Consider the following 121,896-nt stretch of genomic DNA (forward strand, 5'->3'; position numbering starts at 1 on the left):
TGTTATTGAAACCATCTCCTTATCATGGAAGCATTCACACTTGACGGTGAGTTGTATTCTGTCCAGCCCGTGTGAATTATAGGTAAAACAAGGCAGTCAGAGACTACAACATCCCACGACATCATCATATTTTTGTGCCTCTGGCTTCCTGAAAATGTTGCTTTTTTGTTGTGTGATTATATCTCCTCAGGTGACCAAGATGTATACCTAAAAGGGTATAAAAGTGAAAATTTTTCCTGTGGCGACCCCTGAAAGGAAAATCCGAAAGGCGAAGAAGTTTCATCTTTCTATTTTACCTGGTTTCAGAGATATGTGCAAACATTTTTACAAAAGTTGAAATTTGACCTTGAACTAGTTTTCTCAAGGTCAAGGTCATCATCTCATTCTCATCCCCTTTGCTGCCTGAGTAATGTGCTTTTTCTTTCGTCTTTCTATCTGCAACGGTTGTGAAGATATTTGATGGATGGACGGACGAACACACGAACGCTGACAATTACAATACATCACAGCTTCGCGAAATGTAAAAATATGTACAATGAATGACTGAATGGATGGATGGATGGATGGATGGATAGATGGACAGAAAGAAACAGGAATAGCTTCACATATGCAGGAGGGCTCCTTTTTAAATCTGCCCCTCTTTCTTTTCTGAATACCTAATAAATGTGACACAGTCCCAGAGAGCCAGGTTGTCTTTTGGCACAAAAGTCTCTCTTCTTGGGATCTCACTCGCTCCTGCAAGCCTGATAGCAGGATGCCTCTGATTGAAAGTCAACAGAAGGAGAGAGCAAAGAGAGGTAGAGCAACGACAAAGCCCCCGTGGCCTCAGATGTGCCAGCGAGCCCTTAGTCTCTTCCTTTACTGTCAAAGGTGGGAAGGAGTGATTGTCTGGAGCTTTCCAGCGAAGAGAGTGGAACTTCTTCTGAGATCAGATGCGTCACGTCAGACGTAAACAGAGCCAGAGCTGGGAAACAAGCTCTTCCTTTTCTCAACAGGGAGAGACTCTGGAGAAGTAACAACGCTAAAGAGGACAGGAAAGAGATTAGTGTGGTGCTTAAAATGGGAGGCAGATAATCATTTCCTCAGTTAGCTTTGGCAAAATACTTTCCTGATGGAGCCAGAGAAATCAAGCAGGTCAATGAACTACAGAGGCAGAGCCACAAAACCACAGCTGGTTTCATCAGTCATCCTTCACTGAAGGCAGATCTCCTTCTTGAGCCTATTAAACTTGTGGGGATTTGCATAATTCACTATTTTACCTGTTTACTAAAGTAAATGCCTTCAGTTAAGGTCGCTGCCCAGCTGAATGGTTTCCTCCATCCCTAATTCCACCAGCTGTGACCCCCCCCCCCCCGATAGGTCGTGTGACGACCAAAAATTAATACTACAGTATTTAGAGGCAAATATCCGATGAGCAGATTCAACTGTGAGTCAGACAGAGATACAGGATTGTCTAAACAGCAACATTATTGTAGCTTTGCTTGATAAATTCACCTCCAGCTTGATTCTCACTCCACAAACTTTCTGATAATATCTTTGTTCAGTTTGCTCCAGGCAGCCAAAGATAAAATCAAATCAAACTCCAGTTTAATCCACGGCGCTCGTCCTCTCCTCTAAAAGGCCCCTAGGAGCCGACAGCTCTGTCTGCCGAAACAGAGAGATCTGGGTCTTCATGGAACACGGGGTGTGTGTGAGGGGGGAGGGTGTGTGTGTGTGTGTGTGTGTGTGTGTTCTTTGCCTTCAACCCAGCGATAGAAGATCTCCTAGTCTTTATTTTTTAACGATTTTTCTTCACATATTGATGGTTTTTCCAGTACTGGTGAATTAAACTCTTTCTCCTGAAAGCCTTGCATGTGTCAGCCGCCTTCTGCTCATCAGCTGTGAGCAGCAAACTCTTTTTTTTTCTGGGCTGGTCAGTGATAAAATGTATTTTTTGATTTTTATTACTCCAGTTTCACATCATCAGGCAAAATCCTCGCACATCATACGAATGAGGAGAGATAGCGCTAACGTGGCACAAGGTGGATTTTGAGTTGAGAAAAGCAGATGTGGCTATCGTGCTGTAAGAGAAACAAATAAACGGACACACGGAGCATCTAGAACCCACTGCACATGCTCCTCATTTGTCCCAAAACAGCACAGAAGTAATGGGGAAAACACATCAGCCCCTAATTAAGTATGCAACTTAAGACCACAGTGAGCAACACCATAAAACCTAGCTGGGGCAACACAAAACCTGGCTAAATTGGAACATTTTTCCAAATAAAACCTTTCATTAAAAATCTAAGTCACCACTGATGGCTTCAAAAAGCGTGCATACTGGTCGTTGCTAAAAACCTGCTGCAATGCATTTAGCTGTTTATAAGAGGATGCAGTAATTTGTTTGTAGTTTCCAAACTGACTTTAACTAAGTATTGTATATACAGTATATGGTCTTAATGCTCTTCAGGAGATCACCTGCTGCTGCTTTAGGCTGTGTTGCTTAAGGGGTGGAGGCATCAGGCAGTTCAAGTTGAGGGCATTAAAGATACCTTTTGTGGGACTTTAATTTAATTCTCATGTATTTTTTTTTATTTTTAATTGGCTTTTAATTGGTATTTTAATAATACATTCAATTTAAGGCACTTTTCAATTCCACCAAATTATATATACACTGTTAGTCCTCAAGATACAAATACAGTTGGTTCAGAGAGATTGTTAGTGAGCTGAATTGTTCGTAAGTTGTTATTTATTCAATTCCAATCTATAATCGCCGTTTGAGGTCTTTTAAATGCCATTGCTACTATAAATATGAAAGTACTATTTCCCAAAATTTACCCAGAAACAAGTACGGGACATAAAAACAGCCCATAATAAAATAAAATACAGCTATAGGTCATTTTGAGTGAAGTCGTTCTCGATAATAAAATGGAAAAATAATCAAGTTTATTCCATTTCACTTGATTTCAAATCTGTCCGCCACAAATATTGCACTTTTAAAATCTCCAGAAAATCATTTGAAGCACATAATATTATGTTACTGTACAATAAAGAAGAATAAAACATATAATATTAAGCGTTACTCGTAATTCACAATTGCTTTGCGTTCAGATTGTTATGGATGAGGTTAAGCACCCACATGCAAAACACCAGAAAAGAAGTCCACATTCTGAGGTCTGAGCCGAGCTTAAGTGGATGTAGCCTGATTATCAATGGGAATCAGGCGGCTGTAGCAACACAGGTGACTGGAATGAGTGGCTTGAGGGGGAGCAAAGCCAGGATTAAAAGGAGAGGAGGGGAGACAAACTGGGACCATGAGTTTACGGTAAGCTTTTGCGTCTTATAATTTAATCCTTGAGGAGAAGAAGAAGAAAACTCTTCAGCCAAGCTTTTAAGCATTGATGTTGACGATCCACTGTACGGTACTGGAGCATGTAGCATGTAGCTTACCTTTAGAGCAAAGAAAGAGGAGGAGGGGGCAATTATTGTTGGTCAGAGGCAGAGTTTTCATCAGAGAGATGGTCACCACTACCGCTATCTTCACTAGCTTTTGCTTTATCATCCATGATAAACAGTATCCAAGGTACGAAGCCTGACGCTCTGAGATGCTCACAGAGACAACAAAAAAGAAAAATCCCAATGAGGGAATTATCCTTTAACTCTTAATTATATGTTCCAGATATGCACATACATGTACAGTATGTGTGTAGAGGCCACCAAAACGACAAACACACCAGCATGCAATTAAATACAGTGGGAAGTAGAGTGATGGGCAGCTACTTCGAGTTGCACCCTAATATGAGATATTTGTGTGTGTGTGTGTGTGTGCCTTGCTCAGGGGCACCCTGACAGTGCTCTAGAAGTGAACTGACACTGATATGATGGCGTGCAGTTGTTTTCATCTCTGAATGTTCGTAAGTTGTATGTCCGTTGGTGGAGGACTACCTTTTTTATATTATAAAACCCGTCAACAGGACATCTGGTGGACCGGGCCCTGCACCGCTCTGGTTCCTACACCATTGGTCTGAGAACCATCTTCACTCTCTGCTGTGTTGTGATAAATTCATTCTCCTGTGTGAAGTGAGACCCTCATATGTAGCTACAGCCATCACACAGCGTGCTTCTGTTGCTGTTACTGAAACCTCTGGCAAGACTCCACATGTATTATGCATCATTGACTCAAGATTTTCTTTCCCGAACTGCCCCTGGGGCCAATGCACAGACCCCCAACGCCGCCCTCGTACCCCCACCACCAACCCTTCTTGCTGCAGCGGGTGCAGAGGCAAAACTGTCAAACCTGCAAATGAAGGTGAACAACACTTTGTTCCGGCGCAAACCCTTTTTCTCTATGGTCTGTAACTTCATCGATCAAGTGGGAGTGTGACAGTTTGGTTTGCATGTTCACAATTAACACGTCTTGGAAATCACAGCACTACAGAGAGCTGACTACCGTATGTCAGTCTGTGGAGGCTGTAAACTGATTGGAACCTGAGCGAGCAAACATCACCCACTGTAAAAATCACATGTTTTAAAATTTGTTTTACAAAAATCCTGGTTTTATACACATTTCTAACTGGTCTAATTCTATATATATATTCAAATTGTTGAACCCATCCTGTGTTCAGGTTAGTCATCTCCTGGTGCTGTCAACACAACGGTGGAGGGCCGAACCAAGAGGTGGCTGTGATACATTGCTGTTGTGCCCTCTGCACTGTTTATCAGACCTCTTCCCTTTTACTGTCGGCATCCATCAGGCTCACAGTAGTTAAATACTGAAGATAAAAGCATATAGTGCAGGGACCACATAAAAACAGCCACTCAGCTGATTTATTAGGTTGTCCTCCAGCAAAGATCTGTGATTCTCAGGGCCACAGTGCAATGAATTCCCTGCAACGTGTATCTCGTGTTGTGCTGTATCCACTGACAGCTCCATCCACCGTGCCTCCTGGCAATAATAGTCACCTCCTTAATGGTTCTGTTTTTCGGCGTTGATGCATTTTCTCATGTTGGTAAAATGCGGAGCCACCTGGGACATAATGTTCTTTAGGTGGCTGGCTGATGTCGAGCTAAAGGCCAGCCAGTGGCACATGTCGCCTCTCGGTTTGCCTCACCGCCAAAACTGACAATGACACTGGTGCTCCGCATTCATTCTGCGAAACTCAAAGGGTTTCTTCATTTAATATGACTCCAGAAAACACATGTCCTGTGGCCCCAACCGCTGCTCACACTACAACGGTTGTTAAAATGCATTGTGTGCAATTCTTTTCTCTGTTTGATTGACATTTAGAGATAGCAGAAGCTGATGGAAAGGGTATGTTTGCTCACGGCGGTGCAGGAGGAGGCTGGAGATCTGGCGGAGAAGGGAAATTATAGACAAAGAGAAAATGTGAGCGCAGAGCATCTTGAACTGTGATAATCTCAAGTCTTCCTTTGATGACTCACGCCTCCATCTCAGAGTGGGATGATTAGGGCGACAACAACCCTTCTCATCGCACTCCGGCCTCTGCAAGACATTTCTATGATGAAGATGCAGGGCAGGAAGTCTGAGAACAATACCTCTGAGTGACTATGCTCCCACTGTGACTCGTTGTGGAAGGGGGCTTTCTTTTTACCGGCTTAAACACAGTTTAAATATTGGAAAATAGAGACTCAAGCCTCTTATTTTATAACCATTTTGAAACCAATTATAGGAGGACAGGCGAGATACAATTACAGATATATGAGAGTTGTATCTGTGATGAGCTTGTAGATGCTCTATTTGAAATATTGGGAGCACATAGCTTTTTATTCTTCAACAAAGAATAGAAGCAAAACTCCCATCATTTTAGATGAGATTTTTATTTCCATTTGAATCCCACAAAGGATGACCAATGACTTTATTTCCTTTACCAAGCAGCCGTCTGAGAAAACGTGGCGTATGGGCTGGATGACTGTTTTATGGGTCTACAGTGAAACCATGACGACCTGCTGTCGCTGCATTTTTAACTCGACGAGGAGATTGTGCGATTGCCTTATTCATTGTATTGTGAATTTTGATAAATTCTTTAAAAAATATAATTAAATCAGGAATTAAAAAGATCTGAATAGTAATGACTTATTCTGGCATGAGGCAGATTGGAGCTAAGGGATTCCTGGGGGGAGGGGGGCAATTACACAAGTATCTCATTATGATACAAAATAGAACACAGATTGTGAGAACATATACAAGCTGCTGATAAACAATAGCTTTGACATGAATGTTCAGATACTTTGCATTTTAGAGACAACGACATTGGAGGAGGCGTTCGCTCTCAGAGTGTCACTGAAATATTCCCCTTATCTGATCTAATAAATTCCCGTCACATGAATTATTAGGCGAGGTGTTATCTACCGTGAACATATGCTATTAATCTCTTCAACGTACTGACGTACAAGTTGTCCTTGGCTTGGGCCACATATTTAATACCAAGGCTTTAGTTAATGAATGTCTACGGTTGGAGTTTGTGTCTCTGGCTCCTGTAAATGTCACAAGAAAACCAGATAAAACATTCATTAGATAAAAAGCGGTGTCATTTTCTTCATTGGTGAGGTTCACTGTCTCGAAAGCATCTTCAGTGTGGTCGAACGTCTGTTCCTATAAAACCAGGCTCCATTCAGAGACTAATGTTCATCGTGTTTCATTGTGTTCTTATGCTGTGAATATTTCTGTATTCTGCATTTATCTTATTTTTTATTGGACATTATTATCATGTAAGCAGGATTATCTCTTGAGATTGAAATCCTGTCCCAAATAGCCTCAAAGAAGGTTACATGAAAAAAACAACAATAAAAGGTATTGCAAACCTTTGTTGGGGGATGCATATACTATATATATATACTGTGTATATACTGTATGTACTCTTACATGTGCGTGACTGTTTATGCATGCATACATGTCTCAGTCTCAGGAGATTTTTCCAGTGCCACTGGTGTTTGTACATTATATCATGCTGCTTAGTTTCATCTCTGAGATCATGAAGGAAACGCAGTGTTGTCCATGCCTTTCACATTTAACAAGAAATAATACTTACATGCATTTTTGCCATTTTGTCGCTGTCCTAATTCAACATATTTAAAATATTTGACCTTCACTGCAGCAGACGCCGGGCCTGCATGTGATTAGAATCCTGCAGTCCGACCGCAACCACCGCCGCAGTCACCGCAGCTGCCAGAGTCCTTCTACGGAATAGATCACCTCCAAATATCGTGTTATGTAACCGTTTAAACGACAGCAGATTTCTCTTTCTGCTTTTTCCTTGAGAGATGCAGGACCACAATCGTGCCTGGATGCCAGAGGCAGATGATGGTCTGTCAGTTTGCGGACTGATGGTCAGGCCATCATGATGACATTAACACTCCAAGAATGTCTGTAGCTCTAACTTTCAACCATGTTTCCACTCGCAGCTCATGCAGTGGAGGCTAATTCTCCCCCGTAGAGTGTGGGTTGGTCATACAGTATGTTTGTGTTACTTTTAAATGTAGACCTGAGAAATTCACAACAAAAGCAAATTTATTGAATCCCTTTAGTGAACACAGTTTCAGTCTGGAATGAAAACATCCTCTGAGTTCCAGCTGATGTGGCGGCAGCAGTAAACCATCAACCGGTTCAGACTGCTGGAGCAAAGCTGTGGAGCATCAGGGAGTGAAAATGGGGACAGATCAAAAGAGACTTTTCATGCATCACAAAAGTCCCCCTGGATCTCCTCATGACATGCACAAGAGCTCCAAATACTTTAAGGAGGTCAAGCTCACTTCCAGTGGTTAAATCTCATCACTCGATTCCAGTTTGTCCTCCTCCTTCTCCCTTTTCACTGCAACCTTGTTTTGGGATAGCAGTCTTGAGGTGCCATGTATCATCACATACATTGTAAAAGAAATCCTTAGACAAATCACAAAATTGAGTCCATGCCTTGAAGCTCTGGAGACTTCACCTCTGTGAAGACTTCTCTCCTGCTACTTTGGAGAAAAGCCAGCTAGTGCTGCCACACAGAAATACCCCAAGGAAAAACCCTGCACAGTATCTCATTAGTACACAATGATCCAATTACGCAACCAGCTTGGATTTACATTCAGGATATGATTCCGGAACATTCTGGAGAATAGTCGGGATATGTTGTTCGTACAATAATCTGAGATCTGGGGTTAGCAGGGTAGCAGGAACTGGTCTTGGTGTATCCCTCATATTTGATGTATAGCCCACAAAACATAAATCTCGGCTCTGAGTTTCCTTCCGTCTCGATAAAATATCCCATGCAGGAAAGCGGCAGCTACAGCCTGTACAGCCTTCCTGTGTGCAAACCTTGTTCTGTGAAGCTGAAATAAATTAAATATGAACTGCTCAGGCCATCGTAAGTGACAGGTCAAAATAGCCAAACAGGGATGTTGGAAAACAATGCAGCCAACAGAATCTATCAACTTTGTCAGTCTAGTAAGTCCAGGGCAGGAACACAAAGGTGCAGCCAATATTAGAACATGAAAAAAACAGTAATGATAATGGTGAGGAGTGTGATGATGCCACAACACTAACAGGCTTTGCCATGTCCTCCAGTGCACTGGGGTATTGATGAGGATGATGTATTGATAAGCTGTGCTTCTGTCAGGTCCATCCAAATCCCTCACTGGATAGAAGATGAAGTCTCTGTTTGTTTCACATGGCTGGATTGTGCTGCCTGGACAATGTACAGATGTATTTACCGAACACACTCCTGACAGACAGCGTAAGTTCACTAACACATATGTCCTTCTTGTGAGGACATAAACTAAACACATTTACATACATAGAAAACAGTTTGTTTAATATTAAAACACTTTTTAAAGGGAAAACAATCCACACACATTCCCTACTTGTGTGTCATTGAGTTATCATGATTTGATGAAAGACATTTGAAATTGTATAAATTGAGAGCAAAAAGAGCTGCTCCCTGGATGGATCTACTGCTGCTGAGGACTCAAGTTCAGAATTTGTCTGGATTACTGGATTTTTATTCATTTATTTATTAAGATTTGTGGCAATTTTGATCTTTTTTTTTGTTTTTTTTTTGCTTTGCTTCCTCAAAGTTATTGAGTTCTTCTTTTTCTTTTGGCTTCAAAACAAAATGTGGTTCATTTTCTTTGGTGCTAAATTATCTAGTTCACCTCAGTAGATATCACAACATAATCAAATTACCTCAAGAGATAAACAGTCAGTGTTGATAAGGTCTAATTTAATTCTCACATAGCTCAAATAGTTTGATGTCATGCATTATGGTATACTGATGATGATTAGCTGGCAGTGTAGCCAAGAAGGTTGATATAAATATTCCAGTCAGTCACTACTTTACATGTGCGTCATGGTGTGGATGCCCTGCAGTGTTGCTGTGGCTACATTTCTCACATTCTTCCGTATCAGAGAGACTATAATCTACTGTGGTCTGCAAGGTAAACTGGGAGGGGGGGGGTCTGGGAGTTCATCCATTCACTCTTTAGTATCAGAATCAGCATTTGGATAATGGAGTTTGTTAAAATCCCCGTCACCTAAACCTACCTGCCTTGAGAGGTGAATTTAGATGTCAACTCACTACAGTAATCCCTACCAGACCCGCCACTCAACTCAATACTGTGCTGTCACACTTGATTTATACATTAAGTGAAGAGGAATAAATGCTGTAATTAATCATAATTAAGTTTTGGTAATCCTGACAGAACTCTATTAGCTGTTACGTGTGTGACCTCTACATTAAAAATGCCTCCGTGTTGACTTGGTGAATGTTGTAACAGGATTGCCATTTGAGATGCAAATATGTGGCAATATTTTCATGCTTAAATGCCTCTGAGCCAGAGGCATTTATCTTAACAGCTTGTCCCTCCGTCTGTCCTGTTCTTGTGAATGCAGTAATTTAATAGCTTGAGGGAATTTCTTTAAATTTGGGACAAACAATGCCTGTATCAATTAAATCCCAAATTACCACCCCCTTGATAAACTAACGGCATGAAAATTGGAGAGGAAATTAATTTTGCAAGACTTTAAATGTATGAACAATAGGGCTGGATTTAGTTGCATCCCATTTCGCAAGACATTCCATTAGACAAGAAGCCTGGGTAGGGAAAGCTCACCATTCCATAATAGTACACAACACAACACAACACAACACCAGTGGGATATAGTCAGTGGAGCAAGTACACATTGGTCCAACACCTGCCACTTCCAATGCACTTCCAAATCAAATTTACAATTGAGATATTGATGATTGACTGACATTTGAGAGACAAGGATATACCATTCAATACAATTCATTGTAATTCAATAAGCTGCAATACGCACTATGTCTCTTTAACATGTAAAATGTTGTATGTTCCCAATGTTGTCACTTACAAAAGGTCACTTATCCTTTTGTTTTTTTCCACTTCTCCTCCTCTTATTTTCCCAAGACAATAACAAGCCAGTAAATAAACATTTAAAATAAACATCATAAATCACAGTGGTTCTTCAGAGATGCCCAGCATCTCTCAACAAATCATATTCTCCAGTTGTAAGAGAAAAGACTTAATGGTACAGAACCCAACAAATTAAAATAATTTTTATCCTTCAAATTAGCCATGCTAAAAAAACTAAAACCGTAGCTCATATACTTTGTAAATTGCAGCATCTGCAAAAAATAATTTCTGCATTTTGTTCAGTCCTAAAAACTAAACCAGGATACAGCTAATGTCCTCCTGAGGACACACAGCACTCACTCAGCTCTCTACTGTTGTCTTCACACGTGTGGTGTTCATTCATGCTGGAGACCAGCCAGCATATTACTTGAACCTGACTCTCAACTCTAGCCAGGTGATGCTATGCGAGGTGGAGAAACACAGAAATACAGAGAGCCAGCTGATGGATGGTCAAAAAGTCGTGAAATTGGAACTTCAGTGTTTGCTCTTCCCTGTTGGAGTCATTATTAATTTCATAATAACACTTGGTTGGTTATCTGAGTATATTGTCTATTTTACAGCAGCACCTCGGTTATAGGATAGACTAATTACTGACATAAGAACAGACACATATATTTAAAAATAGAAGCAGAATGAATGATCACTCACAGCCGTTAATGGAACGACAATTGCAGACTTTAATAACGCTTTTATGTCTTTAAATAAAATGTCTTTTCATCCATCCATCCATCCATCCCCACCCTGTGAGTGAGCCCCACCCACATCCAAGATTCAGATGAGACGCCTGGGCCCACACTTTACGCTCGACTGCATCCAATCAACTCCCTCATCCATCACCACACAAGGGTGCAGCTACCACTCAATGAATTCCTGAATGACTCCACAAGGGTGGCAAAGCTCTCTGTGAAAACCCTCTGGATATGGTGATCACGCCAGCATGATCAGACCACAAAGAAAGTTCGTCACGTGGAGTGCTGCGTCAACTTTGAAACTCTCTCCCAGTTTTTATTTGTCACCAATAGACCATGACAAAAAACGGAACATATGGTTGTTTTAAGTGATTCTAGAAAGTATAAATACCCACTTATACTTGTGAAATTCATTCAATTTTGCCAAATGCGAAACTTAAACTTAGGAACCTGATTGCGTCTGACCGGTCAGACATTAACTCTGGACAGAGGCCGAAAGAAGAAATTAGAAAACTGAGTGTTGAGACAAAAATCAGGAGAATGTTGAATGCTCAGCAGGCCCTGGAGCTGTTTTATTGGCAGGAAGACGGAGATGATATTTCATCTTCATGAAGAAGAAGAAACGAACTTTATTGTTCCCATGGGGAAATGATCTTTTCACTCTTACAATAGGTTACAGAACCATGTTTTGTGGGTAAATCAAACTAAACATGAATATTTATTGCTTTTGTTATGTTTATTACCATATTGTAAACATTGTATACCAGTTTTATGTGCATGTAACATCATCTATTTTTGTACGTTTATCTGTACAGAAGATTAATGTAAATTATATTTATTGCGCCATGACTTTGAGTTTACATCTAGTGTTATTCCAGTTCTAAATGTAGCATGTGATGCTAGTTAGCATAACTGATGAGGCTGTGTGTACCTGCGTGATTCGTGCAACGGCTGGGTTACATCCCCATGGTTGAATGCGTTCATTGTAAGTCACTTTGGATAAAAGCATCGCCGTATGTACTTCCCACATGGTGCGCCTGCTGCATCAGCCAAACATGGTGTGCATGTACTTCCAGCTGCTTATGCTCATACGATATGCTTTCATACACATGCAAATAGAGCTCCAGGCCTAATTTGTCATAAACACTCATTGTTACATGCTCATATGTCTTTCCATGTGCATATGTTCCTTTAACAGGCCTAATCTTTGATTCTTGAGTGGTTTGTTTGTAGACTCATGCAACCACCAAGACAAAACCAGAAGTCCGTATAGAGGAAAGAGCACTTTCCTCCTGCACCAGAGTAATGACAAGCATTGCAGGGTTTTCAGCCGAGCACAGATTAGATCAGAGCACGGCCTGATAGTTAGTCTTCCTGAGAGCTCTGAGTCTTCAGCTTTTACCACTTGGACAATATGGAGGCCCCATCCCCAGGGAACGGTCCTGTTCTGGCCGAGCAGAGTAGAGCGCTGAAGGGAAAGTACAAGTCCAACACACAGAGGTCTTAGCACCAGGAAGTACAGACAGGAAATGACCTGGGTCTTTGGAAGTCATTAAACTCTCAATCTGGTACCAGAGGGATAGGACACTTTTCAACAACTCCATTTGTTGAGTAATTCTTACTGTTAGCTTTAAACTTCTTTTGTATAGTATTTTTTTTTAAATTTAATCGCTCTCAGTGACATACTTTCAGAAGAGAAGTCATTATAATTATGTCAAATAATTTGTTTAACGTTTACTTTTTCTTCTATTCTCTATTGTGTTTTTATAACAGCAGTGTTATTTGTGTCCTCTTGAAGTTTCTATATGACACATCCCACATGAGCATCAAACTGGTACGACAATGAGAAGAACAGTGCAGTGCATAAGGGCAAAAGAGATGTTTAAATTTTTAAACATATGCCATTTTTGCACTTTAATTATTGAACACTCCCAGTGAGGCATGAGTAACTTGTGCATAATGCAGACACAGAGAAATGTGTCAGCACCATATATTCTGAGGAATTTGTCTCCTGTCTGTGCTCGCTGTAGAACTCATTACCGCTTCCTGTAGGAGAAAAAAAGCACAGAAGAAAGAACAGCCAGGCGCTCACTGCATGAAACTGAAAAGATGCAAGTAGTTTTTATCAATACGAAACACATATCATAAAAGAGATGACCTTGTGCTTGATTTATTGGCGCTTGCAGTAGGTTTTACATCAGAAAAATATCAAATATGTTGATATTTTTCTGTGTTGCGGTTTGGTTCCAGATTAAACTGAATCCAGAATGTGAAGAATGAGGCACACATTGAAAAACATTAATTTTGAATTCCTTTATAAAGTGACCTTTTATTTCTGTAAACAAGGTGACGCATATGAAAGCATTACATATCAGTGCATCAATGTGAAAAAGTGGCAGCCCCCATAATAACATAGCTACCATAGGGCAGCGCCTATAACAGAGATAAATAACAGCTTCCGTTTGCGAAAGTCAAGCAACTGAGAAGCAGCTGAACAACTTCCTGCTTGCCGCTTCTTTGTTTGTCTTGTTTTAGTACTTGTGTGGCTTGTTTGTGTAACCTCATGCTGACTTTTTTTAAGCTGTGCATATCTTCAGTCTTTGGTTACTAAGACTCAGAATTTATTTGAGTGAAATAATAAATGTCAAACAAAATAGTGGGGGGAAAAAAGTTCTATAAACACTTAACGTCTTGTATTTCACCATTGTGGAATTTAAAACTGAGAAGCAGGATTGATGAACTGGTTTGGAAGCGGTAAATGGTACCCAAAATGGTACCCTTATGAAACATGCATGCCTCTCTTTTCAATCATCATTTCAACAAAAACATGAATCACCACTGGCTTTGCCTTTAAAGGCTAACAGCTAGCTACTGAGTCTTTGCATGGACTGGACTCTTATAAACAGTTCTGACACCAGGTAGTGTTCAGCGTTTCCTGGGGCACACGTGCTTCCAGTAAATCACATCAAATCTCTTTTGCTGGAAACAAAAGAAGTCAGACAAAGCTTATTATCTGCTAAATGGTAAAAGACTTTTTGTAGGTATAACAACATATTTGAAGGATGAGGTACAAGCCTGATCAGCATGAATGAGACATAATGTCAGAACATAAAGTTTTCTTTGTCACTAACAAAGAAAACTTGTCGGCTTGGCATTTGTTAATAAAACTCGTTGAACGTCTGTCTTTACTTTGGCGGTACCTTGTGAGTTTTGGAACCACACATGCATGGATTGCAAAAAAAAAAAGAAATGAATATGAGGAAAATACAATATATTCAATTCAGAATCAAACTGGTGATATGAAGGTGAATCACAAACTCTGGCAAGGATGGACCCGTTCTTTTCATCATCCTTCTTAGATTCCACAGCGTTGATTTTACAAATCTTTTATTCCCTGTGGGATCAGTTTGTTACTTATCAATGACATGACGAATATGGCTACACAACAGGGTGTTATGAAATAAGAAGAATTTCATTCTTGCGTGAAGATACCGATGATTAATATCCTCTAAATTTCTGCTTTTGTTAAATTTGAACATAAAGCACATATTTCAGTCGGCAGAGCGGCGAGGATCACGTCTGATTTTTCCTGATGTTTAGAATGCTCAGGCTTAACCAGATGACAACTGTAAGCTGTTAGAGAGGTTTCTTATTTTTGTCAGTTTACTTAAGACAGGCTTTCCTCCATTAAATGACGTCAAATGACCACTGGAAGTCTAAATAGAGCTTTTTAAAGTCTGTTGCTCTCTACACAACTGTCTTCACACTGTTCTTAATGGGAGATTTTAAGTCCCTCCTCCTCATTTGATGAGAGAAGAAGTGAAGTGAAGGGGCGGAGGGGCTTTATATTCTCAATTTAAGAGGCAAAAACGTTGCCTTAAAAGTCTATGTTAGGGTATCAGCGGTGTAGGTGTTTCTCATAAATGTTATTGATAGAGGAGGGAACAAGAGTAAAGAGTGAGAGTTTGTAAATGGAGGCTTCAATCCACCTCCTTCCTCTTGAGGGACCACACACTTTATGGATCACTTCCTTCCTCCTTTTTTTCTGGCCTAAGAACGGCCTTGTGTGTGTCGGCGCCATCCTCTGTGATGGCAACCGGGATAAACGGTACAAACAGTAGGGATACGTGGCATCTTAAAAGCCTCTGTCCTAAATAAAAGTTACAAAAAAATAGAAACAGGCAGAAGTGCTTGTCAGACTCCAGAGATGAAGACCAGCGACCATGTGAGGTGGGAGCTGATTGGACGAGGCTGAGATTGAAGCTGGGTCGGCCTGTTGCTTCCAAGGGACAGGAAGTCTGCCGTGGTGTCCTGTCTTCCATCTGTCTGTCCTTCTGTTTAGATGCCACTTTGCCTGTCTGTTGTCTCCGTCTGCCTTTTCCGTGGGTCGGCCAACATCTCATTCTCTCCTCTTCATCACAGGCCTCGACTCTGTTTTACTGTAAATCACCTGACAAGTGATTCAGGATAACTGACTTTTATGAAGGTCTGCTGCAGTTTGTGGGATTTGGCCTCAGGACAGGAAAGCTGACTTGCACGCTTCACTGAAAGCCCACAGCTGTCGACTGATTCTACGTGGTACCCTAAATTGTTCCGTAGCTTTTCATCCTTGATGATTGTTTCTGTCTGGCGTTTTGTAGACCTACAGCCTACAGCCTACAGTATGAAGTCCTCCCTAAGCAGACAGAAACATTCTCCAACAGCATATTTACCCCCGGAGAATAAAGTGGTCAAACTACAGTTTAGATAAATTATCATTGTAACCTTGAAATCTACGTAGATGCTCTATATGATTTTTAGGGAATTTGGCATTCACATTTGTTTTCTAAAATGAATGGTCCAAAATTTACTAATTGGTTCTCATGAATTTTTACTATTAAAAGGTAAAACTAAACAAGGTTTTCAATTCGGTGATGGCTTTTGAGAGTCGTTCCAGGTAATGATTTATTTTAACATATAGGACAAGGCCTTCGTTTGTTGCAGCCAATAAGAGTCTGTCTGATCATTGTTCGTGGTTAAGCATTTGGAAAAAGTTGTCCATTACCGTCATCCTTCATCATGACAGGAAAGTTACCATTAGCAATTTGCCCCTGACCTCCTGTTTTCCTGACAAGTGAATAAAACCTAAGGATTTGTTGCTGGGCCTGAGCTTCAACAAGCATTCCTATTGTTGAGGAAAACATGTAAACTGACGCTGAAAAACTAAAAGTGAGCAGTCAGTACTCTTGGCCTTTCCCGCCTGGCCCAGATACCCATATTAAAGCTAACTTTTATGTGCTGAACATCTCTCCAACAAGGTGGACATATCGTGTTTTTCCTGGCGTATCTTGAACAAACACAGACCAATTACGCTGGACTGCCGCGAGTGTCAAGGCAAGATCTACTGTTTTACTTCATATTATTTGAGATGCCTAGGAGGTAAATCTGAACTCTCCAAAACAAAGGGAAACGGAGGTATGCAATGTAGGTTCCTGCAGGTTCAATGGGTTAGCATAAATCCCAGGCTCATGCAGATGTCCAGTAGCGACAAGCAGCGTGTCCAACGCCAGCTAACGGCCACATGGTCTGAGTGAGCAGCAGCGGCTGAGCATCTCTGAGAACTTTGATCTGAAATATTCAGAACTCATACAGCTCCTGTGAATATATGCAGTTAAACACGTACTGTAGCTCCTTCCCACTCAACCCTTAGAATTACATTATTCATCTAAGGCAGTGTTTCAACTTTTACTGCTCTTTTACTGCTTTCAGTGCTCCCCCCCACACACACGTACACGCATGCACACATACACGCGCGCACACACACACACCATCCACACTACAGATTCAGTCCCACTGCCATTCTCCATGGTTCTATTGAGCCCTATTGGTTTCCAAATTCCACACCATTTTTAACTGAACATGCTATCAGGTTTAGGCATTAAGATCACCAAATGAGTTTCTCTATATTTAAATGATTAATTGTGTATTGAATGAGATGTAGAGCTGTGCTTGTGGGCAGTTGATCTTCCTGAACTCTTGATTATGTGTAAAATGCAATAACTAAATATATATATGTATATATATGTATATATATATATATATATATATATATATATATATATCAGTGTTTCTCACTGCTTTCATTCACTGCAGCAGAATGAAAAAGAAATATTGCTTGAAATTAAAATGGCACACACATGCTGTACCTTAAATGATTACACCATTTTTAATACTGAACACATTGCGTCCTCATATACTCGAGGTTAATGAGTTCCAGGAACCACACGCCAATAACAAATTCCACGATATAGCGAGAAATTATTTATCTTATTATTTACGGTAATTTAAATGTTTATGACCCCCCCCATACTGATATTAAACCACATTCTATCTGTATTACCTTTTCCCACACTCTTATCAACTGTTTGAAGCACTTTTATGTCTCACGGAAGTGTGCTGTGTTCCGAGACTCACAAAAACGAATGCGCATGGGATTACTGTCTATGCAAATGCTGTGTTAAAGATGAGTTCTCCTGAAGCACTTCTCTCTGTATTTCATTCATTGCTTTTTCCATTTTTGTACACATTCACTTTCATTTTGATGCTGTTTTTGATTTTTGGTTGCTGAAACGATTAATATGGATGAAAATGAGTAAAAACCAAGCAATGGCATATTAGTTGTGGAGGTATCTCTTCAAACGTGTTTTGGTATCAGCTCTGAGATCGACCTACTTAACCCCTGTGTGTTTTTGTGTAGGCTTGCATGTACAGGAACTTCAAGTAAACACTTCCTCTTGATGTACTATATATTAGTCGGTGATGTGTGGTCAGTCAGCGGTGTCATTTACCAACAAACAGAGGAAAGGTGGCAAACATAACCTCTCCATCGCCAACCCATAGTGAAATGTAGGCTGTAGTTATCAGCAGGTCATCTTCTCTATTCTTATTATCATTTAAAAATCTTTAGCAGAATCTTCAAAAGCCCAATATGGTATCATCATTTGCAGCTGATTAGAATCATCCTTCATATCAATTGTATTGGCTTGGTCTTATTTGGCTTGAACATTTCAAGTATGTTCAAGACTAATAAAATTAAATTTATAAATCCATATACCGGGGTCCCTTGTGTCGACATATCCCCGGTTTGCACATGAAATGCATAAACTATTGCAGTTTGGCAGATGTTGAAATCATTTGACCCAGACTCATACATTTTGCAGTTGGCTCTGCTTGAGCTTCCTGCTCCATTTTTGTGCTGATTGTGTAATACAAGACAAGCAAGGGCTAATTAAATTTTTGTAACAACTTTGATGCAATTCTGCCTTTCTAAATAGAAACACAGCTTTTGGATATATGTGGTGTACAGTCCAGAAAGTCCTTCTGCTGTGAGCACTCCTGCAAATGCGAGTATGTACATAGGTAAATAAATGGCAGGAAGCTTGTGCACATGCATGTCTGTGTCTATGATGGTAGTGACACTTGTGCGCATATGTGTTCGTGTAAATGGGTGTCCACAGCACCTTAGTGGAAACTTGGCCATGAGCCAGTGTTGCCCGTGAGGGCTGGTAAACACACTGTGATGGATTTCACTCTGTACACAAGTGCCAAACACAATGTAAACGTGTTTCCATCACTCCATTTAGTCTCGCGCTCCTCTTTTTTTCCTCCCTTCTGTTCTTTTAGTCTTTCGACTCCGAATCACACCGTATTTTCTGCATGATGCACAGAATGATGCACGTGATGGACATATAACTTAACGCTTATTAGGTTAAGCTGCATTTTGCATTCGATTTAAGTGCGTGAATAAAGGTACAAGGGATTGTGTTGGTGGATTTTAATGTTGGAGAAGAGGGGAGCTATAGGGCCGAAGAGAACTGGTGGTAAACAACTCGGCTGGAAACCAGCCTTTGACATTCAGACTTCCTGAGTATGCATCAGATCTGTCAGCCGCAGCACCAGAGGCCAGCGTGGGTCTCCATGAGGTCACATAAGATGACTGCCCCCATGCAACACCCAAACCAGATGTCTGATGAATTGCTCCACATAAAAGGATTCCTCTTTCACAATGGACCGTGGCATAGCCAAATAGGGTAAGGCAGTTACGTGTGCGTTCCCCCAGTTGTAAAAATTCTTAAGCGCAATTCAGAATGGACTCAAGACAGGTTTGGACCGATGACAGAGAGAAAATTTCTACATGATCTTGTCCTGAGATGCTGGTTGCAGTGGCTGCTGAGGATCATGGTGATTCATTCAAATCTGCCACAAACTGGATCTTTCATTGAGGAAGTATGCAGCTTGTAATGAGCATCATTCTTCCTCATATTGACGTTTTACAAGGAGACATGGGCAGCTGTCGGTTTTCAGATTTAATAACACATTCTGTTTGTTGTTCCAGATATGCCACATTTGGAATAACTGATGTTACCCCGTTGTTTATTTGCCTATAGCACGATCTGCATCGTTTTATAGATCAACACTACACAGACACAGTATTTCTTGCTTTCTACAATGTCATTAAGTGAATTGCACAAGCCTATATGAGTAAAATGAATGCTTGTAGATTTTTTTTGTCTCATGAACATCCCTCACTCCTTGGAATTTCTCTAAACTTCTGTTTGTAAAGGAGGAATGTTTCTGTTCCTTCCTCAGATGAAATAACCCAGCCGGATGAACCAACCAGCTTTTCCAAAGCAAAGTTACTCGTGGGTTGTGATAAGATGAAAAAACAGATGTCACAAAAATTTGCTCACACTTGGAGCCACCAGCTGTCTCTTTAGCATTGAGAGGGTTGTCTGGCACTGAGTGAGCATGTGCTGAGAGGTAATGGACAGGATCTGGCCTCCTCCTGCTCCTATCACTCCCTGTTAGTGCTTCTTCTCCTCCCATGCTTCCCTCTAATCTCAGTTGAAAAGGGGATACACAGGACTCGTGTCTACACCAATGGAGAGAAAGAGTCGCATTGAGTTGTCTCGATCGGGCGAATGAAAACTGTAAGAAGATTGATCGGGGGGGTGGGCAAGAAAATATAACGAGCAAAAATAAACCCCAGAAGGTTTTCATGTTGCTTCTGTGAAAACAAGTCTGTGACATGACATATCACTGTCTACGAGAACACCCTTTCTTCATTTAGATGCTGTGAGAAGACCAGATGTTAAAAGGCTTCAGGGTTAATAACGGTACAAAACAGTGTGTGTATGTGTGTGTGTGTTGTGTGTGTGTGTGTGTGAGAGAGAGAGAAAGAGAAGATGAAGACCCACAAGATGCAGCGTGTGTACATTAGTGTCTTCGCGTGTGCATCAACAAACGTGATTGAGATTGCATGTGTTCGCATGGCTGTGAACGTCTATTTATGCCAGAGGGTGCGACCCCATGAGAGCACGACACACACATCTGAGGGAACACACATGCGCCTCCTGAACTGTGAACACGACTACTTACGCACACGGAAAAGATCTGCATGATGAAACATTGATAGACAGCAGTGACGCAACACATCATCAGTGACACTTAAAGTATGATGAATATTTCATTGACCTGGTGGAGAGGGGGACATTAGGAGTCAAGCTGGAGGGCAACCTCAAGACTATTTTCACAGCAAAACAGTTTGCATGCAGAGCCTCCATGTCTTCTCCACTCGTCAGCATCTTGACACTTCATCCCGGTTAAAAATTAATCATTGCCAAACTCGTTTAAAGCCCTAAGGTGAGACTGGTAACATCAAGAAGTACTGCTGAAAATAAAGCCATTTGGATAAAATATGTCCTATAATGTCTTCTCCTAAATGTACAGTCCAATATTTTGTTAGAGTGGCTCAACAAGAAAATACAGGTCACCTCCATATACACAGAAAAAGTGTTCTGCTATACTTTAAAAAAAAAAAATCGAGGCAAAAACATATAAAATCAGATCTAGTCAACGCCTGCTGGGCTGGCTGAGGAAAGATTTGGGGGTTTCACTGATGTTGCCATATCTTGTTCCCTGTGTGGAGTCGGAAATCAGGAGTGTGAATGAGCTGACACTCAAGGCTGGTTGGAGAGAAAACACCGGATTTGCCCCGCGGAACGCCGAGGGGCCTCGGAGATTCACTCAAACTGCTTAAATTCCTCCGCAGCGTTTATCCTCGAAAGCAACGGACGAGCCTCTACAATTTCATGAGAAACTGGGACGCAGAGAACGGGACGCAGAGCGTTGCGTTTCATCGTTGAACCTTCAAGGAATGCTGGACTGATGTTTTGGAAAGACTGCTGCTGCTGCTGCTGCTGCACGGACCGTTCCGTAAAGCCACGACGCGAAGGAAAGGACAACAAGAAGTCTAAACAGAGTGCGCTCTCCAAAGGAGGATAAGGCAGGACGCGCGCAAACAGAGCCCCAGATCTGTGTAACATCTGAGTTATTCTGTCACTCAGACTCCTTTCATGCTGTTGTGGGCAGTGGTTTCTCAACCCGCACCTGGACAAACAAAGAGAATGTGTTCAATAGCAGCGCAGCTCTATGCGTAAATGGAGACCCACCGGTGCGTATTCGCTGTGCTCTTTCCAACATGCGTGCAGTGTATTATGCTTATTTCGTCACTAACTCGTGTCCTGTCCCGTCACCACGATAGAATCGATGCATTATAGACTTCCTCATACTTCATATCTGCCATGAGTGATGGTGATGTCTGCAGAATCTGACAGTACCGGTGCGCAAAGCAGCGCTCATGAAAAAAGCTTCGGCGCACCGGATCGGAATGGTTATGTGAAAACATGTGTCGTCCCACTGTGCCGTGACCAAGATTACGAGTCGAGGGTGAGGCTAATGTTCACAAAATTATGGAGTTCACAGAGAATCCTTGGTGCGCTGTGTGCGGGGTCGCTTTCGGTTTTTCTCGCTCTGTTGGTCAAATGTGCGGACTGGAAAGCTGAGGCCAGCAGCGGTGCTGACAACAGACTCTCGCATTCATCGTCTCCCCTTCACTTCGTTTCAGGCGGCGCGACGGAGCTGTTGGAAACTTGCTGGAGTGTGGTTTCGCCATTGTTCACCCTCCTATGTGCCTTCTTTTGGGTCAGTGTCTACTTGATCCGCTGCGGGGTTCTGGTCCAGACCGCCCTCTCCCTCCTAACATTGTGCCACCTGGGCGAAGCAGCGGCGTGGTCTCTCCTGGACGGGACAGATGAGCAGCTGTTTTCTTTCACGACAGCAGTCGTGGTCGTGCTTTTCTGCGTGGCCACCGGTGCACTCATGGTAGCACGTCTGAATCAGGGCATATCGGTCATTCTTTTCATCAGCCTAGTCAGGACTATCTCACTCTTTTCTCTGCACAAAGTACGGGCCACTTGGAGACCGTACGTAGCGTACCTGGTTGGAGTGCTGGGCATCCTGCTGGCGAGGTATGCTGACAAGCTCCTTCCCAACCAAGGGAGACACAAGGAGGGCTGTACCCCCGTGACTGGAGTCAGGGAAGAGATCCCTGTATTTAAAAGGCGCAGGAGGTCCAGTTCTGTGATAGCCTCAGACATGGCGCACAGTCAGTCCAACAGTAAGTCACATCGCCGGACCTCTCTGCCATGCATCCAGAGGGACCAGGTAAGAAGTTTGTGTCCCATTTCTGAAACGTTTATTATTATTATTATAATTATTATATTATTATTATTATTACTGCTTTTATTATTTGTTGTAAACCTGTGGTTAAAACAAATAATATTTTTCTACTTTATCTCAAGTTGCATTGTTCTACACGATAATAAATCAGTGCAATTTTTTTTAAAAGTAAGAATGTTATGTTATCGTCACATAAAATCAAGAATTTAGGCAAAATTCTCCAAATTTACATCTTAAAAAAATACGACTATCAGAATTATGCAGACGCTGACAATATAGTTGCAAGTGGCAAATCTGGCGTTTTGTAGTGAAAGGGATGCTATTTTAGAAAGTGCTTTTAAGTGCGGATGAGAGTGGGATGTTGACGACACAGCGTCAGTGTTTCATCTGATCTCTAATCATTTATGTCAAACACTTTTCCCAAGATGAACTCGGTGCCACCGTTTCAGAACTGACAAATGCATGTTCATCATTCTGCCTCAGCGATTTCCACTTGCTCCTCATCATTGATCAGGGCTCGCTGTCCTTAATTCCTAGGAATGTGGCAGCTCTGGGTTAAAGCCTCCTCTGATACTGATATGTATTGTAAGACTCTATTCAAGTAGACTCATTTCAGCTCCTCGTCTCTCCTTATGGAAAATCAATGAACACGCTGGACGTGTGAATAGGAAACAGACTTTAGGAGTGATCAAAGCTCTCGTTGTGACCTGTGAATGTGGTTGGGTTGGAAGATGAGAGGCTGCACTGTCGGCCCGGCCACTTGAAAGATGCCCTCAACTCTGAGGGCTTGTTATCGTTCTAGCATGCTTGTTTGTTTTTCATTTCGGTCTCTCACTCTCTCTTACACACACACACACACACACACACACACACACACACACACACACACACACACATGTCTGCACGCACACAAATAAGACATGAAAAGACTCAGTCACTATTTGTGTGACATGCAGTCATTGATTGACTGTAACGTGATGATGAGCTGGAAAATAGTTTACACTGACTTTACAGCTGTCACAAACATGTGAGCAGAAGTTCGATTATTTCACATTGTCTTCTGAGAACCGATGCTGCAAGTAATATAAAAACAAATGCACCTGTGAAGCATGAACTTTTATTTAAGTATAAAAACATAGACATGTAATTTATTTTCTGTGTGTATGCATGATGTTGTTACACTGAATTATCCAGATACACATATCCTCTGTATTGATCTCATGAAAACAAGGAAAATATGCATCAGTAAGACAAAAGAAAAAAAAGACAAAGATCCCTTCACATAACAGTGTTCTGATTATGGGAAGAATGAAAAAAGGCATAAGACAACTAAATGGGAATGAATTAACTTCTTTTGGTTGAAAGAATCTCCTATTTCAAAGAAAACCAACTGCATGAAACACCATAAGGTCTGCAATCAGACTTCATCACTTTAAGAGATTTAAGATGTAGTTAGAGAACAATAAAACACACCCAAAATCATGACATTAGTTGTAAACAGCTCTCATTGATGCAGCTGCAGCAATTAACACATTTTGTCCAGTAATTCTTTTTTTTGTCTCACAGCAATGTCTCGATAAAAGAAGTAAACAACCAGACAGAGTACACAATAACATGCAAATATACAGTCTTAACCATTTCTGAACCCATCTGCTGAGGGTTTCTGTTGTGCGACCCTACTGTTAGACATAAAGACAGTAGTGCTCCTACTGTGTATAAAGTGGGTGGAAGTAAAGAACATAATAGTTTCACTCTCATTCCTGGTGGCAGTGCTAAGCAGATGACTCGTTGTGGTCGGCCTGTAATTGAGACACACATGGTGTACATATGTTGCCTTAACCGTGTCTTGTCTGTGTGGTCTGCAATGTGTAAACAATCCCATGGTGACCTACGCCAGTCATCACCTTGCTCACACAGGACTCCGGCCTCCCTAAGGGAGTTCAGATGCACATTTAGGGGCCACAGTGCAACCACCACATGGTGACAGAAGCAGCAGAGATGCCAAGGAGCATTAAGTTTCTAACTAACTCTGACTCTGGAGGAGATAATCTGGCAAAACTGCATATGGCAGCAACATGGTTTTAATTTACTAAGTACTGCTTCTCAGTTAGTTGACCCGAGGAGGTCGAGTGATGTTTTAACAGCGCTGCCCTTTTGGTTTGTTCGTTAGAGTTATAGTGTTTTAAAGAAGCACTAAGAGCAGCATGACAAGGACTAGAATCTGTGCTTTGTTGACATGAAGATGTTTGCATTAGTGCTGTGCCTCGTAAGTGTTTAAAGAATAACGCAAGGTTGAATAAAGGATTACAGCTGATACTTAACTTTGTTTTTCTCAGAAAGCTTCTCCCACAGACCTCAGAGTTTGGTGTCAAGGCCCTTCAGATTGGTTGTCACTTTGTAAAACTGTTTATTCAGAAAATAAATAGAGCAAAGAGGAATCCCTCTGACTCCTCTTCCTCACAAGCCTTGAGGTTGCTGTGTTGCCCTCTGCCACCCTGCTAAATCCTCACTCCGAGGCAATGCTTCAGTTGTGATTTAATAAAGCGCCACTGCGCATTCGTTTTAATCATACATTGGCTGCCGGCGTATCATCCCACTAAGGTGCTTTTCACAATGGAAGGGGGGGGGGTCATCCTTTCTATCATCAGTGGAATAAGAGTCAATATCAGCTGATCTGACAGTTCTTTTTCCTGGGTTAATACAAAATGACAGGTCCGCTCTCTCTATTTCAACTGGGGATATTGAACTGGAGGAAGAGGTGTGGACTTGTGGTGTGGATTGCTTTTCACAGCGTTTAAGGAAATTTGAGTCCAAGGCTATCCTGCTGCAGACATCAGCACTGACAGAGAATTTTCTCTCCTCTCAAGCAGAAGAAAAGCTGTCTGGCATCTTCCCAACACTCATCAACTCTCTCATAAACTAAACCGAAGTGAGCTGCAGATTTTTCACAGACTTGGATTAGCTGGGGAAGAAGAGTATAGATTAGCAAAAAACTCCTCTGCTCATTATACGGTCCTGTCTATGAGGTGTTCAAAACCACGCCCCTTTCTACCAGAAGCTCCGCCCCTCCTCATTGCACTCTGCTGACACCAACACAAATATTATCCCAACCAGAGGAGGACGTTCTTTCTTAACTTAAATGATAAAGATATTTTTTAAATCTATAGTAATGGCTTCCTGTGGAATGAGATCCAAACATAATTAGCATTACCTGCTGTAAATGTTTCCTGCTAATCTATTTCTGCTGCTCTGTCCATAATTGAATTGTGTTTTGGATGGGGTGGGGGGGTGTTTTTGATCTCCTGTAGGCCAGTGATTTACCACTGGGCCGCTGTGCTCTCTCATCCCAAACAGCTTGTTTGTATTCTAAACACTTAGCCTCATGGGATATGATGTTTTTGGGGGGTTTTTTTTGGAAAGGACTGGCCTCTGGATTAGCGAGGCTCTCATTGAAGGCTCTCCCTTCATTTGGACACACAACCCCATGATGATGGGGTTGTGTGTCCCCATGATGATGGGGTTGTGTGTGTGTGTTGCTTTTGGATGATCCACTTTCACTTCACACTTTCAGTCCCGTTTGTAGCTGCACTATGCATGTGTGCGAAGACAAGGGATGAAGCAAATGGGGTAATAACAAAAGTAGGTCAATTGAGGGTTTTTGTTTGAGGCCAGGCAAAACAGCAGGATTACCCCCCCCCCCACATCCCAACCGAATGGTGGAAGGTCTTGACTGATGCAGTGAAGTAACTTGAAGTGTGTTTGTGGTCCGTTTTTCATACCTTTATCTCTGCGATGCTGAATACCCACCATTAAACCGGAGCTTTGTTCCGTGCAACACAAACAAGAACTTCTTAGAAGCATTTTTTTTTTAAGGATCAGTTTGGATTCCCATGGTAGTCCCATGGTATTTTGAATCCATAATGAGGAAAACTAGATGTTGAACTCACTTTGCTCTACTATTATTATTATTATTATTATTATTGTTATTATGATAGTTGTTCATGGGAAACAATATTTTACCAGGAGGGGCTTTCTTTTGGATGTAACCAAAATTCAATACCTGATTGCATCAGCGCAGCTTCAGTTATGACATATTTAAACCGACCAGACCTTTAATAGCACTTAGATCCACATCACACTTGTGTGGTACATCTAATGTGGATGTCAGCACAGAATTTGTACTCAGTTTTTAAAAAAAAAAAAATGGATCTACATGCCAATCTTTCAGAGGTAAATGAACTTCAGACATCACCAAATCATCAAATCAACTAGTGTATTGAAGTAGCATATTAATCACATCATGACGTCAATGAAGATGATGCCTCTCTTAAAGTGTGCAGCCGTTGGCAGGCGTGCTAATATTAGCCATGGCTGCTGCAGGGAGCATGTTTTCATGCTGTCACACAGGGCTGACACCTTGGCTTTTTAGATGCTTCATATTTTATCTTTGACCAGGTGTTTCTTCAGATGCATTAGCTGCTCATCAACGCTGAAGTGAGCACGACTAGTGCCAGGCTTTGGAGAGGCTCCACAAAACGCTCTTAAGTTCGGCAGTTGAAGCCGAGTTTAGGTTTGAAAAGTCAAGTCATGTTTTAAAGGGTTCATGTAGTCTCTCTCTCTCTCTCTCTGATATTTGGCACCAGTGGCTTAAATGCGAATCAATGCTCAGTAGCACCTACGTAATTTGGTTGGTACCCTCAAAAGTACCAAGTTTGGTAACGACCCAACTGTTTCCCCAGGCTGAACTCTTTTTTATTGGTGTTGCCATTTTCATAGAACTCAAACATTAACTGCATGAGAACAGTGTTATTATTACAGATAGAGAAGATGGCCAAAACTGCAAAGTTTTAATAAAGCAGAATTATCCTTTAAACTCTACATTACATGGCTCACCCATCTGTGTCCAATTCTTTCATTACCTTCATTTACAGCAACAAGACGAGCTCATATCCTGGTTCTTGCCCCGCATCTCTGGTCACCTGAGCCAAGCAAACCAAAGGTCCAGGACTAAGCTCTGCACCCCTCTTCCCTCCGCCTCTGGCTCCCCGTTGATTGCCATGGAAATTATGGAAAGACGTCTGTGTGAGCATGTGTGTTCATGTAAGCGAGTGTGTGTGTGTGTGTGTGTGTGTGTGTGTCTGTGTGTGTGTGTGTGTGTGTGTGTGTGTGTGTGTGTTCTTGCCAGCAGCTTGATGGCTGCCAGCTGCTGCAGGCTGAGAGGTTGAATCCACTCAGAGAAACAGGGAGGGCCTCAAACCACAGACACAACGCAATGCAACTGGAACTGCTAGACAGGCACAGGCCTCCAACCCTGACACGCACACACACATACATTTAACACCTCAAGATCCGAATAACTGACTCGCATTAGAGTAAAATAGCTGAATCCGAAGCCGGTCTGGGATAACTTTTTTTTTGTGTGTGTGTCTGTTTTCAAGGGTATATTAGGCGTTTTAACTTCTTCTTCTGTTTTTGATGCAATTATGTCACTCAAGTTTTCTGTGTTCAGTGATGAAGGTGAACAGAATGTTCCTGGCTCAAAAGTGTGTAAGCGTACTTCACGGGTGTGTGCACGCTTGTGTATGAGTATGATTTTTTTTTGTGAGGGACACAGAAAGTGAATGTGTGAGTTTATGAAAAAGTAGAGGAACTTATGTGTACATGTGTATGAATGAGGTTTAGTTCTGTTACTATACTAATTGTGTGAGTTCTACAAACATTGTATTTTACATATATTACGTGCTATGAACAGTTCTGATTCAACAATTATTACCTCAGTCAGGAGAGACAAACGTAAATAACTTTTCATCACAATAAATTATATATATAGTAATTGGGTCACATTGGTTGTGGTTGTAAGCTACACAACCAATGTGGTGGCGGTGGCCGATGACTATGCTGAGAGGGACAAATCCGATAAAACAATGGAGTTGGTAAAACTACAAAAACTAGCTGTTGATGGGAATGTAGCGTGTAAACAAGGAGTGGAGGAACAGAGAGAATAATACTTAAAGACAACAACAGCAGGAGCTAATAATGAGGGTGTGTCTCTGATGTTGGGTGGATGTGGCCCAGCTGGTGTGAATAGTTCCTATCTCAAATGACAGCCCCAAACAGCGACAGCAGGAAATTAAGATCGAGCATTCAGAACTATGACGGAGACGGTTGCTAGGATCCAAGTAGAGACAAATTCAAAAAAAAATAAGACAAGAATCAACTTTATAAAAGTCTGAAAACTGACAGGAACAGACACCGACATAAAGACATGCCTATACATAATGGCTCTTGACATCATAGGACAACAGCATCCTTGCTACTGCCTGTTTCAAACAAAGATTGCGGTTGTCGTAATTTTTTCCATGTGTACATTTTCAAAGCCTTTTCCCCGGATGTTCTTGAATGTGCATCATAAACATTAAAGCCAGGAATGAGTAGAATCAAGGGAGGCATTATGCAATTCATTTTTTAGGATGCTGTGAGTTTATCCAAATAACTGTAAAGTAGGTGATTTCATCGCAAAGCCGTGGATCCCAATAGATACGCTCTGTGACCTGATTAACAAGAGAATAACAAAGTCAACCCTTGAATTAAGAGACAGAAAACAATATTTAGTGACTGTTGCTCGTAGGGCATCGCGTAATTCTTGGTTTGGGCTATTTTCCTTGGTGTTTATACTATTTTAGATGTAGAGTTTTATTACATATTTATTTCAGTATCTGCGAACATGGATTTATATTAAAGTCTAAACAGAAGCCGTGATATTTCTGTGATACATGACTGTTGTTGTGAAAAACACAATTAAAATCAGATTATATTATACTGCTCCAATCTCGATTCCAAGTTTTACGTGTGAAACAAGAACTCGTCCTGCTCTGTAAAGGATGGGCAGGTTAATAGGTGCCAGCATGTATCCGGTACAGCATCACTTTGGGGAACCGAACGCAACACGTTGGGCATTCATCCCCATTTATCCTCCTGAAGGGCCTTTTCAATCACCCGAGGAACCCACCTTTAAGACAGTGATCCCTTACATGAGGGGACATTCCTGCGCTTGCCCCGGCGCTAAATGAACTGGAATGTGCAGGTTGAGCAGACCCTGAAGGACAGGCCTGTGGGCCCATTCACCCCCCTCCCCCCCGCCTTCACGGGCCTGTTCTCCCACACACCCTGACCTGAGCCAACACCACCATCCCAGGCTGTCACCAGGTGTGCAGCTGGCTTCAGCCGAATGAATAGACACTCTCACATCGCCCCGGGAAGTGTGTACTCAATTGTGTGTGTGCATGTTGAGGGAGTGAGGGAGAAGCCTAGAAGGGGGGAGAGTAGTCCCCGACATAAATAGCCGTAGTCAGTAGAATGTGTGAAAAACAAATGGAAGGAACAACTGTTAATTTTCATTCTCAGACTGGGTGCCCATGCACATGTGGAACAGCGGTGTCCCAAAAATTGCATCCCGTGGCCTGTGATGGTTTTTTGGGGGGTTCATTGAGGAAGTGTTGATAATCCCTTTGGTCCAGTCTGGCCATTGTGTCTCCGCTAAGAAACAGACCAGACTACAGTTTCTGCTGCTGCTGCCACGATTCATTTAACAAGCAGGAACATTCTGAACCCCTCTGACTGGGCCTGTCCAATAAATCCAAACATGGTTAGCTATTAATTGTATATATTTCAGGAGCATGACAAGGTAATCCGCTGGCTGGCTCCAATTTGACAAGCCATTGCTTGTGTTTTATTTGATTCAAATGGTTCATGCAGCATACATTTTTCTCTAAACACTACAACTTCTCAATTTGACCACAGAGCCATTTTAAATTGTGTCCAAAATACCACTGGTAGAAAAATAGTGATCAGATCCGTTACTTAAATGTAGCAATTCAACATTAAAAAAAAATCTAAATTATAAGTTAGATAAAAGCTTTATCTGCAATTTGTACTTCTCAAAAATGATAGTATTTGTTATACAATAGAAAGTTTTAATAAATTATTAGTTGCTGCATAATTACTTCTTATGTTCATTTTCAACATTTATGCTGAATATAAAATGGAATTTTTGGCAATCCTAAGCAAACTTCTTATGCTATATGACAAACTGAATGGTACTTAATTTTGCCAGTAACTGATCCCATGTTTTGTTTAAAATCTTCAGAGTAACTGCCATCAATCGGCTGTCCGTTAACATGAAAACGAAGAGCACAATATGTCCCCCTGTCAGCAGACATCATGTCTGTCTAACTTGTCGGCGTGTTACCAGGAAATCCATGTCCATCCAGCCTGCTGCCTCGCTGGCTCGCCACAAGGTTGTCTGTCCCAGCAGCCAACAAGGCTTCTGCTGTTCCCTGCTCAATGCTATGTTTTACTCTCTAAATACATTAGAGAAAAAAATGTGTCTGTACATCTGTCAGTCAGGTTATTTTACCCCTTGCAGGGGCGAGAGTCTTAGGGTTTGGGTTAATGTCTGGTTTCATGCAGTCACATTCAGTTTAATCAGCGCAATGTATAGCTGTCATGCTTCACTGAACTGGCATGATTTCCATGATGGATAGGGAGTCTGTGTGATTTATAATTTTGGGGACACATCGTATACGAACAAACATCAGAGCCGGAATGCAGGTGGTGATCCTCAGTTTGACAGAGTGCAGCCACTTTGTTCACATATTTGACAGCAGCTCTGCAAATAGAAACCCCCGATGATCATTTGTATTGAGTAAAAATGCCAATAAATGGTAAAAATAACAAGACATACTAGCAATTGTATAATCTGCTTCATTTGAAGGTCTCTGCTGGCTTTTTTCAGACCAGATGAGACACGGGAAGAATCTGTGGCTTGTCCTCAGTTTGTCTTTCCCAAAATTCTGCTCATACCCTGGGATTTGTGCCCATGAGGTGTATGATGAATCGTTGACCCTTCTACTATGTCCTTTCTATACGCTGTTGCTCCCTGGTAACACACACACACACACACACACACACAGTCCAGGCTACGTGAGGTCTCATTGATTTGTCGCTGCTATGCCCTGCATTGCCTGGAGACACAAAACGATGTCAGGTCTGACGTGTTCTTTTGTAGGTGACATCCATTTATACTCAGCCACAATTGATGCCATCAAGCAGCGGGTTCCTCTGTGCGGATGTGTGTCTAGTCGGACAAGTCCGGTCTGGTTCAGGAGGTGTACGCTGACCCTGTCCAGGATGACCAGATAATTGCTCTATGGAGCACGAGCGCTGATCCAGGGGCTGCGGATCAGGTTTATGTGTTACAGAACCAGGATGGGTGAAAAGACATGTTGTGACAACACCTGAGCTCGGTTTCTAAGACTTGTTTCACATCACTTCATGTGAATCTCTGTCCATACGGATAGCACATAGCTGCACGCTCTGCACAAAGAGAGGGTGAAAACTGAAAATGGGTCTCACAATGATGTGATTGAGGTTTGAATAGATGTAGATGTTTATTTTAATGGTTATGAGCCATGGGCTGTTTCAGATTTCTCTCTCCACAATGTTTTCCATTAGCTGCTGTTCCATTCATGCTTTTGCTGATCCGTGCCTTGTCTCCTGCAGGACTGGGCGTCTTAAGTCTCTTAATCTCTACACCTACAGCAGCAGGCATCTTACCTTTGGTTTAAGTTTTTGTTTCTCTCTGACCTGTCCTCCTCATCAACTGTGGAAATAGTTTTAGTGTCAGGATTTCAGGCTCAATACAGTTTAAGCAGATCCTGGATGATCCTGAACAATCCGTCTGAGACATTTTTGTAGATTTAGTGTTTTATATAGTGTGGTTGGGTGCCTCTGTTTGTATTTGTTTATTTGACTGCTTGCTTCATGACTTAATGCGGGAATGTGTGTTGTCCCCTTATCATCGATATCCAATCATTTGCCTCCAAACCGGCCGTCGTTAGCAATACTCCTTCACGGTTAAGATTTAAGAATTTAAGTTTGGCATCTGATTCATCAAGGTTTTGGAGAAAGTGATTTCATTATAAGGACGAGGAATGGCATGTGGTGGTTTTGGCAAACCTCCACAAACTGGAGACGCAGAAGGAGTTTTGACGTCACCGGGAAACGTGACCCACTTCTCAAGAGGCGAGGAGCCTTCGGCTGGTTGAGCAGATGTTGCACAGATGAGCCAGCATGCATACACACACACACACACACACACACACACACACACACACACACACACACACACACACACACACACACACACACACACACACACACACACACACCTATCGTGTACACACACTTTCTACTCTGCCTTTATTTTTCCGTTAAGATACTCACAGAAAGAGAATCAATGGTTCAGAAACTTACGGGTCTCATTTGGGTTTGTGGGTGTGCACGAGCGTGTACTGATGTGGTTGTAAGATGTAGTTCTTGTGAGTGAGGTGCAACGCAATAAAAGGGTTGTGTTAGTGGGTCAGTCAGGTCATGTGTGATGAGGTTTTTTTTTAACTAAATAGGTATGAGACAGAGCAGAACCTGATGCAGGTTCTACAGCATGCCTTCCAGGCATATGACTAAGGTGGACGTAGGGAAAACAAAATGATATCAGGCGCAAGAGAACCACTACTCCAGCTCTCTGCTGGCTCCATCTTGCTTATCAGCCGGGGGCAATCTCCTCCTTTTCCTCTTTGCCTCTTTTGCTCTGGTGCTTTCAGACATTACATAAAGCCTTTCTTTCAGGTCTGTCAGTTTGTTAGACATGTTACAGTGCAATAGGCTCTCTTCATCTCTCTGTAGCTTTCATTGAAACTGTAAAGGTGCCCATTGCAGTGCTTGTTCCAAGAGAATGGGTTAGATTGCACAGCCTCAGGCTGATTTCCACTGGAACACAGCATAATGCATACCAAAGCTTTCTGTTCCTATTGGTACGTTTCTATTTCTTTTATTTAAGGTGAGTGTAGTCAATTATTTATATACCAAGGAGCAATAATGTTTGTGAATGGTGTCACTTTTAATTACTGACGCCCAACTTTGTGGTTCCCTGCAGTTCCCCTCTGCACAGCGCTTTAGCATCCTTCACCTCACGCCGGTTTTACAGCCCAGTACTACTGTTTTCATTCAGTTTTTTTTTATTTATTTTTTTATGTGCAGCTGTTTTTAGCAGGAAAGCCTTTGACACACACTGTGTGCTACCTGTGCAGATAGTTTGAGATGTGCTGGTGAATACAGCAAAGCATTTAGAAACTGAAGAGGCAAATATTTCCCCCCAGAGTTAATCTGGACTAGCAAAGCTAAAAGATAAGTGAACAGCGATCAGTTCTGATTCTAAATGGAAAATCAGTAAAAATTCTTGTTTCTGGGACAAAATCAGAATCAGAATCAGAATCAGCTTTATTGGCCATCGTTTGTAAAAAGCAGACGAGGAATTTGTTTCCGGCAGGTGGTGTCTCAAACTGTTCATTCATAAGTTAACTATTCTAAATACTTAAATATTATAAATAACTATACTAAATACAAAATGTAGGAAGCAAAAAGCAGTAGGTGGGGGGGGGGGGACGTCGATGATGACAGCGCCTTGTGACTGGAGTTTGTGTCAGGTGGAGAAATTTGTGTATTTCTCCGGTAGCTTCTGGTTCCAACAGTAGTGTTAAAATCACTTTAACTAAAGGAAATGCAAATGCAGTTATTTCAAAATAAACTAAAACAGTGAACAGGTATTAAATGGTCAAAACATCAGCTGAATCAGGACAAAGCTTATTTTTTTGTTCTTGTCAGCCTGCTGGTTTTCATCTGCGACCGTGTGCGTTTGAACTTCGTACCCTGTGGGAAATGATAATGGTTGATCTAATTTGATAGACACATCACAATTTGCGGTGCAACCTATCCTCAACATAATCTCTGCTAATGAGGAAAAAAACTCAGTTGATCAGATCAAGTCATGGATACAGTATGGTAACAGTGCCTGCAGCAGGTCCTTGTTGCAGAAAAGAGCAGGAAGAAAAGTCCCATATGAAACCTGAGTGTTCTTTTGACCTCTATGTGTACATCACAGGTTCACATTTCCCAACACTCATTTTCACTTTATCTTGAAACCTTTGCGGGGATCATCTGGGAGGTTTTTGATAGATGTTTTTGGATTTCAACTTTGTTGCATGTAAGTTTTTTTTTTTTAATGTTCCAAATGGATTTCAGATCATTTATCCGTTGGAGAGATTGTCTTTACAGCACTACCTGCCAAGTCAGACCTGGCAGTCACATCCCAAATTCTGAGAAAAATCAACTAAATATTTCAAATCTATGGTAAAAGGAAACATTAATACATTTTGATCACCATTATAGTTTTGTCTATGTGTTGTTTAAATGTTGATGTTGTCTAGTTTATAATCTGTAGCTTAATTTTGCAGCCATCTTTTGTAATTTTTTTCCCCCCCTTGGGCAGTCAGAGGATAAATGGTTTCATGCAGATGTTTGCTCACACCCTTTTTTTCCCCTGCGTGTTCAGAATTCATACAAAATCCAGAAAGCAAAATGGTGACTCCTCCGACAAGCGGCTCCCCCTCGCTGTCTATGATGAGCTCATTATTTCTGAAATGTCAGTGGTAATGAAGATTGGTCACCTTCAAGAGGCAACTCAATTTACTGTGACTGAGGTCTTTACGTTTCTCGTCACGCCCAGCTCCTCGTTGTTGTATACACTGTTGCTGAGGGACGGCGAGCTGAGAACAAACCCGACGGGATCATGCTTACAGCCTAAAGACTCCCCCTGCTTTATTTCACGTGCACTGGAAGTCTTGCTCGATTGCAGGAATGCACTCGGATCTGACGGATACGTGCAAACAGATGAAGCTGGTGAAACGCGCTTATGAAACGCACCTGTGTGGACGAGGGGGCTGCTGGGAGCCTGTCGTTTCTCCATGGATGTAATAAGCACTCATTCATTTCCATGTTGGCAGAATGTTAAGATTTATTCAGGGGCCGGAGATGAAAAGGTCAGCGGGCTTGTTTTGAGTGAGTGTAAGATTTCCATCATCACGCTGCATGGTCTACAAAGTCCAGTCCAAACTACACAAACAATGTCTCTGAAGCCCTCGACTGCCTCCATTCTGCCATTAAGTCAATGTCTACCCTCACCCTCGCCTTCTCTCCCTCACAGCTGACCTGCTGTTAGTTCACGTACTTCCCTTTTTACTTATCCTCAACAATGTCCACACAATATCCTAACCCCCCCCCCCCCCGTGTGTTTCCCTTTCATCCTTCATGGCATCTTCCTCTTTTTTGCTCCCTCCCCTTCTTCTCACCGGGCATCATTGTTTCCATACAGTGATGAAACACATTCAGAGAAATGTGAGGAACGTTAGAGTCTGGTTGCATGGAGGAAGACAGACAGACAGACAGACAGACAGACACACACACACACACACACACACACACACACACACACGCACGCACGCACACTCAGGCACAAACACAAGAGGGATTGTTCCAGGAAAAGGGCATCTGTGCAGCCCATTAGACAGAGATTCAGCGGACCCTGTGCGGGCCTTTTACATGTGGTGGTCAGCTGCTGGAAAGGAACTGGAACAAGGGGTCACATCTGAGCGAAAACATTACGTGAGATGATGCATACTGGACACACACACACACACACACACACACACACACACACACACACACACACTCGTGCACACGTGAAAGCTCTGCAGTGCCCTTTACTGCTGCTCCGGTAGCATTGCACTGGCCAAGTCGTTCATATCCACAGGGCCAGGCTCCAGGTCGGAGCAGACAGCTTCCCTGTATGCTGCACATAAAAGCTCACTCTCACACATTTGGAGCATCAACAATTCAAATACTTTTCCCCCTCCTCGGTCACTCCCTGACTCATAAACCTCGAAAATTTTGACATTTGTTTAAAGGAGCTCTGGGGATCATAAGTTAAAGGAGGAGGGAGAGAGTGGATTCTGAAATCAGTAGCAATAGTTACGATTGCAGGGAAAGTCCACCCCACTGTAATGATGCTGAAACGTCTGTCTGGAGCACACAGGTCGACGTCCTTGACTTTAGAGAGAGAAGAGGAGCAGGAGTAGAGGAGTGGGTGAGTGAGGGAGTGTTTTGCAATGCTTTCTGGAAGGTAAAGAAAGGAGGAGGTAGCAGTGATTCATTAGTGTGTTTGTGTTGCTTGGCCTGAGTTGACTGGACCTCATATGGACCCCGTCCAGACCAGGTCAGGATGCTTCCCAAGGGGGCAACTGGGCCAACTGTTCCAGCACATCTGTGACAAATGAGGGTGATGCTTCTATTGACACAATTCACAGTGGTTAAAATAAAATGTTCAATAGAAGTGTTGCTCTTTTTTGTGTGTGCTTTTGTTTCGTTGTTATTGACTCGCTCTCAAACCCCCACATTAATATTTTTATTGTATTTCACAAGAAACACAAGAAACAAAATCAGACTTAGATCTTAAATTTGCTCATTACTTAAAAGTCAGAATTAAAAAATTTTTATATCAAAGTTAAACTTAGATTCAAAAGAATTAAAAGAGTAAAAAAAATGTTTTTGAGTGTTTGCAATAAAAAAAAGTTGATCTAAAATACTGTTAGCAATGTCACAGCATAAAAAATCAGCAAGTCTTTACAAACAAAAAAATTTAATAATAATAATAATAATAATAATAATAAGACAGTTATCCGTGTTGATTTCTTTATTATTGGAGCAGATGTTATGATGTTTTTCTCCACTGATTAATCAGAATTTAATGATGTAATACTACCAACATCAGCGTAGGACAGGCCAATAATATATACAATTTTAACACTTTGTGTATTATTATGGAGGAGAGAATTAGAAAAAGGATTTTTACCTTAAATAATTTTACTGCCAAGAAATCAGTATAAATTGCGTATTTAAAATATTAAATATTCAACATATTTATGGTTTTGCAGCAGCAGTAAATCACCCTCGTAAAACACCCTAGTAAACTTCTTTCTGATCTAGAAAAACTCCCATTTTTCAAAGTCATTGTCTGGTGATGGCATGACAGCGAAGTTGAAAAGAATGCCTTCCTTCTGGGTGGTATGCTGTCAGTCACGACGATGTTACGAGAGGCAAGGCCTTCTGGGAAGATCCTGCTCATAATGTTTGAATATGTGTTCTGTCAGAGCACCTGGTCAGCGCTTCAGGCACCGGATGTGGCTGCACATGCAGCATGAATATGAGACTCATTAAATTCATTGGCCTGGCAGGTGGGCTGCAGCTTGTTTCAGGACATACACACATGCACATGGCACACATACGCGCACTCTGGGATGCATGACTCCATACATGTGCGTCCACTAATAGAAGAACAAATAAGACATGTTCACACACTTAACCCGGATAGACAGGAAGGGAGGGGGAGATACTAGGCTTGGACGCCTCTAATTTGATCCAAACAGATATGGTATCGCTGTAACCAGATTAGTTATGGTGTGGAGTATAGTATATCAAGTTCTGGCCCTAGCTCAGTCACATTTATGGCAGGGAAGTGACATGGAGAGCTTGTCCCAAATGTAATAAACATGCTTGCGTCATGCACATTCAGGACAGTTGAAAATGCAGTTTCTGCAGAAGAAGATGCTGGATGACGATCATGCATGCAACTTCATGTGTGAATATAGACAGATATCTGGAGCTGAAACATAGAGCACTAAAAGTAAGTTGCATTTTATAATTATTGTACATTCTTTTCTTTTTTTTAATCCTGTATGGGAATATATATATATATATCTGTTTATCTGGACCTTAAAGCTGAGTTAAATTTCACAAATACTTAGTTAGAATTTCAAAAAATATTCTGAAATTTGTGCATGCTATAGTAAGCGTACATTTGCCTCCCAAACACGAAATCAGACCACACGGGGAAGGGTTTTGGTTCAAACATGTAAATACGAAACTGGAACGACCCAAGCCAGCCTCAGCCTTTCGCGTCCTGGTCTCTCTCACCATCTGTCAGGACACACCTAATGCTTGTTGTGGTGGGAATGCGCACGGCCACGGTAATGGAGTCTGGGTCACATGTTTGTCTCGGCATACTCCTCTCTGATAGGCCCATGGTTCTTAATTACCAGAGTGACTGTTTATCCACACTGTTTGCCTGGATCCTTATCAGCCCTAACAGTGTTTTAACTCCCAGTGGAGAATGTGTGGGAGATATTGAAAGGAAGTAAGCATGTGTGTGTGTGTGTGCGTGTGTGTGTGTGTGTCTGTCTGTCTGTTTTGTGTGGCACAATAGCGTTCGTGCCAGCATGCATGTTTGATGGTTGTCAGACGTAGGTCAGAGCGTGTGGAATGCAGAGCATGCGGCGATATCATGGTTGTGGTTGTGCCGATGAGGTAGTGTTTGTGGTCGTCGTTGTTGGGATGTAAGTCACAGCAGTGTTGTGCAGTCACTGACAGAAGTCTTGTGTTGTGGTTTCAGCACTGGGCACTGAGTGTTCCAGCTTCTGCTTCATTCCTCAGCACCAAGGTTATCAAGCAAACACTGAAAAACGCATGTTTTGCATTCCGACTCAGGAGCCCTTGTAAAATTCTAGGGTTTTTGTGAATCTGAATTGTAAAAATGTTCAAGCAGCATCTCATCTGTCTGTCCTGTACGTAACACGTCGGCACGGGAATGAATTAGAACTTTATGTGTGCACGCAAGTGTGTTTCCATATGCTTTTTGTTTGTGTGTCTAGCGTCTGTGAGTGTACGTACATATGCAAGCATGTGTGCAACATGAGCTCTGGCCATCTCCCCGTGTGAGTAATGGTCCTTGTTTTATTGGCCCGCTCCTCAACAGACTCTCTGAGTAATCACATAATGCCTGTTCTGACGTCAGAGCTGTTTCCATGGTAACATACTGCTCTCCACTCTGGGGAGGCGCGTTTTTTTTTTTCTTTCCCCCCACATCTCATCCTATGTGTGCTCAAAGCTCCGGCTCAGGATGGACACATTACTCCACAAGCTAAAATCACCTCCTCCTTATCTAAAGTTTCATGATGTGCTCTTAGGATTACAGCCTGCATTTTGCTCTCCTTTACCCTCCACTTCTTTTTCTTTTTCATTTCATTCCCCCTCTGTTTCTTGCGCTAAGCCCTTTCCCTATTTTAGTCATCCTCTGCCTCCTCTTGCCTCCCAGCTCTGTCTCTTTCATGATTGGCCCCCATTTTACTCTCTGTCCTTTCTCTTCCCTTTTCTTTTCTTCTCTTCCAAACTCTGTCATGCCCGACAAACCACCTCTCCTATTTCCACGCCAGATGTATTCATTCTTCTCCCTGCCTTTCATGCACGGTTGAATTCCAATGAACGACCGACCCCTCACTTTTCTACAGGCTCTTCCTTTTTTTTTTTTTTTTACAGTTTTGCTTTTTCCTTTCTCTTTCCTCACGCTGGTGAGAGGACAGGCTTGAATGAGAAGGAAACATATCGCTCGTGCGTCCATCCTGACGTAACTCCAGCCATTCCGCAAGGTGTCAAAAGACAATGAAGTATGTTCAGGTTTACTTTATGATTGGAAAAAAGTAGTGTCGTGCTTTTTAGTGTAACACTCCAGCAATCAGTGTGTATGAACAATTCACATTTTCTTAGCTGTCCAGCCTGAATCATTGCTGCACAGACGAACTTTTTTCAACCCTTGCTATCAAAATGTCAATAATCAGGCTGGTCTGTAGCCAGCAGTGGGTCTGTCTGTCTGGCTAAATGCTTACAAAGCCATGAATGGTGCTGTGTTACATCTGCTATCATGGCTCATAGACGCCAGGACTGAGAGCATTGCACTGCCCAATTGCAACATTTCCTCCCCTATGGTAAATGTTGTATTTCTGACAATGGGGGGGGTTACTGCTGTCTGCCAGACCAGCAGCGATCTACCTCCGAACTGCCACCTCCCTGTGCTGTGGACCCTCTGATCCATCACTCTTTCAGTAAGAAATGTGATTGGTGCACGTGGAACGGACTCCGAATTGGTCGAACCCATTGGCCCAACACACAGACGCACACACACACACAAAAAAAACCCTTTGCTACACTTTCATGATTGCTATATTATTACAGCTAACACATTATTAAGGAACTTAAGTATAACTCATTTAATATAGAATTTATAAAGACACGTCAAACTCACCACAGCTCTTTAAGTGTTGCAGAAGGACTGTCTCCATCGCTTGTTATCTGGATGAAGTCCCTGGCAGTCTCCAAAGCATCTACTATTGCCTAAAAATCCCTGTGTGTGGGCACATATCAAACTATTTAGCCTTTTTTTTTGGTTTACAGTTGACCTCGGATGTGTTTTTAAATGCTGGAGGCAGGAGAAAGACGTTTCACCACTGACAGATGATATAGGGATGGTGTGAAACAGTTTTAACAGCTTGGGCATTTTTGGCATTGAGCATTTATCACAGGATTTGGATTCCTTGTTAGAGCTACTGATGACAATGTGAGGCTTCAGAAGTCTGAATTGCATCTGGCAACATATCAAACTGAAAGTCAAAAATCCCTCTCCTAGAGTTACATGAAGGGAGACAGGAAGTTGACCTTCCTCTTTTCAGCTGCAGATAAAAACCAAGGCCAAGTGCTCCATGCCTGCCATCACATGTAGGTCTGTGAACCTTAGTCCCATTTTGCAATCAAGTAGATCCAGAACTCAGAAGTCTAGTTTTCTGAAAAGATCCACTGGGCTAAGTCATGTTTTTGTAGGTTTTCCAGCATCCACTTTTTGCAGGGCGTTTCCACTGCCTGTACAACACAGGAGCATCTGTAAGTCTTTTGACTCCTTCACCAATTTCCCTTGTAAAAGTCATCAAAGACAAGATCTGACCTTTCTTGTTGAATAAAACTTTGAGAAACAACCACGACTTTCTGTGCATCCTGTAATGATATGTTTACAGTCTGCAGGGTCATTGACAGCTGTCCGCTGGGGGAAAAACACATCAGCACGAGGCTCAGGCCAAAGAATGTACTGCCAAAAAAATCCCCAAGCTTTCCTACTGACATCAGTGTGTGATTCTTCATTGATTTGTATTATCAGAGAGGATAAGTGCGCATTAATTGTCCAGGATAGATCTCACTGCTCCTGTACATGGAGTCTGTCTTGTAGAACAAAGAGTTCAAAGGTCATTATTGCCTGGAGCCTTTCCATATTTGCAACTTTGAAACTTATGGATGTGTTTGTGTGACTGCTTCACAACATGCACCATCTCTCGCACAAACAAGCCCAACACATTTGTGATTTGGTTTCTTGCAAACACAAATTGAGACAAACTGCAAAGCAACAGACACAGCAGCAGGACTGCACTGTTGAAAGCTAGCTGTAAGTCCAGTCAAATGACCCGACACGTCTGGGAAATGAAATCCTCATTAGGCACATAGCTTGCAGCTTTTTACATGCATTTCATAATGAAGTTAAAGTTAGAACGTGCTCAGACTGTAACTTCTCTTAAATTTGAAGGGTTGGCTTTGGTGCCTATGAGTTCTTGGGTTATTGCATCCTTTATATTTGTAGACTTTATTGCTTTCTGAGGATGAGTGGAGACAAAAAGCAGGAGTGGACGAGATATGTTACAGAATCCTCCGGACAATGGATTCGGGACCGACAATGAGATTGAAGTCATGGGTGACTGGGCGATGCGTTTTTGGTTGGGGACCAGACTCCAATCATAGATTTTCTTGCTAATCAACAGGCCTCAAACACAGGTGTCCTTCTGCATTTTCCAATCAATTTGATTGGAGTGAAAAGCAGACAGCCTGACACAGATGGTGTGTGTGCGTGTGTGTGTGAATCAGGCCTAGGTTTCTGGTTGACTTGCTCCTGACTCAATTCTGAAGCCCTGGGACAAATTGAACTGTACCCATTAGTGTGTTGTTGCATGTGACCGGAGTTTTGACTTCACCCGCCTGGAGCACTATCGAACTCTATCCAAATGAACCACAACTGAGGACATTATTGCCCGACGTACGGCCAATTTTGCCAACAAAGTTGTCCTGGTTACCCACAAGGGTGTGGCACTGCCAGCTGAGCAAAGCCATCAATACCAATCAAGAATGAGGACAAGAATGATTGTCAGCCAGGCAGAGTAACAGTCAGAACTGAGTGGAAAGAGGAAGAATCATATTCAAAGAAAGCATTCGAGCGCTGTGGGTAATACAGTTATTTGCCCTTGTGGCCAGGAGTTGAATTCAATAGACGGGCAACGTGTTTATAGTCATCTGTCCAACATGAGGTTGCAGTGAAGGGATTTTTAGCTTAGCTTGGCACACAGACTGGAAACGGGAAAATGCTAACCTGCTTGCGTCTGCTATATGTCGTATGTGAAAACCATACAAAAATCATCCTGTAGCCTCATATTAAACAGACAGATGTGAGGGTAGTAGGGATTTTCTAAGTTTTAAGGAAAGTAAATATAATCCTATAAAATACTGGAATGAACCCTAACAGATCATCCTCCTTTGAATCTGACAGCCATTATTTAACCTTCTATTTCCCACCTGACTGTATTATTGTTGCTGTGATTACTTCTGTAATGTTGTAGTCTTTGACTGCTCTGGCTGTAGACGTAGGCTGCGGGAGGTCCATCTGCAATCTCCTCCTCACTTCTTGTTCTCAGGGTTTTCTAGTAGGACACTGGCAGAAACAGGAAGATGTGTGAGTTCTCTGTTCACACACAGCCCTCCTCTTTATCACCGCTGGCTGCCTGCGCCGCTCATTCTGGCGTGGCTGTAATTATCAGGTTATGTGGGACGAACTAATTTGTTCTGGAGTCTGTTTTCCCTTTTATTAATGCACACATACAGATAATAAACATGCAGATTTTTCAGATGGAAAAAATTACCATTTTGTTAGTTTTTATAGTTTTTAACACAAGGGTGGCCATTTTGTATTTACAAGTCCCACACAGCCCAACCTTATCAACCCTACAGTTGAAGCTGTTTATGGCTCAGTTTTATGGTACCCCTCTCCAAGTCTACCTCCACTATTAATTGGAGCTACTTCCCATTATACCAGATTAGCCTTTCCAATTGGGCATTTTTTTTGTCAGCATTGTAAAAGCAACCCTGGCTGATGGTTGTCATTTATCCAGAGCTGCAGCAGACGTTATTTGTTTCTACTTTTCCATGGTCTGTGGAATGTGCAATTACAGCAATTACGGATGAGAAGTTTCAGCTTCGGGCTACAAAACCACTCTGTCGGACATGTACAGGATGTGAACCTCTGCTGAACACAATCATAAAAACAAGAAACATTCACATTTACTCTGTTCTTTTTATTGTGTGCATTAATTATCCTGTCATCATTATTGATTGGCCAATTAAGAGAATAACAAATGAGGACTTAGACAGTGTAATTACAGAGGGAGGTTTAACACGGCCTCCATTAGACTGTCCGCCATGCTTTCTCTGCCTCTTCAGATGGCAGCGAGATGAGCCCGTTGTTTTGTGATGTCTTTGGACCGTGCCGTGGGGAGCAGAATGCCTCAGCTAATTGTTTCCTCAGCTGTTCTGCAAAGAGGACTGTTTAGCATAGATTTATAATTTAAAAGTCTTAAATGCCCTCTGTTGCAAGAGTGTTTGCGGCTTTAATAAAGAAAAAAAAATGCAGATAATAAGACAAAGAGTTTTCTGTGTAGAATTAATTGTCATGACAGAGAAGTTTTTTTTGTTTTTTTCCCTGACCACACAAAAAAAGTGAAACATTTATGCATTCTGATTTATTTTTCATGCAAAGTTTTCCAAGTGAAAGAGGTGCCACATTTTTGTGCTGCCTGAAACCCTCAGCCAGGTGGTGAGTGGTGGATGGGGGTCGCTCAAAGTTTAGGACTGGTGCACCGCAGGCTGAGGCTTCATCGTGACTCCCAGGTGCAGATAGGTCTGGCTAGGTTTGTGAGCGTGTTGTGTCTAGTGATCCAACTCACTGTTGACCTTTTTGGTATAAGATGAAGACCACAGTCCTCACTTCACCTGAAACAAGTTCTGTGAACTCTTCAGCCAAGCTTTATATACTTTTAACCAGGTTTATGTTTATTCATAAAGCAATAGATGTTTTGGGGATAAAGAAAAATATTGTAAGCCAAAACCAACTAGGAATCTTTTTCTTTTGGTGTCTGGCAGACAGTGAGTAACTATAACTGTTGGACAAAACATCTGATGTCCTGTTTGCCTTGGTCATCCGTACTGTTAAGTACCTTGCAGAATGATTCCTGATATTTTACTTTATTATGCACATACGTATATCATGAGATCTTTATCTGCACTTTTGTCCCTGCAATACACGAGAAACAGATTAATTTAAAAACAAGCTCCAGACACAACGAGCAAAACCACCAAACAAAACACACTGTGGTTTACAGATGAAGTGTTCATGCATATTTATGAAGTAAGTTGTTTTTTCCCTGCATCCATCTCTCGGCAATATTTTGCAATTATTTATTAGTTTCCATGTTTTAAGTAGAACAGGAAGACTATTTCAGGCAATAGCTGTTCACAAGCAAGTAACCGCTTATGAAAATAGATGGCAAACAGAGAGTAGCACGTTTTTATTTCATCAAGGAAAGATAAATATAGCAAAAGCAGGCCCAGTGAATGATTGCTGCCTTTATAATGCATGATTTCGGCTCCCTCTGTTCGGCGGCGTCTGAGACAGTATCAGTGAGAATTGAGACGGATGAATGTGTGGAATGTACCCTGACGTCAGTGCATGTATCATGGCTTCAGTCACATGGCTAGGTAAACACTAGTAGCTGTTTGGGCTGGGGTGTGTGTCTGTGTGTGTGTGTGTGTGTGTGTGTGTGTGTGTGTGTGTGTGTGTGTGTGTGTGTGTCTGTGTGTGTGTGTGTGTGTCTGTGTGTGTGTGTGAATGGTACCACTGCCTTGAATCAAATGGATCCATGGCAAACCCTCATTGTTGTTCTCTGAGTAAGAGTAAAAAACTTGCTCTGTATTTAAAGTATATATTTTATCAGGGTTCTTTGTTTATACCACAGACTTACTAAGTTTTTAAACAATGTTTTTTTTCTAGTTTCTTGTTTGGTTTTCATGGTTTTGCACATCCCGAACATTGCATACAGGAGTACATACTGTATGTTTGTGCACATTAGCGTGAAACTGGTGCAATGCACTGGAAAATATAAAAAATATCTACACCTGTACACAATTCCATGCTCTTAAGTGCATTGACTTTAATGTTCAGTCACCTCTCGTACATTGAGTTTCTCAGTATTAAGGGCTGTCAGTTGAGTTATCAGGTGGTGACATCTATTGAATGGCATTCAATAGATGTCACCATTCCTTCATTGTCCGCTTGTCATCTTGCTGTTGTCTTTTTTAAATGGGAGTCTTGCCATGTTGTTTCTCCATCTGCCACCACCACCAGTTTCTGAACTTCAAATGTATTTCTTTCCACTGCTGAAAACCAATTTTATGTAAAGTTTAAAAAAAAAAAAAAAGACAGAGGAGAGTTCTTAAACATTGTTGTACCTAAACAGACCATTTTTTAAAATAGCTATTTCACAGAAACATAATCAAATCATTTACGAGAAAGTAGATGGACTTGCTCTCATCTGGCCTAACTTCAAGCCTTCCTTTCTGGTCGGCATAAACTTAAACTGGATCTTTAGCCAGACTCTCCTCACCAGGGATTTCCAAATTCCTCTTCAGTGGGAGGAAATCCTGTAGCATGAGTTCCTTCTGTCCAGACGCACAATTGAACTAGTCCACAGCCACAAACACCCACTATGACCCCTCATCCAAACCCCTTCGAGACACTGCCGACATCTGGAAAGTGAAACCTGCAGAGGTTTTGAGACCAGAAATCCTCTTTAAAATCTCATGCGGGATGCATGTACGTAACTCCACCAGCGATGTGATGTTTTCACCGGTGTGTGATGCTTTGTTTGTCTGTTGTTTGAGCAGGATTAAACAATAACAATGAGGCCGATTTCATGATACTTGTCAGGAAGGCTGGGCATGAGGGCATGTGCCAAGGAAGAACCCATTAGATTAGGCTGAACATCTTCTGTTTGTCTTCATGAGGTTTGTGTTGGAGTTGCAGCTTAATTGTTTGAATTGTAAATTGATACCACACAAAATGCCCTGGTGTGTCAAAATGGCAGATAGTCTTCAAGTTTTTCAGTCATCAGGATGAAATTTGGTCGATGACGTGAAATATTTAGCTCCTGATCATTTTCGTATGAACGCCCTGCTGCCCCGTGTGTGGCCCAGCTATAGAGCTTTTAAGAAGAGCGCTGCTAAAAGCATATATCTTGATATACCTTTGCCAGAGGCATTAATGTTGCATGACACAATGACATTGTATCATTACCACTGTATCTTCAGTTATTATCACATCATATATCATTTAGGCAAGCAGTACAGAAAGCTTTTATAGAATACATGCTGTGTAGTGCTTGCTAAGCCTGAGTGAACCCATGTGAGTTTGTGATTTTAGAATGCGGTTTTCTCATAGAAACTACAGACAGTGTACTCAGAGTACAACCAGTATGTCTTAATGATTCCGTTCTTTGGAACTTAGAGGGAGGCCCAAAAGAGTGTGTCATAGAAGGTCATTTATTGTTCTTGTTTCATTTCACAATCCCCACATACTGATGGTTTAATTCTGAAGCTCTATGATTTTCACTGGAAAAAACAAGCATTGCAAGCTAATGATGAAAAACCAACCCACGGGGCTGACCTGAGACGTACCTCTGGGAACAGGCTCTGTAATGCAAATCTCTCCACTTGCAAAAAGAGGAAGCAGAGATTTATGCCCCCACACATGTAAACATGCTGTTTATTAAAGTCTGGCATTCACACACTTTCATGCATGCAAACATTGATTACATCAGTCTGTACATAAGTGTTGTCCTGACTGTACGTTTATGCTTCCACATCAGTGATTTATAAAGCATGTAGGGATGTGATTTAAAGGCTCATGCATGAACGGGTAGTCGCTGTCTGTTTAGTGGGGTCCTGTGGGAATCGCCATGTGATTATGTGAATGTGCAGGTGAAATAGTGGGGGATGTGTGTGTGGTCTTCTCTCTGATGAGTACAGACAAAACAGAACACAGACTTTGCTGAGTCAAACTTGTGAATAAAAGATCAAATAATATACGCAGTGGAGGCATCATGCATGCACAAACTCACATGCAGCTTTCAAAACGTTGCCTGTGAGTGAACTCTTCTCATTCCCTATTCACTGAATTATCTTTCAGCGAAGCTAAAATTGGATCAAATAAAGCTTGAACCGTCTGACATCAAATAGTAGATTTTCATTAATCAGCTAAAATTAGCACGGATCAGACTTCTGTGTATTTGCTTCACTTCACATGTCGAGGTCAGGTCGGACGTGTTTTGTTGCTTAAACTGTTCATTAACTTTGAGAAACCCTTTTGACGTAGATCTCCTACTCCAAAAGAAATATTACCTCCTGTTCCAGTCAGACTTACGGCTTCATAAAAAACATTTTTACAGTGGAAGTGTAACACCCAGCCTTGTTGTCTGAGACCTGCGCTGTGCGCTAAACTAGCAAAATCTATCATTTTCATTGCTTAAATAAGTCCTGTGGACAACTGAGAGAGGAAAAATGTGTCTTTTTTTTATCGGCCTATAATCACCCTGCCTTTCATAATTTAGCTCATAAATAGCACTGAAAGTCTTTAAGAAGATGCATGAATCAATATAACCATTTCCATTTTGTCGTGAAAGTTTCGCTGGAAAATACCCAAGTGATTGAAGAAGCTGAGGGGCTGATGGATGATGTGGAACCCTTTCTTCATCCCAGTGCCATCGTTTTTATTAAGGAATAACTAAGAAGAATGAATAAGAAGAGGTCAGAGTTGTTCCAAATAAGAAGACAAAAATTACACATGAGCTAATAAGTTGTGCTCTTGATGGTTTTTTTAATCACCCAGTTACCATCCAGCTACAGACACCTTTGGGGAAACCTACTGACCAGACCATGATTGTACTTCACATATAAATGATTTAGCATGTCATAGAGTGACGTAACTCTTCCCATCAACTGTGAGTCCAGAGAATAGCCACTATTATCAGCGTTCTGTCTACCATTTGTATCGTTAGTGAATTCGAGTACACAAAGCTCACTGGCACCTTGCAGACTGAACCGAGTAGAGACTTGTAAAACAAACAAACAAGTTAGTGCTGTGTTCCCTTCTCAGCTCTCCAGGCCCCAGCAGTAATCCTGACTGGACCATTATATATGGTGTTGGCATGTCGTCTCGAGGCGGGCCGCCAGGTCTGCAGAGCCAGATTCCCTCTTTTTCACCCAGCTGAAAGCTTGGAGCTGGGAAACTCACCGCTTGAGAAAGAGTCGGCCAGAGCTCACAAGCGTTGAGAAACACTAGTTATACAAATAATAACACAACAAATTAATGATGATGACATTCGATCAGATGTCCACATTGCTGAGAGTATTTGGTCGTGTTGTGATGAATATTTTACAGGTCAGAATAGATCATACAACTAATCAGTGCTTTCATTCTGGTAGAATGACAGACCCATCGCTGGCACAGAATTATACTGAGGATTTATTCTGAGATCAAGCTAAGTTTCTCCCAGGAAACGTGAAGACGATGAATCCCATTAGTCACACTTTAGAAATTAGAAGAGTCTGAGCAAGAAAGCGTGAAAAGTAGGGGAGGGTTAAAGAGAAGCCAAAGTGCAGAAGCTGTGCTGTTGTGTGAAATTCATCATTTGACTGTATTTGTTCACGTGAGCCTTTTCAGTGCACATGCAAGTGTGCTTTTGTTCAGTGTGTGTGTGTGTGTGTGTGTGTGTGTGTGCGCGTGTTTGCTTTGCAGGCATTAGACAGAGAGTATGAGAGGGTGTGGATGCCAAATAGCTTTTAGGTGTGCATGTGCTAATCTTCGTATACACACAAGTGTGTTCTTAATTCGCTGCACATGGCCCCCTCAGCTTTGGCAGCCCACCTCAATAGTTCCCTTCCCTCCTGCGATGACGCAAATGGCCCAAGATGACTGACCCCCACGGTAAAACCTGTAAAACATTAGCCAGCATGAATAGGAATGACTCTCCAAACTCTCCCCTCAGCAGGCAGGTAGAGAAGGATTTATGAGGGTCCTCCCAGCAGCTGCTATGCTTGGGGTGGATGTGGTTGAGGAGACGGTGTGGCAGGGTTTGTGGAAGAGCCAGACAGTTTGGGTCAAAAAATTTTGTTTGCCTGAACCCAAGCTTTTCCACATTATATAAAACTACAGTTTTATTGTACAAAGTAAACACCCCTCTTAATTCTTAGACATTTAATATCTATTTTCCCTTCCCTTCTTGCATTACTATTGCCTTGTGTCCAATTAAAGTCTGGACTGTTATGCAGATATTTTCCAAGGAGGATAATAGTTATTTTAATGAAAATATAAAAGAATGGAAAAAGTAGAGAATTGGAAAGTAAATTCACCAACGGAGAGATCACCAAAATAAAATGTTCTTTTTTTTAAAGGTTTCTAAGTTAGTATGTGTGTTTTTACACACACACACACACACACACACACACACACACACACACACACACACACACACACACACACACACACACACACACACCGAGGTCAGAGGTCGTCACACTTTTGTGTTCCAAGTGCTTCAACAAGGTCTAGCAGAATTCTTCCAGTATGAAAATCATTTTAAATATGCATCGTTACGATTCTTTTTTAAAAAAATCACAAAGAAGGCAGTTTCCCAAAAATGACCCCAAGAAAAAACATTTTTATGGCACTAATCATGAGAACACCTCCACCTGGGGGTACAAAACAAGATTACACCTCATTTTCAAAGCCATTCAGGGCAATAAAGAGTCGACAGAAGCTCTAAGCATGAGTACAAGGGCCTTTGATTGTTACCTTGATGGCGTCCTGATGACTTGGCTGCTGTTGTCTCTGAAGCCGTCATATAGGGAGACTTTGTAGAATCTATCCTACTTTCATCTTTGATGGTTGAAATGAAATTGAGTGCAGGAGGGAGTTGGAATATTTTTGACTGAGAGTAGTGATAAAAGAACAAAGGCGGAATGAGTAAGAAAATCTTCTGAGACCTCGGGGCAGCGGGTACGAGTCTGAGTGCATGTACTGTATGTGCTTCCACTGACACAAGTCGGCATACAGTATGTTGGAATCCATGTCTTTTCAGAGAGAACTGTAAGTTTAATTGGACAGAAAGCAACTGCATCAAACTGCAGGAGATAAAACTCCTGCAGTTTGATCCCCTGGCCTTTCAACACTGCTTCAATTATACCAAAACACTGTAAAATCAGCTTTCTTTCTTTCTTTCTTTTTTTCTCTCCTCTTACACAAACACAATATCTCAAGCCGGCACTTCTTCTTTGTCCTCAATGGCCATTCAGTTTGGATTTCAGTACAACCATTTTGCTAACACAGTTCCTGAATATCTACGTCAACGCACATCAGCTACTCTCACATGAAGCTGGTAATGAGGAGCAAAATAGGACAAGGGAGGAAGAAAAAGAAGAATGAGGGCTTCATCATTAATGAAAGATTAAGATACACTGTTCGCAGTGAAATAGCACTGGGCTATATTAGGACAAGAAGAGTTTCCGGTTCCCTTTCCAGACGGATTTAGAAACGTGCCCTACGTAGGGTTGCAGACAGTGGGTCGGGCTCTTGATGAGGCTTCGGGTTGATTAGTGTGAAAGTGGAGCTGTTCTGTGGGTCCTGCTGCCGCGGCGCCCACCACTTCACACCAACAGGGAAGTGGTTCTCAACTGGTTGTTGGTCGGTGCAAGTCAAACAACAAGTATATTCCAGTAGTTTGTTTGTGCTTTGAGACTGTGGTGTTTACCCAGCACCTCAGAGGCCCAGCAGTGTGCTGTGGGCTGTGGCTCGGAGCCACGGTGGTGGACGGGGCACGGCTGCACGCTGGCATCCACACTGCTGCCCTCTCAACACACTGGATGAGAGGAAGGCTGGGAGTTTACTTGGCTGCTGCTCTTTGGAGTCATAAATGCGCAGCACATTTTCACAGGGCAACCTTCATATTTTGGCTGGCTGCTTTCTTTGTATAACTCACCATTTCATTTGACCTACTTATGAGTACCCTTCCGATGATCTCTCTTAACACATATAAAGGTTTCTAAACAAACTCACCGAGCTGGATTTCCAAAGATCCTTCAAAATGGAAATCATCACTCTTTCGCAGAAGTTTCCGTCTGAGAGGGACCACAGCGTAAGAATTCGGGGACAGGATCTACTCATGTTTTTGGTTGAAGAAAAGCCAGGCAAAACTCAGATGAAGCTAATATTTGATAATATTCATCAGATTCAGTTTGCAAAATTGAATTTATGTCTCTTCTGTTTGTCATGTAAAGGTAAATGGTTGCAACAAACCCAGCACCTTCAATAATGCAACACCATTAGAGGTAACATGAAGGCAAATAAAAAAATATATCCCTAGGCCTGTGTATAGTATTAAAAAACGGAAACGGAAATAGAGTTTTGAGCTTTAAATGAATCCAAATATACAAAATATTTTCTCATTAATTACACCAAACAGAAGAAATTCTTAGATACCCCTGTCTACGATTTCCTCTTCCACCCTCTTACAACAAAGATTGGAATTTTGTTTTTGGTGCTCACATCACCTCTTTCCAGGAACAATCGTTTTATGACTCTGAATGTTCCATGAACCTCAATACGCACCAGCTTCATAGGTTCAAGATAGTTCCAAAGAAAACAGTTGACAAAGAGATTTGTAGGTTATCCGTGGTAAATGGAACGTTGTTCCTGGAAAGACACAACTTCGTAAAAGTTTTTAAAACGTAATTTCATTCATATATTCATTAGAGGAATGAATAGAGGAAATCAAACAGGCATTTCAGATGCTAAATATGCGCCTGGATAGAAATGAGCTGCCTCAGTCACTTCACCATTGTATATAGAGTAAATTGGTGGTGGGGGGGGGTGTTTGGCAAATACAACTGGATAATTGGGTATATGGTCTAGACTGGTAGCCTTGATGACTTTAACAAACTTGCAGAAAACATTACAAAGGGACAAACTCTATATGATGATACTGAACTAAGCTAAATCTGGTGAAAAGCAGAAGATGGCATGTCCCTTAGAGGAAAAATAATAGGCTTACTTTAAAATATAAATCAATGACAATGTCTCTTTCCAGAAGGCATGACCCAGTTTCTCAAGAAAATCCACAGACCCTGTTGTAAGCAGTTTCAATTTGGAACTATTTCCTTTCCACATCAACATGCAGATGGAAGCCTAATCTATTCGACGATGATTTGCTAGCTATACCAGCTAAAGATGGAGCTCAACTGAGGAAAGGAATATCATGTTTAGATCATGAGGTTTATTTTCTATACAAGAAATAGTTCCTAGTTGCCCATACCAAGATCTTTAGATTGCCTTGAGTAACTGGGTCAGGATTTCTGTAAACAGACATCGCTGCTGAGTTTTTCATGTGTGCTTGTTGCTTCTTTGAGCACCATAGGCAAACAGCCATCTGCTTCAATACACAGTATTTGTGGAGAGGCAGCTATTATCGCCAAAAGTTAGCTACTCACACCAAAACAATATACAAAAAAATAATACTGTAGGAAGAAAACAGCTGTCCCTGCAGAGCCAAGCCTTTTTCTTAAGAATATCACTCTCCATCATAAAATGGCTTTGAAACCCCAGAATACGTTGACAGTGAAAATACCTTTGACCACATTGGGTGTGCCGTGTTTCTAGCTGGCTGTTGCATCATAATTGAAAGACATATGTACACTTACTAAGACAAAAAGCTTTTTTTCTCCTGAGGCCTGGTCTCAGTCTCTTATGAATCACGACTACTGCTTTAAGCAATGGAAAGTCACTACTAGACCTGGCTCATTCTGAGTTGTGGGGCGGCATAATGAATCTTGCAGAGGATGAAACAGAGGGCATAACTTCTTCTGAGTTGTTATTTTTCCCAGTGGGTGCACTGGAGCTGTAGGACAAAAACAAATCCATTAGGAAATTTTACTGCTCGACTTGGTTGTGCTGCCTGTAGGGTGTCCATGAGAAGCGAGGAGATATCTAAGAAATCATTCATGTGTGGTTTTACCTCTCCAGACATAATATTGGCAATGAACTGTCACATGTTTTAAATGTAACCATAGACTCCCCCATCCTCCTGAAGCACGTTTTTTTTTTAACCATCATTGTTCATACAAGATTAACTGGCCTTGTTTGGTTAGGTTTCTTCATTTCAGTCGTATATAAATAATTTGGCCTTGACGGGGTTATCGTCTAGTCTTTTAGTGATGCTGATGCCTTGTTTCTTTGAAGCAGAGATAATAATTGTATTCTAGGAATTTCTTGCTCAGTCCAACACGTCTGGTTTGAAGTCTGATGAAAACAATTTGAGCAATCTTTTGTTAAATAATTTCCACCTGTCTTATAAAAAGGAGCGCTGTGGCAGTGGACTGACTACACTGATTGGTTTAGTAAGTGGCACACCGTTTACCTAATTTATTGATCAAGGTTTTTTGAGCCACTTGAGGCTATCTGCGGCGCTTTGATGCTGTGCTCGGCTTTAAATTTATATGAGGTTTTTTTTTCTGTTTTGGCACAAAGACTCATGTAGACTTCTGTCTAGTCTGAGTCTGTCTGTCGGAGCAAGGGGGTGAAAGGTTGGCTTAAATAAGACCATAAGACTGAGAAACGGTTTATGCAGAACCTGCAGAGGCGTATGGACACTGTGACCTTCTAATGGAGCAGGACTCCGCCATAATCGTGGAGCAGCAGCTGCTCGCTCCAACTCTGACAAGTTGTCAGAGCAGCAAAGAACAAGATAAATGACTATCCAGTTCTCTGACAGGACTGTTTACAGTCATTTACTACTCTTACATGTAGCATTTAGGATTTCTAGCTTGACTATTGCACGGAAAGGTTTATTCACACTTGATGGAGCTTTAAAGTGGCCACATAACTGCAGGTGATCAGAAGGTCTGCACTCCTCATATCTGCAGTCTTCAGAAAAACTGTGGATATGAGCATGACAATGCAGAGAATATTGGCGATTGCTGTGATTGCGACCTTGCTTGCGTTCTGTCAGGGTCACCGCGTTCTGAGGAGCAGCAGTCACTGCTGTCAGAACTTTGGCCCGATGATGAGGTGTACAATAAAAGTCCAACAAAGCAGCCAAAAGATAAAAACCTGTGTCCTGTCTGGTTGAACACATCAAGGTCATATTTGATCATCAAAATGTATCCAAGACTCCAAGATTCAAAGAAGTGGACTTACATGTCACTCCCAACAGGCTATAAAAACATGTTTTCTCAATCGATTTCTTCTGAATGGATAATATATTTTTCCTAACTTTAAATTTTTCACAGACCAGATAGATGTTTTGGTTATTTTTTCAGTGCATAACAATGTGAAACTTGAATCTAATCAGTTTGCTGTGTGTACAGCAAACAAAAATGTAAAATCTATAAGATCTGTCAATGGACCAATCAGTTAGTCATCCAATCACAGCTGCTCAAGTTGACACGCTGAAAGGCTGAACATCAATGTCGATGCCACATGGCCTGTATTTAAACAGTATTTAATAAAAACCCATTAGGTAATTTAAAAATATATAATCTAAACTCACTTATACTAAGGCAATAATCACTTCATGTTTGTATTATTTGTATAAAACCAAGCTGCACTATGGGAAAACAAAGGAACCCTTTTTTTCTCATCAGCACCAGAGACTGAAACCCAGTGTTTTCCCAGTGTTTCCACTCACTGCGTGACACATGTCGATGACCTCTACCGACACAGTGAATTACACCTGAATAATCAGTTTGGCTCTTATACTGAGTCCCCTTGCCTCAGTGTGTGCTGCAGTAATTTGTCACAGAGACATGCTGGGTTTCTCCGGGTCTCCGGACCAGTAAGCTGACAAACAAAGAGCCAGGGAGATTTAATGATGACTTCGCTTTCATGCATGTTCACCAAAAAAAATTTGTTGTGGAAATGCACTGACTCTGAAGAAATCCCCATGAGGCAGTGAGTAGGAGCTAAACTCTACCAAAATGCACTACATCAATGCGCTTAGTGGCAAGTTAAACCAAAACAGATCCGCTTTTATGTTTAGGAGTATTTCAAATTGTCGTCACACTGCCTCTTCGCGTCACACGCCCCTTTTCCACTACATTATACTGTATCTCCATTATGGTTTCGCCTTTCTGAGGCGGCAAGTCATAGGACAGACACAGGATTTGGGCATTGTGGTTTGAACATGTCTCTCTTTTCCAACAGATGCTGCCTCGCTCAGAATGGGACCACAAGAGAGGCTCCCGAGGATCACAGGTTGGAACTGTCCACCGAAACAAGAGACACACCGATAATATAAACACTGAGACACTGCTGGCAGGAAGATGCATACTCTTAGAAACTAGTGCCCGGATCTCTATCACTACATGCACCTTATAAATGATGTTAACAGCAGAAGTCCTGCCACTAACAGGCCTGTTCACCCTCTCATTTTAGTTGTGGTTAAACAGCATGTCCAGAGGTGTCACTTCCCACCAGTCATTGTTGCGCTCTGTTAGTCTAAAGGACGTAGGTCTGCAATTTGGCTCTGCACAAGCCATTAAAGGCCAGGGAATTGAAACTAGAACGACTCTTCACAGAGGGCACAGTTTGTAGAGGGCAGACACACACACACACACACACACACACACACACACACACACACACACACACACACACACACAGCCACATCCTTGAGATTACCTTTCCCATCTTTGGGAGGGGGTGCGCATGTTTGGGAATTGATGTATTGAGCCAAAGCAGAGCCACAGGGCAGTGCTCTGGAGAACATAAAGAACAAACAATGCCCTAGGTGTTGGCAAGGCCATACAGTGTGTGTGTGTGTGCGTGTGCGTGTGTGTGTGTGTGTGTGTGTGTGTGTGTGTGTGTGTGTGTGTGTGCGCGTGTGTGCGCGTGTGTGTGTGTGTGTGTCATCTGGACAGCATGTTCTCCCATCAGGACAATGAATGAAAAGACAATTTGTCAGCAGTAACAACGTGTGTTTGGACAGCAAATAAATGCCGAACAATTGTGGTTTGGAGAAAATCAGAAAAGAGAAATGTTCAAAAAGTATGTGAGCCTTTTTGAAATATCGTTCTCGTTACGTTGGGTCGGTTGGTAGGCAAACACATATTTTTTGATTGATGCATTCCGTAAGCTGCCATTTAGAGTCGGTGGTCAGTTCAGTCTTTTTTCTTTTTATTTGGATTGGTCCGTTGTGTTTGTCAGTGGGATCCTGTAATAGTCCAGAGACTGACGAGACGTGTGAGGAGTCAAGGCTTATTTTGGCAACCTTTTCCATCTCCTGGCTGTTTTCCCTTGGCTCTGCTCTCTTGGACCATGTTGTTGGTGGGAGAGGCCTGCAGCACTTCAGTATGGTGTGCATTGCACCTAGAGTGTGTAAATCACACACTCCGTTCTTTAGCTGGTGACCAGAGTGTTTGATTAATCTCTACTGTGTCGTATTCGCCAACATGCACACATTAGCAGGCTCATTTTCCAAACCACCTCTTTTTTCCCCTTTCTGAAGCTTGCCATGGATGTTTTAGCTTAGGAATTGACAGTGAAGTTATGTATGGAAAGAGCTGTTTAAATATTTGTATTCGACTTGAAAAACACATTGGTTTTGGAACTTTACCCAGGGAGATTATCAGAGAAAAGAGCGCTTGTAGGCCTGGATCTTGTGACTGTTATTCTAAATTACTGAAAGGCTAGAAGAGTGGTCTGTGAGGCAGACAAGCCATGACATTGCAGTCATGTTGAAGAGGACTCAAAATTACTGTGCACACTTCAAACACTTGAGATCGGTGTTTCATAAATTGTGGGTTTGCAAGTTAAAAAGGTCACTGCCCTTTTTGTCATTGGTACCATCGTGATGATCTAGTGGAATATTTTCTTTAAAACCGGGTCCTGTGGCAAGGATAAATACACTGACTGCAAAAACATGGATTTTCCTGGGAAATAATTAAATCTGCCACTAATGATACAGTGGCACTAGCAGATTTAAAACTCCAAGATTTATGATATGCAACAATAAAACACCTCTGACCTGTTTCACCTCATGCATCCTTTTTGTTTGCCATGTTCTTTTGTCTCTATCCCTGCTTTTTTCTAATCTCAGCTGGCTCCTGTTGCACGAATGAAACCCCCTGAAATAGGTGTGAGGAAAAACAAAGCTTTCCTTGGAGATGAGATGGCTACATATTCGGGGTCAATGGACTTGACCTCTACCAGTAAATCTTGAATAAGGCAGTTATTTATTTATTTTTGTTTTGTGTTGTCCCCTCCACGGCCCCCAACACACCCCATTTTGATAAAATATGTAATAGTGTAATTGCTTACTGGCTATGGTCTAGAACCTGGCTCAGGATGGCCATGGTATAGCTGACGGAGGGAGGGGGGTCATGGCAATAGTGTAGGAGATTATTTGGAAAATGGAAGTGATGCTGGGTGTAGTTTTGTCTGTAGAAGTCGAGGCAGAGAGCGAGGAGTGTCTCAGTGGAGGTTTGTGTTACCGCTCCGCTGTGATTCATACTGTGTCACTGCCCTGTTATTTTAAATTGAGAACATCGCCATCTCCCAGGCTCCTCCTTGCCTAATCCGTCTTGACAGTTGTAATTAGGGCCATTACACTAAATCTAATGCTACTGATATAGAAAGCTGCATAGTAGTGATTTTCAATGCAAAGAAATCAAACAGGAAGCAACTAAGTATTTCTTAAAGGTCTTCTCCAGCACATTGATCAGAACACTCCTGTATGGCTAAGAGTTTTTGGATTTATGTGAGGGGACTGGTTGTCAAGTATGCATTTATGCTTTGTGAGGAGCCAGTATTGCTTACGTTATTGAAATGTGTTCACTAAGAGAATCAGTCATTCTACAGTAAGCGTCTTAGGCATTTGTCCATTATATCCTCACCGTTGCACAATTTTTAGAAGCCCACGTATCACAAAAAGGCTTTTTTACTACAGTCTTAGTGGACTGCATGTTTATATGAGGGAGCCGAGGGGTTAAATGTGCATGAAATGGACCATCTCAAAAATGGCAAAAATGTGACCCCTCTGTCTGTGTATGTCATTAATAATCATCACTAGACAGAAGGATCAACGCTTTGTTTGTTGCACCGAATGCACTTCATCTGTCTCCTTCAGTTATTGGCAAAGAGTATGTGGACACAGCAGAAACAACAACAGTCCTTCCATTGCTTGCAACACTCAGTGACGTTGTTTGTGATAAATTGTGTTTTTGTGAAATTTACATTTTGTCCAAACATCTAAATTGATGGGTACAAGTTAGAATATCACAGATGCATGACTGCATACCTTCCATTTCAATGTGATTATGAATTTTATATACCCTATCATCCATGGATGTTAGTTATCGATCAGAAAACACAGCATGAATGAGCTCAAACCTTTGCGGATAAAACTCCATTGATCTGGTTCAATGCCCTGATTATGCCAGCATTGATTTGTAATTATTTATTTCATTTAGGTGCACATTTCTCTAAATGAAACTACACACAAAACTGTGTAGGTCCTTGAGAGCAGAAACGGCTTTTCACTCTTTGGGAGTGACTGCTGGTTTGTTTTGACTGGCCTTTGCTTTGGTTTACTTGAACTGCCGTGCGTGTGTTAATCTATGGCGTGTCTATTGACGGTCTGTTCTAAACTGTGTTCACGTATGCAAATAAGACCACTGATGATGCACATCTCTGTGATTAGCACTAAAATCAATCACATACCGTTCATGCCTGGTACACAATTTGTCTTGGTGTGTTTATAGTTAGTAAAATCTGTTTATTGATGCTGTTAGTCCGTTATCAAAAACCAAATATCACACAGATTTGTGTTCATTTGGTCACATGGGTCAGGTCAGGGGAATGAGTGTATGTTTGTTGTTTTCTGGCATTGGTAAAATCAGAAAACATTCATCTTAACAAAATAAAATTGCATATTGATTAATTTATTTGTAATAACCTTGGCATAAATCATAAATATTCATATTTGTAAATTTCCCTTCAAAAACCAGTCAAAAATCACAGCTGTATGTCAGACCAATTGCTTAATATTTTTGGAAATACCAATAAAATAAGATTAAATGAATGAGATTTACAGAAACAAATTGGATTTTATTTTTTTTTGTTCACTCTGGATGCATTATAGCTCTAAGTGCAGCATTTATCTTCCTGTGTAACGCTTGACAAAAAGGCAAACAAATGGATTTCCCAAATATCAGATGATACTAATCACTGCCCTGCAGTATTGTTTGGTTGTGACAGTGGCTTAAATGCAAAAATGAGAATTTTAATATGGTACTCCGCATTTGTGACAATACAGTCATTCATTATATCAAAGTTTCGGCAGTCTAAATTACAATCATTTTAATTCCTGTGCTTAATGGAATTTGCAAGGACTGCAGATGTTTCCGTGGTGATAACATCTTCCACAGTTCACTCACTTCATCAAAACGTCTGGGCCACACTGTGCTTTTTTATCGCAACGAGGGGGCAGTGTACCGAATGAGATCTATACTATATTATGGAACGTAGTCCTCAGTTTTTTTTTGGTACAAACCATCCGATGATGCACAAATTACAAGCTGTAGGTCTTTAGAAGATGAAGGACGTGTCGTCCACCCAGCACTCATTAAGAAGCTTGAATGACAGGCCTTTATATTACTGTATTTGTTTTTCTATGTGTCAGCTTTGATAAATAGAGTAAAGCTTTAAATATTCTGGGGAGATATTCAAATTTTGGGATTGTGGTGTGCGGACTTACAGTATGTAGTTTTCAGAAATTGGCCTTGAGTTTCTGTGTTTGTACATTCATGCAGGTTTGTTCCTGACCAAAGCCAGTTGTTTTTTCTACTTTCTTCTTAAAACCCCTTTTTAGCAATCTAATAAATCAGCCTGCAAATGAGCTGAAAGGCAGGTGTTTACATCTTATCCTCAAAGCATGCACTAGAGCAGAGAATGAGAGGAGGGGGACGAGAAGGAGAAGACTTAGATGGAGAGAGGTATGGGACGGAGACAGTACTCGTTTGTCCAGATTTGTTGCTTCAGCCGTCCCACAGGATGACTCCTTGTCTTTAAAAAATTATTTCCTTGCTCAAAGCGGGGTCATGTGACAATACCATCAATAAACGCGTGTCGCCGTGACGGAATGCCCTCACAACCAATGAACACACAGCCTTTGTATTATCGCAGATCAACAGAGATTGTATAAATACAATGACTTATCTGATATGACCAGGAAAATAAAATGCAAAACCTTCAACGTTCCCACAAGTGAAGACACAAGCGTTGTTCAGGTTTTGCCACTTAGCCAGTGCAAACACAATTATTCTGGGTGCCTTGCAGCTGGTGTCAAAGTGAATGAAAGATTGGGGGAGAAATATCTGATAACATTCTTCAGTGTGAACTCGTGAGTGTATTAGATAAGTTTGCTGGCAGCCAACACTGATCTATGTTTAGTTGTGGTTGTCCAACTGCTCCTGGCACAGCAATTATGCTGGTTGTGAACTTTTCACTTCATCCTTGCAAAAACAAGAAGGTCTCACTCCTTCAAAGCCGCTGGGCAGGCGGCCGGAAACAGACCACGACCGTTGACAGTCTGAAGCCTCAGAAGTGAGGAAGTCAAAGGTCATGTTCTACCCTAGACTTTTGGTAATGAATCCATTCATTAAGTGTCGAATATTGCACTGCTGCATGACGCAGTTGTTCAGATGTCTGAAAGGCTGCGAGTACGTCAGCTTCAGCGGCTCCTCTTTTCCTTCCCATCCTTTTTTTTTTTTTTTTTTTTTTTTTACTCTGAGCTTAAAGGAACCATATATGGTCTCAAATAAAGCATTTGAAGTGAGGATCTGAAAATACTAAAATACACTTAACAGAGCATCTCAGAATCTCAGTCTGACACGGGTAGAATATTTATCCTGTAATAGTGCTCTGAGAGCCATTGGCTGTTGTTTTCTTATTTTTGTAAGAAGAAAAGTTAGAAAGAAAGTAACATACTTTATTGATCATCACAGGAAAATGATTTTTTCCACTCTGTTTTTTTTTTTTTCCACACACATATATGTACAGGCCCCTACACACACACACACACACACACACACACACACACACACACACACACACACACACACACACACACACACACACACACACACACACACACACACACACACACACACACACACACACACACACACAAACACACAAGTGGGCCTGTAGGCATGCAAAAGGGGAAAGGGTGATGGTAGAACAGTGGGCAGCTATATTGTCCCAAAGAGCAACTTGTTGGAGGACGGTGCCTCGCTCAAGAGCACTTTGGCAGTGCTCCGGAAGTGAACTGGCACCTCTCCACGTGGGTCTTTAGCCTGCCACCCTCCAGTCCTCAGCTAAAGGACACGCAGTAATGATATGTTCAGGTATTTTTTATAGCATCATCCACTTTTTCTTGTGCCGTCAACCTCAAACACAATTTATTTCTGAACATTGAAATACAAATGCCTGCGACTTGTTTCTAAAACCTCCATTTGAATAAGTGTATTTTTGCAAAATCAATTCATGAAATGTAAAATTGTCTTAATGCAACAATCTGTAGTGTAAGACTTCAGCTTAAACAATTCAAGATTTATTAACACCAGATTTGTCGATTTATCTGTATATCCTACCTGCCACCAGGAAGCAGTACCCTGACCAATTTGTATCAGCCCCAGTATAACCACAGCAGTAATAATGGTCTCATTACCCTTTCTCCCTGTTACCCCACAGTCGTCAGGCACGACCGTCATGGTGGACATAGCAGTGATGGGAGAAGCTCACGGACTAATCACAGACCTGCTAGCTGACCCTTCTCTGCCCCCCAATACCTGTACCTCTCTGCGTGCCGTCAGCAACCTGCTAACAACCCAACTCACATTCCAACCTCTGCACCGGCCACGCCCTGTTCCTCTGCTTAACCCCAGCGATGCCTACACGCTCTCCGACTCAGAAGAGGGGCCTGAGAAAGGAGAGAAAACATCTATCCACAAGGTAAGGAAATAGATGAAGATCAAGTGTCCTGATTTACACCTCACTGGTATGCAGTACTAGGAAGTCTGCATGATAGCGAACATATTTTACCCAAATATCAAGAGTCTGAATGGTTAATCTCAAGTAGTCATGGCCTAGACAAATAAAGATTTGTTTTTAGAAATATCTGAAAATAATCCTTAGATGGAAATGCAGTCTGGTTTATTACAGTCCAAATGATTTATATAGCACACGGCGCACACATGTTAATATTTCAGCCCATGTTTCAGCTAATGAGCGCTTCCTGCTCTCAGAGCTTTTAGCATCAAATGAAGGAGAATATTTTCATAGAGTTGAGTGAAGAAAAATAGAGTGCGTCTACTGCTCGGAGCACTGTTCTCCCTTTCATAGCCACAGCTGTGTCAACATGATAGATGTGCGGAGCCAGACGGTGTGGATGTGTATATGTGAGTTGAGCATAAGTGGAGAGGCTACATGAAGGTGAACGCACCTCTTAAAAGGTAGTAAAGATGTACATGGTTGTGTCTACAAAACGGAACCCCTCCATGATTACAGCAGCATTTATGTACACGAGGAAGATGCCTCTCCCAGCCGACTTGGACGCTGGAGTGTGGTTGATGCCTGCCAAGCCATTAAGCCGATCGCTTGGTTAACAGGTGTATTTTTACACCGTTTGAACTTTGTAAAAGTGTCTTAGACAAACTGTGCCTGTTGAGTGGCCAGTGAGGCTGCACTGATTAAGACTCCACTCCCCAGAGATGCCTTGCCTTGACTCTAACTGCCCAGGAGGAGAATAGGAGGAGTGGAGCGATTAATGCAGGAGTGGAAAGCCCTGCGCTTGCTTTTCTGTCTCCTGGCTAAGAGTCCGATGTCCATCATGGTGCAAACTGATGCCTTTCAAGCACTTTTTCTAAAATCTCTTTGTTTTTTATTAATCCAACACAGCACATGTTCTCCAAAATAATTTTTTAAAAGGCCAGTCAGTTAGTCCGTACTATGCAAACAAGGCTAAACACAATCTGATTTCACATTTCTCACATTAACACTTAAAACATGAGACCAGCTGCAGGATTGAATCAACATTGGCAACAGCAAAGATCAACTGTATTTTTTTCCTTTTCTATGAGGATGGCTGGATGTGTGTGTTTCTTTCATTTATTTTTGGTTCTCATGTGTGTCTGCATGGATTTGTTGGAAGTATTTAGCTTGAAAATCATACCATTAAATTCACTTTTTCTACTCAAAAAATCATGAGTTTACTGAATATTTTTAAGGGATTTTAGTATGAAAAAAAGACACATTTGCAGTATTTGCAGGAACTGCATTGTACTGCAACGGTATGTGTACTGCTTGTGCTTTTGTGCATGAATGCACTGACAAATAAGCTGTCCTGCAATCAGTCACCTTTACAACCACATTCTAAAATCAAGCATAGTAAATTAAATTCACACCATAGCCTCCAAAGTGACCGTAAGGCAGTGAAACGTTCTGTTAAGTGACCGGCAGTGTGTGTGTGTGTGTGTGTGTGTGTGTGTGTGTGTGTGTGTGTGTGTGTGTGTGTGTGTGTCTGCTTGCGCTCAGTGGTGAATGGACTCATTCAGGATTCTGAGGAGATCTTTACTAGGTCACTCTGCAGATGAGAGAGAGAAAGGGAGAGAGAGAGAGGGCTTTCCATGTTTAGCGCTGCCATGCCAAGATGCAGCATGGCACTGAGCAGATGGAGGCATCACAAGGGCACAGACTTCTGGGAGTCCCAGCGAAAGAGCAAAGAAAAGACGAAGATGAAGGAAGAGACTGATAGAATGGGACAAAAGAGAGAATGAAAAGCAGAGAGGCTGAATCTTTATGATCAAACATATCTGTACACATCAACACTGATGTGTCTAATGATAAACCAAAAGGGGCATCACTGGTTCGGCCGCTTGCCAACAACCTCCAGCTGGTTTCGATTCTCTTTTGGTTTAGTGAGGGAAAAAAAATCACGAATGTGCCCCATATTGGAAACTGTTCCAGGATATATTGGGCAGTTTTAGGAAAAACAACTGTGTGATCCAGATGATGATACTGACTACAGAGAAAGAAGCTTATTAACATTGTCTTACGTGTGTGTGTGTGTGTGTGTGTGTGTGTGCGTGCGTGCGTGTGTGCGTGGGTGCGTGCGTGTGCAGTGTGTGTGTGTGTGGGGGGGTACAAACACAAACCCAATTACATGAGTGCATTGTAACATCTGAAGGTAGTTATGAATTATAATTTACTTAACGTGTGTGTGTGTGTGTGTGTGTGTGTGTGTGTGTGTGTGTGTGTGTGTGTGTGTGTGTGTGTGTGCGTGCATACATGTGCAGCGTCTCAGGAGGAGTCTCCATCCCGGTCTTCTACGACGGATCTCCTCCACATGGACCACAACCACCTCCGCCACAGGCCTGCCTACCATCGAACCCGGGCCCGTCCGAAGGGATCGCAGCGCCAGCATCAAACCCTACCATGAAACACTCACCTGCAGGTACCAGATCTGCAGCTGAATGACTGATCATTCATATATTCTGCTATTCGGTCTTTCACTTTCTCCTGTCCTGTCCTCTGTGACTTACTGATAGTTGTTCTGCAGTTGTAGATTCGGCAAATAAACAGCTTTCTGCTTTAGTTTTTCTTCCCGATTTTATAAAAAGAATTGCTTTGATGCAAGCAAAGCAGCGGAATTTTTGTATTTTAAGTACACTAACTGGGTCTCGTTGTACCTAATTATACTATGGATTTATCCTACAGGCTTGAACAGTCAGTCAGTCACAGACACATCACTCTGAAGTGGTTTATTTCCAGCGATGTGGCAGCAGTTATGCCAGAGACGTCAGCGTGAGTGGACAGTAATGGTGCAGCCGTTCATAATGGGATGTGTGTGCAATGGGAGCCAGAATGGAAATATGCCCCACAGGCACATGCATTAACATGAATAACTAAGATCGTCTCTGGGCACATAAAGCAGGCGATAGCACGAGACACGTCACACTGCTGAAGTACATCTGCATGTGGCTCTTGTGTGAGTTAGACAGTTATTCTAGTTTTGCGGAATAGAGACGGTGAAGGTTGTAGTTGTCAATGTTTCATTGTTGTTTGTGTGTGTGTGTGTGTGTGTGTGTGTGTGTGTAGGATGTATTTTTTTGGTGGAGTTGATGCAAGGAGAGATTTTTTTGGTAAAAGCTGTAGAGAAAATCTGGTGGGATATGGATCAATTGCGTTCAGCAAGAATACTCATGCAGGCAAGACAAGACACAAAACAATTGTTTTTATTTCTGTTGTATTATTTATTTATTTATGTTTTAATGTTGCTGTCTAAATCATACTGATTTATTACATTTACAATGCATGGGGACTTAATTTATTAGTCATGATTGCTAATTGGAATAATTCTGCTTCATTTACAGTCATCGGTACAGATATTGCATTCTTTGCAATTACTTTGTGATTGCTGGGTTGTTGTGTTTGGAATATCATCCAAGAGCTCAGGAAAATTAATGTTTCTTTTATGTCTTTTAAAGGAGTTGAAAATAGAGATGAAAAATGTTCAGCTGTGCGTGGTCCTGCCTACTTGAATGTGATTTATTGAGCATGATTTTAGGATGCGGGTCCAGATGCAGTACAAGACAGCTTGTTTTGTATTGTACAGTACTCCCTGGTGTTAAAAGATTAATTATGCCCCAACAAAAAAGAGTCTCTTCGCGTTTCATCTACATTTCCAGTTTCTCCCTTGTCAAGTTCACGTCACAGGCACAGAGGTCTTCTGATAGCGGTCGGGGTTTGGATTTTTTTTTTTTAGGAGTGGGGGGGTACAGACTCAGCGTGTGAAACTATGGGAGATCGTTGGTGTTTGTTTTTATGTCTTGTTCAAAGTTAGATTAGTTCTCAAATGTTGAAGGAAAGCTTTTATCTTAAAGTTATACTGGAGCTTAATTTTTAATATCTAGAAGAATCTCAGAGAAGACATGTCTGATGTTTGGCTCAAAGACACTCTGAAAACAGCCTGCAGGAGTTCATGCCACACAGTCTCAGCTGGGGACACACTGTTGTGTTGTTGAGTTACAATTAGTTGCACACACACACACGCATGCACACACGCACACACACACACACACACACACACACACACACACACACACACACACACACACACACACACACACACACAGACGACAACAACAATATGTGTATTTTCTTCCCCATTTTTAGAGTTTTAGAATTAAGAAACTCTCCACTCCATTACATGAAGTTTTAAAACAGCATGTGCCCAATTGAATATATAATTGCATGACCTAATTCCTATTTGTGATTAATTCAGAAAAAAAAAAAAAAATTTCCCGAGACAAAATTGTTTACAGAAGAATTGTCATTAGCTTTTTTTCCCCACTTCAGTTCAGACATTAGAGACAAAAACAGCTATCACAGGACAGAAAGTGGTGACCGCATAAACCGATTACTGGAGATTCCTGTATGGTCTGATGTCTTTAAATGCCGCTTCAAAAAAATGACTGCACATTATTTATAACACTTCATTATACTGTACTCTTTATTTATTCCCTGAAGTTTTCATAAAGCTTTAATGATAACTGTACAGTGAAATGGAACACTTCCCTTCATCTGGATCCTGTCTTCTAAAGAAATTTGAACAAAGCCGCCTGTAGAAATGTGTTCACTATATGGTGAAACAAGTATGTTATTGTAGAGAGAGAGAAAGAGAGAGAGAGAATGACAGAGAGAGGGAGGGAGTGAGAGAGAGAGAGAGAGAGAGAGAGAGAGAGAGAGAGAGAGAGAGAGAGAGAGAGAGAGAGAGGCATTTGTTCACTTATGGTCTTTATCTGAAACTCGTGGTTTCAGATTTAATCATTAAGTACAATAAATTGTTTGGCAATGGATGGGCCTCAAAACAGGCTCTTTTGCTACTATTACATTAAGAAGATGACTTGATGGTGATTAGATGAACTAAATTTGAGCTAACAAGTTAAAGATATCAACTAAATTCACTTGAGTAAAAAGTACAAAATTGTACTGAAATGAATTCCTTGCATAATATTTACACAATAACTATCTTCTTCTTCTTCTTCTCATTTCGGCTTTTCCCTTCAGGGGTCGCCACAGCGAATCAATTGCCTCCATCTAACCCTGTCTTCTGCATCCTCTTCTCTCACACCAACTACCTTCATGTCCTCCCTCACTACATCCATAAACCTCCTCTTTGGTCTTCCTCTAGGCCTCCTGCCTGGCATTTCAAAACTCTGCATCCTTCTACCAATATATTCACTATCTCTCCTCTGGACATGTCCAAACCATCTCAGTCTGGCCTCTCTGACTTTATCTCCAAAACCTCTAACATGTGCTGTCCCTCTGATGTACTCATTCCTGATCCTATCCTTCCTGGTCACTCCCAGAGAGAACCTCAGCATCTTCATCTCTGCTACCTCCAGCTCTGTCTCCTGTCTTTTCCTCAGTGACACTGTCTCTAGACCAAACAATGTATTTTACAATTAGTTATATTTGAGAGTTTTATGTTATATTGTTTATTGATCACAGTTTTGATGACACTACTACTGGGGAAGAGGAAGCAACAAGCATCCAAAAATCTTTTACGAGCTTCAGCAAATGTCTTAATTTTATCTGAAAGTGATTAATATGATGGAAAAGCCAGACTATGTGAGGAAGACCAACAAACTGAAGGTGGGAGGGCAATAAAAGAAAGATTTTAAAATAAAAGAAAATAACAAACCACTTAGATAGGTAACACTGATACATATGTTTATTGACAACTTTAATTTAATTCTTTAACAGTTTGACTGACTTAAATCTGGGTGGCAAGGTGGCGCAGTGGGTCGCTGCACAGCGTTAGCCAATGTTTGTGTGTCTGTGTGTAGCTCCGCGGTGCACTGGCGTCGCGCCCAGAGTTTGCCCCGCCTCACGCTCTAAGACAAGCTAGGATAGGCTCCAGCTCACCGCGACCTGCGCAAGCATTTAAGGGGGAAAAATGAATGAACGACTTCAATCTAAATCCAGTTCAAATCCCAAGACTAAAAAAAACGATTCCCCCAAAGTCAAGCTACTGTATGTTGTGTGACAATCAACCTAATCTGTAAGCACAAAGTAACAAACCGGCAGCTAGCTGCACCTCAGAAACCGACCGACCTCTTTACCTCGTGACCTCAGGGCTACATTCACCTGATTCATCGGTTTCCTGTGGTGGTAAACCAATCATAAGTCAGCAAATACAGTAAGGGCGTGGCGGAATCGTGACATCAGCAAGAGAAACCAGTCGCAGATAAGAATCCAGATGGTTCAATTATCCTCTGTGATCTGCAGTTAAATTGATTAGATACACTCATGGAGAGAACGCCTGCTGCGTAAACAGAGTCTCTGATTACCAAAGATCAGTATTTATATCATCCCTCACTATCTTCATATCTTTATTGGTTATAATGTTTCACAAAAAATAAGTTGAAATGCATTACAAAAAAGCAAATTCAAAACTTTATTGCTCATTTTTTAATTATTCTATAAAGCATGCTTCATGTCCTTTACCGCCCTGAGTTAGCAGACCATCCTTTGACATCCCCCCCAAGCACTGTTTGGTCTCGAACCCTCTAAAGAACCGTGTGGGCTGCGTCTGTCAGTGGCTTGTTTGGGTCTGTTTGCACAATGGCGGTGTGATACTTGAACGGGTTCTGTAAATGTAAGCAGATTGAGCAGCTTCTGTACACAAAACCCTGTCGCCTGGTCTTAAAACTTAGCCCAGCCCAACGGCAGGCCCCAGCTATGGCCACTTATGGTGGTGTGAGTATAAGCAAACACCTGGGTCTCTCCCCAGTCACCAGACGTCCACAATTAACGCACACATACACACACACACACACACATGCTCAGACACACTGTTACAGCTGCGTCTTCTGGCAGGAGTTGTACAGACATAATTCCAGACTACAGAGTCCCTGGGTTTAGTTTACTCCAGCTGAGAGGGCTGTCTTCTGAGTAACACTTTTTGTTGTCGGCATCTGGTTTTTATAAAATACGAAAAAGCTGGCAAGGCCTTGCTGTCGAGCTTAAAGGCAGTCAAGAGGATCTATGCCCACTCTTAACTAATCGGTGTGCTCGGGAGCAAACCTGTGACGGTCTCTTCCCGTTCCACGATCTGCCAAAACAGCATTGCTCAAGTGGTCTTTAACACAACATCACAAGTTTGGAGGAGTAGAAAGGATTGTATTTGTAAATTATCTGCTATGTTGTGTATTTTATTCCCAATAGACCTGGCAAAGAATAGCATAACATAAAGATGTATTTACATATCAAGACAAACACCATTAATCATTCCTCTCAGGGATCCTCTCAGACATAAAGAGGATAGGAGAGAGATAACACTAAGGAGTAGCAGGGAGAAAATAAATGCAGTTGCTCTCTCTCTGCTCCATTATCAAATCTGTACAATCTTAATTAGGACATTAGACTTGTTTTTTGGCCCCCTTTTCTTCCATCATGCCAGCTTTTAGTGACGCACAGGGTTAAGAAGAAATAACGGCAACTTCAAAGCCATATTATCGACTTTCAATCAGACCTGATGTGAAAAAAAGAAGGTGATTGAATACCTTCCATCTCCCTTAACACTGGCCACTCCGCTGTTATCGTCTTCACGTCATCTGGCTGAAGGGAAGGTAGATTACTGGAAGCAGAAATAATGACTGCAGTGTTTATCGTGGCTTGGACAATGTCCGTTTGGGCTCTGAACCAAAGACAATCTGTCAACCTGCTGCGAGTGGTTGACTATAAAATGTGGGAGTTAACTGCAGCAGAGAGTAGAGTGGGCAGAGGCCAGTCAGAGTTTAGTGCATGACTTGAAACAGTAAGATAAGCAACATGACGGCGGTAGAGGAAGCTGGAATATTTCTCAGAAATAGCTGACAGTGTTGCAATTTGCACAGTATTTTCCATTGCAGTGAAATTACCTTGATTAAGGTTTATACTGGAGAATGCTAAGGTGCTTTTGTGTGAGTGTGTGAGAGCAGGAGTCATTTTCCACTTCAGAGAAAGACTTCCAATCGCCTGTTGACAATTGGCTTTGGCTTTATTCAGAGCTGTGAAAATAATAGTTAAATTAAAAAAAGAAGATGGGGAAAAATATATTTCTTGTGAATCTTTTGCAAGAAATGCGTTTTGAAAAATAAAGCCATAATTCATGTCAGTGAAACTCAGGGCTATGGAAGTTGTACTCAGACCCAAAAAGATAGATAGACCAGACAGATACAATTAGACAGATTTAATTGATGCTAAATACAAATATTTTGGTTAAATAAATTATTTATTTATTTTGAATATTTGACCAACATTGCCATAAGTTCATTGTCTAAATAACAAATATTTCTGATTGCAGTTCCATTCTTCCCAGAGGCAATAAGAACATTACAAAGAATAATATTGTTTCCTGAGCTCAATGGGACAGCTAATTGAGTGCAACTACATTGTGAACAACTGTAACTACATGCAAGAGGTTTTTGAGATAGAAGTCACTCGATCTGTGAGTGACAGCTTCCTCAAGTGAAAATGGCTGGCCTTCTATTTTTATATTTTGAACTGAAGACTCAATGTCAGTGGCTGGAGACATTCTGCTGCCTTAGCAGAATAGGAAGAGTGTATGCCAGTTCTTCAACTTTCATTAAAAGTAAACCTTTTAAGCCAAGTGCTGCTGTCTGCCCAGACCCCCTGACAATAATGCACTAACTGTTCGCCCGCCAAACTATCAAACTATTTTATATTCCACACCTGCTAAGCATTACACAACCTGGCCTTGCAAACACAACAGAACTGCCTTTGTTGGGGCCTCAGGACCATTAGAGAGGGTGGGTACAGCTCTGAAGTGTTCAAGAAACAATTTATCAGAAGGAGATAGACACACTACGGGCCTTTGTGCTCCCTGTGACACCACGCTCCAGCGGCAGGCATTTCCTGCCCGGAGAAGGCAGGTTTTACAACATTTAGGGAGAGGTATTTTAATTGGAACCACCTACAGCCTGACAGAGGCCTCAGTGCAGAAACATGGAAAAGCTGTTGAGAGCAGCTCGGGAGGTTCCCCACGGTGACACACAGCTAACTAGCCAATGAAAGCCAGTTCAAGGTCTTTCCATTAAAGATAATAATTTCTGTCTGATTTGTAAACCAGTCAATAAATGTGATTGTTTTCACGTGTGCTTTGGATTGTTGCAAGCAGGGAGCTGTTCCTCTCGCCGATTCGTCGTAAAGCTCATACAAGCTGCCCTTTTTCTAATGAGGCATTTATTAGAGCACCTGCTTCAAATTTGTTTGGTTGTTTATTCTCTTTGTGTTAATGTGTGCATCCATTAAGTTCATTCATGACTATTGTTTTTAAGGTGTGTGCACATCTGTTTTACATGGGCCTGTTAAATCTTAACAACTTTTACCAACTAGACAGCAAAGACAGATGAAAACAAATGGCAGTAGTCCAATTTTTTTGGCTTCATTCATTTTTGCTCTCAAGCACACACACACACACACACTCACACACACACACATATAAAGGATAAAGTCGTCACTGATTGTGTGCAGTTAGCAACGATGTTGGATATTTTCTCATTTAGGAGTCATCTGAATGTATTGACTCGGACCTCTTTAGCATATGCAGAAGACGGAGCAACAAGGCAGGTGCTGTAATAACAACAGCGAATGTCTTACTACATGGAAAAACCATTTTCCTTGTTTGCAATCTACCGTTAACCTATTAAACTATTTGTGTCTATAGCTGTGGAAGACCGTACATCAAACTGAGCCATGGAGAAGGCTCAATAGACAAGGGGGACAGGATACCACGCTCAGGTTTGTCCTCAGTCTTCTTGATTCTACACTAAAACACACTGATGTCAATCTACACTGAGATACTACTAGTACAACATGTAACTTGCATTCTGGGAGAAATAATACATGATTATAAAGTAGGAATGTAATGTAAACCTAACAGCAGAGAATCATGGGATTTTGAGAGGAAGATGTGACAACTGAAAAAGAATCGACACAACACTCCCTAATAAGATTTTTCACATAGATAACTAGACCTGCACTGATGAATCAGCTTCCAGTGAAAGTCGACATTTTTATGCCCCCGTGGACTGTCAAAATGTTATTATTATTGTTATTATTATTGTTATTATTATTATTATTAATATTACTATTACTGTTATTATTACTGCTAGTATTATTATTTTATTTGACATTGTAATAACCGCAGGTAGTTGCTAGTTAATTACGATCAGGTTGCAGGTCTGAACACATACACAATTTTGCTTGTGTTTGTGTTGAGACTTTCCCAGTAAAATAGGAAAATGTGACAAAAGATTTTTTTTTGTAAAATCAACTCTAGACAACATTTAAACAAGCAGCATTATAGTCAGAAACATACTGTATAGTCACAAGGCAAAAATGTGTTGCTGCAATGTTCAGTTAAATCACTTAAATGTTTGGCACAGTAAAGTATGTAGATCATTGTAAGAACACACACATGGTAAGATACAGCTGGACTAAGGGGCATTGAAGTGTCTTTTCTCAAAATAGCAAACTGGGATCAGTTTAAAGTGAAGTTAATGTAAATTCTAAAACAGATCTTGTTAATATGCATCAACTTGAGGAGATCTTGGACGTTGCATTTTTTTTCTTCTGAAGACTGACATCTTCTTTTGTTATCATTTAAAAGCAGAGGACCCCGTTGTTGTGTCTTCTGACTATGACAGCACTCACGAAGCCAACCACAGTGACAGCAGTGATGTAGCACATACAGAAGAGGAGACAGAGGAAGGGAAAAATCCTGCCCAAAATGTCATCCTCCACCCACTAATACCTCCGGAGGTAAGGCGAGGCCAAGTCGCTGCAAATACTGCTCATGAACCATTACATTATCACAGTGAAACAAAAATAATTGACATGACTGTATAGCTAGTTGCCATGTTTATTCATCTGTCACAGGACAAACCAACTCTGGCTCCAGAGCCATTAATAATGGAGGACTTAGAACCTCTGATGAGTCAGCTAAATAATTGGAACTTCCCCATCTTCAATCTGATGGAGAAGACCAATGGGAAATGTGGCCGGATCCTCAGTCAGGTAAGAATATTTAAGAACACCAATGATTAAGCACAGGAGTTACAAAGGCTGTTAATATAATAATTAATAATTATTTAATGAGAGTAGAGTAGAGTAGAACTTTATTGGTCCCTTCAGGAGGTTCCGTCAGGGAAAATGACTTCTCTGTCGTACACACAGCACAGTGACTACACAAAAGTACACAGAAAAAGCACACAGAAAGTAGTACCAACACCTAGAAAGAATAAAAATAACCCACAATGAAATATACAAATGAAAAGGCATGAATAGACTTAGGAAAGTTAAAGTGTTTCTTGTGTTTGCAGTGTTTATGGTTATTGTGCGTATCATCCCTCAGGTCTTGTGTGGACCCTCTTCTTGAGCACTTTAATGGCTCGGGGGATGAAAGACTTTTTCAGTCTGTTAGTCCTGCATGTTGGGAGGCGCAGCCTCTGGTTGGTCAGGCTTCTCAGGCTCCTTTGGTTGTTTGCAGAGGGTGTCTGGCATTGTCCATGATGTCCAGCAGTTTTTCCAGAGTTCTCTTCTCTGCCACCTTTGCTAGAGGGTCCAGCTTCATCCCGACCACTAAACTTTCCCGCCTGATCAGTTTCTCTAGCCTGGAGAGATTCGCCTTTGATTCGCTCCCTTCCCAACACACCACAGTGTACAACAGGATGCTAGCAACCACAGACTGGTAGAACATCCACAGAAGCTTTCTGCAGACATTGAATGCTCTCAACTGTGGTCTGTCAGGAAGTACATCCTGCTCTGAGCTTTCTTGTACAGCTGTCTTGTGTTGCTGGTCCAGTCCAGCTTGTTGTTCAGCCACAGCCCAAGATATTTATAGGCCTGCACAACCTCCACCTTCTCTGTTCCTATCAGAACTGGTCTAGGTTAGGGTCGCCCCTCCTGAAGTCAATGACATGCTCTTAAGTTATGGAGGTGTTGAGCTGCAGGCTGTTGCTGTGACACCAGTCAACAAAGTCCTTCACCAAGCATTTATACTCCTCCTCCTCATTGTTTCTGATACATCTGATGATCGCTGTGTCATCTGCGAATTTCTGAATGTGACACAGCTCTGAGTTGTAGCAGAAGTCCACAGTGTACAGGGAGAAGAGGATAGGGGACAAGACAGTCCCCTGTGGAGCACCAATGCAGCTGACCAGTGTCAGACGTGACAACCTTTTCTCGGTAGGCAAATTGTAAAGAGTCTTCGGCTTGTTGCGCCTGAAGAGATTGAGGAAGAGCCTTTTCAGAGTCTTCATCAGTTGTGATGTAAGCGCCACCGGTTGGAAGACGTTCAGCTCACTGGGTCGGTTCTTTTTTGGAACTGGTATGACACATGACGTCTTCCAGAGGGTGGGCACCTTCCTGAGATGCTGACTCAGGTTGAAAACCCCTTGTAGTGGCTTCTGGAGTTCAGCCACACAGGCCTTGAGTAGAAGCTCGCTCACTCTATCTGGTCCTGCTGCTTTTTGGGGCTGCAGTTTCCTCACTTCTCCTCTCACCTGGTCCGCCGTGAAGCAGGAAGGAGGCGGTGATGGTGGTGGGAGCTAGGGGGTGGAGGGAGGCGGTCTAAGGTAAAGAGGAGGGCTTGGAGGCGAAAGAGTTGGAGAAGGAGGGGAGGGGGGAGCTAGGATAGGTGGAGGTGGGCTTGAGGGAGGTAGGATAGGAGGTGGGATGTTTGAATAGTTTGAACAGTTTTTTTTAAATCAGTATGAGGCCTAAGAAATACACATGTCTACCACTGTCCATCTAAAACTATTCCTCCTTAATTATAAAATATTAAAGTTTTATCTTGTTATTTCAGGTCTCCTACAGGCTCTTTGAAGACACTGGCCTGTTTGAGACTTTCAAGATCCCAGTACAAGAATTCATGAACTACTTCCACGCCCTTGAAAACGGCTACAGAGACATACCATGTAAGCTTGAACCTACTTTTTTTTTTTTTTTGTCTTATGCACATCTGTAACTAAAAACCCAGCCACTAGAGGGTCGTGTCATCTCGTTTTTACAATCATATGCTGTTTTACAGTAAGCAGCCCTGGTATCATCAGATCATAAGCAGGTCAACAGCGCCCCCAAGTGGAGAAGATAATACACTCTTTTCTTTCTTGACCCAGATCACAATAGGGTTCACGCCACAGATGTGCTTCATGCAGTCTGGTACCTCACCACGCAGGCTGTGCCTGGTCTGCCCAGTCTCATTACTGATCACGGTTCTACCAGTGACTCAGGTGTGCCTCTTAAAATATACATACTGATATTTGCATATTCTGTGTAAAACTGTGTATGAAGTTGGTAAAGTCAATTTAACTTTCCTCATGAGATGCAGGACCTTTCAGTGTCTTTATATTTAGTTGTTCTAACTTCAAAAACGATCTACAGTATATATACTGTACATCCTTATACTTGTACTTGTATTTTTTCATCTACCTGTAATTTTATGGGATTCCTCCTCACATATATCGGAAAACCAATCTGCCTGAGTCTGCATCCATTTTTAACACACAGTTTGTCTTTCTCAGGCTTTTGGTGCTTGCGTTTTTCGTTTAAAACGACACAAAATTAGAGTTTCGTCTAGTGTATATTTCCTTAACCTCGTTTGTGTGCCTTGCTGGGGCCATCCCTTTGATCCACATGTAAGTGGATTTAATGCTTCAGTGTGTATGTGTGATTGTGTGTCTGTTTAGGTTATGAAAGTTCTATGAGTTGTTGCATCTGCCAGATTGTCTGTTGTCTGTTCCCCTGTGGCTAGACTCCGACAGTGGAATCACTCACAGTCACATGGGCTTCCTGGTTTCAAAGACCTACACTGTGTCAGAGGACGGTTACGGCTGCCTGTCAGGTCTCATACCTGCTCTGGAGCTCATGGCCCTTTATGTGGCCGCTGCCATGCACGACTACGACCACCCCGGGCGGACTAACGCTTTCCTTGTGGCCACCAGCGCCCCACAGGTTGTCATTCTCACCTCATGCTAGAGAAGTTTGTCAGATTATGATCAACTGTCTTTAAAATGTTAATTGGCTTATTTAGTGTTGCAAACTGTGCAATCAACATTACGATGTGAGCACTTTTTATGTTTATGTGAATGTAATGTGTGTGTGTGTGTGTGTGTGTGTGTGTGTGTGTGTGTGTGTGTGTGTGTGTGTGTGCGTGCGTGCGTGCGTGCGTGTGTGTGTTTGCAGGCGGTACTGTACAATGATCGCTCTGTTCTGGAGAATCACCACGCTGCCTCAGCCTGGAGCCTCTTCATGTCACATCCAGACTACAACTTCCTCGTCAACTTGGACCACGTGGAGTTCAAACGGTTCCGTTTCCTCGTCATTGAGGCCATACTGGCCACTGATCTGAAGAAGCACTTTGACTTCCTGGCCGAGTTTAATGCTAAGGTTGTTATGAAATTTGCTCACACTATGCATTTTCATATCTGAAACATTCGAGTTTGTGGTTTTGCAAAATCCTTGAAAATGTAAATTTAAAAAAAGGAAATTTTTGAAGATGGGGATTTGGGGATAGTTGTGAATATTTTTTGTTTGTTTTACTATTTATCTTAGTTGTATGGTTTTGGAAACTGAACATTATTCATTTTTTAATTTGGTAGAGATATTTTCTCCTCATGCTCATTCCTCAGCTCATACAATATTTTGAAGCGCTTAATTGAAAGGGAAACGTCCAGTGATTTTGAACGAACGGGTCTGTTTGTGCAGGACTTTGAAGTATTTGCAGTTTGTTCAGCTAAATCCAACAACACAAAGCACCCTGCAGCTTTTCAAGAACTGGTTTCAGTGTGGACAGATTGTTGGCTTTGGATTTGAGAATCTTGTTGATTTTTCATTGTGAATATTAGTGAAGTGTTGGTGCTCAATCACCACGGTCTGTCATCTAGCATTGAGCTCACTAGCTTGGCAGTTAATGTAACAATAATGTCTCTCGCCATACTGCATACTGCTCTACTTTTCCAGGAAGCACATTAGCTTGCTGAGAAGTGCCCATCAAGTTCAGAGCTTGACTTTCTTAATATCTTTATGTTAAAACAGTGAGAGTCTGAGAGTCATGTAGCCTCCTATACCAATTATAATAGTCTTTAGAGTGTTTGAAAAATGTTTTAATGAAGAATTTCACATAGTAAACTCACCTGCCTATCAGGTAACTGATGTAGATCATATAGAAATTGCAGGTTGGTGCAACCTGATTATAGCTGCTGCTGCTACCACTAGTCTGCATGCATACAATATACAGGGGAAAGCTGCTAGCAAAAGACATTAAGACCTCAGTTATTGTGTCTGATCAGTGCTTTTGTTGGTTACTTTATGTCATCTTCCTACCTTCTAAACATTAATATCAGTACAAAATGCAAATGATACCATAAATATATGGGAACAATACAAATCTAACGTTAGCGGAGTTCCTTCAATTTCATTGATTTATGTAAATATATGCTTATTTTGAAAATTATGCCAACAGCGCACTAAAATTGGAAAGTTTTGGAATGCCCAAAAACACCTGATTCCACGGGTGGAGGAGGTCATTGGTAACGGGTGATGGCATCATATGAATGGAACTGACAAGACGCTGACAATCATAGATGAGGAGAGGTTCACTACTGTGAAAAAATCTGTTTGGGCACAGAGAATCTTAAAACATGACAGGTGATATCACCATCTAGAGTACAATCTAGGAAGAATATTGTTACATGGGCTCTGGACCACTTTGGAAATACCTGTTTCATTAAAGAGCCTTGGATGCGTTCAAATCGTTTTTACAAATCGTGGTCTTCATTTCCTCTGGGACTAAGAGGGAAAGGACCATCCAGATTGTTAGCAAAGTGTTGGCAAAGTTTGAAAACCAGCGTATATAATGTGATGGGGCATCATCACTGCTGTGGCAAATGCTACTCGCACATGAGAGGGCTCCGTCAAGGCTAAAAGGTTCCTGCAGGCTTTGCAACAACAGATCCAGCTGGTGTCCAATTTTAAGAATCAGAGTACAGCATTCTAACTTACATTTTATTAAAGTGGATATGTATTTACATTGTTTTTAATAACATGGTCATTTTTTTTAAAATTTGTATTTATACTAGAAAAGCCTCTCAATGGCATCACATTGCCCTGATTCATCCACAACACTCACTGTGTCTGCCTACATGCCTGGCTATGTCTAACGACAGCATATCTGTCCGTTGATCCTCCAGGTCGGTGATGACCCGTCCACAGGAATCGACTGGTCCAACGAGAACGACAGGTTGCTGGTGTGCCAGATGTGCATTAAACTGGCTGACATCAACGGGCCTCTGAAGTCGAAGGACCTGCACCTGCAGTGGACGGAGGGGATTGTCAACGAGTTCTACGAACAGGTGAGTGTCCTGTCTTGATATGATATGATACTTACACATGACATCATCTTAATTAATGAGAGTTCAGCTTTACTGTGATAATGTGTCTAACATGGTGTCCTCTGCATTTACATGAGTCCGTCTGTCCATTCGTCCGTTCATTTGTCCACCAAATATATTCGCAACCGTTGCAGATAGAAAGATGAAACAAAAATCACATTACTCGAGTGGCAAAGGGGATGAAAATCAGATGATGACCTTGACCTTGAAAAAGCTTGGTCAAGGTCAAATTTTACACTCAGGAACTGGATAAGATAGAAAGACGAGGGAGAAGGCCAGTGTGAGTAAGACCATAGATCAAAGCTACTGCTTTGATCTATGAAAGTATTTTCAATTCGGGGATGTCGCGGTATGTTGCAGTCTCTGACTGCCTTGCTTCTAGTTGACCTTTGTAACAGAATGCGCCTTTGACACAGAATGGCAGCTAATCTCTGCTAATAACCTTGGGGTCAGGCTCAGAGCCTCATGCTGCTTCACAGTGACACAAGGTTTATAAGAAGCGGAGGTACAGTGATGACAGACGGACGGACGGACAGACAGACAGACAGACAGACAGACAGACAGACAGACAGACAGACAGACAGACAGATCAAGAAAGAAGTAGTTTTTGTGCTTCTAGACATACTGATTAAAGCTGATCATGGATGATGCTTTGAGAAAGCAGCTAAGAAACTTTTAACAAACAACATGTATAATACTGTTACTGTATAATACTATAATACTGTTTGGGCGTAGGTCAACTGTATAATCAAAGCATGCACACCTTCATGTACGAACATTCATCATGAATCCTGAAGAAGCATTGACGCTTTTTAGATTATGACAAGTAAACAAAGATTGATGGTTTGTAATTTGTTTTGTGTTGTATTTTTGGAGAAAAATTCAGTTAAGATGTATCTAAACAGTGTTTCATAAAAAAATTACATTGATCTCTAAAAGAGATTTTCTTTTCTCCAAAGATATATTTTTTAATATTGCCACAATAATTTTCTTTGCTATCATCTCTTTGATGCATTCAAAACCAAACAGCACAGTGACTGTAACAAATCTTGTTATATTACTATGTCCTGACATTTATGCAGCCAGTAATGCTTTCAATCTATTGTCATTTTATAGGGTGATGAGGAGTCTAGTTTGGGTCTTCCTATCAGCCCCTTCATGGACAGATCAGCACCACAGTTGGCCAAACTCCAGGAGTCATTCATCACACACATCGTGGGGCCGCTGTGCAACTCCTATGACTCAGCCTTCCTCATACCTGGACGATGGGTGGAACCCAACCCAGAGGTACACGAGCCTGAGATCATGGAGAATGAGGAGGAGGATGAAGAGGATACTGCAGAGGAAGACACGTCCACCAGCTCAGAAGCATCACGTAAGCAATACACATTCTTCGATTAAGACTTCAACCTGAATAAGGGGGAACATAAACTGGAAGTTCTGTCTACATTCACAAGTTCAAGCTTAGGTTTGTATTTTATTTGTATTTTCTCGCTGACCCAGAGAAACCAGTATCGAAGAAGAGGAGGAAAGTCTTCTGCCAAATCACCCAACACCTTCTGGAGAACCATGAGATGTGGAAGAAGGTGATCACAGAGGAAGCCCAGAAACAGGGCCAAGGAGCAGAATCAGGTCATTTAAACAATGTAGCTGAGCCAATCCTGGCTATCCATGAGGAGGAAGAGGAGTCAGGAAGCAGGGAGGAGCTCCTAGAAGGAGAAGATCCTGAGGAAGCGGTGGAAGAACCGGAGTGGATTGTATCTCCACAGAAAGAGTCTGAACCTGCAGAGGAACTAAAGGGGCCACAGTGAAACAGGCCAATGTGGACCAGAACAGACAAAAGACATGAAGTACTTCTTGTTTTCTTATCCTATAAACTGACTCCTGTTTTTGCCAGCACATCACTTAGACACAACACTGTAGATGTTCGGGAAATGCGTGCCTATACAAAAAAACAAACAAAAAAAAAAACAGGGAGGGAATATTTGTGCTTTACCTATTTTATCTGAATATTTGTTTCCACCAAACAGTTAAAGGAGCTTTCTTTATCGCAATACAGGATTATTTGCATTCTTTTGGATACAGACTCTTTTCCTACTGTCAAGAGAAGAAGAAGAAGACTGATTGCAAAGACCTCAGTGTAACACAGGACTGCAGAAATTTGCTGCCAATTTATAGATAATTATTTTTTGAATACAATTCTATATAGATTTCACTGCTATTACTTGTACTTCTGTTTTAATTTTAGCAAGAGTTTTATGAGGTCTAACATGGGTCATTTCTTCCTTTCAATGTCTGCCAAAACTTCCCATAGGCTCTGGCAAACAAAATCAAATAGTTACAGTCTTTGCTCTATCTGTTACAGATTTACGTAATTTAAACCATTATGTGTTGCCATATGAGTTTATGGAGGGAGGCTTGAGGCTCCTCCTGATCTGTACGTATGTGTGTCTGTATGTGTTTAAATCAGTGTACTCTAATGCACAAGTCCTCTGCAGAGGGCACACGTAGATATATTTAGTGGATTACCTGTCTTTTGTGCCGTTTTTGGTGTCGATTCCCAATTTAAATGTAGTCGATCGTGAAAGGCTTCACCGCCTCAAACATTGTAGCGCCCAGAGGCATGCACTTACATAACAACAGAGATTATGTGTGCTGAAGTCAAGGCCAAAAAGGACACGCTAGTATGTATAGCATACACTGGCTGTTCTAAAACAATGAGGGGAATATAAGTAAAAAGTGGCATTGCTTTAATAAAACACTACAAACAAGCAGAAACCATAAAAACACACAAAAGAAATGTACAGTATAATCCTCCAAAGTAACATAAGCAGAATATCTTCTTTTCTATCTAGTTTTAACTCTATCCCTACCTATTTGGACTTGTTGTGCTATATTATTCTCCATACTTACTGGTCTTAAATGTATAAAACCTGAAAATGATGCTGACCTTTAAATCCTCAGGAAAACCTCAACTGTTGAAATTCAGAGTAAACATCTGCATCGCCTGAACCGACTTTTCCTGGATCCTCAGGGAGACATTCATTCTCTCAGAGTTAGGAACAAACAGGACTCCAGGTCTTGTGCAAGTGAAAGCCTAACCTGATAAATCACAACCTGTACTGAGATGATGCAAAGGAATGTTCTTTTCACAAAAAGTAGTTGGAATAATTTAATGGGTGATGGACTCATACTCCTTTAGAAGTTGACACCACATTGGTCCGAAACGTTTGTGTACCATTGCTTTTTTTTTTGTTTTTGGTGAAGAAAATAACATTTCATTAATAGCACAATGTGATTATACTCAGACATGGCATACCTATGATATAATACTCATCTTTGTGTTGTTGTTTTCCCTCCACACTGTCTGAAGCTTAAGAAATGCTCATGAATATGTTATTTCTAGTGATCATAACACCAGTCATCTAAATAATGATAATAATAATAATCAATCTTTTAATAATCCCTAAAGGGAAATTGAGTTTTTCCACTACAATCACACGTATATACAGGGTGTCCCTGAGGTTTTCTTGCCGATTAAATGTATTGAAGTCAATGATGGCAGCCAAAATGCTACTAAACGTATGAAAATGCAGTAGAAGTGCAAAGACAATTAAGGAGGAAATTTCAAAAAGAACCACTGACATGAGTTGCCGTCACTCAAATTAGAGATAGATTTGAAGCTGATGGAACTGTTCAGAATATCCACAAGAAGCGTTTCGGAAGAACATGGACATCGATGAGCCCCACAAAGGAAAAAAGAGTCCTGGGAATTTTTCAGCTAAGTCCAAGAAAGTCTATGTGGCAAGTTTATCGTGAGGAAGGGACTCCCTCTTGAATTGTCTTTTCACTTCAATTTCATTTTCATACTTCCAGTAGCATTTTAGAATGAATTTACTTTTTTTTTGTAGTGTAGTCTGGCTGCCATTATTGACTTCAAAGTGTTTAATCTTCAAAAAACCCACAAACAATTTAGTTATCAACTGCTAACGGGTGTCCACATTTTTTGGGACACCCTGTATATATTGTACAGGCCTCTACAAACACACACACACACACACACACACAAGGGGCCTGTAAGCATGCAGATAATGGGAGGTAGAATGGCGGGCAGCTCTCACGTGGGGCACAACAAATGAGCAACTTGTAAAGGGAACAGTGCCTTTCTCATGGGCACTGTGGCAGTACTCAGGAGGTGAAGGGACTCCCTGAGTTCACACTCTGAATTTTTTATTCACATGAGTCTGAACCGGCCACTCTCCACTGCCCAGCCAAAGACCTGGTGGACTGAGCTACTGCCAAACCAATGACATCAATGATCCAAAGAGTACAGAAGTCATTCTCCAAAATTTTCCATGCATACAAAGCACAGCCTCTAAACCTGAACGCAAGTGTAATTTGATATAATGACATTACTGCGCATAATATGATAATACGGTTAAAATCAGTGGCCTTGAAGTCACATGGTAGCCTGTAATTTAATCAGAAAAAAAAAGGCATGAGATAAACAAGTAGAAATCCAATTGCATAGTATTTCCTGCAAAATATCAACAATTCATATCCGCTTTGCTTGGATTACTACGTTACTACATGTTTGAGAGAGCATAAGTCAACCTTGAGGAGAGTTAAAGGCTCTGAAGTAAGTTAGCAGATCAGCTTTTTGTCACATGCGAATGCTGTGAGGCGAGTCGTGAATATACGTAGCTAGTCCTGCGAGTTCTACATGGATATCCAAATCTCTCACACAATGCTATCTCATCTTACCACCACCATAATCTCATTTCTTTTCAACTGAACAGCATCGAATTTAGGGCAGGATGGAGAAATACATATGAGACTGTAGTGTCCATGAATCCTTGCAGAATCTGGATTTGCATGTTTATTGTTAGCTGTGGCGAATAACACATGGCATCTGGAATGACGTGTTTCCTGAGCTTGTTACAATGTGGAAGGGAGGAGGAACCTCCGCAGCGTAGGTTGGACATGCTCTGGATAACCGCTCAGAAGGAACAAGCAAATATCCACCCCAAATCCCTGTATTGGACTCAGCTTGTTAGGAGACACTGAAACAGAGAACTTTCTAGCCTCTTATTATCATGAGTTGCTCACTTGTGTGCTTCCAACATGCCTGCTTTGTGTGTGTGCGTGTTCTGTGTTGCTCTATTTTATAGATCAATATCATCATTACAGGCACAATGGATACCATTTATATATTTATTTTTATTTTAAAAAGTAATGACATATCACTAATGCTGCATGGGAAAATAAATCAATACATCACAGACATCTTAGCTGCAGCAGTGCAGAAAATAAAAAATAAATGCAAGGCTTTTTTTAAAAATTATTATTCATGCATGTAACTTCCACTTGTTTTGGAATCAGACTTCCAACTGAAACTCACCAAAGGCCCTGCATTGTGAATGTATGCAGTATGGTATGATAATAGTGAAAAGTATGTGTGCCCACGTGTGTGTCAGAGAGAGAAAGGGAGGGTGTGTGTTTATGTCAGTGTAGTTCTGTTCACATTACAAGCCTCATTTTTTAATTCCAGTTTTACATTAAAATCAGATTATGTCACGTTAATATTTGACGTGTTTTTGCAGGCGTTATTTGCATCACAAACAACAGCAAACAAATTTGCATTCGTGAAACAATTCATGGTGTTCAAACTGACATGAAGTCAACACTGATGAATACATGCATGACATATTTATCTGGAGGGCACTTTGTCGACTGTTCACACGCAGATCATGCATATCCATAAAGCCATTTCTGAATTCTGATCCAACCACTTTCATTCACAAATGTTAAATATCCAAATATTCAATCTGGGACCAAATGTGAAAGTGAGAAACAAAAATGGAATGGAATTCCTTCAACCTGTTGGTGTGGACATAAGGTTTTGTGTAATTGAATTCTTCCATTGGAATCTATGGGGATTCTGCCCTGTGTTTGGTTTTTGTGTATGGCAGATGGAGATGGTACTTTTCTTTGCAAGGGTGCTGAAATAATGAAGGCAATGCAGTGAGCAGTTCCTTTATTTTTGTAAGATACTCAGATGAAATTGATATTCACAGACGGTCCTGTAGCATCTGATCTTGTGCTTCCTGTATCATTGTCCATCTACTTAGTTTAAAGACACAGTAAAAGCATTCATCACAATCTCTGGGTGATGTGCTTCTGTCCACTGTGTTAGCTCGTTGGTGATCTTGTTTCATTGAGTGGATTTTGTCCACACACACACACACACACACACACACACACACACACACACACACACACACACACACACACATATGCACGCACGCACACACAACAAACACAGTGTCAATTCAACACAGTGTATTGGTTATAAAGATTAATGAAAGTGTCACTTTATTAATTGTGTAACCACATTAACCAAACAGGCTTTACAACAAGTAAGGGATATGAGATGAATATTTTTATATAGTCGTCACATGTTTCAATAGTTGCTTTCTTCTCACTAGTACCTTGCACTTACCACATGTATTATTTACATAGGAAGAAGAATGCGTCCAAATATACGGTGTTTGTCAAATTACAATATAAATTTTCTTGCAGGTTGATGCTCCATTTTGTACAATATACATATATGCTGTACAGTCAAGAAATTTTAAAACTACAACAACTCTTTTAGATATACATTATTTATTTTTACCATTTTGTAATTTAGACACAAAACTGTAGCTTCAATATTGCCAGACTTACTGGAAGTGCCTATATTAGTAATTATGTATCATACGGTGAATATATTTGAAGATCATTAGAAATTGTCACAAACTGAACCATGTGGATGTTGTAATGTGAATACATTGAATTACAAAACTATTAATACTGTGGTATCCCTGTGTCTGTCTTTTGCTCACTTTTCAACTTTCTTTTCTACATAATGACAAAATATGTTATGCCAGAATCCCTAAGAATCCCTTCTTAACTCTCTATATGTAACTAGAAAATAATCTCTGGTCAATGTTTAAGGAGATGGCAAGAGGGATTTGTTTTAGGTGTCATTGTTTATTTATGGAGACAAAACCATTTACAATAATGTCATATGTGATTTTATCAAACTGTAGATTAGGCTCAAATTTATTGTCAGCACAACAAGAAGAAGTTTGGCAAAAGTAAAATTTGACAAAATTAATTAATTAACAAAAATGTTGAAACCAATATTCAGCAGATGTAAAAAAAAAAAAAAAAGATTGCAGTTCAAGTAGTTTTAGCTAAAGTAAAGAAAACTTACATGGCTAAAAAGTACATGATATTCTGATATGCCACAAGTAATAAATATACTGTATTTACAGAAAAATAGAAGCAATAATAACACTGCAATTGAATGAGGCTTATAGAAGCATTATGAGGCTAATGGGTACATTGGGGCATACCCTGAAGGCTGAGCTTATTAAACATTATCTATAAAATATAATGAACTATTCATTTTCTCATATAACCATTCATGACCATTCTCTACGATGAGCAAACCGCCATATCATTAAAAAGTCATCTATTGAATTGGATGTATTAAGTATTAATTCATCATCACTTAGCATTTAACCAATAAATACCCACAGTAAATAGTGCAAACATCTTGATGGGATGATTTCTCTCTATGAATGAGTGATGTAAAGCCTCAGGTGGTTTTATGACTGTAGCTGCGGTTTGCTTGTAGAGACCCCCCAAGAGTGTGGAGGCACTCATTTATCTTTGTTCTTTTAAATGATCTGCACATACCATAAAGAACACATATATTGTATATGGTAATGTCAATGCTGCTTTTCTCTGTCTTGGTGTTAACACACTTCAAACACAAACAAGTGCCGTCTCCTAGGAAACTTGGAGAGTGCCTTAAGAACACAAGCAGTCTTTACGTCAGTGTAACCCCCCCCCCCCCGAAAAATATATACCCAACACAGGCACGGCATTTATGAGTTCACATTTTAAATATTCCATAAAAACAACTATCTGACATGATTTGATCCCAATGGTGGATCAAAACAACATTTTTAATGATAGACTGGTCAATTCTAAAATGAAACACTTGTTCAAGTCCATTTTGAACCCAACTGTCTTTTTGGGGTTGCCTAGCCAGCCGATGCTCGTTTGCCTGGAATATGGACTCCCACCAGACTTTACAGAGGTATTTCCTGTCAGGATTTTGGTACTGCTAATCCGTACTGGGCACAGATGCTCCTGCACACTGTTCCGTTCACTTGCTGGAGCCTGTCCAGGTGTTCTCTGGCCCCTACGGCTCTTCCACTTAGGACCTGTTCTTGTGCATGGAGGATCTCAGAGCCATGGGCAAACCTGCATCCTCAACTGACTTTTTTAACCTTCCCATGATGCCTTAAAGAGAGCTGTGTGGATGCTCGTTAGGAGTGCACCTGCTTTGTGGAGCCCAACTATTCCCATGGCAACGGAGATACTTGAAAATGAGGTTTGACCACCTGGTGTGCAGCCGGCTCAACATGGAAAGAATGACCTTATCTAATGACAAATCTGCATCATGGGCTGAGGATTGAAGGTGCGGTGATTATGTCTTGCATTCTCCCTTTCTTTCCCTACTTTCTTTCTTTCATCCGTCTGAAGGTTTCCTTTCAGCTTTCGCGCATCCATTAAAATCGTCTTTGGAAAACTTTGCTGTGAATCGTCCCAATTAGCTTCCAGGTTTTTTAAAAAAAATGCGCCGACTAATTTTAATTAAGACGATGTTTGTTCAATCAAACTGAGTCTAGATGATTTCAAATAACTGAACTAAATAAATTGATGGTTAATGATGCAAGACACTGGTGTGTCAATTCGATTTCCCTTTACATGACGCGTAAAGACACAAAGGACTCGTTTTGTGCGCTGCAGCAGTGAGTGTGGAGCGACACATCTCTGTCACCATTAATATTTTTCATCCCACGTTTCCTTGAGCAGACATTGTTTCATCATTTCAAAGCCATCCTTAAAACCCTCCTTGTCTATGGGATGTTGTCTACATCACATGGCGGAGGAGGAATTGTTAATGCGCGCATGGGATGGGGAGGGGGGGGGGGGGGGTTGAAAAAATTTTTTTAATCTGGTCTGCAGTACTTCGGATAAATAAATAAATGATTCATTAATTTCAGTCTGACACGTTGTGCAGGTTTGCGTGAGCGATCACAGAATTACAGCAGCGTGAACGCACACCGAGAAGGTGGGATTGTCCCTGGTGAGGACTTTTTGCAGCTTTTTTGGCGCATCACGTGTGTTTCACGGAGATCAGTATCCACCCTGTTCCTGAAACATAGTGTTCTCCGTTGCCGAGGAGCGTATTGTTCCAGAATGAGCTGGTGACTCTCACGAAGAAAGGTCAAATCTATTCTCTTAACTACATTATAGTCAACGTCCCATCACAATTTGGAGACGACGCAGAGAGGAAATAGTCACAAAGCTTCGAGTTGGGTAAGTGGTCGGTTTCTTTCTTTTGTCATCATGCGGATGTTGTGTCTGCAATATGTGAAGACTAAGACTGAATGAAGTTTCATTATATCGGATAGTTCCACGTGAAAGCGGTGGATCGAAAATATAGTGTCAACTGTGTGTGGGTGTGGGAGCACGCTGGTGTCACCAGACACCTTGTGCAAGCGCGTAGTTGAGCGAATGAACTGCAGATTAGTTAATATTCAGAGAGTGCTTTTTTTTTGGGTGGTTACACAACATGCACTGACTGTGGCACCAAAATAAATAAATAAATACATAAATACATAAAGAGAAATCAAGAGATGACCCGATTGCAGTGTTGACCTGCAAAGTCCTCTGGCCCTCAGTGAAGTTTCTTTGATTGCTGTGCAAAATGCTCGATCAGCCTGAGATGAATTGGAAAAGACTGAATATCAGCTGTTTGAAGTTATAAAACATTTAAATTTCATAATGTTACTACAGACATTGTAAATGCTGTACAACACTTTATTACCTGCGTCAAATGTGACGCACAGCCAAAAAGATGACATTTAAAAACTTGTTTCTATTTGGATGGATTTGGATTTTGGGAATGTTTGAGGTCATATTTTACTGGTAATAATAATTTTTTTTTAAAAACTACAAGTAGGTATTTTATTCTCATGAGATCAGTGTGTCATCTACACACATCAGGTCAGTCAGCACCCGTCATGTCCTCAGAAAACTAAACTTGATCTGTAACTAGTCGGTCACGTTCAGTGTGATACGCATGTCTTTTATTGCGCTTCAACATTATAATCAGATGAGAGGGATTTGGTTTCACGAAAGAATCTATCCTTTGTGAAGGACCCGACTTCACTCTCCTTCAGACCCCCGCCCCCCTCCCTCCTCAGTAGACTTACAGTGAGCTGTCTAGTCTGAATTCCCATCCGAACCACAACCCCAGTAACTCACTCTTTTATTTCATTTTCTGTCATGTAAGTGAAATCTCATTAATAGCCTTTTATTTCAGAACCCCTCCCTCCTCATCTTTAGATGCATCCTCCAAAACAAGCTGCTGAAACTTAAGAAACACTGAAATACTTATGGGACACAATTTAGACGGTTTGATAAGAAAAGTGAAGTCATCGTTGTCGTGGACATGAGACAAGTTCTGTAGCTGTGATTGCTAAGGTTTGTTTTGTGTGTGTGTGTGTGTGTGTGTGTGTGTGTGTGTGTGTGTGTGTGTGTGTGTGTGTGTGTGTGTGTGTGTGTGTGTGTGTGTGTGTGTGTGTGAATGAGAAATGCTGTGGCTGTTATTGCTTCTAGTCTCTTGCAAAAAAAATTTTCTCTACTAACAGTCCATTAAAGGAAGATGAGCATGAAAGCCCTCATGTCAGGCATCTATTTGTTCTTGCAGAATTCAAAGCTCTATGTAGTTTGGTGCATGGAGGAGGGACCCATGCAGACTTGTCCTACCACTTAATATGCAGTCTGGCTTTTAAGCAGATTCAACGCACTTGTCTTTGTGTTATTGGTCTGATTTTGTCTCTCATCGTGTCGTCATTCACCTGTGTGGGGCTAATTTCCTGATAGAAGTTAAAAAGCAAAATATGTTTTATAAAAGCCCAACAGATTTCAAAAGAACACTGTGTACTTTCCAAAAACAAATGTTCTTTGTTTCTCAAATGGATAAAAATAAGCACATTTACGTAACGAACACATATTATATTTCCAGTATATCTAAGAATAATGTAAAATGTGTACTCCTGCAGATAAATGGAGATACCATACAACAATAACAAAAACAAAAACACCTGTTATGATTATCACTGTCTTCCACGCCTCTCCTGCTCGGTACACAGCCTCACCTGCAGGATAACAGGTAGAGAGAGGCGTTAGATGCATGCGGGCATTCGTCGTCTGTGCACGTGTCGTTTCTCACTCTGTACACTCTGTTCCAAAATAGAGTTGAAGATTTGGATATGCATGTGCTGCGTCGGGGAAAAGCACTTGACCAAAACTCTTTTATCAAGTGGCAGCAAAGCGTGGGGTGTCATCACAGGTCGGCATAAAACTCTTCCTTCGCGGCTGCAACGACGGATGACCTTGTGTTACCGCTGAGTACAGCGCATGCATCAGACAGTCCTACTAGTTCTGAACGCCCCCCCCCCACCCTATGCATTGCCCCAGGTATTGATTAAACTTGAGCCAAGGTGCATGCAAAATAACGGACGACTTGAAGCTAGAATCCACACTGGATCCATTCTGAGGTTTCGAGCCCTTCCAGAAACTGTTCCAGGAAACACGGCTCAATGAACCTTCTTCTCGCCCACAGAATCTCCGAAGCAGCCACATCACCCTCTCTTACTACTCGTGTGGGTTCTCTCAATAAAACACTGACGATGTGGATTGTGGGGACACACAAAATTCACATGTCCCAATGTGTGTCTCACATCTCTAGACTTGCACATACTGTAGAAGGGAGAGGCTGTGCAACACAAAACACCTGTTAGAGGTAACACTCTCACCTGGAACTCACCAAACCCTACTTCCGCAAAATGCAACACTTAACAGATACTCACAGATTTGTTTGAATCCATTTGCACTTGATCAATATATTCTATCCACCCAACAGGTAGAAGATTAAGGTGCTGTTTATTGCACAAGCGATCACCTGCATGGGTCACAGTTAAAGGTCACTCAAAAATGTGCAGGTTTAGGAGTAGATTTTAAAGGCAGCTCTGCGGTCATCATTCTTTAACACCAAGCAACAAGCTTGATACGCTTCACATTTGATTTATTAAAGCATTACTTTCAGCTATGACCTCCTTTTACTGGAAAACATACATATTTCACAGATGTATGGCTCTTTATCCTTCCCTCCAGTGTTCTGGAAAGATCTGTTATGCCTGCTTGCGTGTTGTGTAACCTCACTTTGTTACAAGGAAAATGCTTTTCCTAACAGTACACTCAATAAGCTTATCATGAAGTGCTGCCTTAAAGGATTACAATCTATTTGTTAATTAGCTAAATGGTAAACATTCATTCTTTCCAGCAGGCGAGAAAAATTAAATACCTTCCCAATTATCTACAGAAACTGCATTTCATGCAAGGTACAGTTTGAGGGGGGAAATGAAGAAGATGGAGCCGGCAGCCAAAGTCAGCTGGAGTCTAGACAACAGCCCGTCCTCCTCCTCCCCAGCAAAGAACTTCTGCCACCGCAATCTGAAGGTAACTGGACTTTAAGGGGGAATAAATGTGAAGAAAACTGAGAAAACAGTGTCATAGAATAGAAGAAGAACTATTAATTTTTATACTGGTGGGCTGAATTTTACTCTTATATATAATGTTTGGAATAATAATGTTTCAAAAATGGATTTAGTTTCCTTTTAACGAAATGTTTTTGTTTTTAAGTTGTTTTAAGAAGCTGCCCCTACTTATCTCTAAAGGGTTCAAAAGTCGAAAAACATACTAGTAAAGGATAAATTTGAACGATTACAATATCTTTTTGCAACTTTTCTATAATTATCACATTTTTCATTTTATTTGAGCTGAATCAAAGTTTGTTCCTTGGTAATGCGAGCAGAGAGGACAAAGGGTAACTCATTTTACTAAAGCTGCTTAATGAAATACTTGGACAACTGCCAGTACCAATAGTTGTGGTCCATGTTTGAAATTCTCTATTCAATAATCCCACAATGGATTTTCCAGTTTGGTACTTTGACAAAAATTCACTTTGTAGTCCAGAGAAGTGTTGGAGAATTCTTTTGGTCAAATGTTAATTTGACTTGTGACCCTAATACTTACAATTTTTTTTAATAAAATGTGTTAAAATTCGTAATGTGTTTTAAATGCAGTTTTGTTTCTCATATTTCCATTCCACTTTCTGACTGAATTTTACAAGCGATATCTCAATTTCACTACCAGGAAGGAAGGCGAGTTTTAGTAACACTAATGAAATCATGATGATGTAGTGATATGGTAAAATAAGTTGTGTTTTTGGGGTTTTTTTAATAAAATGCAGTTGATAAGCATCTCAGAACCACTAAACCTGATTTTTTCTCTTGATATCTCTGTAGATGTTCCTTGCAGCCTTATCATTTGCCTATTTTGCCAAGGCTCTCTCTGGCAGCTACATGAAGAGCACAATTACACAACTTGAAAGGAGATTTGACATTCCCAGTTATCTGATCGGGATCATAGATGGGAGCTTTGAAATAGGTTAGTTTCTCATTTCCATTTTGTCCTCGTGTCTCACTGTTTCCTGGCCACTCCTCCATAGGTTTTGATGCATTTAAATGCTAATTCAGGTAAGCAGATAATATGTCCTCAGCACATCATCGAACCCGACACTATAGCATGTACTGTATGCATCCCCTTTGAGCCTTAAACAGCCAATTGTAAGAGAAATATCCTTTGAAATCTTCTCCATCTAGGCATGGCATGGAGGGCTTTTGTAAAGGTTTTGTTGATGCAGAGCCAACTGGGAGACCCGTATGAAAGATGTATAATAGAGCCTGTGTGTGCCACAGATGTATATATGTATGTATGTCACAGAGCATTCTGTCTGCCTGAGAAAAACCAACACATTTATCTGAGCTGTTCTACACAGACAGAGATTTCTTGAGTTATCCACCATTGTTACATTTTGTAAAAACCCATTTTTCTGTAAACTAAATCCTGTGTCTCATCCACTCATCCACTTTCTCTCTCTCTCTCTCTCTCTCTCTCTCTCTCTCTCTCTCTCTCTCTCTCCCTCCCTCCCTCCCTCCCTCCCTCCCTCCCTCCCTCCCTCCCTCTCTCTCTCTCTCTCTCTCCCCAATTCTGTTCACCTCAACTCTGCAGGGAATTTGCTGGTGATTGCTTTTGTGAGCTATTTTGGTGCTAAACTCCACCGACCCAAGATCATAGCGATCGGCTGTATATTGATGTCTTTTGGGACCTTTTTGATGGCCATGCCTCATTTCATTATCGGACGGTAGGCACAGTGTCATGTCTGTGTGTGTGTGGTTTACATATATGTTGATCTGTTTTAAGTCTTCCACCCAATAAAAATAATATAATGACAATATCTCTTGTACTTGAACTATGCTCTCTCTAATTTGTGTAGTTGTGTTTCTCGTTATAAGTATCTAACAATACCTGGTGCTTTCTCCCTTCCCTTGTTTAACAGTCACATTGGTATTTTGTACGCAGCTACAAGATCGAAACATCGGTCAGATCTTCCGTGAATTCAACCAGTAACCTCCCTCCATGTCCAGAAAGCTCAACAGAGTTGGCCAGGGCAGGTGACAGACCTTCTATAATTCCATCTGAAGGTAAGAAAGGAGATGAATAAATAAAACGTTTACCAGGTGTTGTCAGAATGTTTTATTAGTAAAGTCTTCTCCAATCTTTCGTATGTCGAGCTACAGGCTGCGAGCGGGAATCTAGCGTTTCGATGTGGATCTATGTTTTGCTGGGGAATATCCTGCGGGGCATCGGAGAAACTCCCTTACAGCCTTTGGGAATATCCTACATTGATGATTTTGCCCAATCAGAGAATGCTGCCCTCTATATTGGTACTGTAATGCATTTTACTCACTGTGAATGATTGTGGCTGATGTGATTAAGGAATATCAGATTGAACATTTGTTCTGACTGCCAAACAAATGATCACTCGGCCTCTTGATCATTTACACCAGATGATAATATAGACTCTATATTTGGAAGAATTTGTGATGAATTGATGTCAAATCCCAGAAGAATATTAATTTGAATCCTGTGTAAAAACCAAAGAGGTATCTGACTTTCTTTTATATTCTAGGATGTGTCCAAACCATCTCAGTTATTGGTCCTGTCTTTGGGTACCTACTGGGGTCATTGTGTGCCAAGATCTATGTGGACATTGGTTATGTGGACATGGGTGAGTGATTAAAGTTGTTTTTGAAGATTCTCTTCTTTTTTTTACACTGCAGAAACGTAGTCCCAATCCAAATTGAAGAGACGTATTTAGAAATTCATTGTATCACGGTTCATTACGGGTTCATACGATGAAACACACCTGCCAGGATGAAATAAATTAGGGTTAGGGTTAGATTTATGGGCTGACTGGAAAGCAGATGTTTAAAGAGACACATACTGTTGAGCAATCTTACCCCCAAGCCACAGCCTTTATATTTAAAGCACTTTTTTAAATTGTACTTAATCAAAAATCCACTTTGTCCTCCACAGAAATTATTCTAACAAGAAAAGAATTACAATTCCAAAGCCTGAGAGGCAAAGGTTTTCTATGTTTTGCTGATTGGGTTTTCATTTCAACACAGAGACGGTGACTATTACCCCTGGAGATGCCCGCTGGGTGGGGGCCTGGTGGCTGGGCTACCTCATCGCTGGAACCTTCACCCTGATGTCTGCTGTTCCTTTCTGGTTCCTGCCTAAATCCCTGCCCATGCCTGTGGATAAACATGATAGCAGCTGCACCCCAGAGCAAACTAGGTTTATCAAAGATTCCCCAACGTTGGAGCACAAGTTCAGACCAGAAGAACCAGTGGATTTATATCAAATGACCAAAGGTAGGATTATACTGGCATTCATCGCACATTTCTACCACAACTACAAACCTGTATTTCTTCTCAAGAATTAAAATTGTCTTCACATCTTGGGACAAATTAGTCTGTATGTCATTTTAGACTTACTTGTGATCTACTTTTCAATACTGGATCCTGCCTATAAACACGATAAAATCGCAGAAGCAGAAAGTGGTGAAGTTTCCAATATCATTCATGAACTTTTCCACACAGAATTTGTGCCCACATTGAAGAATCTCCTCGGAAATCCTGTGTACATCATTTACTTATGTGTGACCATCATTCAGTTCAACTCTCTCATCGGGATGGTGACCTACAAGCCCAAATATATCGAGCAACACTACGGTCAGTCAGCATCAAAAGCCAATCTTCTAATGGGTAAGCAGAGCATTTCAATTATTCACAATGTTTTCTTTGTTTGGATGATTTCCGTCTCTTTGTTTTTGTTTTTCTTTGCTAATGTGTCGGCGAACTTGTTCAAAATCAGCGTTGCGTCACTGAAAGGAAAGTATTTAAGAATTCAAAGTGATGTGAACTGAATGGTTATAAGTGTTTCATGCTTTTGATGAATATTTTATGCTTCATCCCCCGTATCCCTATGAAGCCGCAGCTTCAAATGCTAACCAGTTTTAGCGCAATCATCGGACTTTCTGAAATGACAAACATTGGCTAACAAAAGCGCACAAAATAATGAGACCAATTTTTAGGTCACCCTGTTGGAGTTGGACACAGTGTAATAGCGTGGCTCTTTGAATACACATAACTGACGGCAAAGATGGTGTTTAATGATGAGAAATGCATTACATATCCTTTCAGACTTCAAAAGTCATTTTCATCTTTCATGAGCTTCACTTTACATGAAATATGAATGAGAAAGTTCTTAGTCTGCTCTTACGAGGTCTGTGCTGCCGCCTGATGTTGCCTCTTCATGTTGTGTCTTGTTTTCCGACTACAGTACTTTAAAATTTTGTTTTATTCTGCGGTTTGGCTAGGCATGATCAACATCCCAGCTGTGGCCCTGGGGATGTTCTCAGGAGGAGTTGTCATGAAAAAGTACAAACTGTGCATCATGGGAGCAGCAAAATTTGCCTTCGGGACATCCCTGCTGGGCTACTTCCTGTCACTTTTTTTCTTTGCCATGGGCTGTGAAAACTCCAAAGTGGCAGGCATCACAGTTTCGTATAGCGGGTATGTGGATAGATTTACCTCCATATGTCTTCTGTAATACTCAAAGGAAGCCACGAAGTTTCTTTAAATCATTCAAACTAACCCTTCTTAGGATTCCTTTTGTGTTTCCTTTCTTCGAATCTAGCTTTATAATTAATGCACATAATGCGTTTGATTCACTTGTCATATGAGCTGTCAATAATATATGCATTTTCTTCTTTCTTGTTTGTCGCATTCAGTGTGGAAGGCTCGTCCAATCAGGAACTGGCGCTCTTCTCTGACTGTAATTCAGGTTGCTCTTGCTCCGGACGGGAGTGGGATCCGGTTTGCGGGGTGAACGGGATCACCTACGTGTCTCCATGCTGGGCTGGATGTGCGTCCACCACAGGCTCTGGCAGAAATACGGTCAAACACACACAGCTGACTTCACAATGCTCACATACACACACACACACACACACACACACACACACACACACACACACACACACACACACACACACACACACACAATTGACAGCTGATGCATGCAGACCAACAAATGACATTTTGATGGTGTGTGCATGACTGTTAACTTACAAGACAAGCGTGTCCAGTTGTGTTTTCTCTCTTTGGTTAAATTAGTGTTCTTCTGCTTTGTTAGGCGTTTGACAATTGCAGTTGTGTAGCGCTGACGGAGACCCAACCTGGCAACCTGACAGCCACGCTGGGACAGTGTCCACGCAGAGACAGCTGTGACAGAATCTTCCCTTATTTCCTTGCTCTGTCCGTTCTCAGCTCGTTCATCATCTCTCTTGGAGGAACGCCTGGCTTTGTGCTGCTTGTCAGGTCCGGTGACAGCCCCCCCCCACACACACACACACGTACACCCACCCACCATGAATTCATCTAGCCTGTTGTAGAAGCAATGCATCATCGCATCGATCTCTGATATGACAGGATTACATTTCAGGTTGTTATTTTGTATTAAAGCATCTGAACATTCTGATGTTCATCATCTTTCTTTTAATATTTGTAAAGTTTACAACTTAAATAACTTGAACTCCTTTGCCTTTTTTTCCCCAAAGGTGCATTAGTCCTGAGCTAAAATCCCTGGCTTTAGGAGTCCACACATTGGCCACTCGCACCCTTGGTGAGGATCATCGTGTGCTGTTGAGTTGATATTCAACTGGCTGTTTGTTGGAGCAGAGTTTTACCAATGCTTCTTTTAGGTGTTGCAGTAAATAACAAAAACAACAACACAAAAAAATAAGTTTATGTTGTTTAATAAAAGTGTAAACGATGGATATCTAAACTTGGAGTAACAATTTCTTTTAAATAACATGACAGCTGGAATACCTGCCCCCATATACTTTGGAGCCATAATTGACACAACATGCCTCAAATGGGGAAACAAGATGTGTGGAGGAAGAGGAGCATGTAGAATATATGACACCTCAGCTTACAGGTAATGACCTTCACCATGAGGAGCTGGAGGAGGTTTAGATGATCACCGGTGTTTGTTTGATTGTCTTTTGCTCTGGAATGACTGAAACTTTGTGAAGAAGTGGATGAAGGAAGAGTTGATGAGAGTTTGAGTCTTTCTGCGACATTGTGACATTTCTACGTAGTTTGACAGGAAGTAGATCGACATTATCATGGCACCATCACCACAGTGTTAGCATATACTGTACTGTACCTTGGCCAATGACACTAAAGGCATGGGGGTAGATGAATAAAGGATTGATGATGAAACTGGAACTTGACTCTTTGCCACTTTTCTTTATTCTAGGATCGTGTACCTGGGTCTGACGTTAGGCTTGAGGACCATCTCCTTCCTCTTTTGTATTTCAGGCTTTGCTCTTCTCAAAACACATATTCAGAAGGAACAGAACCATGCCATGGACAATGGGATCACAGAGTTGGAGGCATTAAAGAAGGAGGAGAGTGGCTCGGCTGATGGAGAGACTCCGCTATGAGATTCAACTTAGCGTCTTATCTTTGGACTTGGCTCCAAGGCAAATCTATAGAGGAATACCAAATCTGTGGACACTGTCCTAACATACAGTGTATACCTGTACAGGTTTTCTGTAAATATGAGGTAACTGAACGGAGTCATTTTGAAAACACAATATGCTCGAATGTAAAGCATTTGTATTTCTGTTTTTCATGAGCAGATTACATTTGTAGGAAACGTAACGTATTTGCGCTTTTTTCTATGTTGTTCTTTGTTTTTATTATGAAATTTTATAAAGGTTGATTCAACATATGGAAAAGTGCCTGAATATAAAAGGATTAACTCCGTCCTGACACTTCTGTGTCCATGGAAATGGAAGAGGCTCATACACTGTTCCTTATTATGAGGCACCACATTTTACCCCAACATGTGATCTTATTTTGTATTGTTTATATTTCACTTGCAAACCAAACTGTGACAAAACAAAAATTAGATCTTTTACAAAATGTTTTTTAAAAAAGCAGTTAAAGAAAGCTTTCATATATAAATTAAAAGCTTTTAATAACAAATGTGTCTTGTGGCAGAAATTCATTGATTGTTGTCAAATCCACAAATTACACTTAATGATATCATAAAATTGCAATCACATAATATACACGAGATTCGCATGGTAATGTGTGATGCTGTGGTCTATGCAAGTCCAAAGAAACTGCTGCATGACTCAGGCTATAAATGATTAAATGTTAAAAATTACCAATGAACTGAATGAAAAGTTTCATTCACTTGTACACTTTTAGTACTTTTAATATGTTTTTTTCCTCATCATGTTATTTTACATAATCCTTAAATTTAAAAAAAAAAAGTGTAACTGTACAAGATAATCCCAACATGCTCTGTACTGTGGAACACCATTTTTGTGTCATGAAAAAACCTGGATTTCACAGACCAACAGCCAGGAAACAGTTGTTCTGTTTTCCTGTGGTCACTGATCCTTTTTCTCAGCAGCACTCTGGAGATTCTGTGGATCAAGTGAAGAATTAAAAACAGATTCACTCTTGTATCAAGCTGGGTCATATAACAGAATAAGGCATTTAAATAATTGTGATACCAGTATCAAATCCAGTATTTGTAAAGGGATGCCGTTCCATTGCGGTAATCAACTGAACTGATACTTAAATGGATGTAGCCTGGTCTATTCTGATATTTGCCAGTTTAGATGTATGGATTTCTGGTACCCTGTCCTATAATAGACAAAGGGTGTTTCATCACTGTGTGTGCATGCACAAATAAAAATGTGTGTTGGACCTGGAGTTGGTGGTGTTCCGTCAACAGTCTGTCGTACTCCTGCGCGAGACCCTTGGCCTGCCTCTTCATGGCCTCCACCTCGGAGTGAGACCTGCTCACGGCTGCACAAACAGTTCCACATCTATAAATTCAATCCCTCTGTTTCTTTTTTCACCCCACGGCCAGCAGTTTGCAAAACAGGCTCGTCCAGTTTTAAAGAGGACGATTATTCTGTGTATAGGCAGCGGTGATGTCTTACCCTCCTCGGCAACCTTTACTTGTTTCACCAGCTCCTCGACTTCCATCTTCAGTTGGTGGTTTTTTGCTGACATGGATTTTTCCTCATTCAAGAGAGCCTTGAACACAAATAGCTCTAAGTTAAAACATGGAAGCTGAATCACAAAAAGAATGCACTGAATTTGAAAATGTATATTACTGGCTGCATTTGAAGATTTGGGTTACAAACATTTTGTCCAGATGGAACACAAAGTTCCTCTGATTATGACTCACTTGTTTTAGCATCAGATTGTCATCCTGCTGCTGCTTGACTGTTTTGGCACCGTCGTCCATCCGTGCTTTAAGATCTGAATAGTTTTCTAATGTAGCTGCGACCTGGTTGAGCAAGGTGACGACGCGACGCATGATGCTGTGATGAGTAGACAGCAGAGTAGAGGAAAACGAAAGGAAGGACAAGACCCTAGAAAGTAAACCTTTAAGGTTCCAAATACTTCATTCTGCTATTCTGAATAGACACAGACAGAAATCACACTAACAGCCAGAGGAAGAGCGAGAAACCAGATATGTAGAGGTTCCTCTGGGCTCTGAAGAGCTTCATGTGAAGGTGGTCGTATAAATTCGGGTTCACCTTGGCATCCTGCATGGGCTCGTGACCCGAGTACTTGTGGACCTCACGAACCGCATCTGAAGGTGATGAAGAAGGGCACAGGAGTGTAAACTGATGCTGACATCACGCTGTCAGTCTGGTCATGTTACTGTTCAACGTCTCACAGCAGATAGACTCACCGAGGAAAAGAACAATAAGGACCATGATCATGGTAAAGAAGCATTTGTTCCAGTATGGAGATAACCAGTTCCATATTCTCAAGCTGAAAACCAAACGCCATCTGAAAAAATAGATAAAGCATTTGTGAATGTCTGCCATAACATACTGTGCAGTCATTGCACATGTGCAGGACATGGATGCACTCTGCTGGTGAGTGGTAAAAAAAAACACCACGTTTTCCCTTTACCAAAGAAGCTCCTGCAGAAGACGTCATGTTGGACTGATTCAGAGAAAGAGACAACAAAATTGATCTATGGTTATGTTGTGGGATCTCATATTGAACTGCAGTACCTCTTTGCTGATATGAAGGGTATGCACAAGATGAGGTTGACTGCTATCTCTGCATAGAGAAAGAAAGCCACAGCTGTCCACTGGAGAGTCATGATGGCTGTTCTCTTCCTGAGGGGAATAACCAGTTCATTAGCTCCAAATTTGAAATGAATCAATCCCAATGGAAGCACAGGAATATACCAAAATATTCCTGTATATTTTTTTTACATATTCATAGCTGTATTTTATACAGGATAAACATATACACTTTGCTACTCATATATTGAAGGCTGACTTTCACTCATAAATGTTTTGTAGGCCCACTGCATTGAACACGGGATTTGTAGCAAGCTTCCATGGCCTATTTGCTATTAATAGGATTTTACTGGTGTATTCTGAGGCTTTAGCGTTAGTACCATCAACCCGTGTTCTCATTTTATTCAAGAGCAGGAGGTGGTAATCTAGTTCGAGCAGTAAATAGAGTTGTTAGCTTACCAGACTAAGTTGAATGATCAGAGGAAATGAAAAGTCCAGATGAACACATAAATGTGCTCTCTCTCTTTCTCTCTCTTGGTCTCCTCTCTCTCTGTCTCATACACACACACACACACACACACACACACACACACACACACACACACACACACACACACACACACACACACACACACACACACACAACAGCTGCTAGTGAGCATCTGAGGAGCTCCTGCCCTAAATAAAACTCGGCTTGTCAGTCGACATGATAGGTCAGCCCCTCTGGATATTTAAAAAAAGATCAGATGCCGACTGACCAATCTGAAAAAAAAAACAAAAAAAAACTTTGTTTACAGTTAACTCAATGAATGCAACTTTTTATACATGTTTTTTTTCCCCACTGGTGTGTGTCCTGATGAATATATTTATTTGTGGGTGACTGTGTTTTGTCATCTCCTCACATTTCATACCAGGGAAAATACAGTCATGAAGAGGAACGCTCTGTCAATTAAAATAAAAGTTATCTCTTGGTTTACTTTCTCCACCCCTGGACTCCAGGGACAGAACAAGCTAATAAAGAGCCACAAGAGGGCAGCATTATCTTATGGCAATACTTGAGCTCCATCACAGAAGCAGGAAGTAGGAAGTCTGGTAAGTGTTCTGGTTATTTCACTGAATTCACTCCAAATATTCCCAGTTAGATTCACATCAAGCCAACAGTGTGGAGGTTCAAGGGCTCAGTTTACAGCCAGAAACCTATTAACAGTCACTGAAACAGATGGTTTAACCACCAAGATGTAGAAAAGTTTTGCTTTTTTGTCTTTGTTTGTCTTTTACACACACATTTTATCTGTGGCGCACATCAACAGCAGAGACTGAGACACTTTTTCAGTATTCTTGTTTTTGCATCTTCTTCCTTGTGAATAACAAGGAGGAATTCAGCTCCCGGGACTGTTTTGTATGTTCTGCCCTCTCCACTGTACGCCGCTTGCAAAGTCTATTCAGTTTCCTCTGTGAAAGAGACTGATAGCTGCTCCCCTCTTTTGACTGCATGTCTCAGGAGGACTGAGGAGCAAAATGTTTACAGCTGCACGCTGTGATAGCTTTTTAAGAGTGGGCAAATGGCATAACAGAAGTGATTATGCTTTGATTGCTCTCCTCTCCTGCAATCTCAGAGGTTTCAGTTCAGGAGACTGAAAAGTCATTGCAGCAAAACTCCTGTCATAAGCAGATGGTCAACCTACAGTGATAGTGTGCTCGGTGGTTTGTTGCAAACCAAGAGCTCCATCTGTTGTGTTTAATGTCCGTCTCTATTTAAATCTCTGTCATGACAGATGCAACAGGCAATGTGATCATACATATGGGCTTTCTAAAATACCATCTTAATTATTATATAAGATTTGAGAGAGAGTTTAGCTTTTCATTTCGACTCTTTTGGCCACGCTTTGGACGAAGAGATAGATTAGAATGAGATTTGTGATTATATTGTAATATTTGTATGTTCTTAACAGCAGATGTGAGTCTGAGGAGAAAATATGTACTGTATTACTGGTTCCACTGACTTTTCAGGAAGATGAATGTTTGTTGGGTTCTCCACTCTCAAACTGCTCGTTGGATTGTCATGGAACTTGGTCCCTCGCATTCTTGATTGGAAAGTAGATTAGGATTTAATTTCATCAAAATTACTTCTGCTGCTGTTATTAATGATCCAATGTATAGTATGCACCACTAAGAACGGAATGATCAATTTATGTAATTAGTGCAAAGGTTAATTTATTCAATACTGTGTTTTGTCTTTTGGATTTTCATGACTCAGAAATGACTGTTTACAGTGGTATGTACAATTCAAACAATGCTTCTGATATTGATTATCATCTATTAACATATGTGGCATAATAATAACTGTTTGTTCAAGAATGATATGAGGCCAGAAGATGATTTCACAATCTATTGGCAATTTCCTTGCTTTATAGGCTGTTTCCCAGCAACGCTATTTCAAGATGCATGTATAGATAGAGGCTTGAAAACAGTTTCACAGAGAGCTACAGTAAGAGGAGTTGAGGGGGAGTTGTTGGGCAGTTAACTGCGCGAATCACAAAAAAATGATGGGTGGATAATGTTCGGTATCAAAGAGGTTAACATTTGTTTCAGCACAGAGTGCACACTTCTACACATCTAAGGATATGCAGTCAGATCCCTGCTGGAAAGCGTACAGGATGGCTCATCCCCAGAAAGTGGTGTGAGAACGGCGTTAAAGAAGTAAAACTGTTAGTGCGTGTTTACGACTTAATTACAGGAGCAGAGGTTTGATCCACATGCACCTAGAGCTATTTCAGGGCTTAAAAAAGGGAGGCTGTCTGATAAATTTGGATACAGGTTTAATCACTTCTTGACGTGCTGCCATGTTGAAACATCCATAAGTGGAGTGATGAAAATAATGAAAATAATAATAATGTAAAAAAAAAAAAAAAAGATTTCCCACCAATTGTGCTTATCTTCGCAGTTATGATTTTATATTTTTATCAAAGTATCGTCATCAATCCGTGACTTCACCAGCGATTATTTCTTGATAATTCATAAATCTGACATACAGTATATTAGTTCATATTTACTGAGGTGCAGACAACACAGCGCTATCGGCACGTGTCCCCGATCTTACTCCCCATTTCATGACACTCTCAAACTGTCTGATCAAATCAAAGTAAAAATATTTTATCTTCCTCCTCTGACTCGATATGTTTCAGTAATTGCAATAATAACATGAATAATAGAACGCAATCAATGCAAATTATTATTTTTAATAGAGTTAATTAAAATTATACAGAATTAAGGGAAGAAACTGAGCCCCCTTAGAGGAAGCTCATGTCGACATAGGATTTGCATGTAAACTCTACATAGGTCTAGATTCTAATGTAGAACCCTCTGTCTCAGGTGATTCGTTAACACTTAAACTGCTTTATTCGTGCAATCATAAACAAAACATTGTACCCTGTTTTGACTTTAATGAACACAAATGCTACTAGACCCAAGCTGTCAGGCTGCGTTGCTCAGCTCTGTTGCGGCCCCATTTGTATCTTTTCATGTCAAGAGAATAGAACTGGTATTACAGTCAGCAGTCATCATCTCGAGCAGAGCTGGAGGGCAGCAATTGTCTTTCTGCTGTCTCTCCTCTCACACATAGCGCTTGACATTCTGTCAGTGCCTGATAAATAACTGGACTGACACATGCAGATATTGTTTTAGCATGTCTGCACCAGCTGTAGAATATTCCTACCAATAACACACATTTCTGAATACATGCATGAACCTACATACGCACAGGAAGGTGCACACAAATACACACACACACACACACACACACACACACACACACACACAGACACGCAGGTACACACAGGGGCTATCAGAAATCCAACTTTTTGCCCTGTTGCAGCAAACTTTTTCATTTAGGTGTGCCATCATATCGATTGTGCAGCAACTAATAAATTTTAAACATGACCTTTTTGTCATTTAGCACACACATAAGTTGTTAAGATGATATGTTAATCATTTTTATTGGGAATAAATGTGCAAGAAAATGTTTTTCTTCATTTAAAAAAACTAGGGGCGGCAGTGGCTCAGTAGTAGAGCGGGTCGTCCAGTGTTCCAAGATCGGCGGTTCAATTCCCCGCTCCCATCCAAAAGTGTGAGCTGCTGCCTCACAACACGGCGGACCCGGGTTCGAGTCCCGCTCTGTGTGGAGTTCGCATGCTCTCCCCGTGTCTGCGTGGGTTCTCTCCGGGTTCTCCGGCTTCCTCCCACCACCAAAAGCATGCGCTTCAGGTTGATTGGCTGGTCCCAAATTGACCATAGGAGTGAGTGTGTGTGTGAGTGGTTGTTTGTTTCTATGTGGCTCCGCGGTGCACTGGCGTCGTGCCCAGAGTGTCCCCCGCCTCACGCCCTGAGACTGCCAGGATAGGCACTGGCTACACCGCGACCTGCGTTAGCGGATTAAGCGGGTTGGAAGATGAATGAATGAATGAATATTAAATGATCTCAATGAAACACATTTTCCTTTTGATTTAATTTAAATAGCTTGGTTACAACGTAAAAACATGTGGTTGGTTGGTTATCTGGCTCTCTGGCTGGCTGGTTGGCTGGCTGACTGGCTGGTTGGTTGGTTGGTTGGTTGATTGGTTGGTTGGTTGGTTGGTTGGTTATTTCTATGGGAACTTATCAATAATAATTCTTTGAGCATCATATAATCCAGGATCATGTGTGCTTCTCTGACCTGCAGTGTTTCTATTAAAAGTGTTGAGTCCACCTCTGGATGGTGAAGTGGAGAAGTAAGTCACCATCTTTAAATTTCCACTCTCCTTTGATACCAACAGAAAGTGGTAATCTCCACAGCACTGAAGGGATGATGGGTGCGTTATTTTTCTTCACTACCAAACAATGATGCCATTATGGTCCCAGCAGTGGAGGTCATGAGCCATTGGATCCGTCTGCCTTTGATTCCAGGGTTTCTATCTGAGCTGTAGCTTTTCTTGTACGGAGATTATAGCATGTATATCAGAGTCATATATCTTGCGACTCTATAAAGTGTCCTTCTATCTTTCTAAATGCGGCTCGGTGAGAGTTACATTTGGAAAATGACCACAACCAACGATTTGTCAAGCTGTGCTGACTGTTGTGCTCAGTTCACTTTCTTCTCCTCTACGATAGCAGAATTACAGTTGAGTGTTTGCTGACCTAATCCAATAAAGGCTTCATACGGACAGACTAATGTGATTTCCCAGGCTTTTATTCTGTGTCTGCAGCTGGATAGAGATGGGCCCTGAAGAGATGGCATCTGAATTGGGGATGGCTGCTTAAGAGCAGCCATTGAGCGATAGAGGGAAGGATATAATATATGTGCTAGAGATAGCAGCAAGTACGAGCCTTGGGAGGGAGTATAGGAGAGGATAAAGGACACATCAGGGTTAAGTGATTCTAATACAGCCCACAGTGAAGTCTGATTGACCTTCGGCTATTGATTACAGTAGTATATTGATCAATTTTTTTTGTGCAGGTCACCTCAGGTTAGAGGTGATGTTCTCTGCTGTTACTAATCATTGTTACCTAGCAGTGCTGACCTTGATATTTTTGTCCACAGTGAATGAAAATTGTTCCTCATGACCAGAAATCTTGATGGGGTTTGAGTTGATACTTTGGCTGATGATGGAATCCGGAATTTCAATTTTAAGTTTTGAATTCTAGATGCCTCCACATCATCTGATTGGATGTTTTCTGGTAATGTTCAGAATAAAAACTATATTTATTACTCTTTTCGTTGTGTTTGAGTATGACAATTTGTGGAAATATATGTTGCTCTATAAACATTATAATATAATTGTGCAACATCATTGTGATATAGAGACAAAACAAAGGTCACTGATCATTGCCTATTTGTCCTCTACAGGTATATAATTTACAGTTTGAACCCTGTGAAAAATAAATAACCCAGTAATTTAGCAGTAGTGTGCTATTGCAAAGAAAAGCCCCTTCCATTTTGATCTGGAATCAATGCTAGTTGTAGCATCACGTAAAAAGTGTTTTGGGGCTGTATTGCTTCAGTAATGGGTGGCTTTTACCCAGATGGAGGTATTTCTCAAACAGCCAGTGCCTTTTTAAGTGGGTCCACATTTAGGAAGATCATCACAATGGAACTAAAATCCAAATCCAAATACAGCAATCATCGATTAAAAGGAAATGGAGGTGTCAAACCAATTAATGACACTTATTAAGAAACAGCCCTTCAGTGAAAGCAGCACCAGACTTTTCGTTAAAGAGACATCATGAATATGAAGAAAGATTCAAATCTCTTTTTTTCTTTTTTTCAGATTTTATGATCTAAATGAGGACAAAGAACAACCAGTGATGAAGTTTTGGTTTATAGCCACTAAGCTTGGCATATGCAATGACAATAAAACAGAGGGATTAACATTTCTGCATGTTACACAAACATCTTACATTAATGAATCCGATAAACTTCAAGCTAAGTGCTCCTATCCAATACACACCCAGCTTCAGTGGCTGAAAATAGCATCAAGAGAACAGATCCATCAGTCTTAGTGATTAGTGAATACAAAATAACCCATGAGCACAGTGTTAGCAAAATGACGGCGCAGTCACAACACTAGGCTCTGTTGGTTGTGCTTTAAAGGACTTTTTGATCAGCGTGGCTTTGCCTTAGGATGGAAAACAAAGTATGACCTCAAATTCTAGTTGATGTAAATAGTATTAGTCACTGAGAGGTAATTTTAGAACGCAATCAATGCAAATGATTTTCCAGCAACAGTGATGAAGTTTATGAGGTTTATTACCTGACATTTGAGCGGAGGTCTAAATTATGCATTCACCAGGAACTGAAGACAGAGTGTTTCTTTGCTGTGGTAAAACATATACTGATACCCTATTATTTTTAGCTTTAAGGTTATATATATACTATATGTATACTGTGTATATATATATATTCCTTGCCAATTCAGCTGTTGCTAGATGCGATTCCATCTCTACTCTCAATCACAGACTTGCCCTAAGGGCACCGTGGTATCTACACTGCATGTTTACAGCGGGGTAATAAAGAACCTTGCCTGCATCAATATTCCCATATCAGCCCCTCTCTGTTGTGCTGCAAACCACACACTGGCAGACAGAGAAGCATCTGATCAAGGTTGTGTAATCATTTTGGTAGCCAACAGCCATGTGCTCTCAGGAGCTAAAGGGCTCTTCAGTTTTTCACTGTACCTGAGACAGCAAAGGCGTAATAAGCTCATTACCGAGACATACACTGTATTACAGTGTAGATATGCATGTGTGCATGGATTTGTGTGTGTGTGTGTGTGAGTGTGTGTCTGTGTGTGTGCGCCTTTATGTATGCATATGAATTCACTGTGTATATCCTAATCTTCATCTCAATGTAATGCTTGACCCAGGGGCTGTAATGAAGGGAGCTGCCAGGCAGGCTGAGGATGGCTCTATATGCTAATGAATATTATAACTCTGCACAGATTCAGTATTAGAGTGCAGCCTGAATGTAATAAGATGAAAGATTTTTTCCCTCTTGCAGGTTCTTACTACTGAATTTCTTCTGCAGTTTTATGAATATATTATTCCAACTTATTTAGGGCAAACTTTGTTCACAGATAAGTTTAGCCAAAATACAAGTTTGGGTGCATTATATGCATTTAGTACCACCGCTTTGAAAGTGCAATTTCACTTTTTGTTCTTTGACAAAGGGTGGCCACTGACTGGAACTTCATTATCTGTTATTGTGTGCTGCAAACAGAATTTTATTAGGCTTCAAGATTTTTGAAATAATTAGTTTTTTATTGCAGATATGGATTTGGTTTTTCAGAGAGTATTGTTGTACAGCTTGTATTAGTAAAAGCAGACAATCGGTTGACACAACCTTCTGCAATGTTGTGCTTTTAGAGATTGAAACTCTTCTCTTAGAAAATAGAACATCTGAGGATTCTGTCGTCTTTGAGAGTAAAAATAGTAAATGTTACTATTTTCATAGTGTTTCATCGGTGATGTGTTTGTCACAGTCCCACCATGAAGTCACTTTCATTTCATCAAAACAAAATAAAGCTGTTGTAGATTTTCCATTTGGTCCACAGACATGACTGTTAAAGTGAAACAGACGAGGCTTTTATTAAATCTGGTTTATGTCAAATGAAGTGACGAGAACCATGCTGGTCTGTTACATCTGTGCAAGTGTTCTTATTCTCTTAGAGCAGTGAGTGTAAAAAGCACCCCTATGGCCCATTCAGCTATAGGGGTATAACATGCTTTACCTTGTTTCTTCCTTTTCATTCCTATCTGTGTGTGTTTGACCTTTCTGCTTTTGTTGCATCCTCATACCTATAGTCTCATTTCAGTCTGAAGGTCCTCCCACAGAGGTTTCCCAGGCAATAAGGTCATTGGTCTCTGGGGCATTACACAGCCTGGTGTCAGAACAAGTGGCACGGTGATGAATGGGAGTAATCTCACAGCTGTTACGGGATAACAAACACTTTACTTGGGGGGCAGGTGAAGAGAAAACCGTTTGCCGCGTTATGTGAGTGAACACAAAAATTTATTATAAATATACATATACATAACAATTCTGACTCAATATATATGCCTTCTTTACCCTAAGCTGTACATGTATCAAGTACCATATGTACACATTGTATTGTATGTCGCTACGTTACAAAAAGCCATGCAATATCTACAGTACAGTGTATGATTTATCTATGAAACCTACTTTTGTTCTCAATAAATAGTAATAAATTATCCACGTCTTGTTACTGTACATTCTATTGCACATATTTACATTACTGCTTTGGATTAACATTTTTCCCTTTTTCATCATGACCTGATGTCAGTTTTAGCTGCTTTAATTGACTATTTACCCCAAAGATTATGAGTTCCTTCACTCCACATCCTCAGAAGACAGACATTTCTGTCGGGCATCTTTGTCCTCAAATGTGACCTTTTTGTTCCTCTTTGGGTCGATCCACGAGTTGTGGATAATGGCGTTATTAGGGGTAGGATCCGCCTCGATGATTGACACGACTCGCTTCTTCATCTTGCTTTTTAAGACCTTCTGGAACTTCTGCCTGGTGAAGGCATAGAGAAGAGGGTGAAAAATGGTGGTCCCATAAGCCATAACCAGGAAGCCTAGTCTCAACTTGACCATGAGGTCACTGGGGCCTACACTCAGAATAACTGTGTTGAGCACGGTTATGGGCGTCCAGCACAGCAGGAAAGTGGACACGATCAGGAGGGACATCCTAAATACCCTCTTCTGGCGCTCCCGCCTTTCTCTGTGACGCTTAACAGCTCTGCGCAGTGCAATGATGACAGAGACGGAGGTGCGCATACCCAGCGTGGGGTTGCGGCTGCCACTGCTCTGGGAACCATCTGTGGCCTCTTGCTGCGTTGTCATAGCAGTCATGGATGGACGCTTTTTCCTGCGAGCCTTCTTCTTCTGTGAAGCATGGAAACGTGTGCCAATGCGAATATTGAGGGCCTGCAGGATCTTTGAGTAGGTGATGAGCATGACAACCGCAGTAAAGAAGAAAATGGGAATCTGTGCAAGCAAGTGGTAATAGAGGCCAAGATCTGTGTAGTACTGGTTAGTGTGGATCACATTTTCCACCACCGTCTGGTTCAGCTCTGCATTGCCCCGGGCGAAGAAGCCCACTTCAATAAAGGGTACAAGAAAACTAACAAAGGATAGCACCCAAATGGCAGCCAGCAGGGCCAGGGCGCGTCCCATGGTTAGCACCCGGTTGGCTGGTTTAACCGAAATGTCATAGCGATCGAGAGTGATGGCAAGCACATTAGCGGCAGTGGCAACACTTGCAAAGGAGACACAGGCTTCATGGAAGCAGCAGACCAAAGCCGTATCTCCCTCCAGGGAAAGCAGCACCACAACAATGGTGAGGGGGATACAGCACAGACAGACCAACACATCCAGCACATGGAGGTTCATGGTGACGATGTTGCTGACAGAACTAATGAGATTCGACTTCATACAGTACAGGGCAAGAACAGTGAGGTTGGAGCTTAAGCCCAGGAGGATTTCCAGCATGAGGAAGCCAGTCAGAGAGACCTGGAAACTAACAGGATAGGTATACGGGCTGGGGGTGGCCGGACTCATGGTGCGGCTGATGGGTTCAGTGTTGTCGGTGACCGTGACGTTGCTCATGGTGGCTTCTTGTTCTGGGTAGGGATGGATATGCATTATCCTGTGTGTTAGAGACAGGAAAAGAAATTTGATCAAAAGGTAAAGTCAAAGAAGATGTCTGCATTTGTGCATCTCTAGAAAGTTCAATGCAAAACTAACAACTCTTTTCTGCTCTAATATAGCCGGCTGTCAAACAATAAGCAGACTTTTAGGATTAAGTGGTATTTAAAAAAAGTGCACTAATGTTTGGATTTTTTCCTGCAATTACCTGCATGTCAGATTGTCTCTATGTCAGCTTGTACTTTCTTTAATCACCATGTCTTGTCAGAATGACGTATGAGTAGCTAAGGTGTGTAGCAGAAACACTGACAACAAAAATCTTTGTGGATGTGACGGCTTATGTTGTAAATGTTCGGCTTTTAAGTTCTCCAGCCTCTTTGAAAAGGAGAGGTAATGTAAAATATAAAATATTTGCTATACTCTAACTATGGTGACTTAACTTGTCATTAATGGAATTATTTAAGTCATTTGAGTCTTTACCTAATTACAAGAGGATGTCATAAATGCCTCTTTGTTTATCTCAGGCAGGCATCCGACTCTCCGAGATGCACTTTAAAATACAAGATGGTTGTAAACAAATGAAGGATTAGTGCACTTCAAAGGATTTCAGGAAAGTAATTATTTTCACGTCAGTGTAAAAAAACAAAAACCATGACCTCAATAATCACTTAATTGGATTGATTAACATGCAAAATTAAAATAATCCAACTTAAAAAAAAAAAGATTCCAATGTGAACTCTTAATTGATTTTGAATTCATATTTACCCTTCCCTCCAGCACTATCTGAATACCAGGGCTGTGTAATCAGGCCGTAGAGTCTCTATTAGATCCACAGAGACAAGCATCACATCCAAACACAGCCAGTGGAAAACTGTCCCTTCTCCAGCAAAGCCCCCCCAGCAAGGCTTTTCCTTTCAGTGCCAGTCCCTGCCAGTGAGTGAGTGACGGCCAGAGATGCACCCGTCCGTCTCTGGGTAGATTGTCTGTTGGCTGCAGCCTTTTTCCCCAGACCTCAACGATCAGCTAGCTGAAGAATCACTCCGTTCATCCAGCAGATAAGAATATAGGTTAGTGTCCTCTACAGGCTGTTTCACAGATCTCTTGTCCCTTTCGGGTTTGGTGGTGGTGGGAGCACAGATGGATGAGTGGAAGAAGGATAAGATGTTGGAGCCACCTCCTGTTTATAATCTCATGATATTCCCAAGCAGGAGAGACAGAGACGACCAAGAAAACAAAGAAACACAGACTCCTTCCGCTGTGCAGGGTCGGAATGTAATTCTCATTGTGCAATCCACCTTTATCTTTTTTTTTAGTCACACTGAGAAGATAGTCGTCAGATCTGTAAATGCAAAACAACATTTACATCCATTCGCTTGTGCTCGAGAGACGAAGTTTGTTAATACATCATGTTGATTCCCCACTTTAAACCGTGGTAATGTCCACAATCTGTCCAGGTAGCGGCCAAGCCCATGTCTCCCCAGGGAGCACTAATGGAACAGGCCTTCACTCTTCACCTTTCTCATCAGTCTCTGTGCGCTGGGTTCCAGCCACCATTGACTTGTAAATCGAGCACAGGCCTCCAATTTGCCCCTCGACATGCTGAGCCCTCAATCACTGGAGATGGCGTGAGTAGAACAGATTATTAGAGTGCATGTGTGTCCAATCACTGTGACATGCGATCACTGTGGGATTCGTGATTTATATTGGAGGGGGTTGATTCAGCAAATCAGAAGGAGATCATCCTCATGTGGTGATGGACGTGACTTCATCAGGCAGAGACAGCCTGTCTTGTAGATTTGCAAAACAGACTCCAGACAAGCATTGGGCTCTAGGAAGCAGGTGTTGCGTACGACATCGTGTCTTTTCCTCCAGTCCTCTTTTACAGTGACCTGAAGAGAGAGAAAGGGTAGGGTAATAGATGATAGAAGGAGATATAGAGAGTGAGTAGGAGGAGTAGGAGATGAAGTGCGGGGGTGCGTTAGTGAAAATATACATATCCACAGTAGAGAGGCAACAAGGAAATTCTCATTAGCATAGCAACAAGCCTGTGATGTCTTATGTTCTTGTGCATTGCCTGATGCTCTTTACATCTTTGATAACCCATTAACATAACAGTAGCACTAGCAATGATTTGCAGGAAAAAAAAAGGACTTGGTACCGCATCTCAGCCTCCCATTTTCAGATGGAAGATTGACTGTCGTAATATTTTGCTTCTCATCCTGTGTGTGTGTGTGTGTGTGTGTGTGTGTGTGTGTGTGTGTGTGTGTGTGTGTGTGTGTGTGTGTGTGTGTGTGTGTGTGTGTGTGTGTGTGTGTCACATGTACAGCAACAGCGGTGATATTCTCATGCAATTTTAATGATAGGACTGACTTGTTTAGAGCCTGAGCGCTGTGTGACTCTTTGGGGGAACTTAGCATGAACACGAACATGCTCTCTGCGTGTCACCATATGTGATCCATGTTACGTCTGCAGAGACACATGTCGGTCATTCTTCAAGGTTGTTTCAGTGATGGATGCCATACTTTACTGAGCTACAATGTCAGAAAGGATCAATGGGTCCTGTGTTTCTGTACCAGGCAAACGACTGTCATGCATGTTGTAAAGATTCACAGGCTGGAAGTGCTCACAGCAAATCATGTTTCTCATTTTGTGAAGCCAGTTCTTTTTTCTTTTCTTTTTTTTCATATTATGTGGGAGTAAGACACAAGCAGACGTACTCACAGTATGAGAATATACAGATGTTCCGATGCATTAACACATTGTCAAACGCCTTTTACAGAGTGATGTTTACAGTAGCGGCGACTTGGAATTTGAAATTTGATATTAAAGAGTGATGAATAATTACACTTAAACCACAGCATTGTTTCTCAATGAAAGTCCTGCAACACTTACTAAATTTGGGTGACAGTTTCTAATCGTGTGCATCTGTTGACATGTTTGGCTCTAAGTTTTATTCCCTGTCACATGTCCCCTCTTCCACCAAGTGCTGTAAATCATGCCAATAAGTAGAGTGCCCCATGAAAACACAGCAAATCTCACCATGCAGGGTAAACACAGATGCTCTGGAGCCGGTCCACACACTTGCAGCTCTGCAACAATCTAGGTCGACTGATAGGAGCTGCTGGTTTGTCTTCAGCTCCTTCCTGCATTAATCCGAGAAGTGGGGCTGAATATTGATGAAAGCACACGGGTCACACAACTGGCAGATGTTCCTTCCTTCCTGAGTCCCAGACAGAGAAAAACAAGTGAACAGGGATTAGTCCACAGGGATGAGGCTTTTTCTTAGTCCTCCCCCTGTCATCTTATCCATTCATTTGGACTCTGCTCTGTGACTGTTTTTCATCTCCTGAACTCTGTTGCACCACCTCTCTGCTGAACTGCCTGAATAAGAGTGTAAAGCAGAAACCATCACACTCCCGGTATCTCTCTATCTCCCGCTCTGCTCCCTCCTCTCTCTCCCTCCCTTATCCCTTCTCTCTCTCCTTCTCTCTCTCTTACTGCGGAGGTTTGCAGTGCTCCCCCAATCCTGATTGGTCCTTTGTAATAGGCTTAACCCTTTCCTGTCCAGCGAGGGGAGGTATTTCCTTTTGTTCTCAATCAATCCACTCTTCCCTGACAGTGACTGTGACATCCCATGTGGGGTTGATGTGATTTTGGAAAAAAAATAATAAAAAAGCTTGTACTACGCTTTTGCACAGGGACTTAAAATGCCACTGCTCTAAACACACAACCTGCCGCAGAGTCGGTTTGGCAGACCACTGACAGAAAACTAGGAGAAAATTCTGGGATGATAGTTCAATTAGCTCTGTCACGGTGTAATGAACAAGTAATGTGTTTGTGCTACATAGGTGAGCTGATGACAATGGAGAGCCAGCACAGAGAAGTAATATTTTTGAATTGATTTTCACATATGCACAGGTCTTAATACGTGTGTGCAAGTGAGCATGAGAGGCACTAAGAGCGACAGAAAGGCGATAAATTCTGTGAGTGGGAGAGATTATGCAGAAAGAATGAAAGTTTAAAAAAAAACCCAACAGATAGCGATACTGATTCTGATTGATAGTTTCTATTAAGTTACTCCATCAAATCTCTAAAAGGTTGACGACCCTCCAGTCTTTAGTCAAGATTCATTTGTCAGGTGCAGCTACTGCCAGAGGGCATCCTGGTACCTGACAGTCTCCAGTATAGAAGAACAGGGTATCTGTTGCTATGGTTTTACAACCTGGAAAATCTAATTAAAGCCCATAGAAATACATCAGTTCCTGTTATTCCATTGGTGGTACGTATTTCAATTATTAGAGGCAGATGTTTCCTTTGGTTTTCAAAGTGTTAAAATTTGGTTTTTGTGTGGCAAGGAAAGTTAAATAAATTGAAGGTTGATGGAAAATCTCAGTCATAACATAGTAGTCATCGGATATCCCTGATTGTACACAATGGCGTGCTTTCCTTATGCCACCCATTGGACAGTTTGTGAGTTAATATGAAAATTCTTGCATGTTTTGAAGCCTGACATGAATCTAATTCTTACTTTACCTTTAAAGTGCATGAAACAGTTTTCCTAACAGAATCCTACACAGTGAAGCACATTTGACGGATGGAGGGGAGAAAAGCACAGTACTGTAGTTGGCGTATACATGGTCGGCATTTGCAGGACTACTGCTGGTAGGTGAGTGCATGTTTGTTCTTTGCTTTGCTATATAGTGTTACTTGATGTAAGCACTCATCATTACAAGGGATCCATCTGCGTGCTTCAGGCTGTCAGACTATAATTACCCAGTACATCAGTGGAAAACAGCTCCTCTGTCAACTACCTGCAACTCAACGCACTGTACATTTTACAAAAGGCTTGTATGTACATGTACAGTATAAGCTTCTCATGACTCACAGGGGATAGTACTATTTTAAAAAATGGTAAACATGTTTCTTTAAAACAGTGAATTCCCAGAGCTTCAGAGTTCAATAGAAGAATGATGTTAATATTTAATTTCCATTAATATTTCATCCAGTTTTTCCTATCTGTCCTCAGATTTTACTGTCTGAGATTCACTACAGTTTTTCTCCCCTCTCACTCTGAGAAACCGCAGACTGGCATGTGTGTGCATACATACATGTGCTACGGTGTGTGTTTGAGGCGGGGTGTCTGTGAAGAGGGCCCTCTCTGGCCTTGGCTAATCAGATAAAGAAGATGCAAACATGCTTTCAGTGACAACATCAGTATGTAATCATGCAGTAGTAGGATAGAAGGCAGCAGGCACAGAACACCAAGCATACAGAGATTTATCCTCGCTGAAGTCCCGGTAAGCATCCTGCCATTCCATTTGGTGTCACTGTGATTTGCTCCGGTACAGAGTTAGTTTCAAGTGTTGTAGCTTTCTTATGATGCTAAACCATTTTGGAAAACTGTAAAACTTCTGGTGGAACCTTAAATGGACCTAGACAGCCACTGTGAAGGACAGATAATATCTCTTGAGCTTTTTTCATTCCCTATAAGGATTATCCATGAAGCAAAGAAGACTATAAGTAAAAGGTAGAGGGTAAAGGGAAGTCAACGTTCATACTGTTGGTTCTCTGGTCTTTTTGCCTTTATTTGACCACAATGCCTCTCGTTTAGCTTTTGCTGGATTCACGCTCACTCAGTACGGGTTGAACATCTCTGGGTTGAGCTATACGACAACAGCACATGATGAGAAGCCCATTGTGATTGCGTCCGAGACCGATGAGCGGCCTTATGGAGGAAATGTCAATGTTTCCTCTTCCATCCCCGTGCAGGTCCATTAGCGCTGAAGTGGCTTCATTTGTATGTGACATTTATTACATTGCACTGTGACATAGTGTTAAAAACAGCAAGTTAATTTGATTTTGCAATAGTAAATTACTGCCCTCAGATTATTGTGTAATTATTTTTTGAATAATGATGCTCTTGTGGAATTTGATGCAATTTAATTAAAAAGGGGATGACAGCAGAAACATATAGGGATGGAATATTTATTACAGACAAGTATTGCATTGAAATAGTTATGAAAGGATCCATCCGTGGAGGTAATCTGTACTGAGGGGCACCTCAGAATTGCTCAGGAGGTGAACTGACACCTCCTACTGCCGCCCCATAACTCGAATGTTTGTATCTTGAAGATAACCTGTCTGTAATCCCTCTGTCTTGAATATAGTGTTTTCTCAATCAAGATCAACTGGCATCCTTGCAAATGTAATATTTTTCTTTGTTATTTGAAATTTTCAAGGTTGGAAACATTTTTGAGCTGAGACTTTTACTTTGAAATGTCATTTTAAAATGATGGGTTTATTCCCACCGCCTTGTCACTGCACTTATTCTTTACTGCGACTTTCTCATATGCTGCAGACTGAAGACACTTATAATGTGAATTGTAAAATTACTCCAATGGGGTCCGTGTAGCTTGAAACAAATCTCTCCCTATCTTTTTGTCATGTTGCCTGGTTGACTCAATGTTAAAAACTCTTATTCTACCACTACTTTATATCTGAATGGTCATGATCCAATACTACCGACATTGAAGCTTATATTTTTTTCTTTGGGGAAGACAAAGATCCCATGAAGCTTACTTTAAAGATCCAGTACTAAATAACAACACTTAAAAAAAAAATTCTTGCTTGAATTTTTATATAATCATCTCAAATGAAGACTTGCCAGATTTGTGTGAAATCTCTATCTTTCTGCATGTCTCACTTTCTCTTATTTACTTCATCAGAAACCCTTCCATCTGTTATGCCACTGATTTTGAATCCTGAACACTTTGTGTGTCATTGACTTTTGAGCCATAAAGATGAACAAGGTGAAGTCCGCTGACCGGCTTGGCGACTGCGTCTCCAATCCCCAACATCCCCAACAAACAAACAGATTATTCGCTGTTTCCTGCCGACCTATGGCCTCGTCACTGTTCTCTGTCACAGAGACAAACAGCTTCTATTCCATCAACCCCTCAGAAGTCAGCCACTTCCTGTCACAGCGCAGCATCTGTTTATATTAGCCATGTCAAAGACCGTCGGCACAGGCGTGGGAACGCAAGGAAGTGCATGGGGGACCTCACACTCACCCACGGGGAGGTGCAAGTGCAGCAGAGGGAGGCACATGAAGGACAACTGTGCACTACAGGGAGAAACGCACAGATGCACACACACTAATGCTTCTCCCTGTAGGCACCATCAAAGCGCTCGATATTTGTCGTCACATTCGTCTGGTCATGCTGAGACTCGTGGGAATTGACGTTATTGGAAAATGTAGTTTTCTTTAAACACCAGCGCCAGTTCAACAACTAAGACGAAGGACTCTAGTAAACAGTTTATTTTCATTGACTGCGTAACTTGAGGGTAACCGGGACAAATTTGATTGTCTGTGTCTTAAATGCATATTAAAAAAAAAATACTGTTTTCATTGGATGTTTGGTGCAGAACGTGTGCTCTCTCCCAAGGCTGAATGTAAGTGTGTAAAAACATGTGTTTATGTTATTAATATTGCCAAACTGTCTGTGATCTAATCGTGTCTGCCCCGTTGACTTCCCTGTCTGCTAAAACAATTCCTCATCTATGTTTGGTAGCTACAGCAACCCAACCGAGAGGGATTTCCCTCCTTGAAAGAAATTACAGAAAGATTACAAACTCCATTACACTTTCGAGTCCATATCAGCACATACAGTAGAAAGGAGTTTATGCTGTTGTCGTGGCTGCTAAAGTTATGTTGTTTGTCCATGTTGGGTTTCTCCACTTTCCAAAATGTAGAAACAGAATTAACTTTTTGGTTTCCCTCTTCTCAGCTGAATTGAGGAACACATTGTGACCTCTGATGTCAATATTCTAATTTTTTTAGTGTGGGTTTATGAACCATATCTGTTCTCCATGCAGGGAACTGTAAGCATTGACTAAAATCACCAAAGGTATTGTGCTGATTGGCTCATATCATGTGTGTGGTGTGTTAACAGTGAAGCCAGGGGTCTGACAGTACATTATGTACTGTACAGCATGTGCTGATCAGTCCTCGCTCTAGTGTAAAGGCTTTGTGGATGGAACACTGTGGCCTTGCACTTGCTAAAATAATGTTTGTTTTTCTCTTCTTGATCTGCTCTGATTTATTGTCTTTTGGAGGTGGAGAGATGAACCTCGAACACCAAGTGGAGGCCCACACATTTGCCTGTTTTCACAAGCTCACATGCATTCAAATGAGCATACACTCCACATTGTAACATCCGCCATAGCATCACAGCCACTTGCTTGATATTTTACTGGTTCCCTTGCCCATCCCAGACGGAGTGATGTGGTATCCACCCCAAGACTTGAGCAGCAAAACCTGTGAGTTTTGAGGTGGGGGCTTATTTGTGTTGTCTCAATTGAAATGGAGGTTTTTGCTCCCCATGTCCATATATGTGTGTGTGTGTGTGTGTGTGTGTGTGTGTGTGTGTGTGTGTGTGTGTGTGTGTGTGTGTGTGTGTGTGTGTGTGTGTGTGTGTGTGTGTGTGTGTGTGTGTGTGTGTGTGTGTTTATATGTAAGGTTTTAATGGGTATGTCTCTATGTGCAGATGTATATACAGTATGTGCTTGGCACAGATGATGTACATGTATATGTATGTAGCTATCTATCTGTGTGTTTGTGAGGAAAAAATTCCATATGAAAGAGTAAGAGAGAGTAAGCGGCACTATTCAGTAAAAAAATTTTTTTGTTTTTTTAAATTCACAAAAGAGCCTCTATCTGCAGTGTTTTGTTTGTCTTCTCACAGCTGTCCTGTTTTAGGAGAAATGTAATGCCTGCAGTGAATGGGGTTCATTATGGTACCTTGAGTAAAAAATAGATGGCCTGACACAAGTCTTTTGCTGTTGTTCTTTTCCTCATATTGACATTTTTTCCTGACCTCTGTTTTCTGCTTTTCCCAGTCTACTTCCTTTTCGCTTTCCATGCTAGCACCTAACAATAATTAGCCAGCGCTAGTTGTCATCTTGTGTCTGTCCCTAGTCACACCTTGTCAGCGAGGCCTCTCTAGTCAATGGTCCACCACTAATGGGCCACTGGGTGGCTCTGACAGTCAGGATGACCCCCTTCTTCCTCAGCTGCTACCTCTTCATTAAGGCCTGCCGCCAGCGACGGTGGCACACAGATCAGCATCTTTGTCTCTGCTTCTGTCATGCCAGCTGGGGTTCTTCAGTGGACCTCAGCTCGCCCTGGGTCAACATCCATATGTTTCTGTCCTCACAGCACCTCAACACACATGCACCTGACAGGACGTTGGGAGCTTGGATTGCCGTGTCCTGTTCTGTTCTGGTCAAGTGTGAATGGACTGGGTATTGTAGTGATTGTTCTCAAGCATATGAGAATAAAACCCTGTTATTGCAATCAATAAAATGTCAGGGTTCTCAATGCGCACCACAATTTATTAAGGCAGTAGCTTCCCAGATACTTCTCCAGTATTTCAGGGGAAGTAAAAAGATGTCAATTATATATAATTAAAAGGTAATTGCAGCACTGAGCTTCTCATGCATGGTCTGTATACTGCAGTGAGGAAGGGTAGCAATTGCTAAGCTCTTATGATTACACCATAAGCATACATGACTCACCTTTGACAGGTGTGGAATGAAAGATAATTTTTCATGATTTGTCTGAGCCTGATGCTCTTAAATGACGAGTCAGAGACAGCAGGTATGACCCGTGGTTTTTTAGTTCTATCCAGTGGTGTCACAATCACAACTGCTTATGCAAACAATATATCGAATATTTGTTATCATATATACAACTAATTATAACATGATAAACTCTGGAATTTCATCTAGCAAAAATTTTTGATTGGAAAAAAAATTGCATTTTTATTATTCAGTCATCTTGCAAGTTAATCCCACAACATGGAAATCCTTAACAGAAAATTGGGCTTCATTTTTAGTTGGCGTGAATGAAGTATAGGGAACAATATTCAAGATAAAAAGTGTAAATCATTGAACAATGTTCTTGCAATTTCATGTATAACCAGGGGCGAACATTAACGTCTAGGTCTGGTTCTCAAACAAGTAACTGAAAATCATGCTTTATGTTAGGCAGACATGTTCAGTGATTTACTTTTTCCGTAGAAAATAAATCAAGAGACCATTTTAGTTTAGAATTTTATATACGGGAATTCTCATTATAGATGTTTCCCCAAATGAACAAAAAACCAATTGAGGAGTTGAAAAACAAGTCAAACAGGTCATATTGTCAGATTAGTCATTCAAAAACTGTAGAAAAAAAGATTAATTTTACGTATGATAAATTGATTGCAAGTTAAAAAAAACACAAAAAGGTCAAATTCATCAAATAAAAAGAATCATGGCAGTTAGAAATTCACTAAGAGCTTTGACAAACAGTCTGAAATATTGAAGGTATGGCATGTTCTATTTGCGACGCTAAGAATGATTGTTGACAAAATTAAATAAACTCAGCATCCTCTCTCCATCTCCTGACGTGGAATCATGTGGGATTACTTTAATAACTCAACTGCATATTTTTCTGGCTGTAATATACGACTAATATATACTACTGCCTCAACTATGACACCCAAAGATCATTTAACAGAGGCTCTGAAAATGATAGATATGTTCTCCGAGGATATTTAAGTGTTGGTTATGATAAACGGTAAAAGCATGGGGTCTTATAAACAGGCAGTGTGTTCCAGTAGAAAGCAGCCTCATATCATTAAACAAACAGATTAGAATTTGGTTCCACTGACGTATTCACTGTAATTTCTTTTGCTGGC

General features: G+C 41.2%; 4 protein-coding genes across 9 annotated transcripts; 2 read left to right on the top strand and 2 right to left on the bottom strand.

Moving 5' to 3' along the window:
• Positions 1-20,817: 20,817 nt before the first annotated feature.
• pde3a (phosphodiesterase 3A, cGMP-inhibited) lies at positions 20,818-85,537 on the top strand. Of its 4 annotated transcripts, none has more exons than XM_068312187.1 (15): positions 20,818-21,591; positions 21,682-22,643; positions 55,888-55,938; positions 62,437-62,697; positions 65,040-65,197; positions 72,479-72,552; positions 73,424-73,575; positions 73,693-73,830; positions 75,620-75,731; positions 75,933-76,046; positions 76,568-76,767; positions 76,999-77,202; positions 79,005-79,166; positions 80,322-80,580; positions 80,709-85,537. In XM_068312187.1, exons 2-15 carry the CDS (start codon positions 21,729-21,731, stop codon positions 81,014-81,016), a joined length of 3,108 nt encoding a protein of 1,035 aa, XP_068168288.1. In that variant the 5' UTR covers positions 20,818-21,591; positions 21,682-21,728; the 3' UTR covers positions 81,017-85,537. The 4 variants fall into 4 exon arrangements, with proteins under 4 accessions (XP_068168288.1, XP_068168289.1, XP_068168290.1 ...); XM_068312188.1 differs by having other exon boundaries at positions 73,427-73,575; XM_068312191.1 differs by lacking the exon at positions 20,818-21,591 and having other exon boundaries at positions 21,753-21,866; positions 22,045-22,643.
• A 2,974-nt stretch (positions 85,538-88,511) lies between these two features.
• LOC137593475 (solute carrier organic anion transporter family member 1C1-like) lies at positions 88,512-98,656 on the top strand. 2 transcript variants are annotated; one of them, XM_068312192.1, is made up of 15 exons: positions 88,512-88,649; positions 91,723-91,859; positions 92,708-92,849; positions 93,474-93,606; positions 93,825-93,946; positions 94,043-94,189; positions 94,435-94,533; positions 94,934-95,182; positions 95,411-95,575; positions 96,190-96,385; positions 96,604-96,769; positions 97,008-97,192; positions 97,432-97,496; positions 97,694-97,811; positions 98,136-98,326. In XM_068312192.1, the coding sequence occupies exons 2-15, from the start codon at positions 91,761-91,763 to the stop codon at positions 98,320-98,322; spliced, it is 2,073 nt and encodes a 690-aa protein (XP_068168293.1). In that variant the 5' UTR covers positions 88,512-88,649; positions 91,723-91,760; the 3' UTR covers positions 98,323-98,326. The 2 variants fall into 2 exon arrangements, with proteins under 2 accessions (XP_068168293.1, XP_068168294.1); XM_068312193.1 differs by lacking the exons at positions 88,512-88,649; positions 91,723-91,859; positions 92,708-92,849 and having other exon boundaries at positions 93,540-93,606; positions 93,802-93,946; positions 98,136-98,656.
• Positions 98,657-98,840: 184 nt separating this feature from the next.
• Positions 98,841-101,533, bottom strand: LOC137593476 (B-cell receptor-associated protein 29-like). 2 transcript variants are annotated; one of them, XM_068312194.1, is made up of 8 exons: positions 101,413-101,533; positions 100,939-101,046; positions 100,608-100,708; positions 100,358-100,505; positions 100,095-100,230; positions 99,844-99,940; positions 99,606-99,706; positions 98,841-99,318 (listed from the first exon to the last, which is right to left on the bottom strand). In XM_068312194.1, the coding sequence occupies exons 2-8, from the start codon at positions 101,028-101,030 to the stop codon at positions 99,283-99,285; spliced, it is 711 nt and encodes a 236-aa protein (XP_068168295.1). In that variant the 5' UTR covers positions 101,031-101,046; positions 101,413-101,533; the 3' UTR covers positions 98,841-99,282. The 2 variants fall into 2 exon arrangements, 1 of the variants encoding a protein (XP_068168295.1); XR_011035121.1 differs by having other exon boundaries at positions 99,271-99,318; positions 99,606-99,940.
• A 7,268-nt stretch (positions 101,534-108,801) lies between these two features.
• Positions 108,802-114,578, bottom strand: LOC137594165 (G-protein coupled receptor 22-like). The gene is made up of 3 exons (XM_068313460.1): positions 114,194-114,578; positions 111,920-113,043; positions 108,802-111,155 (listed from the first exon to the last, which is right to left on the bottom strand). Exon 3 carries the CDS (start codon positions 111,149-111,151, stop codon positions 109,835-109,837), a length of 1,317 nt encoding a protein of 438 aa, XP_068169561.1. The 5' UTR covers positions 111,152-111,155; positions 111,920-113,043; positions 114,194-114,578; the 3' UTR covers positions 108,802-109,834.
• Positions 114,579-121,896: the final 7,318 nt, after the last annotated feature.

This window comes from Antennarius striatus, chromosome 4 (genome assembly GCF_040054535.1).
Source record: "Antennarius striatus isolate MH-2024 chromosome 4, ASM4005453v1, whole genome shotgun sequence".
NCBI lineage: Eukaryota > Metazoa > Chordata > Actinopteri > Lophiiformes > Antennariidae > Antennarius > Antennarius striatus.

Excerpts from the sequence above, each read along its gene's own strand:
- pde3a (XM_068312187.1), top strand. The coding sequence starts at position 21,729 with ATGGTGATGTCTGCAGAATCTGACAGTACCGGTGCGCAAAGCAGCGCT. Across the intron at positions 62,698-65,039 it reads AGAAAACATCTATCCACAAG|CGTCTCAGGAGGAGTCTCCA; the intron begins GTAAGGAAATAG and ends ATACATGTGCAG. Across the intron at positions 79,167-80,321 it reads TCAACGAGTTCTACGAACAG|GGTGATGAGGAGTCTAGTTT; the intron begins GTGAGTGTCCTG and ends GTCATTTTATAG.
- LOC137593475 (XM_068312192.1), top strand. The coding sequence starts at position 91,761 with ATGAAGAAGATGGAGCCGGCAGCCAAAGTCAGCTGGAGTCTAGACAAC. Across the intron at positions 92,850-93,473 it reads AGATGGGAGCTTTGAAATAG|GGAATTTGCTGGTGATTGCT; the intron begins GTTAGTTTCTCA and ends TCAACTCTGCAG. Across the intron at positions 93,947-94,042 it reads TTCTATAATTCCATCTGAAG|GCTGCGAGCGGGAATCTAGC; the intron begins GTAAGAAAGGAG and ends GTCGAGCTACAG.
- LOC137593476 (XM_068312194.1), bottom strand. The coding sequence starts at position 101,030 with ATGACTCTCCAGTGGACAGCTGTGGCTTTCTTTCTCTATGCAGAGATA. Across the intron at positions 100,709-100,938 it reads CCCTTCATATCAGCAAAGAG|ATGGCGTTTGGTTTTCAGCT; the intron begins GTACTGCAGTTC and ends CTATTTTTTCAG. Across the intron at positions 100,231-100,357 it reads TTCTCGCTCTTCCTCTGGCT|CATCATGCGTCGCGTCGTCA; the intron begins GTTAGTGTGATT and ends TACTCATCACAG.
- LOC137594165 (XM_068313460.1), bottom strand. The coding sequence starts at position 111,151 with ATGCATATCCATCCCTACCCAGAACAAGAAGCCACCATGAGCAACGTC.